This window comes from Pseudophryne corroboree, chromosome 4 (assembly GCF_028390025.1).
Source record: "Pseudophryne corroboree isolate aPseCor3 chromosome 4, aPseCor3.hap2, whole genome shotgun sequence".
Classification (NCBI taxonomy): domain Eukaryota; kingdom Metazoa; phylum Chordata; class Amphibia; order Anura; family Myobatrachidae; genus Pseudophryne; species Pseudophryne corroboree.
This window is the reverse complement of record NC_086447.1, coordinates 232,202,700-232,346,878: the sequence shown is the minus strand read 5'-3', so window position 1 is coordinate 232,346,878 and position 144,179 is coordinate 232,202,700. Positions and strand designations below refer to the sequence as shown.

General features: G+C 47.0%; 1 long non-coding RNA gene across 1 annotated transcript; it reads right to left on the bottom strand.

Annotated features, from left to right (window-relative positions):
• Positions 1-46,553: 46,553 nt before the first annotated feature.
• LOC134911300 (uncharacterized) lies at positions 46,554-107,046 on the bottom strand. Its single transcript, XR_010176462.1, has 3 exons — positions 106,962-107,046; positions 105,106-105,167; positions 46,554-46,739 (listed from the first exon to the last, which is right to left on the bottom strand). It is a non-coding gene; the product is annotated as an uncharacterized LOC134911300 (long non-coding RNA).
• Positions 107,047-144,179: the final 37,133 nt, after the last annotated feature.

The following is a 144,179-nucleotide window of genomic DNA, read 5'->3' as shown; positions in this document are numbered from 1 at the left end:
CAGGGATGGCCAAAGGTTCTTAAGAAGAAGAGAATCTCAGATAACTTTGAGAGAGTTTTGGCCTATAAGGGTTTCACATAAACCCACCAATAAATATAAATGTCAATCTTAAACTGCTGGGTGTAGTTTGACTCACACACTATTAGGATTAGGGAGACTATAATTTTATTTTCGAATATATTTTTTCTTTTCGAATACTTACTCTGTGCTAATCACAATTCATTGATTCCTGTATGTCTGTTTAAGTAATTAAGCAGTGGAGGAGATGAGTCTGGGACAGAGCAGTAGAGATGGGTAATCACTAGAGATGTGCACAGGAAATTTTACGGGATTTGTGTTTTGGTTTTGGATTCGGTTCCGCGGCCGTGTTTTGGATTCGGACGCATTTTGGCAAAACCTCCCATAAAATTTTTTGTTGGATTCTGGTGTGTTGGGTGTTTTTATAAAAAAATCCCCTCAAAAACATCTTAAATCATAGAATTTGGGGGTAATTTTGATCTTATAGTATTATTAACCTCAATAACCATAATTTCCACTCATTTCCAGTCTATTTTGAACACCGCACACCTCACAATATTATTTGTAGTCCTAAAATTTGCACTGATGTCGCTGGATGACTAAGCTAAGCGACCCAAGTGGCCAGCACAAACACCTGGCCCATCTAGGAGTGGCACTGCAGTGTCAGACAGGATGGCACTTAAAAAAATAGTACCCAAACAGCACATGATGCAAAGAAAAAAAGAGGTGCACCAAGGTCGCTGGATGGCGGTCGCTGGATGGCGGTCGCTGGATGGCGGTCGCTGGATGGCTAAGCTAAGCGACCCAAGTGGCCGACACAAACACCTGGCCCATCTAGGAGTGGAACTGCAGTGTCAGACAGGATGGCACTTTAAAAAAAATAGTCCCCAAACAGCACATGAAGCAAAGAAAAAAAGAGGTGCACCAAGGTCGCTGGATGGCTAAGCTAAGTGACCCAAGTGGCCGGCACAAACACCTGGACCATCTAGGAGTGGCTCTGTAGTGTCAGACAGAATGGCACTTAAAAAAAATTGGCCCCAAACATCACATGATACAAAGATAAATACATTTAAAAAAAGAGGTGCAAGATGGAATTGTCCTTGGGCCCTCCCACCCACCCTTATGTTGTATAAACAGGACATGCACACATTAAAAAAAAACACATCATTTCAGCCACAGGGTCTGCCACACGACTGTGGCTGAAATGACTGGTTGGTTTGGGCCTTCACCAAAAAAGAAGCAATCAATCTCTCCTTGCTCAAACTGGCTCTACAGAGGCAAGATGTCGACCTCATCATCATCCTCTGATTCCTCACCCCTTTCACTGTGTACATCCCCCTCCTCACAGAGTATTAATTCGTCCCCACTGGAATCCACCATCACAGGTCCCTGTGTACTTTCTGGAGGCAATTGCTGGTAAATGTCTCCACGGAGGAATTGATTATAATTAATTTTGATGAATATCATCTTCTCCACATTTTGTGGAAGTAACCTCGTACACCGATCGCTGACAAGGTGACCGACTGCACTAAACACTCTTTCGGAGTACACACTGGAGGGGAGGCAACTCAGGTTAAATAAAGCCAGCTTGAGCAAGGGCCTCCAAATTGCCTCTTTTTCCTGCCAGTATGCATACAGACTGTCTGACGTGCCTACTTGGATGCTGTCACTCATATAATCCTCCACCATTCTTTAAATGGTGACAGAATCATATGCAGTGACAGTAGACGACATGTCAGTAATCGTTGGCAGGTCCTTCAGTACGGACCAGATGTCAGTTTTCGCTCCTGACTGCCTTGCATCACCGCCAGCGGGTGGTTTTGGAAATCTGATCCTTTTCCTGGCAGCTCCAGTGGTGGGAGAAAATGAAGAAGGAGCTGTTGGCGGGTCACGTTCCACTTGACTTGACAAGTGTTTCACCAGCAGGTCTTTGAACATCTGCAGACTTGTGTCTACCGGAAAGAGAGATACCACGTAGGCTTCTAACCTAGGATCGAGCACGGTGGCCAAAATGTAGTGCTCTAATTTCAACAGATTGACCACCTGTGAATCCTGGTTAAGCGAATGAAGGGCGCCATCCACAAGTCCCACATGCCTAGCGGAATCGCTCCGTTTAAGCTCCTCCTTCAATCTCTCCAGCTGCTTCTGCAAAAGCCTGATGAGGGGAATGACCTGACTCAGGCTGGCAGTGTCTGAACTGACTTCACGTGTGGCAAGTTCAAAGGGTTGCAGAACTTTGCACAACGTTGAAATCATTCTCAACTGCGCTTGAGTCAGGTGCATTCCCCCTCCTTCGCCTAAATCGTAGGTAGATGTATAGGCTAGAATGGCCTTTTGCTGCTCCTCCATTCTCTGAAGCATATAGAGGGTTGAATTCCACCTCGTTACCACCTCTTGCTTCAGATGATGGCAGGGAAGGTTCAGGAGTGTTTGCTGGTGCTTCAGTCTTTGGCAAGCGGTGGCTGAATGCCGAAAGTGGCCCGCAATTCTTCGGGCCACCGACAGCATCTCTTTCACGCCCCTGTTGTTTTTAAAAAATTCTGCACCACCAAATTCAATGTATGTGCAAAACATGGGACGTGCTGGAATTTGCCCACATGTAATGCACGCACAATTGGTGCGTTGTCCGATGTCACAAATTCCCCAGGAGAGTCCAATTGGGGTAAGCCATTCTGCGATGATGTTCCTCAGTTTCCGTAAGAGGTTGTCAGCTGTGTGCCTCTTATGGAAAGCGGTGATACAAAGCGTAGCCTGCCTAGGAACGAGTTGGCGTTTGCGAGATGCTGCTACTGGTGCCGCCGCTGCTGTTCTTGCTGAGGGAGGCAATACATCTACCCAGTGGGCTGTCACAGTCATATAGTCCTGAGTCTGCCCTGCTCCACTTGTCCACATGTCCGTGGTTAAGTGGACATTGGGTACAACTGCATTTTTTAGGACACTGGTGAGTCTTTTTCTGACGTCTGTGTACATTCTCGGTATCGCCTGCCTAGAGAAGTGGAACCTAGATGGCATTTGGTACCGGGGACACACTACCTCAAGAAATTCTCTAAGTCCCTGTGAACTAACGGCGGATACCGGACGCAAGTCTAACACCAACACAGCTGCCAAGGCCTGAGCTATCCGCTTTGCAACAGGATGACTTCTGTGATATTTCATCTTCCTCGCAAAGGACTGTTGGACAGTTAATTGCTTACTGGAAGTAGTACAAGTGGTCTTCCGACTTCCCCTCTGGGATGATGATCGACTCCCAGCAGCAACAACAGCAGCGCCAGCAGCAGTAGGCGTTACACTCAAGGATCCATCGGAGGAATCCCAGTCAGGAGAGGACTCGTCAGACTTGCCAGTGACATGGCCTGCAGGACTATTGGCATTCCTGTCTAAGGTGGAAATTGACACTGAGGGAGTTGGTGGTGTGGTTTGCACTGTGAGCTTGGGTACAAGAGGAAGAAGGGATTTAGTGGTCAGTGGACTGCTTCCGCTGTCACCCAAAGTTTTTGAACTTGTCAATGACTTCTGATGTATGCGCTCCAGGTGATGTATAAGGGAGGATGTTCCTAGGTGGTTAACACCCTTACCCCTACTTATTATAGCTTGACAAAGGCAACACATGGCTTGACACCTGTTGTCCACATTTCTGTTAAAATAATTCCACACCGAAGATGTGATTTTTTTTTCTATTTTGACCAGGCATGTCAATGGCCATATTCATTCCACGGACAACAGGTGTCTCCCTGGGTGCCTGAATTAAACAAACCACCTCACCATCAGAATCCTCCTTGTCAATTTCTTCCTCAGCGCCAGCAACACCCATATCCTCATCCTGGTGTACTTCAACAGTGACATCTTCAATTTGACTATCAGGAACTGGACTGTGGGTGCTCCTTCCAGCACTTGCAGGGGGCATGCAAATGGTGGAAGGAGCCACCTCTTCCCATCCAGTGTTGGGAAGGTCAGGCATCGCAACCGACACAATTTGACTCTCCTTGGGGATTTGTGATTTAGAAGAACGCACAGTTCTTTCCTGTGCTTTTGCCTGCTTAACGCTTTTCATTTTTCTAGCGGGAGGATGAGTGCTTCCATCCTCATGTGAAGCTGAACCACTAGCCATGAACATAGGCCAGGGCCTCAGCCGTTCCTTTCTACTCCATGTCGTAAATGGCATATTGGCAAGTTTATGCTTCTCCTCAGACACTTTTAATTTAGAATTTTGGGTCATTTTACTGAACTTTTGTTTTTTGGATTTTACATGCTCTCTACTATGACATTGGGCATTGGCCTTGGCAGACGATGTTGATGGCATTGAATTGTCTCTGCCATGGCTAGTGGCAGCAGCTTCAGCACGAGGTAGAAGTGGATCTTGATCTTTCCCTATTTTACCATCCAAATTTTTGTTCTCCATTTTTTAATGTGTGGAATTATATGGCAGTAATATATCAATAGCAATGGCCTACTGTACTGTACTACTATATATACTGGTGGTCACCAAAATGCTGCACTGTACTTCTATATACTGCTCACAACAATGCAGCACAGATATGGACACTTGAAGTGACACGGAGCTGCAAGGTACAGCAATGGCCTACTGTACTGCACTACTATATACTGGTGTACACCAAAATGATGCACTGTACTACTATATTCTGCTCAATACAACAATGCAGCACAGATATGGATACTTGAAGTGACACGGAGCTGCAAGGTACAGCAATTGCCTACTGTACTGTACTACTATATATACTGGTGGTCACCAAAATGCTGCACTGTACTGCTATATACTGCTCTCAACAATGCAGCACAGATATGGACACTTGAAGTGACACAGAGCTGCAAGGTACAGCAATGGCCTACTGTACTGTACTACTATATACTGGTGTACACCAAAATGATGCACTGTACTACTATATTCTGCTCAATACAACAATGCAGCACAGATATGGATACTTGAAGTGACACGGAGCTGCAAGGTACAGCAATTGCCTACTGTACTGTACTACTATATATACTGGTGGTCACCAAAATGCTGCACTGTACTGCTATATACTGCTCTCAACAATGCAGCACAGATATGGACACTTGAAGTGACACAGAGCTGCAAGGTACAGCAATGGCCTACTGTACTGTACTACTACTATATACTGGTGTACACCAAAATGCTGCAATGTACTAGTTTATACTGCTCAAGATAATGCAGCACAGATATGGATACTTGAAGTGACACGGAGCTGCAAGGTACAGCAATGGCCTACTGTACTGTACTACTATATATACTGGTGTACACCAAAATGCTGCACTGTACTGCTATATACTGCTCACAACAATGCAGCACAGATATGGATACTTGAAGTGACACGGAGCTGCAAGGTACAGCAATGGCCTAATGTACTGTACTACTATATACTGGTGTACACCAAAATGCTGCACTGTACTAGTATATACTGCTCACAACAATGCAGCACAGATATGGATACTTGAAGTGACACGGAGCTGCAAGATACAGCAATGGCCTACTGTACTGTACTACTATATACTGGTATACACCAAAATGCTGCACTGTACTTCTATATACTGCTCACAGCAATGCAGCACAGATATGGATACTTGAAGTGACATGGAGCTGCAAGGTACAGCAATGGCCTACTGTACTGTACTACTATATAGACTGGTGGTCACCAAAATGCTGCACTGTACTAGTATTTACTGCTCACAACAATGCAGCACAGATATGGATACTTGATGTGACACGGAGCTGCAAGGTACAGCAATGGCCTACTGTACTGTACTACTATAAACTTGTGTACACCAAAATGCTGCACTGTACTACTATATACTGCTCACAACAATGCAGCACAGATATGTATACTTGAAGTGACATGGAGCTGCAAGGTACAGCAATTGCCTACTGTACTGTACTATTATATATACTGGTGGTCTCCAAAATGCTGCACTGTACTAGTATATACTGCTCACAACAATGCAGCACAGATATGGATTCTTGAAGTGACACGGAGCTGCAAGGTACAGCAATGGCCTACTGTACTACTATATACTGGTGTACACCAATATGCTGCACTGTACTACTATATACTGCTCACAACAATGCAGCACAGATATGGATACTTGAAGTGACACAGAGCTGCAAGGTACAGCAATGGCCTACTTTTCTATACTACTGTATACTGGTGTACACCAAAATGCTGCACTGTAATACTATATACTGCTCACAACAATGCAGCACAGATATGGATACTTGATGTGACACGGAGCTGCAAGGTACAGCAATGGCCTACTATACTGTACTACTATAAACTTGTGTACACCAAAATGCTGCACTGTACTACTATATACTGCTCACAACAATGCAGCACAGATATGTATACTTGAAGTGACATGGAGCTGCAAGGTACAGCAATGGCCTACTGTACTGTACTATTATATATACTGGTGGTCTCCAAAATGCTGCACTGTACTAGTATATACTGCTCACAACAATGCAGCACAGATATGGATACTTGAAGTGACACGGAGCTGCAAGGTACAGCAATGGCCTACTGTACTGTACTACTATATACTGGTGTACACCAATATGCTGCACTGTACTATTATATACTGCTCACAACAATGCAGCACAGATATGGATACTTGAAGTGACACAGCGCTGCAAGGTACAGCAATGGCCTACTTTTCTATACTACTATATACTGGTGTACACCAAAATGCTGCACTGTAATACTATATACTGCTCACAACAATGCAGCACAGATATGGATACTTGAAGTGACATGGAGCTTCAAGGTACAGCAATGGCCTACTGTACTGTACTACTATATATACTGGTGGTCACCAAAATGCTGCACTGTACTACTATATAATTTACTGGTCACACAACAATGCAGCAGATATTGAGCACTGATCATCAGGATATTTTCTAGAACTGAGTCTGACAAAGAGCTGCAAGATACAGCAATGGCCTACTGTACTGTACTACTATAAGATACTGGTGGTCACCACAATGCAGTACACTGAGCACAGATATTTGCAGCACACTGAGCACATATATTGAGCTTTTCAGGCAGAGAACGTAGCCACGTCCTCTCCGCTCAATCTCCAATGCACAAGTGAAAATGGCCGCGACGCGCGGCTCTTTATATGGAATACGAATCTCGCGAGAATCCGACAGAGGGATGATGACATTCGGCCTTGTTTGGGTTAACCGAGCAAGGCGGGAAGATCCGAGGCTGCCTCGGACCCGTGAAAAACACGTGAAGTTCTGGGGGGTTCGGATCTTGACGAACCGGACCCACTCATCTCTAGTAATCACTGAACTTGGATACTGCATGATAGGAGAGGCAGACCAAGAAGGTACCTTTCCTGCCTGGCGCCTCCTTCAATGCTTACCCCTGCTGACTACTTTGTGCCAGCCCTGCCTATACCCATATAATGGGGATATATTCTCTAGGATTCTGTTCTTCTGTGCCGAAGGGATGCTTACACGGCATAACATTTGCTAGGTTAAAGTGACAATCATTATAAGAGCACGTTGTTTTGACTACTTTAATGTATGTCTTCCATATTACTAAATAACAATAAGCATTTGTCCATATGTTTCCATGTTCAGCTTATTAGATTTACTTCTTCAAAGAACTGACATAACTCAGGGGTCTTCCTTGAAAAAGTTCACCTCTCTGTAGGGGAGGGAATCCTTCTTGGGTGACCTCAGTACATAAGTTTTTTTTACAGAGATGTTAAGTTGTTCATAAAGGGACAAGGAAGCTTTGTTTCATCATGTCTGGAGAATGGGTTCACGCATGAGGATTTTGTTATGCTTGTTTAATGGTATTTACATTTTTTTATTTGCATTGCATTATATATTTAGCATACTTTATATAGTTTATAAAATTGTAACAAAAAAAATAACTTCATTGACTGAGAATGTACAGTAGCTACCCAAAAAAATAACAATTGCATTCTCATGTATTTTTTTTTTTACATTTAGAAAATGCGCAAGTATTCTTTTAAATGTTTAATGCAGTGGTTCTCAACCGCGGTCCTCAAGTACCCCCAATAGGTCATGTTTTCCAGGTCTCCTCACAGGATTGCAAGCAAAATAATTTGGTCTTTTAAAATGTGTCAGTGAGTAATGAATACACCTGTTCAACTGCTAGGTGATCTGGAAAACATGAACTGTTGGGGGTACTTGAGGACTGAGGTTGAGAACCACTGGTTTAATAAAATCAATAGTGTGGACGGCCCTACCTTATATTGTATATAGCATACAAAAATCAGTATATCAATGGCTACAAAGACTTCAATTAAAATGTCTCCATCAAATAAGACTAACATTGACATAACAGTTATGTAAACAACCATTTAGTTAAAGTTTGTCAATAACAAAAGCATTAAAAAGTTCACCAAAAATAGTAGGATGGATTCTATAATAAAGTTTACAAGACACAATTATTTAAATTATACAAATTGAATTACATATTGTGACAAAAAGAATAGTTTAGAATCACCATTAAAATAATGAAAGTAAAGGCAATAGGGTCCTGATTCTATGGGGGTTGGTCATAGCAATTGGTTTCATTCCACCCTTTAATTCTTGGGATATGGACTAGCAGTTGAATCTATTTAGTACAAATAAGTTGAGCTCATTTTGGACGTTTCATATTAACATGATCCTTCAATATGGAATTAATAGCAACTGTACTTACATCCAATTCCCAATGTAATTCAAAACTGAGAAGTGCCTGTAAAGCTTGTATAAGCAATTGTATATTTAAGCTTAGTAAGAAGTGTAATGAACTGTTAGCGCAATCTCTTAAAAACACACACATACAGTAGCTTCAACAATCTCAAAGAGGAAACACAAGAACAATAATACGTATCATGAAGAAGATGGATTTGTATTTTATTATCAAACATGGAATCACAGAGATACAAACTGAAATGACTGTGGTCCTCTCTGATTATCTATGAATGTCCCTAACGGCTAAAACAAACTATTACTAGAGAAAAACTCCAAACAGCAATACATTCCTTATCTTCTGGAAAGGCTCCTAGTCCACATAGATTATCATCAATTTATTATCACCATTGTGGATAAAATATTCCTCAAAGCACTGAGCTCAATACCTGATAGAAATGCACTACCCCCTACTAGCCACTCAATCCCCAATAACAATTAAGTGTAAAAGTGCAAAAGACCTTTTATCATATGGAATTTACTAGTTAATATCTTAAAGGAATGTGGCCATAATAATATTAAATGAGGTAAAACCTAAAATAATTAAAAAGTGGTCTATGTACTAAGCTTTGGAGATAGAGAAAGAAAACGGATATAAAGCAGCAGTCAACCAGCTCCAAACTGTCTTTTCAAATGCAGTCTGTAACATGGCAATTAGAAGCTGATTGGCTGGTACTGTATCTCTGTCCACTTTATCTCTCTCCAAGGCTCAGTATATAGACCACTTAGAAGCTTATCTATGAAACATTTTCCAGCCTGAAAGCCAGCGAACACATCCAAGAAATCAGCCAGAGCACATAGGTTTGTAGAGCAACATGGCAACATCTGCAGTTGTGCAGAAGCTTGCACAGACTGTGGTGAGAAGCTAGGTGGAATCATGGGTGTATGTGTACCTGTAATGGGTGCAGGTTATGCAGTACTGATATCACCATATTTCCGGAGAACTGCACTGTAAGATCTGCAGAGATGCCAGAATGTCGGCATTGTGAATGTTAACAGTCGGCCTATTGACCATGTGGTTTCCCATAGCACTCTTAACTGTTACACTAACCCTAAACCTAACCTTAACCGCAGCAAAACGTTAACCCTAAGCCTAACCCTATCTGCAAACTACCCCTAGCCCTAAAATCAAGTGTCAACATTGTGCCTGTCAACATTAACAATGTCAACATTATGTCATTGTTAACATCAAGGATAATCTCAATCAAAAAGAAAAATCATTGTGATAGTGCGCTAACAATTCCTTTGCACCAATTTAGCATCTCTATACCGCTCTGTGTACTTATTCAAAGTTAGGAGCGTAATAGAGTAATTTGCTTTTGAAACAAACCATGTTGCATTGCAAGTAGTGATGTGCACCGGAAATTTTTCGGGTTTTGTGTTTTGGTTTTGGATTCGGTTCCGCGGCCGTGTTTTGGATTCGGACGCATTTTGGCAAAACCTCCCTGAAATTTTTTTGTCGGATTCAGGTGTGTTTTGGATTCGAGTGTTTTTTTACAAAAGCTAAAAGCTAAAATCATAGAATTTGGGGGTCATTTTGATCCCATTGTATTATTAACCCCAATAACCATAATTTCCACTCATTTCCAGTCTATTCTGAACACCTCACAATATTATTTTTAGTCCTAAAATTTGCACCGAGGTCGCTGGATGGCTAAGCTAAGCGACCCAATTGGCCGACACAAACACCTGGCCCATCTAGGAGTGGCACTGCAGTGTCAGACAGGATGGCACTTAAAAAAATAGTCCCCAAACAGCACATGATGCAAAGAAAAAAAGAGGTGCACCAAGGTCGCTGGATGGCTAAGCTAAGCGACCCAAGTGGCCGACACAAACACCTGGCCCATCTAGGAGTGGCACTGCAGTGTCAGACAGGATGGCACTTAAAAAAATAGTCCCCAAACAGCACATGATGCAAAGAAAAAAAGAGGTGCACCAAGGTCGCTGGATGGCTAAGCTAACTGACCCAAGTGACCGACACAAGCACCTGGTCCATCTAGGAGTGGAACTGCAGTGACAGACAAGATGGCATTTAAAAAAATAGTCCCCAAACAGCACATGATGCAAAGAAAAAAAGAGGTGCACCAAGGTTGCTGGATGGCTAAGCTAAGCGACCCAAGTGGCGGACACAAACACCTGGCCCATCTAGGAGTGGCACTGCAGTGTCAGACAGGATGGCACTTAAAAAAATAGTCCCCAAACAGCACATGATGCAAAGAAAAAAAGAGGTGCACCAAGGTCGCTGGATGGCTAAGCTAAGTGACCCAAGTGGCCGACACAAACACCTGGCCCATCTAGGAGTGGCACTGCAGTGTCAGACAGGATGGCACTTAAAAAAATAGTCCCCAAACAGCACATGATGCAAAGAAAAAAAGAGGTGCACCAAGGTCGCTGGATGGCTAAGCTAAGCGACCCAAGTGGCCGACACAAACACCTGGCCCATCTAGGAGTGGCACTGCAGTGTCAGACAGGATGGCACTTAAAAAAATAGTCCCCAAACAGCACAAGATGCAAAGAAGAAAAGAGGTGCACCAAGGTCGCTGGATGGCTAAGCTAAGCGACCCAAGTGGCCGACACAAACACCTGGCCCATCTAGGAATGGTACTGCAGTGTCAGACAGGATGGCACTTAAAAAAATAGTCCCCAAACAGCACATGATGCAGAGATAAATATATATATATATATATATATATATATATATATACTGGTGGTCAGCAAAATTCTGCACTGTCCCCCTACTATAATACTGCGCACAACTACAATGCAGCAGAGATATGGATGGATAGTATACTTGACGACACAGAGGTAGAGCAATGGACTACTGTACCATACTGCTATATATATACTGGTGGTCAGCAAAATTCTGCACTGTCCTCCTACTATATACTGCGCACAACTACAATGCAGCACAGATATGGATGGATAGTATACTTGACGACACAGAGGTAGAGCAATGGACTACTGTACCATACTGCTATATATATACTGGTGGTCAGCAAAATTCTGCACTGTCCTCCTACTATATACTACGCACAACTACAATGCAGCACAGATATGGATGGATAGTATACTTGATGACACAGAGGTAGAGCAATGGACTACTGTACCGTACTGCTATATATATACTGGTGTTCAGCAAAATGCTGCACTGTCCTCCTACTATATACTGCGCACAACTACAATGCACACATATATGGATGGATAGTATACTTGACGACACAGAGGTAGAGCAATGGACTACTGTACCATACTGCTATATATATAGTGGTGGTCAGCAAAATTCTGCACTGTCCTCCTACTATATACTGCGCACAACTACAATGCAGCACAGATATGGATGGATAGTATACTTGACGACACAGAGGTAGAGCAATGGACTACTGTACCGTACTGCTATATATATACTGGTGGTCAGCAAAATTCTGCACTGTCCTCCTACTATATACTGCGCATAACTACAATGAAGCACAGATATGGATGGATAGTATACTTGACGACACAGAGGTAGAGCAATGGACTACTGTACCATACTGCTATATATATACTGGTGGTCAGCAAAATTCTGCACCATCCTCCTACTATATACTACAATGCAGCACAGATATGGAGCGGTTTCAGGCAGAGAACGTAGATATTTGCAGCACACTGAGCACAGATATTTGCAGCACACTGAGCACAGATATTTGCAGCACACTGAGCACAGATATTTGCAGCACACTGAACACAGAAACTGAGAGAACGCAGCCACATCCTCTCGCTTTCATCTCCAATGCACGAGTGAAAATGGCGGCTACATGCGGCTCTTTATATGCAATACGAATCTCGCGAGAATACGACAGCAGGATGATGACGTTCGGGCGCGCTCGGGTTAACCGAGCAAGGCGGGAAGATCCGAGGCTGCCTCGGAACCGTGTAAAATGGGTGAAGTTCGGGGGGGTTCGTATCTTGACGAACTGAACCCGCTCATCTCTAATTGCAAGGGCTGCAAATGCATTCATTTTTGTGTGCTGGGAAAGGACTGACTACTTTTCCATGTAGTGAATAAGTACTGGACAGTTTTGCTTTTACACTGAAGTGTATAACTAATATTGGGCACACCACTTATCAACTATCATTTTATATCTGTCCCACCTGCAGCGCAACATGGTTTTGTCAAGGTGCAAATTGCTTCTTTTTTTGCACCTTTTTTGAATTGTTAGTAACTCTACATCGGGCTGAGTGTCTGGTGTTTATTTTTATTTCTGGTTTCCATACAGAGGAACATCCTCCAAAGCTTCAATTAACAGTTTTGACACTTTAAAATATAAGAATCAGAGCGCAATTTTGATCCCATACTGCTGTCCCACATGACGCAATTCACTATATACTGTTTGAACATGCCCTAGCAACCATGGATTTGCTGGCATTAGTAAAACCACATGCACCATTATACTCACACACTTAAAATATGAAAACAACAAGGGCTGTAGGAAGAGCTCTAGTACTATCAGCACTCTGCTGGTTTTCCATAGTCGGTGGGCTTGAATTTTATTTGTGGGTTAATCCTTTTTAGGGAATACAGCAAGGTCTATGACTGGCCTAGGACTAATTGGCGTTTTGGTGTAGACATCAAAAAACTGTTTTCGGTTTCTCTGCTATACCACCACGAGCTTAGCTGTTTTTAGGGGGAACTCCTCCTTTTCATTTACATGATATTGCCACTAACAGCACTGGGCAAGAAGTGCTGGTTGTATCTTTAGAGGCGGGCACTTATTTTTATTTATGGATAATCCAAGATCCATGCTGGTTATCATTATCATCACAGATTTTATACCAGGGGTTAAACAGCTGCAACAGATATGCATACCTGTGGCTTTTTCAACTCTACATTCCTCATATGGTACATTACTGTACTTGGTATATTTCAGCCCACCCCTATCCTCCTCAACTTAAAACTTGGATAAGCTCCATTCGGAACGATCTTTTGGATCAAAGTAAATTCTTTTAGATATTTCATGAGCCGCACTCTTAGCAAGAACTGTAAAAGTCTATGGAATGTAAGCACACGTAACAATTGCTGTACTGTATGTGCCAGTACAGTACCTTTAGAACAGGAAGAAAAGATCTGAATATAAGGAACAGGAATAGGAAGTGATCTTAATATGGAGTTAGTCAAGGCAGTGCAAACTGCTTTATTACCGGACAGACGGCAACCTTAAACCTAAAAGAAAAACTGCAAATGTGATGTGATTGAGGTGACATTTCTTGGATCTATAATTATTGTAGTTACACAGTATATGTATTTGTCAATTTTGTCTTTACATTTTCAAACGTCCGGTATATAATCCATGCCCTTGTAATGTAAATTGGTGAAGTGTGATAAACAATGAATGCAAGTCAACTTTTTTTGTTTTGTTTGCCTTGATACTATTACCTAAGGGATTTTATGCTGTTGTTTGTTTGAAAGGGTGCCTTTGCCCCTTTTCAGCCCATTCCAACATTTTTGATTGCCTTTGTCTGTTGCTCTAGGTTCCTAATATGTTTTAGAACTTGTTTAATGTAAGTTCGTCACAGTTGCCCGGAGGCATGATAAATATTGGTGCCCCCCTATTTCCTATATTAAGATAAATATATGTATGTATGTGTGCGTGTGTGTGTGTGTGTGTGTGTGTGTGTGTGTGTGTATGTAGGTGTGTGTGTGTGTGTGTGTGTGTGTGTGTGTGTGTGTGTGTGTGTGTGTGTGTGTGTGGAGTGTTCTGAAAAATTTTTTATATACTGTATTTATACATTTGATTGTCTTTTTTTTTTTTAAATCACACATTTCTTAGCAGTCATACCCAGGATTAGAACCCATGACCTGTTACACTGACAGCAGACACTTTACTGATGGCGTTATTTGCTCCTGTAGAGGAAGCATGAGAATTCTAACTATATGAAGTTATGTGTAATTGTCAGAGAAGTATCTTCATATAGTTAAAATTTTCATATTTCCTATACAGGAGCAAACAGCTTCATCAGTAAGGTGTCTGCTTCCAGTGTAATAGGTTTTGGTTTCTAATCCTCAGTGTGATACTTGTAAAAGGTGTATATTCAGTATAATAAAAAGGGTGTGATTTGTAAGTGACAATGCTAAATTCCTTGTCGTATAAACAACCCTTTATGAAGCTAAGAACACTGTACGCTGTTTGCTCAAGAAGTACCGTAATGGTACGCTATTGGCGTAGCGATCGCTCAGCCGTAGGCGAGACGCTCAAGCGTCACGTTCGCTCGCGGCCCAGTGATCACAGGACACGTTATTGGTTATGTCTAGGGGAAAGATTCGCTATGGCGTAGCATACACTCGAGACCACGAGGAGGTCACCAGCGATGCAGACGCTCACAACACTATACCTTGATATTAAACCTTATACCGACGAAACACACAGAATACCTTTAATGTGAGTACAGGGTGTAAATGCAACTTTGTGTAGCCTGACTACCTACAAAGCTGTTTGAGCGTCACCGACGCTCAAGTGAACACTTAACACTATAGTAAATACACAGATACTGTTTTAGGGTTCCAAAGCCTATTATCTGTATTATATCTAGTATACTTGTAAAAGAGTAACACAGTACAAATGATACACTACAATATAACAAAGACTTCCTAACCAAACACCTAACTAAGGGATAAACTACAATACTATCCTGGCCTAACACAATACAATACAATACTATAAAGTTTAGTCTAGGGGAGTTACGAGAGAAAAGAGAAAAATAGAGAGAGAGAAATAGACACAGAGGGAGAGAGAGGAATTGGCTCACAGAAAGACAATGATTACGGAGAGAACTTACGCACAAAGGGTATGATCGCCTGCGCCTCGATATCCAGCTCCCGATTATCAGCAGATAACCGTTGATGAGAGAGTGAGAGCTGGATGTGGTCGGCCTGCCTATTTATGCCCCACACACAATGCAATCTCCTAGTCCCTACAATCCTACAGTTTATTGGACACAGGAATTCGGCCCTGTACTGTAACCAAAGGTCATAGGTTGATTCATACAGGTGGGCTGTGCTGATTTCAAACGGCTCAGGTGGGTGGGAAACTGGGTTTCCCGCCGCATACCTGAGTATGGGTAAATAATAGAAATGGACATAAACTTCTTATGTTCATAACTATTCGCACGAGCGATTAATACGCTCCAAACCAACACCGGAATATTGCTAATTAAATACTCTTCCGATGGGTACCAAATACTGCTGTATGACTCCTGTTAGACCCTTCGTACAATACAAAGAGGGATTCCTCCGCTCAGGGACATTCTATCTAAACCAAACTTACAGAAACTATTGAGGGGAACATGATCTATAAACGACATTAATTGTGAACTTTTGTAACGAATGAGTCGCACGCTACGATCACATAAACTCTACCGTAAATGCGCATACTGCGCGTGCGAGTGCACGCTATTGCGGGTATGCGCTTCCACGGGAGAGCGTACGCATGCGCAGCACGGACCAGTGTGCGGTGCAAATATGGCAGTGTGCATTGAGACATTTTTCTGACTTCGACAGTCCACCCTTTGGCAGTCAATAATAACTGCCACAAAATATTTAAGGAGAAAAATGTAAGTCAGGGGTTAATTGATTTCCATGGTGGGGAAAGGAGGAAGAATGGAGTAGGTGTGAAGAGAGTATGACCTAGTGAGAAAGCAGGAGCATGTGTGTATGAGTCCATGTTTGGGGGGGTCATGTATCATCGTGCCGTACGTGTGGTAAATCAAGCTTCGAGGTATTGCGAAGTATACATTTGAATTCCTTCTTATCCTGTGGTACAGGTCTGTGGATGGGCTGTCAAACTCTACCGAGCTCATTTCGGCTGTGGTTGTAACACAATGGGGATGCACATTTTAGTTGATGATACATGAATTGGGGGGGGTATGTGGTTGCTGCTATCTGTGCCTGTATTCCCTATCGACTATGTGTGTTATTACCTGAGGGTTGCAGAGATGAAGATAAAGAACACTTACGAAAAATGCAATGATATTCTATGTCAGGTTAATGTACGTTCGTCGATTGAGGTCTTGATTGGTGTCGTTTGATTGCAGTCTTCTTCTTTGTGCTTTTGCTCATAAATCGTGAGTAAAGCAAACAACGTCCATGGATTTACAAAAAATGTTGGGCTAGCGTGATTTTAAAGTTCCTAGGGAAACTGGGGTACCCATGGCATTGTCCATAAAATCTTGTATATCAGGTCGTCTGCTCTTCTTCTTTCCATCTTTCCGTTGTCGGCCCCTTGGCTCATCAGGTCCTTCGTCTACGTGGGTCTTTGTACCTCGGAGGAAAACATAGAAATGGGTGAAAGACGGACCGTATACTCATTACATCATTACGTCATGGTTTCTAGCATTGGGTCATAAATCAAATCCAGGTTAATTACAGTTTCCTCACTCCTCAAGCTCATCACTTTCGTACTTTGTTTGCACCTCATCAAAGCCTGCCCGCATCTAAATATCAATCCAATAGATATAACGACACCTAAGATACACAGGAGAAACTTTCCAACATCCATTATGACTCCTTGAGCCCACTCTCCCAAACCGGAGAACCAATTTCGCGGGTTCAACCATGACACCCAACCAGTCAGCTCATTACCTACAGCAGCAAGGGTGAGATTGTGTTTCCGACGAAATTCCCACTTTAATTGCAGAATATCGTCCATCTTTTGGTCTATGACCTCTACCGGATCCTCGGTACTATTTGTGATGTACGTGCAACACTTTATGCCGTACTGTGTTGCCAATGTAACACAATATCCGCCTGTTACTGCTGTAAGGTAATTAAGAACCATCCTATGCTGAACTAGTTCTGTTTTGTAAGCTTGAAGTTCTCTTCCAGTGTATCTAAACGTGTCATCATACATTTCAGTGATATTATCTAACAAATTGGCGAGTGCGGAAATGTATTTATAATTCATCACTCCTCGAGCGGTACGAGTGAAATCTAACGCTACCAGAACCTGAATCCCGGTGGATTCATGGATAAGATCAGAGGCCGGATGCTCTAACCTTTCTGACAGTTGTCTTTTAACAAGGTGCTCGTAGTGAGTGTGAGTATAAGGAGCTTGGGCACCACGGTGTATGTCTTTCATTTTGTCATGTGTTACAGTCATCACTTCAGGCAATACTTTTCCAATATAACACAATCCTTCAGAGTTTGGGGCAAGCCACTTGTACGCCTTTCTCCCGCATATGAAATATGCATCATCGGGGAGAACATAAGGGACGGAGAAGGACATGACCATGTTACAAACCTTCCAGGTGAAATCTCCTGACCCTAATTCTTCCATCTGCCTAATGCACGTATCGGTTTGTACGATATGTGCACAGTATCCTGGTGATACCTCTCCAACTTTAGTAATCCTATTTCCTAAGGTATATCGATACCGGAAAGATTTTCCTCTACTGGCTATGTGGCGTACGAGCTCTGTATCTGTAGGCATTCTATCTGCTCTGTGTGAAAAGGTCATGGTAAGGTTGCTCCATGACACTTCCCAATTTCCCGGTTTTCTGGGATTTGAGATGTTAAAACATAAGAGGGACCTATCCACATGGTATTGGTGGAGCTTCAAACTAGGAGGGCTGGAGATGTTAAACCTCCTGTCCACCGGTCTCCCACCCTTTAGCTCAAGTACCCCCCCTACCGTTAAAGGAAATGGTACTAGCCCTGATTTGCTGTGACCCTAAGGTACTTGAGAGCATACCCAACAATCTGTTTGGTTCAACACGTTACCCACTAGAGAGTGATAGTCACTCAATGGATGCCGGTCCATATGGATATTAAAACTAGATTGGCATTTCTTTATGCATCCATCTTCAACCAGATTATCACAGAGCCTACAGATACAATTTTTCCTCAGCTAACAATCCATCACAATTTCTTCTATCGGATCGTTTTCTGATACTCGCCTTTGCTTGTTGGATTGGTTGATCTTGGAAAACTACGCCTCCATCATCATAATCGGAACCCATTCCAGAACCTCTCTCGACCTCTATGGTACTCTCGCCGGAACAGACTGCTCTGGTCAACATCATGGTCAACAGGAAAATCCATATCACAGTCTCTTGGGGCAAGTCCATCTTATAGGAGGAGAAAAGAAGAAATTTGTAAAGGGGGTATAAGAAAATCAGTTTGAGGGGGAGAGAACTCGTTACGATAATAAGTTCTCTCGTTTTGTTGTTCTTCTTGTTCTGCTGTCCTCTCAAAAGGTGCTGTCTCTCAGTCTTCAAAAACGATCATTCTGGTGACGCAATATTCCTTCCTAACCGACGATCTTTCTGTAAGGAGCAAAAATCTGGCATTATCATTGGTCCAACTGAGGGGTGACATAGCATCTTTAAACCATGGAAACATGAGTGGGAAGAGAGAGACAACAAAAAAAAAAAAAAACAAAAGAGATAGAGAACAATTCATGTGCATATATATATATATTTTACATAACTTGACAATAACCATCAATAAGAGAAGAGAAACAAAGCATTTTTAAACATTTGTCAACATTAAGAAAACATTGTCAGACTACCAGGCTGTCGTATCTACGTGTCTAATGGTTTCCTTGAGCAGTCCCTCCCCACCAGCACTTGCATTATTCCACTATCTGTATCTGGCCAGAATACATTGTGGTGGATAGGTCATGCTGGGGTTTGGTAGACTTCTGCAAGGACCAGGCGAATATGCAATGTTTGAATTCTTACCAATAATCGTCAGAGATGGGGATAGAGAGTGAGAAAAGAGAAAAACATTTTTCACAAATACATTTACAACGTTTAACCTGGTCATTCCTGTGTCTTCAGTGAATGACCTCCCACTTTATTAACCGTTACCTCAGGCTTGCCTCCATTCCTAACAATCACCTTTCCTGCCTATGTGATTCTTGATTATAATGGTGTGTGTTGTAATTTTGCTCATTTCTTGGTCTAGGGGGTCTAACTTTATGTGGGCTGTTGCAGTTGTGGGCATAATGCCCTTCTCTCCTACAATGGTAACAAATCCTGGGCTTCCTCCAGGTGTCAGTGAAATGGGGTCTTGGCTGATTTGATGCCTCCTCAAACGCTCGGATGCTCATCATCATCAATCGTTTCCCCTGTACTTCCCTGGTTCCTTGGATTTTATGATTATGGTGTTGTCTTTCTCGTGATCTACAATCTCTTGCAATGTGTCCCTTTCTATGACAATGGTAACAGACTACCATATCTGGATTTCTCGCAGGGGTGTGGGGCTTTTGTTGGGGTGGTCTTGTGGTTTGGGCCTGTATTTTCGCTGCCATTAACTTATCTCTTTGTGACTCTCTGTATCTGGTGATATTCTGATCCTGATTGATGACGGCCTCTCTTAGTGCAGTCACCGAGATATCTCTCCAGTTTGGGTTGGTGGTCTGTACCCTTGTTTTTAATTCATCTTTTAAACCATTCATTAATACCTTAACCGCTATTCCTCTATGTTGTGCATTTGTCTTGATGTCTGTGATCCCAGTGTTTCCAGCCATTATTTGCAGTGCTCGATTGAAATAATTAGAAACATTTTCCCTTTCGTTTTGTCTTATGGAGAAAATTTCATTCCACTTGACAGCAGCTGGGAAATATATTCCTAACTGTCGGTTAATCTGCCTAATACATTCCTGATTGTGTTCCTCCGTACAAGGTACCTCTGTGTTTAATTTACAATCAGCAATGAACTTTTCAGGGTCAACCCTGGAGGGTAAACATGCCCTCAGCACTGTCCGCCACTCTTTGTTGGTGGGTTCTGTGGCGTTTCCTAGTTCTTTTATAAACCTTTGACATTTGGCTAGATTTTTCCTAGGATCAGGAAATTCAGACACAATTGATCTCAATTCGGTCCGGGACAAGAGACAGCGCATTGCACTGTCCTTGACGGGAATGATTCCCTGATCGTCAGTCTTCCCATTGGGGACTGAGATCACCCTGGCCAGATTGAGCTCAGTTCCATCATCTTGTGTTGGCCTTACAATATGGGGTACATCTGTTTGTGCGTGATATGAAACATTGTACGTACCTGTGGACACGACCTCACCTGACCCTCCGTTAGGGGGTTCGATTATTGCCTTTACCCATTTGGTCGTGTCCACCTGGATGGCTTCTGTGATGGTTGTTGGAAGAGGTGCTGACATCGTTCTGGGCTCACTGTCTTGTTTGTATTCCTGAGGGAGGTTTGACATGGGGTGCAACTGGCACAGGTTAATAGTTGTACATTCAACAGTATTACAATAATCATTGTTACATTTATTACACTTATTCTTATAATCTATATTACAGTTGCTAAGAGCGTTTTTATTGTTCCACCCTTGTGCTTTTCTCTCCGCAATCAACTCCTCTCCCGATGCCATGTCTCTCCTCTCAAGATAAGAGTCAGAAAAGTCAATAGACTCTCTTTGTAATTCACTTTCCTGTTGCCATAACTGTAAATATTCATAATGTTTATCTTGTCTCTTCGTTGGTTCAATGAGACTTATCCTCCTCCTTAAATTTTGTAACACCTCTGGACTGAAGCTACCTATTCTTGGGAACTTGTCCCTGTCTTGTACAGTCATTCTCTCCCATTCATCACAAAAAACTTCAGCGTGATTTCCATATTTCTTACACATCACATATCGTGCCGACCCGATGGATCGGTTCTCTGAATCAACCTGAACCTGGGTTGATCGCCCCCTACCGGAACAAATGGCCCCCATAATCTGCAGGCGTTGCTTATTCCTCCTTGAATATCAAGGCTTTCAGCGCACCCTTACAAACAAACCAAGATGTCCTTGGGCAGGCCGGCGGTGGTGGTTTATCAAGTACCCCACTTACTTCTCGCCCACGTTGGCCTATGCCGCAATCACTGTAAACCAGAGCTGTGGTACCCAACCCAGGGCCCCTGTGAACCTTTACTTACTGGGGCGTGCTGGACCTACCAGTCCCCAGCAAGTATCGGTTGTTGGATAGTTCCTGAGTGACCAGCGAACTTCCCTTCCCAAAAAATAAAAAAATTACACAAATCACGTCAGAATGTACAAATAGCGTTTGTGACCACTTTACTCTAATGGTATTTAGGTCAGATTACTAACTACTGCACACAATAACGTGCGGTCCAATCGTTCAGTATACGAGCACTACTTGTCATGTACTGAAAGATCAATGGAATCGATGTTTCCGGCTGCGATTCCTTCAACCAGAGCTTGTATGGCCTATATGGGTTCTGCACCAACACCCCAGGCGTTGTGCCACTGGACTTTTATAGCGGACCTTTTACCTTATGACCTCCTGGTCTTGTTCCTTATGACCTCCTGGTCTGTTACCTTATGACCTCCTGGTCTGTTACCTTATGGTCCGCTATACTCTAATGCTCAAATTATTATTTTTAACCAGGGATGCCTCCCTAGCCACCGTATATGTCACTTACACGTATGTTCCTTAACGAGTACCCGACTTTCCTTTTGGTTCCACCTTAAAGTTATATAAACTTTTGTATACAAAACACACTCACTCAACACATGTACACTTTTGTTTCTATATCTATTTCTGCGCAGAAATTGTCTTCAGGCCAAGAGTGTTACCAATTAGGAGCAGGATCTGTTAAACTAAATTTCAGATTTTCCAAAAATAGATTTGCGTTATTTACCGCGTCGCGTTATCTACCGCTGTGCGTTACTTATCGCCTTTGCGCTAATTCAACTTTATCACAACTTGAGCTACGTGGGCGTAACCAGACGCTACGTTGCGTAATGTACGCTGCGTGCGTCTGCCTTTCGGATTGCGTACGCTAGTCTTTGTTAGCGACACGTGTACGCAATGCAAAGGATCCACCGTAACACAATATATATTTTATCAATGTAGATGATCCCTGATCATCTACCGCAATCCACACTGCACACTGGCTGCCTCGTCTCTCGGACAAGCCGTGTGTTGTTCTATTCTTTAACTATTACCTCTATTTATTAAATAACAGCAAATCTCCTTTTAGCACTTTCTATCAACTATAAAATTTGGCAAACAGGAATAGTGATATACGAAAATGAAACAGAAATGCAGATATATGCGTGCGTACGCAAGACAAAAGAAAAAAAAACAGTTTTAAAAAGACACAAGCGTTTTGTTCTTACTTCCGGTTACCGGATTCCTTCAGCACTCTTTACCTAAGCGAAGCAGACGCTTATCCCGTCAGCAACTGCGAGACAACCTCCCACCCTTTTGCTGGGGGATAATGTCTGCTGATCTACCTAGTGCAGATGTGAAAAGGATCGGACGAGTCCCCAATTGACAATGCTAAATTCCTTGTCGTATAAACAACCCTTTATGAAGCTAAGAACACTGTACGCTGTTTGCTCAAGAAGTACCGTAATGGTACGCTATTGGCGTAGCGATCGCTCAGCCGTAGGCGAGACGCTCAAGCGTCACGTTCGCTCGCGGCCCAGTGATCACAGGACACGTTATTGGTTATGTCTAGGGGAAAGATTCGCTATGGCGTAGCATACACTCGAGACCACGAGGAGGTCACCAGCGATGCAGACGCTCACAACACTATACCTTGATATTAAACCTTATACCGACGAAACACACAGAATACCTTTAATGTGAGTACAGGGTGTAAATGCAACTTTGTGTAGCCTGACTACCTACAAAGCTGTTTGAGCGTCACCGACGCTCAAGTGAACACTTAACACTATAGTAAATACACAGATACTGTTTTAGGGTTCCAAAGCCTATTATCTGTATTATATCTAGTATACTTGTAAAAGAGTAACACAGTACAAATGATACACTACAATATAACAAAGACTTCCTAACCAAACACCTAACTAAGGGATAAACTACAATACTATCCTGGCCTAACACAATACAATACAATACTATAAAGTTTAGTCTAGGGGAGTTACGAGAGAAAAGAGAAAAATAGAGAGAGAGAAATAGACACAGAGGGAGAGAGAGGAATTGGCTCACAGAAAGACAATGATTACGGAGAGAACTTACGCACAAAGGGTATGATCGCCTGCGCCTCGATATCCAGCTCCCGATTATCAGCAGATAACCGTTGATGAGAGAGTGAGAGCTGGATGTGGTCGGCCTGCCTATTTATGCCCCACACACAATGCAATCTCCTAGTCCCTACAATCCTACAGTTTATTGGACACAGGAATTCGGCCCTGTACTGTAACCAAAGGTCATAGGTTGATTCATACAGGTGGGCTGTGCTGATTTCAAACGGCTCAGGTGGGTGGGAAACTGGGTTTCCCGCCGCATACCTGAGTATGGGTAAATAATAGAAATGGACATAAACTTCTTATGTTCATAACTATTCGCACGAGCGATTAATACGCTCCAAACCAACACCGGAATATTGCTAATTAAATACTCTTCCGATGGGTACCAAATACTGCTGTATGACTCCTGTTAGACCCTTCGTACAATACAAAGAGGGATTCCTCCGCTCAGGGACATTCTATCTAAACCAAACTTACAGAAACTATTGAGGGGAACATGATCTATAAACGACATTAATTGTGAACTTTTGTAACGAATGAGTCGCACGCTACGATCACATAAACTCTACCGTAAATGCGCATACTGCGCGTGCGAGTGCACGCTATTGCGGGTATGCGCTTCCACGGGAGAGCGTACGCATGCGCAGCACGGACCAGTGTGCGGTGCAAATATGGCAGTGTGCATTGAGACATTTTTCTGACTTCGACATAAGGTACAGGGACCAGTGAGGAAGTCGGCCACTGAAAAGACAGCGACAGCTATCAATTAACTTAATTCAATGGTGTTGTCACACACCAGAGGCGGCGTTCGCCGCGCTTACCCCTGCGTGTCTGCTGGTCGGTGTTGCGGCCTCTGCCTTCGGTGGGCCGCGGGCTCCGGCGTCTGGCTGACGCGGCTCCCGGCGGTTCTCCGGGGCATGGGCGCCGCCATGACACCCGGCTTCACGTGGACGGGGGGCGGGTGACGTCATCAGACTGCTCCGCCAATCCAGCGGTGGCGGGGAATTCAAAGTCAGACGCCGGACGGAGCCTCAGTGCCTGAGTATCGTCTTTCCCTGACGTAGATGCCAGCGCTCTTGTTCCCGACAATGATCCCTGCATTTGTACCCCAGTGTCTCCGGCATTTCCAGTCTGCCAGTTCGCTGCACCGGTTCCAGTGTACTCAGCGGCAGGTATATCTCTCTGCGGTCCAGTCACCAGTGCTCCTAGGAATCAGCGTGGCTGCGGGCCTCAGTCACCGTTCTCAAGTTCTACAACTTAACAGCGTCTAAAACCCCTGCACTTCAGTTTCTCACATCATCAGCGTCTCAGTCACCGTTCTCAAGTTCTACAACTTAACAGCGTCTAAAACCCCTGCACTTCAGTTTCTCACATCATCAGCGTCTCAGTCACCGTTCTCAAGTTCTACAATTTAACAGCGTCTAAAACCCCTGCACTTCAGTTCCTCACATCATCAGCGTCTCTGTCACCGTTCTCAAGTTCTACAAATTAACAGCATCCAAAACCCCTGCACTTCAGTTATTCAATCATCAGCGTCTCTGTCACCGCTCACAAGTTCTCTATCCATTCGTGCCTTTAACATCATTTATAAGTTATCAGTGACTTTTAAACATCTCCCACAGTTTCTTCAGTTACCAGCATCTCTAATCCTGCTCATAAAACCCTTCAGTGGGTCTGGACATTTCCCTCATTTACCCCTTTTTGTCATTTGACTTTAAGTTGTTTCCCTACAATAAAATTCTTCAATATTTCATTAAACTCCACTGTCAGCGTCCTGTATGAGGAAATCCTATATTAGGCCTCCCCTTTTCCAGCTCCGTTGTGGTTCCTCTTCCCAACCATCGGAAGAATCCCTGAGTTCACAACACCCTCAGTCTAGGCCAGTGACAGTATACCCCATGGACCCGGGGAATCGGAACCCAGAGGCAAGCGCCATGCAGGACCTGGTTTCCCGAGTACAGAGTCAGGAAGCAGCACAGAATCAGGTGATGCATTATCTCCAGGAGTTATCTGGCCGGCTGGATCAAATCCAGACTTCGCTGGCTTCAGTGGTCCCAGCTCCAGTTCCAGAATCCGCTCCAGTGGTTGTATCTGGCACTGTTCCTTCCTTGTCTGGAACCAGGTCACGCCTTCAGCTTCCCACTCCTCCTCGTTATAACGGAAATCCGAAAAATTGCCGTGGATTCCTCAATCAGTGTGAGGTACACTTCGAACTCCTCTCACATAACTTCCCTACTGATCGGTCTAAAGTGGCATACATTATCACTTTGCTTGAGGGTTCAGCGTTGGAGTGGGTGCCACCGTTGTGGGAGCGATCAGATTCGTTAGTCTCTAGTTATACCAACTTCATTACGTCGTTCCTGGCCGGACGACTGCTGCCTCAGCTGACTTGCTCCGAGTTCGACAAGGCTCTCGTACAGTGGGACAGTATGTAATTCACTTTCAAACTATAGCTTCTGAACTGAGCTGGAATAATGATGCCCTTCGGGCTGCTTTTTGGAACGGGCTCTCGGATCGTTTAAAAGACGAATTGATTACTAGAGATCTGCCAGATTCCTTGGAACAGTTGGTATCACTCTGTGTAAAGGTGGATCTTCGTATGGAGGAACGAGGTGGTGAACGTAGTCGGTCAGACCGGTTGAGACTCCGATCTCTTCCTTCTAAGCAAACAGTTAATTCCAGTCCAGACGAACCCATGCAGATTAATCGGTCTCGGCTGTCCCCAGAAGAGCGTCAGCGTCGGCGTGAGGGTAGACTTTGCCTCTACTGTGGAGCCGCGGATCATTTCCTCAAGTCTTGCAAGTCTCGCCCGGGAAACGGGCAGTCCTAGCTTGTTCTGGAGAAGTCAAGCTAGCGGTTGTTTCTCAATCTTCTCCGGCAGTGGACTGTCTGCTTTCTGTATCTCTGTTTTCTGAGTCTGAAGTCAAAACCGTTAAGGCACTGTTGGACTCAGGAGCTGCTGGGAATTTTATTTCCCTTTCCTGCACCCAGAATCTGGGTTTGAAGTTACAGTCGGTCGAACGACCTATTACGATAACTGCTATTAATGGTACCCAAATTCCTAATGCTCTGATTACAAGTCATACAACGCCAATCAAGCTGCAAGTGGGAGCTTTGCAACAAGAACATCTGGAGTTCCTTGTGATTCAGGAGATGTCTCATGATCTCGTCCTTGATCTTCCCTGGCTCAAGCTTCACAACCCTCACGTCGACTGGAGGTCGACACAGATAATTTCTTGGAGTCCATTCTGTCACTTGAATTGTCTTACTCCTGTCTACCCACTTCGTGCATCGTCCAAGTCGGATGTAGAGCTTATTCCAGAGGCTTATCGGGAGTTTACAGATGTTTACTCTGAACAGGCGGCCGATAAGTTACAACCGCATAGACCTTGGGACTGTCCTATTGAGCTCATTCCGGGGAAAATGCCACCTCGAGGTCGTACCTATCCTTTGTCAGTACCTGAGACTCAAGCCATGTCAGAATATATCAAGTCTAATCTGCAGAAGGGATTCATCCGCCCCTCTACTTCCCCAGTGGGAGCGGGCTTCTTCTTTGTGAAGAAAAAAGACGGAGGCCTAAGGCCATGTATCGATTATCGTGGTCTAAATGAGGTCACCATTAAGAATAAGTATCCTCTGCCGCTCATCATGGAACTTTTCGATAGAGTTCGCGGAGCTCGAGTCTTCACTAAGCTCGATTTAAGGGGAGCTTATAACTTGATACGTATCCGACAAGGGGACGAATGGAAGACGGCCTTCAATACTAGGGACGGGCATTATGAGTACCTGGTAATGCCATTTGGCCTCAGCAACGCCCCCGACGTTTTTCAGGGATTCATTAATGAAGTCTTTCGGGACATGTTATACCTAAATGTGGTGGTATATTTGGATGATATCCTGATATTTTCGAAGAGTCTCACTGAGCACAGAATACAAGTTAAGGAGGAGCTCCTTCGGTTGCGAGAGAACCATCTTTACGGCAAGATTTCCAAATGCACCTTTGAGGTCCCCTCTATTCCATTTCTGGGCTACATTATTTCAGGTACGGAGTTGCGTATGGCTCCGGAGAAACTTTCTGCTATTCGGGACTGGACTAAGCCTCTTTCCTTGAAAGCAGTACAACGGTTTCTAGGGTTCACAAATTACTACCGGAAATTCATAAGGGGTTTCTCTACTATTGTGGCGCCTATTACTGCCCTAACCAAGAAGGGGGCTGACCCAAGCTATTGGTCCTCTGAAGCTGTAGCAGCGTTCGTCCAGTTGAAGGCAGCCTTTATGACCGCTCCGGTGCTTCAGCAACCAGACTTTCTAAAACCATTCTTTCTGGAGGTTGATGCTTCTACGGTAGGCATAGGTGCCGTACATTCGCAGTATGCTTCAGATGGGAAGTTACATCCATGTGGTTTCCATTCTCGCAAGTTCTCCCCTGCTGAATTAAATTACACCATTGGAGACAAAGAACTGTTGGCAATAAAATCTGCCTTAGGAGAATGGAGATATCTTTTGGAAGGGGCTAAACACCTAATTACGATTTTCACGGATCACAAGAATTTACTGTATCTTAAGATGGCCCAGTGCTTGAATCCCTGTCAAGCAAGATGGGCGCTCTTCTTTGCTCGATTTTCGTTTGTCATTAAGTACCAGGCTGGAACTCTTAACACCAAGGCGGATGCCCTATCCCGTTCCTTAATGGCTTCGGATGAGGAGAATTCCGTTGAAAAGGCGTTGATCCTCAGTCCTGTCTCTCTTTCTGCGGCTCCCACTGCGTTGGGTCCTCCTCCTGGAAGAATGTCTGTGCCAGCTAAATTTCGACCAAGATTGTTGCAGTGGGCTCACATTTCCAAGTTTTCTGGCCATCCGGGAGTTCAAAAGATGTGGGAATTTCTACGAAGATCTTACTGGTGGGACACTATGAAGAAGGACATTCAAGAATATGTCAACTCGTGTCCTCAATGTGCTCAGCACAAAATTCTTCGTCTGCCTCCTGCGGGGTTGTTGCACCCATTGTCCATTCCTAAGAGACCTTGGACTCATATCTCTATGGATTTTGTTACTGAACTGCCTCTCTCTAAGGGTCATAACACCGTCTGGGTGATTATCGACCGATTCTCTAAGATGGCACATTTTGTTCCGTTGACCGGATTACCATCAGCTTCTAAGTTGGCTTTGTTATTCATTCGGGAACACTTCCGCCTGCACGGGTTACCTCTGGAAATAGTCTCGGATCGAGGAGTACAGTTTACGGCAAGATTCTGGAGAGCCCTCTGCACGGCCCTACAAATAAAACTCAAGTTTTCATCTGCTTACCATCCACAGACTAATGGGCAAACTGAACGCGTCAATCAAGATCTAGAGACTTTTCTCCGTGTTTACCTCTCCCCCTCACAAGACAATTGGGTGGAGTTGTTGCCTTTGGCCGAGTTTGCCCATAATCATCTATATCACTCCTCGACTGGTGAGTCTCCATTTTTCATTAATTACGGATTTCATCCCCAAGTTCCAGAATTACCCATTTGTCCTCCAGAAGAAGTTCCCGCTGCAGCCTCTACCCTCCAGCATTTTAGTCAAATCTGGAGTCAAGTCCATGCCAATCTCAAGAGAGCTTCCGCTCGCTATAAGTTCTTTGCGGATAGGAAGCGACGGGCAGCTCCTCAATACAAAGTTGGTGACAGGGTATGGCTCTCTACCCGCAATCTTCGTTTAAAGGTGCCCACTATGAAGTTCGCTCCAAGGTTCATTGGTCCTTATCCCGTGTTACAAGTTTTGAATCCGGTTGCCTGCAAATTGGGATTGCCTTCCCATATCCGGATACCAAATACCTTCCATGTCTCTCTTCTTCGCCCTCTTGTTTTGAACCGGTTTCATTCCAAGTCCCCAAGGCCAACCTCTGCAGAGGCTGAAGAGGGTATGGACTTTGAGATCAAAGCTATTCTTGATTCTCGCTATCTTCACAAGAATCTGCAGTATTTGGTGGAATGGAAAGGTTTTGGCCCCGAGGAAATGAGCTGGGTCAAAGCTACTGAGGTAATGGCTCCCCGACTGGTGCGGATGTTCCATTCCAGACATCCAACAAAACCTGGAAAGTGTCCAGGGGCCACTCCTGGAGTAGGGGGTACTGTCACACACCAGACGCGGCGTTCGCCGCGCTTACCCCTGCGTGTCTGCTGGTCGGTGTTGCGGCCTCTGCCTTCGGTGGGCCGCGGGCTCCGGCATCTGGCTGACGCGGCTCCCGGCGGTTCTCCGTGGCATGGGCGCTGCCATGACACCCAGCTTCACGTGGACGGGGGGCGGGTGACGTCATCAGACTGCTCCGCCAATCCAGCGGTGGCGGGGAATTCAAAGTCAGTGCCTGAGTATCATCTTTCCCTGACGTAGATGCCAGCGCTCTTGTTCCCGACAAGGATCCCTGCATTTGTACCCCAGTGTCTCCGGCATTTCCAGTCTGCCAGTTCGCTGCACTGGTTCCAGTGTACTCAGCGGCCGGTATATCTCTCTGCGGTCCAGTCACCAGTGCTCCTAGGAAACAGCATGGCTGCAGGCCTCAGTCACCGTTCTCAAGGTCTACAACTTAACATCGTCTAAAACCCCTGCACTTCAGTTCCTCACATCATCAGCGTCTCAGTCACTGTTCTCAAGTTCTACAACTTAACAGCGTCTAAAAAACCCCTGCACTTCAGTTTCTCACATCATCAGCGTCTCAGTCACCGTTCTCAAGTTCTACAACTTAACAGCATCTAAAACCCCTGCACTTCAGTTTCTCACATCATCAGCGTCTCAGTCACCGTTCTCAAGGTCTACAACTTAACAGCGTCTAAAACCCCTGCACTTCAGTTCCTCACATCATCAGCGTCTCAGTCACCGTTCTCAAGTACTACAAATTAACAGCGTCCAAAACCCCTGCACTTCAGTTATTCACATCATCAGCGTCTCTGTCACCGCTCACAAGTTCTCTATCCATTCGTGCCTTTAACATCATTTATAAGTTATCAGTGACTTTTAAACATCTCCCACAGTTTCTTCAGTTACCAGCATCTCTAATCCTGCTCATAAAACCCTTCAGTGGGTCTGGACATTTCCCTCATTTACCCCTTTTTGTCATTTGACTTTAAGTTGTTTCCCTACAATAAAATTCTTCAATATTTCATCAAACTCCACTGTCAGCGTCCTGTATGAGGAAATCCTATATTAGGCCTCCCCTTTTCCAGCTCCGTTGTGGTTCCTCTTCCCAACCATCGGAAGAATCCCAGAATTCACAACACCCTCAGTCTAGGCCAGTGACAGGTGTCACTGAATGGGAGGAGAGGTGCCCCCCTTCAGAGCAGGAGCCCGGCGGCAGATGACTCCGTTGCCTCCCAGTGTTCTGCCTCTGATTAGGAGGCTCATTTGTGTAAGTGCAGAAAATATTTTTCAGGTAAAAGGAGAGATGGTATCGGGATCCCGACGCTTGGAATGCCAGCGGTTAGAAAACTGATAGCGGCATCCCGATGGTCAGGATCCAGACACCTTTTAGGTACATATGCTAACCCTACCCCCTAACCTTCCCTCAGAGGTGTCACCAGGTGTAGTGACACCCGGTGCGCACCCTTAATATGCCAGGCAAAAAGGGGGCGTGGTCATGAAAAAAAGGGGGCATGGCCTCGCGGGTCATCACTCTGGGGGCATGCCCAGCATCTCCGGAGATGCAGGGCTTTACTGGGCTGTCCCCGGAGACTGTTTGTAGTGCTGTTTGCTCCTCTTCTATGACAGGAACCGGGTGCTGCAGCAGAATTTCACACTGCAGCAACTGGCTCCTGTCATTGCGGAGGAGCCCATAGATTTTTGTCACCCCTTCTAGGCATCACACCCGGGTGCAGGCCGCACTCCCCACACCCGTCTTGTGACGCCACTGCCTCCCCTACCTGCAGCCTAACCCTAACACTTCCGCTGCAGCCTGACCCTAACCCTCCCCACTTAGTGCCAAACGCCACACCCGCAGCCTAACCCTAACCATACTCCCTTAGTGCCTAACCCTAATCCTCCCATTTTAGTGCCTAACCCTAACCCCTCCTCAGCCTAGCTTGAACTTCCCCTCCCCCTGCAGCCAAACCCTACCCCTGCCTCTAGTGCCTAAACCTATCCCCCCCCCTCCCCTCAAACACACACACAAACAAACAACCTTACCCTCCCAGGCACACTAACAATCGGAATGTGACAGTCAGGATTCTGATACTGGAATTGTAAACGATCTCATTTGCTGATTGCATATGTGGAAATGTGTCCTGTACCCCAGGACACATCCCAGCAGAAGCACGCAGGGATCTGTGTCCCCTGCAGGAGAGTGTGTATGACAGCGCTGGGGCAGCTTGTCTGTCCCCAGTGCCTGTCAGTGTGCAGGAGCGGCGAGTGTCCGGTGCAGGGATTAGACTTTTCCCTGCACCGGAACGGAGGCTGAGGAGGCATTTGAATATTGGCACCCTCCGAGAGCCAATCGCGGCTCCCGGAGCAGCGGCCAATCGGAGAGGGGCGCGGCGAGCCAATCGGCGCTGGCCGCATCATAGGCCCACCCCTAGCGTCTGACGTCAGACGCCGGGCGGGAGATGAAGACCAGGGGTGCGCGGAAGAGCGCTGAAGATGCCGGGCGGGAGCCGAAGAAGGAGGCCGCGTGGAAGAGCGGCGAAGAGCCGGATGGGGAGCAGAGGCGGCGTGGAAGAAGAAGATGGCGGCCGTGGGGAGAAGAGCTCCGGTGGCCGCTGAAGAGGCCGGAAGATGTCGGCCTCCTGAAAGAAGATGTCCAGCGGCGGCTGGACTCAGAAGGATGGCGGAGGCGGCGCTGCTGGCCAGGACGGGTCAGCAGCAGAAGAGGGCGCCGGAGACCCCCGGAGCAGGTGAGGCCTCAGTGAGGCTACTCTCACCCCCTCCCCTTTCCTTCCTAGACCATCAGGGATGGGCATTAGGCCCGGGGGCACAGTTCAGGCCCTAGGCCTGTGGCGCAGGTAGGAGTTTCAGCTACCATTTGATTTAGTGGTTTGGGCGTTAGGCCCAAGCCACATTATTAGCACAGTAGGTGGGCATTAGGCCCAAAGGGCATTTCAGGAAATAGGTCTGTGGGGCATTAGAGGGCATTAGGCCCTAGTGCATTTTGGCAGTTTAGGGTTATAAGGTGAACCTGGGCATTAGGTCCAGGTCACCCAACGGGCGACAAGTTAGGCGGGCGCTAGGCCCGTGAGTGATGTCAGGCCTCTGGCCTATGTGCAAATAGGGGGCACTAGGCCCAGTCAATAAGAGGTTCCTCCGAAGGTGAATACAGGTGGCACTGGGCACTAGGTCCAGTCCACCCCGAGGTGTTTAGGTAGGCAGGCCCGCTCGGCCTGAGCCCCTGGAAAGACAGTGTACGGGAGGTGGGTGAGCTGTACGGCGCCCACTCCCTGGTGTTCTGATTCAGGTCATCAAAGGGACAGCACCTCGGTTGTTACTCGCACCGTGTATTGTGATGTATGTTGTTACCGTGCGGGGCAAAGAGTTTGTTAAGTTTGTGTCTAGTTTTGTTGCACCACACCCACAGAGTTAGTTGAGGGCTCTGCTGTTATAGTTGGTATAGGGGTGTTACATTAGGTTAGAGTTAGGCCCTGCACGGCTGTTTGTTTGCCTCCTTACAGGGACCTGTAAGTGAAGAGGAAGATCGCGGTGCAAGACTGACGATGGTGAGTAGCATCTGTGTACGTTTGTCCCTTTGTCTGTCCCCGAGCGCCGGAATAGGGGTTTGCTCATGGACGTGAGAACCCCTTCATCACACTACGCGCGAGAGTGCAAGTGTGTGAAATTTGGGTGGCTGAGGCTATGTGCCGGTGATGACCTTATACCCAACCGGTGAAGGTCGCCGCCACCCCTGGGGTATCCCCTTTTCCGGTGGAAGAAGGGTTGATACCCCCCCTTAAGTTAGTTTATTTTCTCCTCAGTTCGTTCGTCCGTCAGCTTCGAGAGGGGATCGCCGTGTCCGGGTCCGACTGAAGACTTCCAGGTCCGTTGAAGGTTCCGGTACCTGAAGGTGAGAGAGTGCGGCGCCTGGTAAGTGGTGAACCTACACCTGCACGGCAGCAGGCACTACACCGCACCGCCACCCTCTTACACATAATAACCTCAACAGTTGGTATTTAATTACCATGACATATTTTATATCAAGGCGTGGCTGTTTATTCATATTACTGCACTGACATTTTTATTTTGATCACTGCCAATAAGCCAAAGAGATTGTATTGATTTTATTTGTGTTAAGTTACATTTGAAATTATATTGAGTTTCTCATGTACTAACAACAAATTATGTGAAGGCATTATTCTATTTTGTGTATATGACACTCCATTATATTATCCTGTACAGGCACAGTAAAATTCCATAGCACAAACATGTCAAACCGTGTTTCTATACTGTTGTGGTGCTCAAGAACACCCACCTCTTACGCCTGATGTACGCTTGGTGAAGATGCTATTCTTTACGAGCTGGTTGCATCTTAAGATGTGAGTAATTGATGTACAGTCTGAGCACAAATATTTACCTCTAAAAAAAGTTGATCTTATGCGCAGTGATATATCTAATATACAATTATAATTTTATTTTAATAATTGTTAATAATGGACCAATATTGGATATTTCTAGCATCATTTACTAGTATATTAAATATCTAAATATATATGAAGTATATATTTAAAAAAAATGGCATTTGGTCTGAAGTTCTTTATATTACGAAGAGAGCTCATTTATTTTAAAGGGAAATCTTGCACATTTAGTAGGTACACGGGACTTGTAGACTCCATTTATTTTGTTTCCACAGAAAGCTGTGGAGAATAATAACAGATCTTCATTTGAGAGGCCTTTATAATTACACTGTTGAGATCAATGCAGTCATCCCGGTCCTGGGTTTATTTATTTATTTATTTATTTTATAATGAATGTCTGATTGGATATTTTGCGTCCACATCTGTAAAAGGAAAAGGGATTAAACAATGATATTATTCCCCAATTACAAATGTATGAGACACAGGAGGTACAGCACGTTCCACATCTTCTTCATAATTTACAGAGATGAAAGTGCAAAGCTTTTTTATCTGAATACTGATAATTGCATGTCCACAGTTATTTTTACAGTTTCATCTTGGAACATTTGAAGGCAATGCTACATGTTTTACTAATGCATACGTACAGTCGCCTGTTGTCAGATGTCAGGTTGGGTAATTAGACACAAGAAAACAGGTGTGAGGTGGCTACTTTATAAACTGGGTTAATATTCACAAACAATGAAATTATTATTAGGCATGTATCAGTAACGTGTCAGTGAATAGTGTATTTTCAGCTCTCTAATGTCTTTGTGTTTATTCTCTTAAAATATGCATGTACAGGGATCAAAGCAGAGGCACTGTATGCAAAATGTACTTACAGTTGTAAAACAATTTTGTCATATTCAGTAACAATGGCAGTACTGCTAAACACATGATGGGATAACCCAAGATGGGTTGCGTTCGGCAATGACAGAACTCCAACACCACCCACAATGCAAATGCCGCAATCTCGAATTTAAGTATGCCAGGTTAGGGCTAGGCAGTGTCGGGGAGAAGGGGTTACGTTTAGGCAGTATAGCGGAGGTTAGGGCTAGGCAGTGTAGGGGGGGGGAGGGGTTAGGTTTAGGCAGTATAGCGGAGGTTAGGGCTAGGCAGTGTAGGGGTGAAGGGGTTAGGGTTAGGCAGTATAGGGGGGGTTAGGGCTAGGCAGTGTAGGGGTGAAGGGGTTAGGTTTAGGCAGTATAGGGGAGGTTAGGGCTAGGCAGCGTAGGGGGGAAGGGGTTAGGGTTAGGCAGTATAGGGGGGAAGGGGTTAGGTTTAGGCAGTATAGGGGAGGTTAGGGCTAGGCAGTGTAGGGGTGAAGGGGTTAGGGTTAGGCAGTATAGGGGGGGTTAGGGCTAGGCAGTGTAGGGGGGAAGGGGTTAGGTTTAGGCAGTATAGGGGAGGTTAGGGCTAGGCAGCGTAGGGGGGAAGGGGTTGGGGTTAGGCAGTATAGGGGGGAAGGGGTTAGGTTTAGGCAGTATAGGGGAGGTTAGGGCTAGGCAGTATAGGGGAGGTTAGGGGTAGGCAGTGTAGGGGGGAAGGGGTTAGGTTTAGGCAGTATAGGGGAGGTTAGGGATAGGCAGTGTCGGGGGAAGGGGTAAATGTTTAGGCAGTAAAAGGAGAGGTTAGGGCTAGGCAGTTTAGGGGGGACGGGGTTAGGTTTAGGCAGTATAGGGGAGGTTAGGGCTAGGCAGTTTAGGAGGGAAGGGGTTAGGTTTAGGCAGTATAGGGGAGGTTAAGGCTAGGCAGTGTAGGGGGTAGGGGTTAGGTTTAGTCAGTATAGGGGAGGTTAAGGTTAGGCAGTGTAGGAGGGAAGGGGTTAGGTTTAGGCAGTATAGGGCAGATTAGGGCTAGGCAGTGTAGGGGGAATGGGTAAGGTTTAGGCAGTATAGGGGAGGTTAGGGCTAGGCAGTATAGGAGGGAAGGGGTTAGGTTTAGGCAGTATAGGGGAGGTTAGGGTTAGGCAGTGTAGGAGGCAAGGGGTTAGGTTTAGGCAGTATAGGGGAGGTTAAGGTTAGGCAGTATAGGGGTGAAGGGGTTAGGTTTAGGCAGTATAGGGGAGGTTAGGGTTAGGCAGTATAGGAGGCAAGGGGTTAGGTTTAGGCAGTATAGGGGAGGCTAGGGCTAGGCAGTGTATGGGTGAAGGGGTTAGGATTAGGCAGTATTAGGGAGGTTAGGGTTAGGCAGTATAGGGCATATTAGGGCTAGGCAGTGTAGGGGGTAGGGGATTAGGTTTAGGCTGTATAGGGCAGATCAGGGCTAGGCAGTATAGGGGGGAAGGGGTTAGGTTTAGGCAGTATAAGGGAGGTTAGGGTTAGGCAATATAGGAGGCAAGGGGTTAGGTTTAGGCAGTATAGGGGAGGTAAGGACTAGGCAGTATAGGAGGGAAGGGGTACATGTTTAGGCAGAATAGGGGAAGTTAGGGCTAGGCCATGTAGGGGGGAAGGGGTTAGGTTTAGGCAGTATAGGGGAGGTTAGGGCTAGGAAGTGTAGGGGTGAAGGGGTTAGGTTTAGGCAGTATAGTGCAGATTAGGGCTAGGCAGTGTAGGGGGAAGGGGTTAGGTTTAGGCAGTATAGGGGAGGTTAGGGTTAGGCTGTATAGGGGGGAAGGGGTTAGGTTTAGACAGTATAGGGGAGGTTAGTGCTAGGCAGTACAGGGGAGAAGGGGTTACGTTTAGGCAGTATAGGGGAGGTTAGGGATAGGCAGTGTCGGGGGGAAGGAGTAAATGTTTAGGCAGTATAGCGGAGGTTAGGGCTAGGCAGTGTAGGGGTGAAGGGGTTAGGTTTAGGCAGTATAGGGGAGGTTAGGGCTAGGCAGTGTAGGGGTGAAGGGGTAAGGGTTAGGCAGTATAGAGGGGTTAGGGCTAGGCAGTGTAGGGGTGAAGGGGTTAGGTTTAGGCAGTATAGGGGAGGTTAGGGCTAGGCAGCGTAGGGGGAAGGGGTTAGGTTTAGGCAGTATAGGGGAGGTTAGGGCTAGGCAGCGTAGGGGGGAAGGGGTTAGGGTTAGGCAGTATAGGGGGGAAGGAGTTAGGTTTAGGCAGTATAGGGGAGGTTAGGGTTAGGCAGTGTAGGGGGAAGGGGTTAGGTTTAGACAGTATAGGGGAGGTTAGGGCTAGGCAGTATAGGGGAGGTTAGGGGTAGGCAGTGTAGGGGGGAAGGGGTTAGGTTTAGGCAGTATAGGGGAGGTTAGGGATAGGCAGTGTCGGGGGGAAGGGGTAAATGTTTAGGCAGTAAAGGGGAGGTTAGGGCTAGGCAGTTTAGGGGGGAAGGGGTTAGGTTTAGGCAGTATAGGGGAGGTTAGGGCTAGGCAGTGTAGGGGGTAGGGGTTAGGTTTAGGCAGTAAAGGGGAGGTTAGGGCTAGGCAGTTTAGGGGGGAAGGGGTTTGGTTTAGGCAGTATAGGGGAGGTTAAGGCTAGGCAGTGTAGTGGGTAGGGGTTAGGTTTAGGCAGTATAGGGGAGGTTAGGGTTAGGCAGTGTAGGGGGGGAAAGGGTTAGGTTTAGGCAGTATAGGGAAGGTTAGGGCTTGGCAGTATAGGAGGGAAGGTGTTTGGTTTAGGCAGTATAGGGTAGATTAGGGCTAGGCAGTGTAGGGGGAATGGGTTAGGTTTAGGTAGTATAGGGGAGGTTAGGGCTAGGCAGTATAGGAGGGAATGGGTTAGGTTTAGGCAGTATAGGGGAGGTTAGGGTTAGGCAGTGTATAAGGCAAGGGGTTAGGTTTAGGCAGTATAGGGGAGGTTAAGGTTAGGCAGTATAGGGAGAAGGGGATAGGTTTAGGCAGTATAGGGGAGGTTAGGGTTAGGCAGTATTGGAGGCAAGGGGTTAGGTTTAGGCAGTATAGGGGAGGTTAGGGCTAGGCAGTGTAGGGGTGAAGGGGTTAGGATTAGGCAGAATTGGGGAGGTTAGGGTTAGGCAGTATAGGGCATATTAGGGCTAGGCAGTGTAGGGGGTAGGGGATTAGGTTTAGGCAGTATAGGGCATATCAGGGCTAGGCAGTATAGGGGGGAAGGGGTTAGGTTTAGGCAGTATAAGGGAGGTTAGGGTTAGGCAATATAGGAGGCAAGGGTTTAGGTTTAGGCAGTATAGGGCAGATTAGGGCTAGGCAGTGTAGGGGGTAGGGGTTAGTTCTAGGCAGTATAGGGGAGGTTAGGGCTAGGCAGTATAGGAGGGAAGGGGTTAGGTTTAGGCAGTATAGGGGAGGTAAGGACTAGGCAGTATAGGAGGGAAGGGGTAAATGTTTAAGCAGAATAGGGGAGGTTAGGGCTAGGCCATGTAGGGGGGAAGGGGTTAGGTTTAGGCAGTATAAGGGAGGTTAGGGCTAGGCAGTGTAGGGGTGAAGGAGTTAGGTTTAGGAAGTATAGGGCAGATGAGGGCTAGGCAGTGTAGATGGGAAGGGGTTAGGTTTAGGCAGTATAGGGGAGGTTAGGGCTAGGCAGTGTAGGGGTGAAGGGGTTAGGTTTAGGCAGTATAGTGCAGATTAGGGCTAGGCAGTGTAGGGGGAAGGGGTTAGGTTTAGGCAGTATAGGGGAGGTTAGGGTTAGGCAGTATAGGGGGGAAGGGGTTAGGTTTAGACAGTATATGGGAGGTTAGTGCTAGGCAGCGTAGGGGAGAAGGGGGTAAGTTTAGGCAGTATAGGGGAGCTTAGGGCTAGGCAGTATAGGAAGGAAGGGGTGAGGTTTAGGCAGTATAGGGGAGATTAGGGCTAGGCAGTATAGGAGGGAAGGGGTAAGGTTTAGGCAGTATAGGGGAGGTTATGGTTAGGCAGTATAGGAGGGAAGGGGTTAGGTTTAGGCAGTATAGGAGAGGTTAGGGTTAGGCAGAATAAGGGTGAAAGGGGTTAGGTTTAGGCAGTATAGGGGAGGTTAGGGTTAGGCAGTATAGGAGGCAAGGGGTTAGGTTTAGGCAGTATAGGGCAGATTAGGGCTAGGCAGTATAGGAGGCAAGGGGTTAGGTTTAGGCAGTATAGGGGAGATTAGGGCTAGGCAGTGTACGTGGGAAGGGGTTAGGTTTAGGCAGTATAGGAGAGGTTAGGATTAGGCAGTATAGGGGGGAAGGGGTTAGGTTTATGCAGTATAGGGGAGGTTAGGGTTAGGCAGTATAGGGGGGAAGGGGTTAGGTTTAGGAAGTATAGGGGAGGTTAGGGTTAAGCAGTATAGGAGGCAAGGGGTTAGGTTTAGGCAGTATAGGGGAGGTTAGGGCTAGGCAGTGTAGGGGTGAAGGGGTTAGGTTTAGGCAGTATAGGGCAGATTAGGGCTAGGCAGTGTAGGGGGTAGGAGATTAGGTTTAGGCAGTATAGGGCAGATTAGGGCTAGGCAGTATAGGGGGGAAGGGGTTAGGTTTAGGCAGTAAAAGGGAGGTTAGGGTTAGGCAGTATAGGAGGCAAGGGGTTAGGTTTAGGCAGTATAGGGCAGATTAGGGCTAGGCAGTGTAGGGGGGAGGGGTTAGGTTTAGGCAGTATAGGGCTGATTAGGGCTAGGCAGTATAGGGGGAAGGGGTTAGGTTTAGGCAGTATAGGGGAGGATAGTGCTAGGCAGTGTAGGGGGGAAGGGGTTAGGTTTAGCCAGTATAGGGGAGGTAAGGTTTAGGCAGTATTGGAGGGAAGGAGTTAGGTTTAGACAGTTTAGGGGAGGTTAGGGCTAGGCAGTATAGGAGGGAAGGGGTTAGGTTTAGACAGTTTAGGGGAGGTTAGGGCTAGGCAGTATAGGAGGGAAGGGGTAAATGTTTAGGCAGAATAGGGGAGGTTAGGGCTAGGCAGTGTAGGGAGGAAGGGGTTAGGTTTAGGCAGTATAGGGGAGGTTAGGGCTAGGCAGTGTAGGGGGGAAGGGGATAGGTTTAAGCAGTATAGGGGAGGTTAGGGCTAGGCAGTATAGGGGGGAGGGGTTAGGTTTAGGCAGTATAGGGGAGGTTAGGACTAGGCAGTATAGGAGGCAAGGGGCTAGGTTTAGTCAGTGTAGGGCAGATTAGGGCTAGGCAGTGTAGGGGGAAGGGGTTAGGTTTAGGCAGTATAGGGGACGTTAGGGCTAGGCAGTGTAGGGGTGAAGGGGTTAGGTTTAGGCAGTACAGGGGAGGTTGGGGTTAGGCAGTATAGGGCATATTAGGGCTAGGCAGTATAGGGGGTAGTGGATTAGGTTTAGGCAGTATAGGGCAGATTTAGGCTAGGCAATATAGGGGGAAAGGGGTTAGGTTTATGCAGTATAAGGGAGGTTAGGGTTTAGCAGTATAAGAGGCAGGGGTTAGGTTTAGGCAGTATAGGGCAGATTAGGGCTAGGCAGTGTAGGGGGTAGGGGTTAGGTTTAGGCAGTATAGGGGAGGTTAGGGCTAGGCAGTGTAGGGGGTAGGGGTTAGATTTAGGCAGTATAGGGTTGGTTAGGGCTAGGCAGTGTAGGGGATAGGGGTTAGGTTTAGGCAGTATAGAGCAGATTAGGGCTAGGCAGTGTAGGGGGTAGGGGATTAGGTTTAGACAGTATAGGGCAGATTAGGGCTAGGCAGTATGGGGGGAAGGGGTTAGGTTTAGGCAGTATAAGGGAGGTTAGGGTTAGGCAGTATAGGAGGCAAGGGGTTAGGTTTAGGCAGTATAGGGCAGATTAGGGCTAGGCAGTGTAGGGGGTAGGGGTTAGGTTTAGGCAGTATAGGGCAGATTAGGGCTAGGCAGTATAGGGGGGAAGGGGTTAGGTTTAGGCAGTATAGGGGAGGTTAGTGCTAGGCATTGTAGGGGGGAAGGGGTTAAGTTTAGTCAGTTTAGGGGAGGTTAGGGCTAGGCAGTATAGGAGGGAAGGGGTTAGGTTTAGACAGTTTAGGGGAGGTTAGGGTTAGGCAGTAAAGGAGGGAAGGGGTAAATGTTTAGGACAGAATAGGGGAGGTTAGGGCTAGGCAGTGTAGGGGGGAAGGGGTTAGGTTTAGGCAGTATAGGGGATGTTAGGGCTAGGCAGTGTAGGTGGGAAGGGGTTAGGTTTAGGCAGTATAAGGTGAGGTTAGGGCTAGGCCGTATAGGAGGCAGGGGTTTAGGTTTAGGCAGTATAGGGCAGATTAGGGCTAGGCAGTGTAGGCGGGAAGGGGTTAGGTTTAGGCAGTATAGGGGAGGTTAGGGCTAGGCAGTGTAGGGGGGAAGGGGTTAGGTTTAGGCAGTATAGGGCAGATTAGGGCTAGGCAGTGTAGGGGGGAAGGGGTTAGGTTTAGGCAGTATAGGGGAGGTAAGGGCTAGGCAGTGTAGGAGGGAAGGGGTTAGGTTTAGACAGTTTAGGGGAGGTTAGGGCTAGGCAGTTTAGGAGGGAATGGGTAAATTGTTTAGGCAGAATAGGGGAGGTTAGGGCTAGGCAGTGTAGGTGGGAAGGGGTTAGGTTTAGGCAGTATAGGGGAGGTTAGGGCTAGGCAGTGTAGGGGTGAAGGGGTTAGGTTTAGGCAGTATAGGGGAGGTTAGGGCTAGGCAGTGTAGGAGGGAAGGGGTTAGGTTTAGGCAGTATAGGGGAGGTTACGGCTAGGCAGTGTAGGGGGGAAGGGGATAGGTTTAGGCAGTATAGGGGAGGTTAGGGCTAGGCAGTGTAGGAAGGAAGGGGTTTGGTTTAGGCAGTATAGGGGAGGTTAGGGTTAGGCAGTGTAGTGGGGAAGGGGTTAGGTTTAGGCAGAATAGGGCAGATTAGTGCTAGTCAGTGTAGGGGGAAGGGGTTAGGTTTAGGGTTAGGCTGCAGGGGGAGGGGAGAGAGTTAGGGTTAGGCACTAAGGTGGTATTAGGTTTAGAGTGTAAGAGAAGAGTTAGTATACTTACCTAACAGTTATCAGGATTCTGTGCATTGGGATGCTACTGTCGGTCTTCTGACCGCCGGCATCCCGGACTCAACCACACATTATAGCAGTGGCGTGTGGTGAGGTCAGTGGCTGGGGAGGCACTGGCAGCTAACCCCCCCCCCACCCCCAATACAGTGGGGGGGGGAAATGTTTAGTCCCCCATACAAGTCAGCCGGAGGGGGCGGGGCGATGACGCAGCGAGCCGTGATTTGTTTGCAGCGGCCATCTTGAATTTAAATGCCGCGGAGGCGACATTTTTTAAATTGGTACCGCTCCGCGGCCAAACGCTGCTAATACTTTCACCTCCACCGCGTCCCGCCACCACCGCCGCTCGCACCTCCTCCATCTCCCGCCGCCTGCACCTCCGCCGCCACCAATGCCCGCACCTCCGCCGCGCCCACACAGTGATTGACAGCGGATCCAGTGACGGATACGCTGGCCAATCACTGTGGCCTCACTGACAGGGACGTGCTTTCATGGGTTGAAAGCACGTCCCTGTATAAAAGCGGCACCTCTAATGGTGCCGCTTTCCAATGCATTTTCAGTGGGCTTGTAATGCCGATTGCTAAGCCCCGTCTGCGCCCGTCCCCCGCTCCCATACCTTTCCCATTCACACCGGTAGGCACCACGATCGGTGCCTCCCAACCCCATTTAGACAGGGATAATTATTACATTAATACAAAGGAGATACTTATGACACAAAATATGTGTCATAAGTATCTTCTTTATATTATTTTAGTCATTAATGACAGGGGAGGCACTGCCTCCCCTGACTGCACGTCCCTGCATGATAGTAACATAAAAGCAAACAAATGGTTTTAATACATTGATAAATGAGTGCCAGCAAGTCCAGTTCAACAAGCCTATTTGTCTCCCATACCAATCAGGACATTTATAATGTCTTATGACTAATGTGTTCCCAAGACTCCATGAAATAGGATTCCCCTCCCATAAAATATAATTGTTAAAAAATAGCAAAATAGGGAGATTTAGAGAGATTTAGATATTCATGCAAGATACCAACATAACAGTAATCCTACACCAAGCATATGCCAGGTGTACAAATGTATATGCTTATACCCACTGTAGCGTAGAGATGAGACTTAACAGTGTTAGATATAAACTAGTATTTTGGACCCATCATACGTTGTGTTACTATATTGTCCTGGGTGCTGCAGGTTTTATTTTCTGTCCCCTTTATCCTCCCCTTCTTACTGTGTCTCTCATCTCTGTCCCCCATGTCACTGCTCTTAACTTTATCTCCCTCACCCCCCCATCTTACTGAGATTTTTCTGTCACCCTTACGTCCCCCCATTACTCATCTGTCCTCCCTGTGGATGATGTTTGCAGGTGCGGACAGGAAGAAACAGTTCTAACAGCATTAGAAGGAGAACACAGAAGTGAGACTGTGGGGTAAATTTACTAACATTCGTATTTTCCCGTTTCAGGTCAAAGTTCAATCACGAATGACATCGAAAGTGCAAAACTGCAACTTTTTGAATTTGTTACGACGGATTTACTAAGCTGCCGTATTCGGGTTTTTCTTTTGTTCCGATGTCGATGTCATTCGTGTTTTTTTTTTTATTTTTACGGCAGTGATTAGCAAAACACTGCCGACTTTTTTACAATGAATCTCGGCCGGATCTGTGTGATCCGTGCTGGGGTTCATTTTTTTTTTTTTTTTTTAAATTAAACACAGTAAAATCCATAAAAAAAATTGCATGGGGTCCCCCCTCCTAAGCATAACCAGCCTCGGGCTCTTTGAGCCGATCCTGGTTGCAGAAATATGGGGAAAAAAATGACAGGGGTTCCCCCATATTTAAGCAACCAGCATCGGGCTCTGCGCCTGGTCCTGGTTCCAAAAATACGGGGGACAAAAAGAGTAGGGGTCCCCCGTATTTTTAAAACCAGCACCGGGCTCCACTAGCTGGACAGATAATGCCACAGCCGGGGGTCACTTTGATATAGTGCCCTGCGGCCGTGGCATCAAAAATCCAACTAGTCACCCCTGGCCGGGGTACCCTGGGGGAGTGGGGACCCCTTCAATCAAGGGGTCCCCCCCCCCAGCCACCCAAGGGCCAGGGGTGAAGCCCGAGGCTGTCCCCCCCCATCCAATGGGCTGCGGATGGGGAGGCTGTTAGCCTTTTGTGATAATGAAAAGATATTGTTTTTAGTAGCAGTACTACAAGGCCCAGCAAGCCTCCCCCGCATGCTGGTACTTGGAGAACCACAAGTACCAGCATGCGACGGAAAAACGGGCCCGCTGGTACCTGTAGTACTACTACTAAAAAAATACCCAAAAAAAGACAAGACACACACACCGTGAAAGTAAAGATTTATTACATACATGCACACAAACATACATACATACTTACCTTATGTTCACACGCAGGTCGGTCCTCTTCTCCAGTAGAATCCAAGGGGTACCTGTTGAATAAATTCTACTCACCAGATCGCGGGTCCCAGGGTCCTCGGGGCATCCATTTGTAATCCACGTACTTGCATAAAATAAGAAAACGGAAAGCCGAGCCACGAACTGAAAGGGGCCCCATGTTTTCACATGGGACTCCTTTCCCCGAATGCCAGAAACCCACTCTGACTGATGTCTAAGTGGGTTTCTTCAGCAAATCAGGGAGTGCCACGTTGTAGCACTCTCCTGATCGGCTGTGTGCTCCTGTACTGTATGACAGGCGGCACACGGCAGTGTTACAATGTAGCGCCTATGCGCTCCATTGTAACCAATGGTGGGAACTTTCTGCCCTGCGGTTGACCTAAAGTGACGTCACCGCTGAGCAGAAAGTTCCCACCATTGGTTACAATGGAGCGCATAGGCGCTACATTGTAACACTGCCGTGTGCCGCCTGTCATACAGTACAGGAGCACACAGCCGATCAGGAGAGTGCTACAACATGGCACTCCCTGATTGGCTGAAGAAACCCACTTAGACATCAGTCAGAGTGGGTTTCTGGCATTCGGGGAAAGGAGTCCCATGTGAAAACATGGGGCCCCTTTCAGTTCGTGGCTCGGCTTTCCGTTTTCTTATTTTATGCAAGTACGTGGATTACAAATGGATGCCCCGAGGACCCTGGGACCCGCGATCTGGTGAGTAGAATTTATTCAACAGGTACCCCTTGGATTCTACTGGAGAAGAGGACCGACCTGCGTGTGAACATAAGGTAAGTATGTATGTATGTTTGTGTGCATGTATGTAATAAATCTTTACTTTCACGGTGTGTGTGTCTTGTCTTTTTTTGGGTATTTTTTTAGTAGTAGTACTACAGGTACCAGCGGGCCCGTTTTTCCGTCGCATGCTGGTACTTGTGGTTCTCCAAGTACCAGCATGCGGGGGAGGCTTGCTGGGCCTTGTAGTACTGCTACTAAAAACAATATCTTTTCATTATCACAAAAGGCTATCAGCCTCCCCATCCGCAGCCCATTGGATGGGGGGGGACAGCCTCGGGCTTCACCCCTGGCCCTTGGGTGGCTGGGGGGGGGGGGACCCCTTGATTGAAGGGGTCCCCACTCCCCCAGGGTACCCCGGCCAGGGGTGACTAGTTGGATTTTTGATGCCACGGCCGCAGGGCACTATATCAAAGTGACCCCCGGCTGTGGCATTATCTGTCCAGCTAGTGGAGCCCGGTGCTGGTTTTAAAAATACGGGGGACCCCTACTCTTTTTGTCCCCCGTATTTTTGGAACCAGGACCAGGCGCAGAGCCCGATGCTGGTTGCTTAAATATGGGGGAACCCCTGTCAATTTTTTCCCCATATTTCTGCAACCAGGATCGGCTCAAAGAGCCCGAGGCTGGTTATGCTTAGGAGGGGGGACCCCACGCAATTTTTTTTAATAAAATAACAACTTTCCCACCCCTTCCCACTGATATACATGCACGGATCTCATGGATCCCTGCATGCCTATCCAATCACGGGAAAAAAAAGCAGGTCTGTTTTTTTTAAGCACTTTTTTACGAGTTGTAATTTTTCACGGCAGTGTTTGTTTTTTTTTTGCTTTGCACTTCTTAGTAAATTACCGAGATTCATACTTAAACAGCCGCGTTTTGACCGATGGTGTATTCATTCGTAATTTTTTTCTTGGACTTGCAAAAAATTACGAATGCCCTCATCACTGCCGTGATTATTGCTTAGTAAATTACCGAGATGACACTTTGATGAAAAAACGGCATCTCGGTCAAAATCGGGAGCTTAGTAAATTTACCCCTGTGTCTGGAATTCTGTCAGCCAGTGTGAGCAGTGAGGGGACGGAGGGGGTGGAGACTCTCTGCAGCTAGTCACATGCTCTAGAAGATTATATAATAGTTACAAACATCATATTATCCTAATTGTTTGTCATATAATGGAATAAAGTATTATAAAGACAAGCGAGAACAGTATCTTTAGGTTTTTATTTATAATTGCAAAATGTATCTAATACCCGGAATGTTACTGGTAACTGCTTAGTGAAAGACAGCAGGCAACTTAATATTCTGCATTTCTTGTAGCAACCAACTATTGTAAAGCACATCTGGTGACTGAAAGGTTGGGGGAGCAAAGCTCTGGGACTAGGGGATAAGATGAGAAGCTGGTCATTGCTGCGCCTTAAACTTCTCCTCTCACTTCATGCTAGAAAATCCCTGTGAGAGAACAAAAAAAATGCATTTTCTTTCATTTAATATTTTCATCTAACAGACAAAGCAAGAATCACTGGGAGAAATAGTCCCTAATTTTATAACTCAAAGGGCAGTATTCAATTCTTTCCGCTCCCTTCCACACCTGTTCTGTTTCTGCTGACAGGCGTGGTGGGTGGTCTTCAGTATGCCGACTGTCGGGATCCCGGTGCACAGTATACCGGCGCCAGAATCCCGACAGCCGGCATTCCGACATTTTTTCTCCCTCGTGGGGGTCCACGACCCCCCTGGAGGGAGAATAAAATAGCGTGGCATGCGTAGCGTGCCACCGTGCCCGCAGCGTGGCGAGCGCCGCAAACCCGCAAGGTGCTCATTTGCGCTCGCCACGCTGTCGGTATGCCAGTGGTCGGGCTCCCGGCGCCGGTATGCTGGTCACCGGGAGCGTGGTATCATCATTTATGCTCGCTACCTTCAATGTAGCAAGGCACCCTAAACCTTTACGCAGCTAAATCTGATTACGATGGCATAGCTCCCAAAATTATCTCTCCAGGAGGGACAAAATGCTCTGCTTCTGGTCTTCCCTCTTAATGTATGATGCCGACTCCTGTGTTTAATAGGTTAATGGATAAGAAAGGTGTTTCACCACAGGTGATGGCAATCATAAAGTAAGAGGGAAGTCCAGAAGCAGAGCATTGTGCCCCTACTGGAGAGAGTCATGTTGGGAGGTATGCTATGACCTCGATATGCACGATAATGGGGATCACTTTAGAACTGAGATTGGGCGTGATATATCATTTGAATACTGCCCATTATGTACATAGCCCAAATACTGATACAAAACCTGATGCAGGTGCATAAAAGGTTTATTATCAACAGCACATATCAATGCAAGGATACTGTATGTGAAGGCCTTGAAGGCAGAAGAGTACACAAACAAAACTCAGGATACAAATCAAAGTTTACAGGCAGAAACACCCAGAAATAATATGCAAAGGTAAGCAAGCAGTAGGCAGACAGAATTATCTGGAATATATATTTACAGACATATCTCAGCAGTAATCAGGCAGATGAACAAAGTCCCAGTTCTAATGATATATAACAGGAAGGCTGCAGATGGACAGGTCAGGCAGAGAGCAACAGCAGACACGTGCACATCAGACAGGACAATATAAAGGAACATCACAAGAACTTTCCAGAACGTCAGTAACTTCAGAGGCAGATCCCAAGAATAACATTGTCAGTGGGTCCTTTATAACAGGTGATACACAGGTGAATGCAGTAATGAGGGGATTAACCCCTTGCAGGTGAGATCCAGAGTAGTTCAAGCAGTTCAGTTGAGGCAGCAGCCCTACAGGTGAACCCCAGTACTACACATTCCAAATCTACAAAGTCTCAACGCTTAATTGGCCACTCTTCATTTTTCATGGCACCAGACCCCATTCCCTTTTCTCATTCATATCCAAAAACTCTGTTTTTGTTGGAGGCATTTATGCAAAAACATCATCCTGTCAAGTCCCAATCTTCCATAAATGGTAGAAAGCCATTTATAGTTGGATTAGATGGGTACAAACATTTACTTCTTGAGCAGATAAAACCTGATCATAATAACCTAAAAGTAACTAAGGGGTACATTTACTAAGCAGTGATAAGAGCAGAGAAGTGAGCCAGTGGAGAAATTTCCCCATCAACCAATCAGCAGCTCTGTATCATTTTATAGTATGCAAATTATAGATGTTACATCAGTGCTGATTGGTTGCCATGGGCACTTCTCCACTGGCTCACTTCTCTGCTCTTATCACAGCTTAGTAAATGTACCCCTAAAACCGTTAGATACATATCAAATACAAACCGCAATATAACTATCTAATTTCAGGTATTAAGCGCTAGCCGTCAATATCGCATTTCCTGTACAGAGCTATGCTATTAATACATTTATTGTGTTTATTGACGATTAAAGAAACACACCAATTCTTTTCACTATTCATGACATCCCCACGCAGTCACATTTACATGTATATTATAATTTGCTGAATTTTGCTGCAAATCACAAAGAATAAATTGTCGACAGCAATAAGAAAGAGCACTTTGCATGCAAATTTATGTAATACATGAGGAATATGGTGTCCAAGCAAAGGAGTCCACAAGGTGTAGCAAAAATTATGAGATGAACCCAAATTGCCTAATTAATAATATAATGCCTGACTAAAGTATCCATCAGACCGAGCAGTTCATATACTGGATGAGCTTGATAATAAATGATAAGCTAAAGAAATACATTATCTACTCCTCATTGAAATTCATATTTGTTTTCTGTCTCCATCCAGTACTGTCATAGTTCTCTCATCTCATTCTTTCTGCTATTCCTTTGTCTTTTTTTGACTTTTATATTAAATACGATTACGTGACACAACTGAATATCACTGTATGTTGACTATATACTGTATATATCACACAAATTATTAGAAATTGCACATTGCGTAATGGTGTGAAACTGAACACAGTAAACACTAGCCAAGTGGCTTCCTTGTTATTTTCCATCTGATGCCATTGAATTTACTATATTGCTCTAAGGTTAGATCCCAATATCTCCTGTGAATGTAACAAGATGAAACCAGTTACAGATTACACCAACTTCAGAAGCGAAGTGTTACACATAGGAAGGCTGTTTTCATCACCTGTTCTCTACAGCTGAAAGTAAATGCTCTTGTGTAAAGGTGTCCTGATGCCACAATGGGTTCATGGAAGTTACTGTAATGCCTAACTATCCTTTGCAGGATGAATAAATGGAAAAGTAGATATTTCATAGAATTAACAAATTAAGTATATCATAAAGTTCTTCTAGCCCGGAGTGATTGGTTGTAAACAAAGCTGAAATGTTAATTTTGTATTTTTTTTAGTTTAATAAAATTCTGCATATATAAGTAATTACCAGCTCTTGCTAAGATCTAGTCACCCACTCCCAGCCACTGATCATATACACGGTAGAGTAACATTATTATGATAACCAGCTAATAGCCAGAGTAGCCGCTATGTGCAGAACAGACAGCAGTTAGATGGCTGAACTGTCATTTGAGACACATTTCTGGTAGCCCCCAGGTTCATTTTGATGGTGAGCTGCTAAACTGTAGCGTGTCGGTCAGCCCTCATGCATCTTTGTAGCCGCTGTTCACCTCTCACATCAATGGCACGTGGTGCTCCGCAGTTTGCACGATGGTTATTCGCAATGGTGCCATTTCTCCAGTCATGATACACCTTCACCACAGCAGCACACAAACAGTTCACAAGCTGCGCTATTTCAGAAAAACTAGCACTCTTAGTATGAAAGGCGATAATCATCTCTATTTGCAACTCGGATATATCGCCCCTTTTACCCATGACAGCAACAAGTGATATGTGTGCAGACAGCCTATCGCATACCTTATATACCCACCGAGCTGGCACATGACACGTGATGTACTTCATGGGCTACGCGCTGCCGACGTCGAATGTAGGAGGTGGTCATAATTATGTGACTCGACCGTGTATTAATAATGCAATAGCAAACTTGCTAGCATAGGGATCCCATCATTTTGAATAATGATAATCAGGGGATCGCATATGGTATAAAATTTGCTGACACTGTAAAAGTCACCAGATCTCTTTCCTTCAATTAAGAAAAAAAGCTACAGGAACCCATTTCAGCAAATTGTTTTAAATCAAGCGCATCCAGGGCTTAAATTATTGCTCAATATTATTAGTTAAAAATTTAGAGTGAGAAAAAAGAGTTGTTCTGGAAAATCCAGAACACGAGGCCTGATTCAGAGTTTGACGTAGGAGAGGGGACACTCACAGATTCCAGATTATCGGGAAACTGCAGCTGCAAGCTGTTCTATGCATGCCATAGCTCTGTTACCCATAGTTCCCCTTTTGAGCTGCCTGATTGACAGGCAGTGGCATTGAGGGAGTGGGGGTGGGGGGCTGTATTCTTGGAAATGTGGGGAGTGGGTGTTGCCCCCATTTTCTGGGAAGGGAGAGCCATGGGTCTGTGTGTCACCACTCAGACTTCCTGGTGTTGGCGGGTATGTCTAAGTGGTTGAGAGAGGTATCACAGGTGTTGGTGGCTATATGATGGACTTTTCCCCTGAAATGTTTCTCCCACGTACCTTGTCCTGTAGTACCATGCTCAGGAGGTAGGATAAATTAAAATGAAACTGGAGTGAGCTAGCAATTCCAACAGGATTTCTTTTTATCGAGCCACAATGAATTCTGTATTGAGAGGATGATTGATTAATTGGCATTAAATGTAAATTATCACAAAAAGAATTGGGCTTCAAAGAAGAACAAAGAGAAGACAACTGGCTACAATTCATACCACAAGGAGAAAGAATTGACTACATAGGAGAGGAATGGGTTAAACATCCTGTGAGGGGTGGACCTAGCTGTGAGGTAGTACAGCCTTAGGAAAAGGGGGAGGGTTAGGGTATATATAGGCTGCAGTGGCCATTTTGGGCCTCTTTGCTGTTTGAATTTCCTTTGGGTGAGTTCTGCCTGGCAGATTGTTCACCCTTCTATATTTAGTGCACTTGTTGGAGAAACTAATTCTAATATGGCCTCCAGCCGCCCACGGCGATCCGTAGGCGCGCCAGCCCGTTACCAGGCCAGCGAGGCTGAGCCCGGGGCCGGGATGTCCGGCCCCGGGGAGGCCGTTACTGCACATGGGGCTGCTCCGAGGTCGTTGGGTACGGGGCGCAGGACGCGCTCCGCCGGCGACCCTGCGGTCGCGGGTGTAGCTGCTGGCGGCCGCGGTGGGCGGCAAGTGGCGGTCCGGAGGTCTGACCTCCTGGAGAGAGGGGACCAACGGTCCTCACCTCCGGGGGAGGTCGGGGGTGTCGGGACGGTACGAGCCCGCGGGCGCGCGCTGGCGCGCCTCGCTGGACGGCGCTCGGCACCCGCTGATGTGACACCCGGCCGGTCCCGCCTGCCAGGGCCGCTTAGAGGCTCCACGCGGCGGGGGAGAGCTGGGCGGGTGTCGGAAGTGACGGCGGTCCGGCCTGGGCCCGTCGGTGAGCCCAGCGCCGGATCGTCGGATGTAAATGCACGGCAAGAGGCTGCATCGGCAGCGGGGGGCGCCAGGACAGGAGGCGGTGGGGCGCGCGCACGACGTGCGCGCGCGCCAACGCGCGGCTCCGGCGGCGTCGCTCGCACACGGGTGCGCGCAGCGACGCCGCATCTTTCTGTGTCCCCTCAGCCCTCCTCGCTGCGGATTGCTTACGGCGGGGCGAGGAGGGAAAGTAGGCCTGGTGGAGATCAACCAGGTTTTCGGGGTCTTTCGCCCAGCGGTGCTGACAACACGGCACGGCGGGCGTCACGTGATTCACGAAGCATTGCCTCCCGGGCTGGACGTGGCAGCTCATCTGGGCGGCGGGCTAGCCCCGGGGTAGGGACGGGGCGAGAGGCGGGCAACACTTCCAGGGGACTTGGGCGGGCGGGCACAGGAAGTAGGGGGGGGTTTATGTCCAGGGTGAGGTGCCCGGGCATTACGGACCTTTCCCCACAGGGCCGACCGATTTGTGGTCCGGATGGGTCATGGCTTCCCGTGCCCAGCGGCGGGTCCACGCGGCGCGTTCTGCCCGCTCGGCAACCAGCAGTTGACGCTCCTACGCCACGGGGTACAAATCTAATGCAAGACGCGTTCGCTGCGGCCCTCGCCACGGTGGTGGCTGCTTTTGGTCCGCTCTCAGCGGCCCCCGAGCGCGAGGTTGGGTCCGGGGGGTTGCCTAGCGGATCGGGCGCGGGTGCGGGCTCGGCCGCGCAGAGGGTAGCGCGTGCGTGCCGCGAGCTGGGTGCGGCCGCGGCTCAGCTGCAGCAGCAGCCACGGCGAGATGAGAATGTGCGTTCATCTGGCACGCCATCGCCTGGAAGGGCTAGGCGCTCGCCTCTGTGTGTCTCTGGGTCCTCTTCCCCTTTTTTGCCCGCAGTTGATCCGACGGATTCGGAGGAAGCGGAATCGGAAGTTGAGGACGTTTCGTACATCGCGCCTGACGAATCTGGATCCGACCATTCTACGGCTTCAGGTGAGGCTGAGCAGTCTGGGTCGGTTGCGAGTACTCCTTCAAGTTCGCGCAGCTCGTCCCCTTCATCCTCTTCTTCCTCCTCCTCCCTTTCCTCGGCGGTGTCCGACATAAGTAGCACGGCAAAGGCGAGGAAAAGGGCGATTAAATACGCCAAAAAGGCGGCTGGGAGGCAAGAGAGGCATAAGAGGCGAAGGAGGGTTAGCAAAGAATCTCGCAAGGCTAGGAAGCGGCGCGACTTGCCAGGCGTAGTTCGCTGCGAATATACCGCTGTCATGCGGGGGCTTAGGGATAGCTGCAGCAAAAGCATTCGTAGGGGGGACTACGTGGATGTCTTCGTCTTGACGAAAAGCGCGAAGAAAGAGTTCAAGGCAGCTACCGCCAAGAAGGGCATGGGGGCTGAGGCATTTCGCACGTTCGATAACTGGCTGGCGGGGTTTTGGGTTTTCGCGGCTTGTTACCTTGAGGACAGGCCAGACGAGCATATGAATGTCATCCGGTACCTGCACCTCGTGCATGATATGCAACGCACGTCGGCGGGTGACGAATGGCGTAGGTATGATGAGGAGTTCAGAGAGAAACAGGACGGGTTGTACGTTATGGACTTCGGGTTCAAGGACGTGGAGGTCTGGCTTAGGGTCACCAGGGCCTCGCAGCAGGCCAAGGAGCCCCGGGGCACAGGGGCGGACGGACACCGGGTCGGGCCGTCCGCCCATGCGCCCGGCGGGGACGGCGGGTCGGCCAAGCGAGTTAGGTCGGCCGTCCGGACTGGGAAACAGACAGCAACGAAAGGGTTATGCTTCGCGTTTAACAACGCGGCATGTACCTACGGCAAGCAGTGTCGGTTCCGTCACGCTTGCCTCCATTGCGGGGGTTCCCACCCTGCCTCCTCCTGCTTCAAGAATGCTCGGCAGGGTCCCCGCGCTAAACAACCCTACTCTAGAGGGGCATCCGGCGGGAGTGCTCCTCAGGGCGCCAACGCCAGTTAGGTTAAAGGCTATGCGTAAATGGTTAGGTTGGTATCCGAATAAGGAGGATGCCGAGTTTTTATACGAAGGTTTTAGTTTTGGTTTCCGCTTGCCTGTTGCAAGCGAGGTTACAGTTAGGGCGCAGAGGAACCTTCAGTCGGCTCGGGCATTGCCTTTAGTGTTGCGGGAAAAGGTCGATAAGGAGGTCAGGCTGGGCAGGATGGTGGGGCCGTTTGCATCACCCCCCGTGGCTGATCTCGTTATCTCCCCGGTGGGGGTGGTACCCAAAAAGACACCTGGGGCCTTCCGACTGATCCAGCACCTCTCCTACCCACCGGGGGCCTCGGTCAACGACGCTATACCTCCGGGTCATTGCTCGGTGGTATATCAATCGTTTGACGAGGCGCTCAATTTGGTCCGCAGCTACGGAGCTGGGGCCCTCATGGCAAAGATTGACGTCGAATCCGCGTTCAGGTTGTTGCCCCTCCATCCGGACTCATTCCGTTTTATGGGTTTCCGGATTGGATCGGAATATTTCATCGACAAATGTTTGCCGATGGGATGTTCTGTTTCATGCTCGTATTTTGAACGTTTTAGCACCTTCCTGCATTGGTGCGTGGAATCTTCGTCGGGTGGGCACGGCGTTGCCCATTACCTAGATGATTTCCTTTGTACGGGTCCGGCGGGTTCGCCGCGGTGCGGCGACCTGCTTTTCAGTATACGAGCATTGTTTTGTCACTTCGGAGTGCCAGTTGCCGAAGACAAAACGGAGGGGCCGATCTCTTGCCTGTCATTTCTGGGTATCGAGATCGACACAGTGGCAGGCGAGTGTCGCCTGCCTTCGGACAAAGTGGCTAAGCTTCGCGAGGCCATTGGCCAGTTCATGGGTTCGCGTAAGGTTAAGTTGCGGCAGGCGCAATCCTTGCTGGGCATGTTTAACTTTGCTTGTCGGGTCATCCCGATGGGCAGGGTTTTCTGCCGGAAGCTGGAAAGAGCAACCGCGGGGTGTGCCAGGCCGCACCACTTTGTACGGTTGCCCGCCGAGATAAAAAGAGATCTGGCAGTGTGGGCCTCGTTCCTGGAAGATTTTAACGGGGTTCGAATATGGCAGGCACCGACGGTAGATAGCGCCAGATTGCAGCTTTTCACCGACGCGGCAGGAGCATCCGGTTTTGGGTGCTATCTTGAGGGATCTTGGTGCGCGGCATCGTGGCCAGCGGAATGGCACCAGGCGGGTCTCACTAGGGACCTTCTGCTCCTGGAACTTTTTCCCATCATGGTTGCGCTGGAGATTTGGGGCGAGCGGCTAGCGCATCGCAGCATCCTGTTCAGATGCGACAATCTGGGCGTGGTGCACGCGATTAACAACCAGAGGGCTAAATCGCTGGTGGTGCTGCGGGTGCTAGGGCAGTTGCTGCTTACTTGTCTGCGCAGGAACGTGTGGTTCCGCGCGCAGCATGTGCCGGGTCTGGAGAACGGGGTCGCTGATGCGCTATCGCGAGGACATTGGGATAGGTTTTACTTGTTGGCTCCCGAGGCCGACCAACGGGGTTTTCATTGTCCCGGTTATGTCTGGCAGGTCATCGAGCCGGACTGGAAGGTCTAGCACTGCGATCGGTCGCGCCATCCACGCTTAAGGCTTACGAACAGGCCTGGAGCGAATGGGAAGAATTTGCTAGAGGACGGAAGCAACGAGGTAAGAGCGGGCATCGGATGATGCTTTCTTTTATTTGGCAACTTTATGTTTCGGGTAGGTCTAGAGCGGTGGTGTCCCGGTACTTGGCTGGCATTGCGTTCTTCTGCAGAATCAAGGGTGTTCCCGATCTGACAAAAAGCGGGATTCTGCTTAAGGCTATGAGAGGATGGGCGCGCGTAGCACCTACGCCGCCTGACAGGAGGCGGCCCATTGATGCAGCTTTGCTGCCTGGCATCATTGGGTCGGTTGGAGCCATCGCATCGTCTATGTTTGAATCGCTGCTTTTTAGATTGGCGTTCTCTATGGCCTACCACGGTGCATTTAGGATTTCGGAGTTGGTAGCGCCTTCTAAGCAAACGGATTCGCGCATGCTGGTGGGGGACGTGGTGGTGAGTGGGAGGTCCTTGCTGTGCAGATTGCGACGCTCTAAGACAGACCAGGTGGGGAAGGGCCGATGGGTCACCCTGGTTCCGGCACTTGAGGAGAGCATATGCCCAGTACGGTTGGCAGTACAATATGAGGCAGTAAGGCCCGACTGTCGGGGGTCGTGGTTGCTGCACTATGATGGGCTGCCAGTAACGAAGTTCCAATTTCGGTGGATGATGGGTCGCTGTCTGACGAGCTTGGGCCTTTCCCCCTCCCACTTCGGTACACACTCCTTCCGCATTGGGGCTGCTACGGCGGCAGCGGCAGCGGGTTTTTCAGGAGCCCAGATCCAGGCGGTGGGACGATGGAAGTCGTCCTGTTATAAGCGGTACATTCGCCCCGTCGCCTGAGATACTTTGCGTAAGCGTAGCTTGCATCAATCAGTTAGTGTAAGATAAGGTTTGCTTGGTTTATGCATATGTTATGGTCACTGTATGTTGGTTCGTTTACCCGTGTGTGATCCTACTCAGGGATTAGCCACTTGCCGCTGCGGGCGTGAGCCGGCAGCGGGGGTCTGGAGTTATTTTGCTATTTTTGCCTGACTTGACGGACTGAATTCTAATCATTAATTCGGCTAATCTGTGCTATCAAAGTCCCTCAGCAGGTTTTTTATGCTTTCACCTCCAGCTGAGTTATTTCATGTTTTACCCTCTTTTTCATACCCCCCCCCCCCAAAACCCCCCCCCCTGTTTAATTTCGTTTTGATTTTTTTTTTTTTTACCTTTCCCTTAATGTCTTAATGCTTTTGCTTCAAATTTATTAGAATCTCGGGAGATCGGCTAGGCCGTGACTGCTGCGACTTAGGAAGCTATAAAAATAATTTTTCTTTTTGGCAGATCCTTCAGGTTAACACAATTTCGATTTATGGCATAGAATTTAGTAACACATTTTACCCCTTTTCCTTCCATTCAGGTTGTTTCGCTGACGGCTTGTCCGTTTGGGTGGTTGGCCACTCTTATGTCTTTTGGGCAGCTAGGTTTTTGGCCTCTGATACTGCTCAGAGGTTTCCTGGAGGTCAGGGAATCAGATGGCTTGGTTGGCGAGGAATGATGTGGACAGATCTATTGAGTAGATTAGTCAGTCAAGCTAGGAAGCATGGAGTTCCCAAGGTTTTGGTTGTCCACTTAGGTGGCAACGACCTAGGGAAGAGGACTTCCTTGGAGCTACGGTGGGCCATGATACAAGATCTGGCAAGGGTGGCCGCAGCATGGACCAATTGTGTATTGGTATTTTCCCTGATGGTGCCAAGGTTGAGTTGGCGCGGTGTGGAGGACGGACGCGTAATAGATGAGGCCAGGATAAAGGTGAATGGGGCGGTGGCGAAGTGGGTCTTGGCCCACGGAGGCAAAGTGGTTCGCCACCCTAGGATTCGGTTCCGAGACAAACACCTTTTTCGGCCTGATGGTGTACATCTATCAAATGAAGGGATGATGTTTTTCCTGGAGGATCTGTTCCTAGTGTTGCAGGAGTTAGGGTAGGTCATGGTGGCGGTGCGAGGACTCTGGGAGGGAGTCCTTCGCTTTTGGCGGAAAAGAACGGCAGTTTGTAGTTGTATCGTTTATATAGGTAGTAAGTTTCAGTGTTATTTGGTTTAGGTGCACTCACCTCCATCGACTTAATGGCCGCTCGACCACCCATCCGGGAGGCAGCGGCAGGGCACCCAGGAGCGGTGGGAAGTCACTGTGGGGGTTGTGTTGACACCTATTACCGGTTTTTGATAAGGTGTTGGACGGTTTCGGTCAGTTTACCAATTTAAGTTTACCAATAGTTTAATAGAGCCGTTCTTTTTTCTGCCACCATTATGCCGGCTGATTCGGCAGCTTAACAAATTTTTCCATTTACAGGTTTGCTATGGTTAGGGTCAAATAAATAGCTAGCAATTTTTCTGCCAAAATCATGTCTCCGTGTCTTTATTTACTGGTATAGAAGGTAACTAAGGTTTACTTTAATAAAGGGGGTCCACCAAATATCACTAGGATGTTTAGGAGAAAGAATTGACTACATAGGAGAGGAATGGGTTAAACATCCTGTGAGGGGTGGACCTAGCTGTGAGGTAGTACAGCCTTAGGAAAAGGGGGAGGGTTAGGGTATATATAGGCTGCAGTGGCCATTTTGGGCCTCTTTGCTGTTTGAATTTCCTTCCCGCCCTCCCGCCCTATTGGGTAGAGGTTGTTTTGTTTTACGCGGAGTGCATTGGCGTTTTAATTGCTGGCTGGTTTTCATTCGTTGGCTATTTATAGGCGGAAAAGAACGGCAGTTTGTAGTTGTATCGTTTATATAGGTAGTAAGTTTCAGTGTTATTTGGTTTAGGTGCACTCACCTCCATCGACTTAATGGCCGCTCGACCACCCATCCGGGAGGCAGCGGCAGGGCACCCAGGAGCGGTGGGAAGTCACTGTGGGGGTTGTGTTGACACCTATTACCGGTTTTTGATAAGGTGTTGGACGGTTTCAGTCAGTTTACCAATTTAAGTTTACCAATAGTTTAATAGAGCCGTTCTTTTTTCTGCCACCATTATGCCGGCTGATTCGGCAGCTTAACAAATTTTTCCATTTACAGGTTTGCTATGGTTAGGGTCAAATAAATAGCTAGCAATTTTTCTGCCAAAATCATGTCTCCGTGTCTTTATTTACTGGTATAGAAGGTAACTAAGGTTTACTTTAATAAAGGGGGTCCACCAAATATCACTAGGATGTTTATTGTTCATTCAAAATGCAAAAGACAATCAATTGGAATCACAGATATGTTATAATTGGAATCACAGTATATAATGTAGTCATGAGGAAAGTGATAAAAAACATATTCAGCAATAACATATACTAACTTTCTAGCTTTCCTTAGCCAAGGTATAATGATCTTCACCGGCAATAAATGTTGGAGCTCAGGTACAATTCTGTGGCGCCACAGCGTGTCAATAAGGATATTGGCACACCGATGTATAAAGAATCCTGGGTTGTAATAATGACAAATGTATCTCCGTTCTATCCAAAGAGGGTGTAGCTAGCAAAGGGATGGTATTGTCTCTTGACAAATTTAACTCACTTGACAATGAGGGTCTTATGGTTGAATAAACCCAGTCTCTCTCAGTTAAAGGGATTTACTTATACTTGTATAAATAACTCAGGTGTCTATTTACTAGGCCTTGGATGGAGATAAAGTTGCTGGAGATAAAGTACCAGCCAATCAGGGCCTAATTGTCATTATTTAAACACAGCCTGTGGCATAGCAGTTAGGAGCCGATTGGCTGGAACTTTATCTCCAGCGACTTTATCCCCATACAAGACTTAGTAAGTAGACACCTTTGTCCTTTCCAGATTAAATGTGTGCCTTACACTTGACCAAAAACTCAGTCTGTAATGCAGTGTTAATGCAGGGGAAATGGTTGTCATTAATAACCCCTTGGCAGGGTTTAGCTTGTGGATTATGGCGCTATGTTGTCCGCGCCCTATGGTGCTATGTTGTCTGCGCTGCACAGCGGGTGACAATGGATACTTAAGCTGGACGTCAAACCTGCTGGTTGCTTTGGTCAATCAGTTCCAAGTTACTAACTCCGACCTTTATAGCGGAGATATTCTCTTGTTGGACCAATTGTAAATGGTTCCTCATTGTTACAAGATGTCTGTGGTGTCCCCGCATTTCACTAGGCCTGGCAGTGCCTAATCTCCAGCTGTGATGTCTCAAACTCGCTTACCCAGCACTTGGCTCTCCAGCAGCACCCCACTGCTTCCACTCTGCAGTTCTGCTTTCACCACCCAGTGTGACCCTGCGGCTGACACTCATTCTCAGCTCCCGCTCTGCTTCTGGCTCGGCATGCATCCAGCACCTCCAATCTTTAGCTGACTCCTCCTTTTTCTTCCCACAAGTTTCCTCTGGTCCTAAGCTGCGCTGCCCAATCAGATTTCCGCATCCAGACTACTTGATTGGACCAGGGTTCTCACATAAATTCTCCTGTGTCAGTGCCTTCACTTTCTGCTGCTGTGAACCTGTAAACAATCTTAAAGGGGCACACACCATTTTCTGGGGTACCATACTGGCCTTGCAGCGTCCACTTCCATTGGTCAGCTGCGTAACCTGAGGCTTACTCAGCTGGCCATCTGCGTGAACATCATGACCAATGGTTGCAATGTTGAATCCTAGCTTACAATGTTGGTTGCAATGCTGGGATTGCAGCTATATGCAGGAGGTGTCTCTTCTTCTGCATGTTCTTCCTTTAAATCGGACGAAAATTCAAAGGTGCTTAGTGCTTACAAGCATCTTTGAATTTTCATCCATCTCTGAATAAGGCCCACATTTCTTTCTTTATATTTTTTATTGAGGTGAAATGGGAGAACAATGGGGCAGTTTGGTGTGAAATTGCTGGTGCTTCTATCACAGCGCACCGGAGCCCTGCTCCTTCTCTCTGGTTCTTCCTTGCTGACTGTGGTGCTGTGGATCTTCCATTGTTTGGCACCCGCCTCAGCCTTTTGTCTCCTCTCCACCTGCCATATCTGGTGATTGCTGGAGCTCGCCCTCCTTAGCTACAGTCACACCAGTGGCTGCTGTGGGGCTGCCAAGTGTCTCCTCTGCTCTGGCTGCTCCAGCTTTGCTATAGGAAGCTATCGCTCCAATAAGGATGTGTACGCCACTCTATTCTAAATTGAAAGGGATAGTCATGCTGGCACCACATTTGAATCACTCCTTATAAAAGGAAAGTCTCTAAGCACTACTCCACGCCAGAGTATTAGGCTACATACCTGTACTCTAGCATCTAGTTCTGTGTGATTCCCAGTGTTCTAAACCAGTTTGTCTATGACTCTCCTTGCCTGCTTCCTTAACCACTTAACTGACGATTTTTCCCTTCAAAAGCGTTAACAACATTGTTTTTTAACATTTATTTTATTTAATAAAGTTGAAATTTTTTTTTTTAAATATTTAAACATTATATTATGCACATCTGCAGAACGGATATCCTCGTCAAAAGCGGGGGGACAGGATGGGACGGTGTATGAAATCTGACCATGCCAGTTAAGTGGTGACTTAACTGGCTACTACTGCCTTCAGTTTCACCAGTGTTCACCAGTCTTGTATGTACATAGGAACCCAGGTTGAGGGCCGTGACCTGCATATTGGGGGCAGCTAAGTCCAAACCCCATTGCGGGGGTTCCTGGTTAAAATCATCAATATTCTAGACTCCATGCCTCTGCTGTGGGTATTAACAAATCCTACAAGTACAGGTAACAACCATACCATGTATCCGAGATTTGTGACAGTTGCGGGCATTGCTCACTATTGAAAAGACTCCCAACACTGACAGCCCTAAATTTTAGCTTCAAAGCACTCACCAAAGATTTTGTGTTGTGCCACCTGCATCTCCCACAGAAAACATATGGAGTGCGTGGAATGGATTGCAGCTGTGATGCTGGATATCATAGCAAAACTGAGTACAAAGGCAGGTGGTTGACTTCCTGATAAATGTTCACTTGAAGCAATGTCTAGCTTGTGATTTTAGGAAACAATTGTTACAGTACTGCTCAATTATCTTAGAGATCGTACAGATGCTCAGATCTCAGCATGGAGAACACATGTCAGAATGACATCGGCCAATATTATCACATATGTGACAAATGCAAACGTATTTATTCTTTAATAGTTGCATACAATGGGAGCTCCAATCATGGTTCACCAGTAGGTCTACCAATTGTCTTAGAAGGCTTTAAGCCTGATAAAGAGGTGGACATAGATGTGTCCTTGACTTTGTCTGTTGGCGATGGACCTTCTATGACAATGTCATTAACCCTGTGTACATCCGTGCATATGAGTGTGCAAAGACTGAGACACCCTTTTTGCGTTCATGCCATAATACCGTCTGGTACATCTTAGACACCACTATCCGTCTTACCATCAAAACTTGTATCAACACTATGGGATCTGCAGACTTACTGTTTAAGTGCAGCCTCCAAAGAGAACACTTCAGTGCCCAATAAAACAGACCATCTCTGAGTATTTGTTTAGCCACCTCCTTGCCACTGCCATGGAACACCCAGCACATTTTCAAGACATGTCTTATACCGTGCGCCTCAATTGCAACAGCACTTTTGTGTGTACATTCTGTCACACATGCACCATAGTTGTTTTTATGGATAGTAAAAATTGCTCAACTCCATCAACATCAAATCTGAATCTGGTAATTTTTGAGGCTGGGGGGAGGTCACATGAAGTTCTTCTATAAATGTGCCTACAAAACTCAAGTAATGTCGCTGATGTCAAAAGAATAGGTAAGGAGTCAGGATTTTGGCAGATTCACATATAAATCGGATATATTTCTGTGTTACAAAGAGATGTGAATTTCATGAACTTCGTGAGTGAATTGTAATAATATCAGCAGCAAATACATTATACAGTTTTTTTCCCTTCCCAATACCAATATTGTATGGTAAATTGCTATGTTGGGATTTCTTATGATCTGTGTATCCTGATACCAGTATTTATAAAAGAAATGCCTCCCAGGGCCATTGTTTATTATGGGCCTATACTCATGGAATGTATATCATTGGCAACATTTAGGAAATACAGTTCTGGATTTAATTGTATTGGATTAGGGTTGGGGCTGTGAGACCGGCAGTGGAGATCCCGGAGGTGAGAATACCGACCCCAGGATCCCGGCCGCAGAATGCCGGCGGGGGTGGGGGGATTTGGCGGGATCCCTTCTGGCGGCATTTTAACTACATCCCCTTCAGGCCACCTCCCAGTCACTGCCCAGGAATGCCCATGGTTTGCGCAGCCAGTTCTAATGCCAGTGACTCAGTAAGCAAGCGTGATCTGTGCATACATTCAGGGGAATGCATGCGCTGTAGGGAGATTCTGGACTTTTCGGCATGCGCTGTAGCAAATAACCGTTCTACTGCGCAAACATCGTCATTGTGTCCACCTCTGAATCAGGCCCACAATCTTATAGTATTACTATTATTAATGTCTCTCTTTTCATGTTTCTCCAGGAAGAAGGAGAATAAAGTGCAACACTGTCTCCTCTGTTTTATCTATTTGGCGGGTTCTAGTTCTAGGTCAATAAAATTGCTAATTTCCGAAACAGAAAATGATAGTTCTGCTGTGATATGTGAATGAACTATGTGTGCTCTTAGGTTTACTGGTCAGCTTTCTGGCTGAAAAAATACCCTTAATTAGATTTGTAAGATGATTATGACCTTAATTATATTTAACCTGTAACCAGTAAGATGATAAATGCTTGAACTTAAATTTTCCCCTGTGAGACATCTCATCTCAGCAAATCTTTGTCATCATCTTAATGTTATCCATGATCTTGTTAGTGGATGGTATTTATGTAGGAAATTATAAGAACATTATGTTGTTATGCCCTCTGTAAAAACAACAGTTCTACTGGCAGGAGAAATGAAAATGCTGTAAATGGGGGCAGCATAAGCTGCTACATAAGTTGTGCTGAGATTTACAAGCTTAGTTTAGCAGTGAACAGATAAGCCATAAAGGCCATTGTGCTTTAAAATCCAAAATCTAGTGTGTGCAGCTGTAACATCCTCCCGAAACCACCACACTCGCCCTTCTTCTTGTCTTATTCTTCTAGCTATACTTTCAGGGCACAGTTGCAGAGTGTTTCTCTCAAATACATCACAATGTTACTTTTCATCTTTCCAACAAATAACAAAGCATGGCACAATTACACTTTCCATTGACACCTGTTGCAGGGTACAACTATCATATAAACTGAATATTTCTATATAACTACTTCTGCTGACTTTGCTAATTGCTAACTCAACTCTATTGGGGGGTGCACACAGAGAGATCCGTGCTTAAATTCTAAGTAATCTGACTAGATTGCTTAGAAATTAAGCACGGATCTCTCCGTGTGTATGCCCATAGTGCTAGTGATGCGTGACCCCACATGGCGCTATCGCTGACTCTAGATTTGGCGTGCATGCATACCAAATCTAGTTAGATTGCTCATTTCACCACAGGATGAAATGAGCGGCCCCCCGGCCCCCTCACTCAGCACACATCACGCTGTGTGCTGAGTGGTGGGAGAGATGTGTGCTGAGTGGTCTGTGCTAGATCGCTCAGCACACATCTCCCCCGTGTGTATGAGGCTTTAGAATACCTTCTTAACCTGTCTGTCAGTCTGTCAGTCCCTTCCCTTAAGAATGTAAGCTCTTATGTTCAGGGCCCTCTTCCCTCATGTGATTTCCCTCCCTTTCTTTTATTCATGCTTGCCTACTCTCCTAGAATGGCCAGAAGGCTCCCAAAATCAGGTGGCACTGCCTTCCCCCAAGAAAGGTGGGCAAACTTCCAGGACCCCCCGCCAGTCCCCCGTTGTACCCCCCCCCCCCACCCCCCCGGCCACCAACAACAGATCACAAGTGGGCGACTGAGGGGGACTTGATGATGCAATTTGTGCTGAATTGTACCATCGTAACTCTGCCACAGCTATACTATGCCTGTTTTCTTGGCATTGTGTAGTGGGGGTCGGCACCATGATAGCGTGATTGTGTCACCACGCTCGCCCCCACCCCGAACATCCCATATTCCTGCTTGCCACACCCCCATTGCACTGACCAGGCTGTCCCCTCCCAGAGGAAAACGCAGCAAAGTAGGGGGAAAAAAATAAATAATAATAATAATAAAAAATAATAATAATAATAATAATAATAATAACAATAATAATAATAATAATAATAATACTCTGCTATGTTTGTTTCTGACAATGTTGTGCCGTATATTGATACCCTCTGCACTGTGTAGTCTGCAAAGTTGGTTTGTTAAGAAAGCTTTGGGACTCAGGCCCTCATTCCGAGTTGTTCGCTCGCTAGCTGCTTTTAGCAGCATTGCAAACGCTAAGCCGCCGCCAACTGGGAGTGTATCTTAGTTTAGCAGAATAGCGAACGAAAGATTAGCAGAACTACTACTAAATAATTCCCTGGAGTTTCTGAGTAGCTCCAGACCTACTGCTAGATTGCAATCACCTCAGTCCGTTTAGTTCCTGGTTTGATGGCACAAACACGCCCTGCGTTCGGCCAGCCACTCCCCCGTTTCCCCAGCCACTCCTGCTTTTTTACCTGGCACGCCTGCTTTTTTTAGCACACTCCCTGAAAACGGCCAGTTTCCGCCCAGAAACACCCACTTCCTGTCAATCACACTACGATCACTCGAGCGATGAAAAAATGTCGCTCGAGCTTGTGTAAATCTACAAAGTTTTGTGTGAAAGTACTTAGCGCATGTGCGCTGCATACCGTGCGCATGCGCATTTTTGCTGTTTTTTCAATTGATAGCTGCACTGCGAAAATCGGCAGCGAGCGAACAACTCGGAATGACCACCTCAGTTCATATAACATAGTGGGCATATTTTATCTACAAAGGAAATGTAGGTGTACATAGTAAATACAATATAACATGAGACATATGGTCCCAGGTATTTTTGTAGGGACTAGTGTATAATATGTTGCAAGTACAGCACAAGTAAAAGGATTTTCACCACTTGTTTCAGGTGTGATAGTAAGCGGAGTTTCAATGTGTCATTTTTTTCAGAGGTATTACATTGCACAGTGGGCACAAAGAAAGAGAAGCAGCAATGTAAGGCAGATAAAGAGGTGCCAATATACCAATGCTGTGTCAGGTTCTGTTACTACAGTGTTTATAGTACTTCCTACAGTATGTTTATTATAGCACCATGAGCCTAGTAAATAGGTTGTGTCAGGCTCTGCCACTACAGTATTTATGGTATTTCCTATGTTTTATTATACCACTATTAGCCTAGTATATAAGTTGTGTCAGGCTGTGCCACTACAGTATTTATGGTATTTCCTATGCTGTATAATACCACTATGAGATCAGTATATAGGTTATGTCAGGCTCTGCCACTACAGTATTTATGGTATTTCCTATGTTTTATTATACCACTATTAGCCTAGTATATTAGTTGTATTAGGCTCTGCCGCTATAGTATTTATGGTATTTCCTATGTTGTATTATACCACTATGAGCCTAGTATATACAGTAGATTGTGTCAGGCTCTGCCACTATTATGACATTTCCTATATTTTATTATACCACTATTAGCCTAGTATATTAGTTGGGTTATGCTCTGGCACTACAGTAATTATTGTATTTCCTATGTTGTATTATACCACTATGAGCCTAGTATATACAGTAGGTTGTGTCAGGCTCTGCCACTATTATTATGGTCTTTCCTATGTTGCATTATACCACTATGAGCCTAGTAAATAGCAATAGTGCATATAAAAGCATACAGGTGAAGATGAGCCTGCCAACATAAATAGGATCATTTATTAAAATGACCTTAATAATCATCTTATTCTGGGATGCAATTTACTAATATACAGATATGATTATGCATTTTTACTTGCAAAATGTTTAAATCATAAAGCAAATCCAGAATTTATGTGCTGTGAAATCAATAATAAATTGCCAATCAGCTTCATTAATTGCATTGCTGTACATAGTAATTGGGGAAGAATTATAATTCGTTTAAAAATATATACTGTATTAAGACATTAATAAATTATACAAAAGTATACAGTACAGTCAATAAAATAGCTATAATGAAGAGGAAAACCACGATTGTCTTATACAAATAATTATTCACATAATCTATACTAAACTAAAAGTCGGAGAATTAATGTTTTTTCCCCATTTAAAACTGTTACTTGTGAAATAAACCTCCATCCACTGAAACTAACCAAATCATGGGGTATTATTACTGGGGCCTTGACTGAGGAGCTTGCCCCTATTGCTGTCACAAAAGTACAGCAGTTTAATATTTTCATAAGTATCCTTTCTTATTTTTTTTATATTACAGAATTAATTACTGCTTTTAATTATTAATATTTTTTTATGTTAAATGTACATACACACATACTCTCTTTTGTACCCTCTGTACAGCCTCACTGATTTTGTTTTTTATCTATGTGTTCTTGATTATTCAAGAGTATTTAAATCATTTGTATGTTATTGTGTTCTAATCTCTGTACTGTGCTGCAGACACCTTGTGGAACCCTATGAATAAAAGTTAATTACATAGATACACACACACACACACACACACACACGCACACGCACACGCACACACACGCGCACACACACGCACACCCCAAGCTATGTCTAACAATATTTTAAGCATTGAGCTAATAAAACCAGCAGATGTCACTCTTTATTTACTTCAAATAGCTCATTGCTTGCTTAAAGCATCTATCATAATTTGTATATTTTTAAGAGACTTAAGAATACAACCTAATTTCCAATTAGCTTTGATTATGCAAATGAAAGGTATGTCTAGTAAGTCTGCAATTGCTACCCAGACTCTCTCCTCCAAACTGCAGGCACAGTGTGACATTAAGCCCACCTTCTCTGTGACCTTTCTGCGTTCCTACAGTAAATGTCTGATTAGTGCTTGCAGCTGAATATACTGTAAAATAAATACTATCTACAAACACATTGATTTAAAACTTAAGAAAAAAGTCTACTGCAATATGTATTTACCAATGGACGAACCAAAGGTATTTGGATCGTAGTTCGACATGGATTAGGTGGACAGTCCATAGGTCGACCACTATTGGTCTACACTGACATTGTCGAACCAGGAAAAATGTTAAAATTGGCAAAATGGGACAGGTCGACGCATGAAAAGGTTGACATTACTTTAAAAGAACATTATTTTTTTTTACTTTTTTTATACTTTAGCATCCACTTGGACTACTATTGGAAAAAGTAACTTGTTCTGTGTCTAACAACTAGATTTAAATGTTCATTATAATAGAATACGTTTATTAACCAGGTTTAAGCCAGATCGCCTGGAAGGCCCTGCCACATTCCTGCTGGACATGTCCCCATTTGTTTCACACCCCTACCCGCTTCCAGCTCCCATACTTACCCTGGCAGTTGGTTCTCCTACCTCACAGTGGAAATCACTTGGGTGCACACCCAGGCTTCCACTGCGCACGCATTGAGAAGATGGGACAGACCTTCCACGATTATATAGCTAATCCATGCTAATTTTATTGTGTGCAATGTACCTTTTCTTTTATTATATATAGGCCTACACACATAATCATATATATCTATTTTTGCGGCGGTTTTTGTTTATTGTTTTTATGTTTTTATATATGTATCTCATTCCATTTTTTTTATCTTATTAAATACATTATAAAAAGTGTTTGTAATATTTATTTAGTTTGTGTTCAACAAAGGCAGGGGATTTCCTGGAATCCAGCTTAAGTCTGGGAATCCCCACGACTAATAAAGCTTGTGGCAGAAGTTTGGACATGCTTTTCTAATCACCATAAGGGAAGTTATGTTTGCCAAGGGAAATCTCAGAGACTTTGGGGACTGCTGTAACGTTCAGATGGTGAATTGGCACGAACTCCCAATCTCTCCATTATTGTAAAACTATTAAATTGGAAGAATAAGATGCATTACATTTACATTGATACAAGTATATAAAATAGACAAGGGGAGCTTTTGAGAATTACATGATGACTATTATTTGTCAGACTGTTAAGAGAGAACTTGCTGTATGACTAGGGGGTCATTCAGATCTGATCGTAGATGTGCTAAATTTAGCACATCTACGATCACTTACTCAGACATGCGGGGGGACGCCCAGCACAGGGCTAGTCCGCCCCGCATGTCTGCCCATATATCCCCCCCACCCGCATGGCAGCAACGCTTTTGCACCCTCCGAGTAGCTCCCTTCCTGCGCAGCCTAGCTGCACTGGCAGGCAGCTACCCGCCACATCACAGGTCGCAGCGGCTGCGTGTGACATCATGCAGCTGTGGCGGCCTGCCCCCCGCAAAGGTCCAGACACGCCTACGTTGTCTGGACCAATCCCCACCAATGGCGTTCTAACATTATAGGCACGCCCTCTCCCAAACCGCGAACACCTCTGCCTGTCAATCTGGCATAGGCGACACCAGCCCTGAGATGATTTCACATCTCACTGGGCTTCACAGGGTGCCCACTCCCCAAAGGGCTTCAGACTGCGATTGCTGCCGCGATCCAGTCTGAATTACCCCCTATGCTTTCTGCATCCTGACACTGACAGGTTCTGTGTTGGCAGCACACTAAAGGGTTTATATTTGTATCGGTGGAGGCAATACAAGCTATGTATCACTTTTGAAAATATTGTCACTTTAAAAACCACAATAAACCAACAGCTTTAAAAATGTATTGGTTAATAAATCCCATGGAGTAAATGTAATAGGCTGCGAGATGCAAGCATCAATGTATTCTCTGTGAGCCTGCCCACTGTTAAAATTTTTAATCCATTTAAAAACAAAATCAGGTTGGTTTTGTAAAGCTGTCTGTGTGCAAATCACCACAGAACTCTGGAGAACTACAGAAGTGTAACTTTACTAGCTGCAAGTCATGCTGACCAATGGCTGAAGAAGCACTTTCTGTATAACAAAAACTTCCTGTAAAACAAACAATTCCTGCATAACAAGGAGGTAGTAATGATGTAACTTCTGCTACCCACATACAGAATATAGAGGGTCATTCTGAGTTGATCGCTCACTGCTGATTTTCGCAGCGCAGCGATCAGGTGAAAAAACACAATTTCTGCGCATGCGTATGCCCTGCAATGCGCACGTGCGACGTACCGGTACAAAGCTCTTTGTGGTTGTGCTCAGGTTCTAGCAAAGTTTTCCTTCGCACTGGCGGCCGCAAGAAGATTGACAGGAAAGGGGCGTTCCTGGGTGTCAACTGACTGTTTTCAGGGAGTGTTTGCAAAAATGCAGGCGTGTCTGAAAAAACGCAGGCGTGCCTGGGCGTTCGCTGGGCAGGTGTATGACGTCAAATCCGGACACGAATAGGCTGAAGTGATCGCAAGCGCTGAGTAGGTTCAGAGCTACTCTGAAACTGCACAAACTGTTTTTGCAGAGCTCGGCTGCACATGCGTTCGCACTTCTGCTAAGCTAAAATACACTCCCCTGTGGGCGGCGGCAGAGCGTTTGTACGGCTGCTAAAACTAGCTAGCGAGCGATCAACTAGGAATGACCCCCATAGGTTTACCTTTTAAACAAATGGCTTATTAAAGTTTTTTCTAAATGATTGCCCCTTTAAAATATTGTGCAAACTCACAGGTAACTCTCCGATGCATGCATCTCGCAGGCTATTGCATGGGTATCCGGACTCCAGGTCGACAGCACAAAGGTCGACACACCTTAGGTCGACGCCAATTGGTCGACACACCTTAGGTCGACATGGACAAAGGTCGACATGGACAAAAGGTCGACAGGAACAAGGTCGACATGGAAAAAGGTCGACATGGAAAAAGGTCGACATGATTTTTTCACGATTTTTTTCTTTTTTTGAACCTTTTCATACTTAACGATCCACGTGGACTACGATTGGAACGGTAAAGTGTGCCGAGCGAAGCGGTAGCGGAGCGAAGGCACCATGCCCGAAGCATGGCGAGCGAACGCGGTGCACTAATTGGGGTTCCCGGTCACTCTACGAAGAAAACGACACCAAAAAAACATAAAAAACTCATGTCGACCTTTTTCTATGTCGACCTTTGTCCATGTCGACCTTTTGTCAATGTCGACCTAAGGTGTGTCGACCAATTGGTGTCGACCTAAGGTGTGTCAACCTTTGTGCTGTCGACCTTCAGTCCCAGACCCCTTCACACACCCTCCCTGAAAACGCTTGGGCACGCCTGCATTTTCACTGACACTCCCTGAAAACGGGCAGTTACCACAAATTAGGGGGCGTGGCCTATCTGAAAGGGGGCATGGCCTCATGACAAGTGCCGCAATCGCAAGCTACGCCCCCGTTTCCATCATTATGGGGGCATGAACAGCGCTGTGAGAGCTGCTGGTCATGCCCCCTGTCCCTCTCTGCCGTGAATAGACACTGTGCGCATGCGCACAGCATCTATTCACCGCTGCTCTGCTCAGAGCAATGAGTGACAGGGGGGGATCTCCCAACTGCCCCCCCACCCGCGGGACACTGCGACCCGCGGGTGGGACAGCGGGACAGACCGTGAAAAACGGGACTGTCCCGCCAAAATCGGGACAGTTGGGAGGTATGCACTTTCACTATCAGATTATTGTACAGTTTAGCCTATAGTTTGACATGGGAATAACATATAACACAGGGGATACATAGGTTTTGTTGATAATCAATATGTCAACAGTGAATTTCTGGACAGCAGAATTCCAGCACCATAATGCAGACACAGTTATAATATTACTTCCAGCATTTTAATGGTTCCAGTGTTATAGCTTTAAACAGGATTGTTAAGCATCATGTGTAATGTTATAATGCTGACACAGTTAAAATTAGGGACCATTTTTGCTGGATTTGGTTCTGATTAGAGATGAGTGGGTTCGGTTCCCTGAGAACCGACCCCCCCCCCCCCCCCCCCAAACTTCACTACCCGAGCTTGGATCCGAGACAGGCTGGGGTTTTCCCGCCTGACTCAGAAACCAGAACGAGGCAAAACGTCATCATCCCGCTGTCGTATTCTCGCAGGGTTTGGATTCCATATAAGGAGCCGCGCGTCGCCACCATTTTCACTCTGGCATTGAAGAGTGTAGAGAGAGGACATGTCTCCGTCCTCAGTGTCCTGCATCAGTTCAGTGGTAGTATCTTGTGCTGCATCAGTACAGTCACACTGGTAGTGTCCTCTGCTGCCATAAATCCAGTACTGCTGTATAAGTCCAGTCCACTGGTGCTGTGTTGTGCTGCATCAGTACAGTGGTGGTGTCTTGTGCTGCATCAGTACAGTGGTGGTGTCTTGTGCTGCATCAGTAAAGTCACAGTGGTGGTGTCCTCTGCTGCCATAAGTCCAGTACTGCTGTATAAGTCCAGTCCACTGGTGCTGTGTTGTGCTGCATCAGTACAGTGGTGGTGTCTTGTGCTGCATCAGTCCAGTCACAGTGGTGGTGTCCTCTGCTGCCATATGTCCAGTGCTGCTGTATAAGTCCAGTCCACTGGTGCTGTGTTGTGCTGCATCAGTACAGTGGTGGTGTCTTGTGCTGCATCAGTCCAGTCACAGTGGTGGTGTCCTCTGCTGCCATATGTCCAGTGCTGCTGTATTAGTCCAGTCCATTGCAGTGGTGCTGTGTTATCCTGCATCAGTCCAGTGGTGGTTTCCCTGTGCTGCTGTATATGTCCAGTGATACCTCCGTATATGTCCAGTGATACTCCCGTATATGTCCAGTGATACTGCCATATATGTTCAGTGGTACTGCCGTATAAATCCAGATACTTCCGTATATGTGCAGTGGTACTGCCGTATAATTCCAGTGGTACTGGCGTAAAAATCCAGTCCAGTGATACTGTCGTATATGTCCAGTGATACTGTCGTATATGTCCAGTGGTACTGCCGTATAATTCCAGTGTCCAGTGGTACTGCCGTATAATTTCAGTGACACTGGAATTATACGTATATGTCCAGTGGTACTGCCGTATAATTCCATATGTCCAGTGGTACTGCCGTATAATTCCAGTGACACTGCCATATAATTCCAGTGTTACTGGCGTATAATTCCAGCAGTACTGGCGTATAAATCCAGTCCAGTGATACTGCCATATATGTCCAGTGGTACTGCCATATAATTCCAGTAATACTGCCGTATATGTCCACTGGTACTGCGGTAAATTTCCAGTGGTACTGCCATATAAATCCAGTCCAGTGATACTGCCATATATGTCCAGTGATACTGCCATATAATTCCAGTGATACTGCCATATAATTCCAGTGATACTGCCATATATGTCCAGTGGTACTGCCGTATATGTCCAGTGGTACTGCCGTATAAATCCAGTCCAGTGATACTGCCATATATGTCCAGTAATTCTGCTGTATAAATCCAGCGATACTGCCATATATGTCTAGTGATACTGTCGTATATGTCCAGTGGTACCGCCATATATATGTCCACTGGTACTGCCGTATAAATCCAAGGGTACTGGCTTATAAATCCAGTCCAGTGATACTGCCGTATATGTCCAGTGGTACTGCCATATAAATCCAGTGATACTGCCATATATGTCCAGTGGTACTGCCGTATAAATCCAGTTGTACTAGCGTATAAATCCAGTCCAGTGATACTGCCATATATGTCCAGTGGTACTGACATTTAATTCCAGTGATACTGTTGTATAATTCCAGTGACACTGACATATAATTCCAGTGATACTTCCATATAATTCCAGTGGTACTGGCGTATAAGTCCAGTGATAATGCCGTATAAATCCAGTCCAGTGGTACTGCCGTATAAATCCAGTGGTACTGCCGTATAATTCCAGTGGTACTGCCGTATAATTCCAGTGATACTGCCATATAAATCCAGTGGTACTGGTGTATAACTCCAGTGATTCTGCTGTAAAAATCCAGTCCAGTGGTACTGCCGTATATGTCCAGTGGTACTGCCATATAATTCCAGTGATACTGCCATATATGTCCAGTGATACTGCCGTATAATTCCAGTGTTACTGCCGTATAAGTCCAGTGATAATGCCGTATAAATCCAGTCCAGTGGTACTGCCGTATAAATCCAGTGATACTGCCGTATAATTCCAGTGATACAGCCATTTAAGGCCAGTGATACTTCCGTATAATTCCAGTGGTACTGGCGTATAAATCCAGTGATAATGCCATATAAATCCAGTCCATTGGTGCCGGCATATTTATCCAGTTATACTGCTGTATAAATTCAGTCCAGTGGTACTGCCGTATAATTCCAGTGAGACTGCCGTATAATTCCAGTGACACTGACGTATACTTCCAGTGATACTTCCATATAATTCCAGTGGTACTGGCATATAAATCCAGTGATAATGCTGTTAAAAGCCTGTCCAGTGGTACTGCCATATAAATCCAGTGGTACTGCCGTATAATTCCAGTGATACTGCCGTATAATTCCAGTGATACTGCCATATAAATCCAGTGGTACTGGCATATAAGTCCAGTGATTCTGCTATAAAAATCCAGACCAGTGGTACTGCCGTATATGTCCAGTGGTACTGCCATATAATTCCAGTGTTACTGCCGTATAAGTCCAGTGATACTGCCATATAAATACAGTCCAGTGGTATTGCCGTATAAGTCCAGTGGTACTGTCGTATAATTCCAGTGATACTGCTGTATAATTCCAGTGATACTGCCATATAATTTCAGTGGTACTGCCGTATAAGTCCAGTCCATTGGTGCTGCCATATAAATTCAGTGGTGCTGTCCTTTGCTGTATATTATTTACTCCAAATAAATGGGTTATTAATATTTAATCCAAATAATTTTCACAGGGTTTGCCCTGTGTGGTGTAGAGGTACGCTCTCCTGTGCTGCATATTGTTATATAACTCCAGAAAAATAATGGAGAACAAAAATTTGGAGGATAACATAGGGAAAGATCAAGAACCACTTCCTCCTAGTGCTGAAGCTGCTGCCACTAGTCATGACATAGATGACTAATTGCTATCTATGTCGTCTGCCAAGGCCGATGCCCAATGTGATAGTAGAGGGCATGTAAAATCCAAAAAGCCAAAGTTCAGTAAAATGACCCCAAAAAATAAACTGAAATGATCTGAGGAGGAATGTAAACTTGCTGATATGCCATTTACGACACAGAGTGGCAAGGAACGGCTAAGGTCCTGGGCTATGTTCATGAGTAGTGGTTCAGCTTCACAAGACGATGGAAGCCCTCATCCTCACGCTAGAAAAATGATAAAAGTTAAGCTGGCAAAAGCACAGCAAAGAACTGTGCGTTCTAAGATGGTATCACAAATCCCCAAGGAGAGTCCAAGTGTGTCGGCAGTTGCGATGCCTGACCTTCCCAACACTGGATGGGAAGAGGTGGCTCCTTCCACCATTTGCACGTCCTCTGCAAGTGCTGGAAGTAGCAACCACAGTCCAGTTTCTGATATTCAAATTGAAGATGTCACTGTTAAAGTACACTAGAATGAGGATATGGGTGTTGCTGGCACTGAGGAGGAAGTTGACGATGAGGATTCTGACGATGATGTGGTTTGTTTAAATCAGGCACCAGGGGAAACACGTGTTGTCCATGGGATGAATAAGCCCATTGTGATGCCTGGTCAAAATACCAATAAAGCCACCTCTTCAGTGTGGAATTATTTTTCCACAAATCCAGACAACAGGTGTCAAGCCATGTGTTGCCTCTGTCAATCTGGTTAACGTCCTTAGGGGTAAGGACGTTAACAACCTAGGAACATCCTCACTTATACGTCACCAGCTGCGCATTCATCAGAAGTCAGTGTCAAGTTGTGAAACTTTGGGTAAGAGCATAAGCAGTCCACTGGCACCTAAATCCTTTCTTCCTCTTGTACCCAAGCTCCTGCAAGCCACACCACCAACTCCCTCAACGTCAACTTGCTCCTCAGTCAGGAACGTCAGTAGTCCTGCAGGCCATGTTACTGGCAATACTGAGGAGTCCTCTCCTAACCGGGATTCCTCCGGAGGATCCTTGAGTGGTATGCCTACTGCTGCTGTTGCTGCCGCTGCTGCTGTTGCTGCTGGGAGCCAATCGTCATCCAAGAGCAGAAGTAGGATGACCACTTAAACTACTTCCAGTAAGCAATTGACTGTCCAACAGTCCTTTGTGAGGAAGATTAAATATGACAGCAGTCATCCTGTTGCAAAGCGGATAACTGAGGCCTTAACAGCTACAGTATGTTGGTGTTAGACGTGCATCCGGTATCCACCATTAGTTGAGTGGGAACTAGAGACTTGATGGAGGCAGTGTCCCCCTGGGACCAAATCCCATCTAGGTTCCACTTCACTAGGCAGGCGATACCGAGAATGTACAGAGACGTCAGAAAAAGTGTCCTCAGTGTCCTAAAAATTGCAGTTGTACCCACTGTCCACTTAACCACGGATATGTGGACAAGTGGAACAGGGCAGACTAAGGACTATATTACTGTGACAGCCCACTGGGTTGATGTATTGCCTCCTGCAGCAACAACAGTAGCGGCTCCAGTAGCAGCATCTCGCAAACACCAACTCGTTCTTAAGCAGGCTACGCCTGCCTTTTGGAAAAAGACGCCCTGCTGGCGTTGAAACGCGTTAGTAGCAGGTGCATTCTTTGCAAATACTCCTGCTTCATCTGAAGTAAGGCTCAGTCGGAGCCTCTGCGGGAGATTAGTTCCATCACGACCGCTGTCATCACAGCTTTTTTGCCAACCAGTTGATGCCAAGGTGCCGACTTTCCTTCTGCTCACGCCGGTGGTTGAATCGGAGCCCTGTGCGGCAAGCGCATTAACATCACCGCTGATTACAACTCAGCTGGCTTCAAGCATACAGCCAGCACAGCACATTGTGGCTCCACCATCACCTCCATTTCACGCCAGGTGACTGCAGGGAGGCTCAATCGGAGCTGCCCGTGGGAGTATAGGTCAGCCGTCTCCGTTGAGAGCTTTTCCACACTGTGCCGCAAAAGGTAACATCCAGCCGTCCAGACATCACAGCCGCCTGTCAGCATTGTATGGCTGCATTCCATCCTAGCCCAGCGGCTATTGCAGGCACCGCTCTCCATTCCCCGTGTAGGGGTCAGGGGCTGACCGCACCAACATCACTCCGGGCTCTCCCTGCTATCACCATTACAGCGGCCTGAGGTTTTACACAGAGTTTATCTATCTATCATCACCATTCATTTGAGCACCCCAATATTATTTAAGGGTCCCCTTTTAATCTAGGACTACTGGAACTGACACTTGGTTATACGTATTCAGGACTGTTCGGGACTTTCATGGATCAAGTGAGTTACATGCACTTGCATATAGACCCTTAATCCATTCCAAACAACTATCATTTATTATTGTTGTTATTACATTTAAAACGACACCTCCGGGGTCACATGCTTTAGAATAATATTAATTCATACTTAGTAAAAGTTTTAGAATAATATTAATTCATATCTAGTAAAAAGAAAATTCCTTAATCACAACTTATTTTGATATAGGGTTAATGTATTTTATAGATTTAATGCTATGTTGAATTGTTATAATTATACTCCCGGGAGATTTGTTGTTTCAATTACAATTTTTTATAAAAATATAAAAAAATAAATGTTTTTAACATTTGATTGTTGAGCGCAACTTGGTATTTGTTCTATACGCTTTGTATCACCGCTTTCTGTAAGAGGCACACTGCTGACAACCTCTTACGGAAACTGAGGGACATCATCGCACAATGGCTCACCCCAATAAGACTCTCCTGGGGATTTGTGATATCGGACAACGCCGCCAATATTGTGCGTGCATTACTGTACATCTGGGCAAATTCCAGCACATCCTATGTATTGCACATACAATGAATTTGGTGGTGCAAAATTTTTTGAAAAATTATGGTCATGCAGGAGATGCTGTCAGTGGCCAAAAAAAATTCGGCCCGCTTTCAACATTCAATCACTGCGTACCAAAGACTGGATCACCAGCAAACACTGCTGAACCTGCCTTGCCATCACCTGAAGCAAGAGGTGGTAACGAGGTGGAATTCAACACTCTATCTGCTTCAGAGGATGGTGGAGCAGCAAAAGGCTATTCAAGCCTATACATCCACCTGACTCAAGTGCAGTGGAGAATAATTTACGTCTCGTGCAAGGTTTTCCAACCCTTTGAACTTACCACACGTGAAGTCAGTTCAGACACTGCCAGCTTGAGTCAGGTCATTCCCCTCGTCAGGCTTTTGCAGAAGCAGCTGCAGAAATTGAAGGAGGAGCTAAGATGGACCGATTCCATAAAGTATGTGGGACTTGTGGGTGGAGCCCTTCATTCGCTTTGCCGGGATTCAAGGGTGGTCAATCTGTTGAAATCAGAGCACTACATTTTGGCCACTGTGCTCGATCCCAGGTTTAAAGCTTACATTGTATCTCTCTTTCCAGCAGACACAAGTCTGCAGAGGTTCAAAGACCTGCTGGTGAGAAAATTGTCAACTCAAGCGGATCCTGACCTGTCAACAGCTCCTCCTTTATTTTCTCCCGCAACTGGGGCTGCGAGGAAAATGATAAGATTTCCTAGCCCACCTGCTGGCGGTGATGCAGGGCAGTCAGGAGCGAGTGCTGACATCTGGTCCAGACTGAAGGACCTGCCAACGATTACTGACATGTCTACTGTCACTGCATGTGATTCTGTCACCATTGAAAGAATTGTGGAGGATTATATGAGTGACACCATCCAAGTATAAATGTCAGACAGTCCGTATGTATAATGGCAGGAAAAAGAGGCCATTTGGATGCCCTCGCACAAACTGGCTTTATTTTACCTAAGTTGCCCCCCCCCCCCCCCCCCTCCAGTGTGTACTCCGAAAGAGTGTTTAGTGCAGCCGGTAACCTTGTCAGCAATCGGCGTAGGAGGTTACTTCCACAAAATGTGGAGAAGATGATGTTCATCAAAATGAATTATAAATTCCTCTGGGAAGACCTTTACCAGCAATTGCCTCCAGAAAGTACACAGGGACCTGTGATGGTGGATTCCAGTGGGGACGAATTAATACTCTGTGAGGAGTAGGATGTACACACTGAAAGGGGTGAGAAATCGGAGGATAATGGTCGACATCTTGCCTCTGTAGAGCCAGTTTGTGCAAGGAGAGATTAATTGCTTCTTGTTTGGTGGGGGCCCAAACAAACCAGTCATTTCAGCCACAGGTGTGTGGCAGACCCTGTCAATGAAATGATTGGTTTGTTAAAGTGTGCATGTCCTGTTTATACAACATAAGGGTGGGTGGGAGGGCCCAAGGACAATTCCATCTTGCACCTCTTTTTGTTCTTTGCATCATGTGCTGTTTGGGGACTACTTTTTTAAAGTGCCATCCTGTCTGACTTTGCCGTAAAACTCCAGGGGTACTGCCATATAAGTTCAGGGCTACTGCCGTATAAGTCCAGTCCAGTTGTGCTGTCTTGTGCTGCATCAGTACAGTGGTGGTGTCTTGTGCTGCCATAAGTCCAGTGGTGGTATCCTGTGCTGTATAGTATTTACTCCAAATAAAAGGGTTATATACATTACTTATATTATTATCCAAATAATTTTTACAGGGTTTACCCTGTGTGGTGTAGGGGTACGCTCGCCTGTGCTGCATATTATTATAATAGCTCTAAATAAAAGGGTTATTATTATCCAAATTAATTTTACAGGCTTTGCTGTGTGTGTGTGTGTGTGTGTGTGTGTGTGTGTGTGTGTGTGTGTGTGTTTGGTTTAGGGGTACACTCTCCTGTGCCACCAATCTTGTTTGTGTATTACATCTGGACAAATTCCAGCAAGTCCCATGTTGATTGTGCCGCACACTTGTGTCGCTTAGCTTAGCCATCCAGCTACCTCATTATACCTCTTTTTCTTCTTTGCATCATGTGCTGTTTGGGGACTAGTTTTTAAATCTGCCATCCTGTCTGCCACTGCAGTGCTACTCCTAGATGGGCCAGGTGTTTGTACCGCACACTTGTGTCGCTTAGCTTAGTCATCCAGCTACTTCGGTGCACCCTTTTGACCTAAAAACAATATTGTGAGGTGTGAGATGTTCAGAATAGACTGGAAATGAGTGGAAATGAATGTTATTGAGGTTAATAATTAGTGATGTGCACCGGAAATTTTTCGGGTTTTGTGTTTTGGTTTTGGATTCGGTTCCGCGGCCGTGTTTTGGATTCGGACGCGTTTTGGCAAAACATCCCTGAAATTTTTTTGTCGGATTCGGGTGTGTTTTGGATTCGGGTGTTTTTTTACAAAAACCCTCAAAAACAGCTTAAATCATAGAATTTGGGGGTAATTTTGATCCCATAGTATTATTAACCTCAATAGCCATAATTTACACTCATTTTCAGTCTATTCTGAACACCTCACACCTCACAATATTATTTTTAGTCCTAAAATTTGCACCGAGGTCGCTGGATGGCTAAGCTAAGCGACACAAGTGGCCGACACAAACACCTGGCCCATCTAGGAGTGGCACTGCAGTGTCAGGCAGGATGGCACTTCAAAAAAATAGTCCCCAAACAGCACATGATGCAAAGAAAAAAAGAGGCGCACCAAGGTCGCTGTGTGACTAAGCTAAGCGACACAAGTGGCCGACACAAACACCTGGCCCATCTAGGAGTGGCACTGCAGTGTCAGGCAGGATGGCACTTCAAAAAAATAGTCCCCAAACAGCACATAATGCAAAGAAAAAAAGAGGTGCACCAAGGTCGCTGTGTGACTAAGCTAAGCGACACAAGTGGCCGACACAAACACCTGGCCCATCTAGGAGTGGCACTGCAGTGTCAGGCAGGATGGCACTTCCAAAAAATAGTCCCCAAACAGCACATGATGCAAAGAAAAAAAGAGGCGCAGCAAGGTCGCTGTGTGACTAAGCTAAGCGACACAAGTGGCCGACACAAACACCTGGCCCATCTAGGAGTGGCACTGCAGTGTCAGGCAGGATGGCACTTCAAAAAAATAGTCCCCAAACAGCACATGATGCAAAGAAAAAAAGAGGTGCACCAAGGTCGCTGTGTGACTAAGCTAAGCGACACAAGTGGCCGACACAAACACCAGGCCCATCTAGGAGTGGCACTGCAGTGTCAGGCAGGATGGCACTTCAAAAAAATAGTCCCCAAACAGCACATGATGCAAAGAAAAAAAGAGGCGCACCAAGGTCGCTGTGTGACTAAGCTAAGCGACACAAGTGGCCGACACAAACACCTGGCCCATCTAGGAGTGGCACTGCAGTGTCAGGCAGGATGGCACTTCAAAAAAATAGTCCCCAAACAGCACATGATGCAAAGAAAAAAAGAGGCGCACCAAGGTTGCTGTGTGACTAAGCTAAGCGACACAAGTGGCCGACACAAACACCTGGCCCATCTAGGAGTGGCACTGCAGTGTCAGGCAGGATGGCACTTCAAAAAAATAGTCCCCAAACAGCACATGAAGCAAAGAAAAAAAGAGGCGCACCAAGGTCGCTGTGTGACTAAGCTAAGCGACACAAGTGGCCGACACAAACACCTGGCCCATCTAGGAGTGGCACTGCAGTGTCAGGCAGGATGGCACTTCCAAAAAATAGTCCCCAAACAGCACATGATGCAAAGAAAAAAAGAGGCGCAGCAAGGTCGCTGTGTGACTAAGCTAAGCGACACAAGTGGCCGACACAAACACCTGGCCCATCTAGGAGTGGCACTGCAGTGTCAGGCAGGATGGCACTTCAAAAAAATAGTCCCCAAACAGCACATGATGCAAAGAAAAAAAGAGGTGCACCAAGGTCGCTGTGTGACTAAGCTAAGCGACACAAGTGGCCGACACAAACACCTGGCCCATCTAGGAGTGGCACTGCAGTGTCAGGCAGGATGGCACTTCAAAAAAATAGTCCCCAAACAGCACATGATGCAAAGAAAAAAAGAGGCGCACCAAGGTCGCTGTGTGACTAAGCTAAGCGACACAAGTGGCCGACACAAACACCTGGCCCATCTAGGAGTGGCACTGCAGTGTCAGGCAGGATGGCACTTCAAAAAAATAGTCCCCAAACAGCACATGATGCAAAGAAAAAAAGAGGCGCACCAAGGTTGCTGTGTGACTAAGCTAAGCGACACAAGTGGCCGACACAAACACCTGGCCCATCTAGGAGTGGCACTGCAGTGTCAGGCAGGATGGCACTTCAAAAAAATAGTCCCCAAACAGCACATGAAGCAAAGAAAAAAAGAGGCGCACCAAGGTCGCTGTGTGACTAAGCTAAGCGACACAAGTGGCCGACACAAACACCTGGCCCATCTAGGAGTGGCACTGCAGTGTCAAACAGGATGGCACTTCCAAAAAAAAAAGTCCCCAAACAGCACATGATTCAAAGAAAAAAAGAGGCGCACCAAGGTCGCTGTGTGACTAAGCTAAGCGACACAAGTGGCCGACACAAACACCTGGCCCATCTAGGAGTGGCACTGCAGTGTCAGGCAGGATGGCACTTCAAAAAAATAGTCCCCAAACAGCACATGATGCAAAGAAAAAAAGAGGCGCACCAAGGTCGCTGTGTGAATAAGCTAAGCGACACAAGTGGCCGACACAAACACCTGGCCCATCTAGGAGTGGCACTGCAGTGTCAGGCAGGATGGCACTTCAAAAAAATAGTCCCCAAACAGCACATGATGCAAAGAAAAAAAGAGGCGCAATGAGGTAGCTGTGTGACTAAGCTAAGCGACCCAAGTGGCCGACACAAACACCTGGCCCATCTAGGAGTGGCACTGCAGTGTCAGGCAGGATGGCACTTCAAAAAAATAGTCCCCAAACAGCACATGATGCAAAGAAAAAAAGAGGCGCACCAAGGTCGCTGTGTGACTAAGCTAAGCGACACAAGTGGCCGACACAAACACCTGGCCCATCTAGGAGTGGCACTGCAGTGTCAGGCAGGATGGCACTTCAAAAAAATAGTCCCCAAACAGCACATGATGCAAAGAAAAAAAGAGGCGCACCAAGGTCGCTGTGTGACTAAGCTAAGCGACACAAGTGGCCGACACAAACACCTGGCCCATCTAGGAGTGGCACTGCAGTGTCAGGCAGGATGGCACTTCAAAAAAATAGTCCCCAAACAGCACATGATGCAAAGAAAAAAAGAGGCGCACCAAGGTCGCTGTGTGACTAAGCTAAGCGACACAAGTGGCCGACACAAACACCTGGCCCATCTAGGAGTGGCACTGCAGTGTCAGGCAGGATGGCACTTCCAAAAAATAGTCCCCAAACAGCACATGATGCAAAGAAAAAAAGAGGCGCAGCAAGGTCGCTGTGTGACTAAGCTAAGCGACACAAGTGGCCGACACAAACACCTGGCCCATCTAGGAGTGGCACTGCAGTGTCAGGCAGGATGGCACTTCAAAAAAATAGTCCCCAAACAGCACATGATGCAAAGAAAAAAAGAGGTGCACCAAGGTCGCTGTGTGACTAAGCTAAGCGACACAAGTGGCCGACACAAACACCTGGCCCATCTAGGAGTGGCACTGCAGTGTCAGGCAGGATGGCACTTCAAAAAAATAGTCCCCAAACAGCACATGATGCAAAGAAAAAAAGAGGCGCACCAAGGTCGCTGTGTGACTAAGCTAAGCGACACAAGTGGCCGACACAAACACCTGGCCCATCTAGGAGTGGCACTGCAGTGTCAGGCAGGATGGCACTTCAAAAAAATAGTCCCCAAACAGCACATGATGCAAAGAAAAAAAGAGGCGCACCAAGGTTGCTGTGTGACTAAGCTAAGCGACACAAGTGGCCGACACAAACACCTGGCCCATCTAGGAGTGGCACTGCAGTGTCAGGCAGGATGGCACTTCAAAAAAATAGTCCCCAAACAGCACATGAAGCAAAGAAAAAAAGAGGCGCACCAAGGTCGCTGTGTGACTAAGCTAAGCGACACAAGTGGCCGACACAAACACCTGGCCCATCTAGGAGTGGCACTGCAGTGTCAAACAGGATGGCACTTCCAAAAAAAAAAGTCCCCAAACAGCACATGATTCAAAGAAAAAAAGAGGCGCACCAAGGTCGCTGTGTGACTAAGCTAAGCGACACAAGTGGCCGACACAAACACCTGGCCCATCTAGGAGTGGCACTGCAGTGTCAGGCAGGATGGCACTTCAAAAAAATAGTCCCCAAACAGCACATGATGCAAAGAAAAAAAGAGGCGCACCAAGGTCGCTGTGTGAATAAGCTAAGCGACACAAGTGGCCGACACAAACACCTGGCCCATCTAGGAGTGGCACTGCAGTGTCAGGCAGGATGGCACTTCAAAAAAATAGTCCCCAAACAGCACATGATGCAAAGAAAAAAAGAGGCGCAATGAGGTAGCTGTGTGACTAAGCTAAGCGACCCAAGTGGCCGACACAAACACCTGGCCCATCTAGGAGTGGCACTGCAGTGTCAGGCAGGATGGCACTTCAAAAAAATAGTCCCCAAACAGCACATGATGCAAAGAAAAAAAGAGGCGCACCAAGGTCGCTGTGTGACTAAGCTAAGCGACACAAGTGGCCGACACAAACACCTGGCCCATCTAGGAGTGGCACTGCAGTGTCAGGCAGGATGGCACTTCAAAAAAATAGTCCCCAAACAGCACATGATGCAAAGAAAAAAAGAGGCGCACCAAGGTCGCTGTGTGACTAAGCTAAGCGACACAAGTGGCCGACACAAACACCTGGCCCATCTAGGAGTGGCACTGCAGTGTCAGGCAGGATGGCACTTCAAAAAAATAGTCCCCAAACAGCACATAATGCAAAGAAAAAAAGAGGTGCACCAAGGTCGCTGTGTGACTAAGCTAAGCGACACAAGTGGCCGACACAAACACCTGGCCCATCTAGGAGTGGCACTGCAGTGTCAGGCAGGATGGCACTTCCAAAAAATAGTCCCCAAACAGCACATGATGCAAAGAAAAAAAGAGGCGCAGCAAGGTCGCTGTGTGACTAAGCTAAGCGACACAAGTGGCCGACACAAACACCTGGCCCATCTAGGAGTGGCACTGCAGTGTCAGGCAGGATGGCACTTCAAAAAAATAGTCCCCAAACAGCACATGATGCAAAGAAAAAAAGAGGTGCACCAAGGTCGCTGTGTGACTAAGCTAAGCGACACAAGTGGCCGACACAAACACCTGGCCCATCTAGGAGTGGCACTGCAGTGTCAGGCAGGATGGCACTTCAAAAAAATAGTCCCCAAACAGCACATGATGCAAAGAAAAAAAGAGGCGCACCAAGGTCGCTGTGTGACTAAGCTAAGCGACACAAGTGGCCGACACAAACACCTGGCCCATCTAGGAGTGGCACTGCAGTGTCAGGCAGGATGGCACTTCAAAAAAATAGTCCCCAAACAGCACATGATGCAAAGAAAAAAAGAGGCGCACCAAGGTTGCTGTGTAACTAAGCTAAGCGACACAAGTGGCCGACACAAACACCTGGCCCATCTAGGAGTGGCACTGCAGTGTCAGGCAGGATGTCACTTCAAAAAAATAGTCCCCAAACAGCACATGAAGCAAAGAAAAAAAGAGGCGCACCAAGGTCGCTGTGTGACTAAGCTAAGCGACACAAGTGGCCGACACAAACACCTGGCCCATCTAGGAGTGGCACTGCAGTGTCAGGCAGGATGGCACTTCCAAAAAATAGTCCCCAAACAGCACATGATGCAAAGAAAAAAAGAGGCGCAGCAAGGTCGCTGTGTGACTAAGCTAAGCGACACAAGTGGCCGACACAAACACCTGGCCCATCTAGGAGTGGCACTGCAGTGTCAGGCAGGATGGCACTTCAAAAAAATAGTCCCCAAACAGCACATGATGCAAAGAAAAAAAGAGGTGCACCAAGGTCGCTGTGTGACTAAGCTAAGCGACACAAGTGGCCGACACAAACACCTGGCCCATCTAGGAGTGGCACTGCAGTATCAGGCAGGATGGCACTTCAAAAAAATAGTCCCCAAACAGCACATGATGCAAAGAAAAAAAGAGGCGCACCAAGGTCGCTGTGTGACTAAGCTAAGCGACACAAGTGGCCGACACAAACACCTGGCCCATCTAGGAGTGGCACTGCAGTGTCAGGCAGGATGGCACTTCAAAAAAATAGTCCCCAAACAGCACATGATGCAAAGAAAAAAAGAGGCGCACCAAGGTTGCTGTGTGACTAAGCTAAGCGACACAAGTGGCCGACACAAACACCTGGCCCATCTAGGAGTGGCACTGCAGTGTCAGGCAGGATGGCACTTCAAAAAAATAGTCCCCAAACAGCACATGAAGCAAAGAAAAAAAGAGGCGCACCAAGGTCGCTGTGTGACTAAGCTAAGCGACACAAGTGGCCGACACAAACACCTGGCCCATCTAGGAGTGGCACTGCAGTGTCAAACAGGATGGCACTTCCAAAAAAAAAAGTCCCCAAACAGCACATGATTCAAAGAAAAAAAGAGGCGCACCAAGGTCGCTGTGTGACTAAGCTAAGCGACACAAGTGGCCGACACAAACACCTGGCCCATCTAGGAGTGGCACTGCAGTGTCAGGCAGGATGGCACTTCAAAAAAATAGTCCCCAAACAGCACATGATGCAAAGAAAAAAAGAGGCGCACCAAGGTCGCTGTGTGAATAAGCTAAGCGACACAAGTGGCCGACACAAACACCTGGCCCATCTAGGAGTGGCACTGCAGTGTCAGGCAGGATGGCACTTCAAAAAAATAGTCCCCAAACAGCACATGATGCAAAGAAAAAAAGAGGCGCAATGAGGTAGCTGTGTGACTAAGCTAAGCGACCCAAGTGGCCGACACAAACACCTGGCCCATCTAGGAGTGGCACTGCAGTGTCAGGCAGGATGGCACTTCAAAAAAATAGTCCCCAAACAGCACATGATGCAAAGAAAAAAAGAGGCGCACCAAGGTCGCTGTGTGACTAAGCTAAGCGACACAAGTGGCCGACACAAACACCTGGCCCATCTAGGAGTGGCACTGCAGTGTCAGGCAGGATAGCACTTCAAAAAAATTGTCCCCAAACAGCACATGATGCAAAGAAAAAAAGAGGCGCAATGAGGTAGCTGTGTGACTAAGCTAAGCGACCCAAGTGGCCGACACAAACACCTGGCCCATCTAGGAGTGGCACTGCAGTGTCAGGCAGGATGGCACTTCAAAAAAATAGTCCCCAAACAGCACATGATGCAAAGAAAAAAAGAGGCGCACCAAGGTCGCTGTGTGACTAAGCTAAGCGACACAAGTGGCCGACACAAACACCTGGCCCATCTAGGAGTGGCACTGCAGTGTCAGGCAGGATAGCACTTCAAAAAAATTGTCCCCAAACAGCACATGATGCAAAGAAAAAAAGAGGCGCAATGAGGTAGCTGTGTGACTAAGCTAAGCGACCCAAGTGGCCGACACAAACACCTGGCCCATCTAGGAGTGGCACTGCAGTGTCAGGCAGGATGGCACTTCAAAAAAATAGTCCCCAAACAGCACATGATGCAAAGAAAAAAAGAGGTGCACCAAGGTCGCTGTGTGACTAAGCTAAGCGACACAAGTGGCCGACACAAACACCTGGCCCATCTAGGAGTGGCACTGCAGTGTCAGGCAGGATGGCACTTCAAAAAAATAGTCCCCAAACAGCACATGATGCAAAGAAAAAAAGAGGTGCACCAAGGTCGCTGTGTGACTAAGCTAAGCGACACAAGTGGCCGACACAAACACCTGGCCCATCTAGGAGTGGCACTGCAGTGTCAGGCAGGATGGCACTTCAAAAAAATAGTCCCCAAACAGCACATGATGCAAAGAAAAAAAGAGGCGCACCAAGGTTGCTGTGTGACTAAGCTAAGCGACACAAGTGGCCGACACAAACACCTGGCCAATCTAGGAGTGGCACTGCAGTGTCAGGCAGGATGGCACTTCAAAAAAATAGTCCCCAAACAGCACATGAAGCAAAGAAAAAAAGAGGCGCACCAAGGTCGCTGTGTGACTAAGCTAAGCGACACAAGTGGCCGACACAAACACCTGGCCCATCTAGGAGTGGCACTGCAGTGTCAAACAGGATGGCACTTCCAAAAAATAGTCCCCAAACAGCACATGATTCAAAGAAAAAAAGAGGCGCACCAAGGTCGCTGTGTGACTAAGCTAAGCGACACAAGTGGCCGACACAAACACCTGGCCCATCTAGGAGTGGCACTGCAGTGTCAGGCAGGATGGCACTTCAAAAAAATAGTCCCCAAACAGCACATGATGCAAAGAAAAAAAGAGGCGCACCAAGGTCGCTGTGCGAATAAGTTAAGCGACACAAGTGGCCGACACAAACACCTGGCCCATCTAGGAGTGGCACTGCAGTGTCAGGCAGGATGGCACTTCAAAAAAATTGTCCCCAAACAGCACATGATGCAAAGAAAAAAAGAGGCGCAATGAGGTAGCTGTGTGACTAAGCTAAGCGACCCAAATGGCCGACACAAACACCTGGCCCATCTAGGAGTGGCACTGCAGTGTCAGGCAGGATGGCACTTCAAAAAAATAGTCCCCAAAAAGCACATGATGCAAAGAAAAAAAGAGGCACACCAAGGTCGCTGTGTGACTAAGCTAAGCGACACAAGTGGCCGACACAAACACCTGGCCCATCTAGGAGTGGCACTGCAGTGTCAGGCAGGATGGCACTTCAAAAAAATAGTCCTCAAACAGCACATAATGCAAAGAAAAAAAGAGGTGCACCAAGGTCGCTGTGTGACTAAGCTAAGCGACACAAGTGGCCGACACAAACACCTGGCCCATCTAGGAGTGGCACTGCAGTGTCAGGCAGGATGGCACTTCCAAAAAATAGTCCCCAAACAGCACATGATGCAAAGAAAAAAAGAGGCGCAGCAAGGTCGCTGTGTGACTAAGCTAAGCGACACAAGTGGCCGACACAAACACCTGGCCCATCTAGGAGTGGCACTGCAGTGTCAGGCAGGATGGCACTTCAAAAAAATAGTCCCCAAACAGCACATGATGCAAAGAAAAAAAGAGGTGCACCAAGGTCGCTGTGTGACTAAGCTAAGCGACACAAGTGGCCGACACAAACACCTGGCCCATCTAGGAGTGGCACTGCAGTGTCAGGCAGGATGGCACTTCAAAAAAATAGTCCCCAAACAGCACATGATGCAAAGAAAAAAAGAGGCGCACCAAGGTCGCTGTGTGACTAAGCTAAGCGACACAAGTGGCCGACACAAACACCTGGCCCATCTAGGAGTGGCACTGCAGTGTCAGGCAGGATGGCACTTCAAAAAAATAGTCCCCAAACAGCACATGATGCAAAGAAAAAAAGAGGCGCACCAAGGTTGCTGTGTGACTAAGCTAAGCGACACAAGTGGCCGACACAAACACCTGGCCCATCTAGGAGTGGCACTGCAGTGTCAGGCAGGATGTCACTTCAAAAAAATAGTCCCCAAACAGCACATGAAGCAAAGAAAAAAAGAGGCGCACCAAGGTCGCTGTGTGACTAAGCTAAGCGACACAAGTGGCCGACACAAACACCTGGCCCATCTAGGAGTGGCACTGCAGTGTCAGGCAGGATGGCACTTCCAAAAAATAGTCCCCAAACAGCACATGATGCAAAGAAAAAAAGAGGCGCAGCAAGGTCGCTGTGTGACTAAGCTAAGCGACACAAGTGGCCGACACAAACACCTGGCCCATCTAGGAGTGGCACTGCAGTGTCAGGCAGGATGGCACTTCAAAAAAATAGTCCCCAAACAGCACATGATGCAAAGAAAAAAAGAGGTGCACCAAGGTCGCTGTGTGACTAAGCTAAGCGACACAAGTGGCCGACACAAACACCTGGCCCATCTAGGAGTGGCACTGCAGTGTCAGGCAGGATGGCACTTCAAAAAAATAGTCCCCAAACAGCACATGATGCAAAGAAAAAAAGAGGCGCACCAAGGTCGCTGTGTGACTAAGCTAAGCGACACAAGTGGCCGACACAAACACCTGGCCCATCTAGGAGTGGCACTGCAGTGTCAGGCAGGATGGCACTTCAAAAAAATAGTCCCCAAACAGCACATGATGCAAAGAAAAAAAGAGGCGCACCAAGGTTGCTGTGTGACTAAGCTAAGCGACACAAGTGGCCGACACAAACACCTGGCCCATCTAGGAGTGGCACTGCAGTGTCAGGCAGGATGGCACTTCCAAAAAAAAAAGTCCCCAAACAGCACATGATTCAAAGAAAAAAAGAGGCGCACCAAGGTCGCTGTGTGACTAAGCTAAGCGACACAAGTGGCCGACACAAACACCTGGCCCATCTAGGAGTGGCACTGCAGTGTCAGGCAGGATGGCACTTCAAAAAAATAGTCCCCAAACAGCACATGATGCAAAGAAAAAAAGAGGCGCACCAAGGTCGCTGTGTGAATAAGCTAAGCGACACAAGTGGCCGACACAAACACCTGGCCCATCTAGGAGTGGCACTGCAGTGTCAGGCAGGATGGCACTTCAAAAAAATAGTCCCCAAACAGCACATGATGCAAAGAAAAAAAGAGGCGCAATGAGGTAGCTGTGTGACTAAGCTAAGCGACCCAAGTGGCCGACACAAACACCTGGCCCATCTAGGAGTGGCACTGCAGTGTCAGGCAGGATGGCACTTCAAAAAAATAGTCCCCAAACAGCACATGATGCAAAGAAAAAAAGAGGCGCACCAAGGTCGCTGTGTGACTAAGCTAAGCGACACAAGTGGCCGACACAAACACCTGGCCCATCTAGGAGTGGCACTGCAGTGTCAGGCAGGATAGCACTTCAAAAAAATTGTCCCCAAACAGCACATGATACAAAGAAAAAAAGAGGCGCAATGAGGTAGCTGTGTGACTAAGCTAAGCGACCCAAGTGGCCGACACAAACACCTGGCCCATCTAGGAGTGGCACTGCAGTGTCAGGCAGGATGGCACTTCAAAAAAATAGTCCCCAAACAGCACATGATGCAAAGAAAAAAAGAGGCGCACCAAGGTCGCTGTGTGACTAAGCTAAGCGACACAAGTGGCCGACACAAACACCTGGCCCATCTAGGAGTGGCACTGCAGTGTCAGGCAGGATAGCACTTCAAAAAAATTGTCCCCAAACAGCACATGATGCAAAGAAAAAAAGAGGCGCAATGAGGTAGCTGTGTGACTAAGCTAAGCGACCCAAGTGGCCGACACAAACACCTGGCCCATCTAGGAGTGGCACTGCAGTGTCAGGCAGGATGGCACTTCAAAAAAATAGTCCCCAAATAGCACATGATGCAAAGAAAAAAAGAGGTGCACCAAGGTCGCTGTGTGACTAAGCTAAGCGACACAAGTGGCCGACACAAACACCTGGCCCATCTAGGAGTGGCACTGCAGTGTCAGGCAGGATGGCACTTCAAAAAAATAGTCCCCAAACAGCACATGATGCAAAGAAAAAAAGAGGTGCACCAAGGTCGCTGTGTGACTAAGCTAAGCGACACAAGTGTCCGACACAAACACCTGGCCCATCTAGGAGTGGCACTGCAGTGTCAGGCAGGATGGCACTTCAAAAAAATAGTCCCCAAACAGCACATGATGCAAAGAAAAAAAGAGGCGCACCAAGGTTGCTGTGTGACTAAGCTAAGCGACACAAGTGGCCGACACAAACACCTGGCCCATCTAGGAGTGGCACTGCAGTGTCAGGCAGGATGTCACTTCAAAAAAATAGTCCCCAAACAGCACATGAAGCAAAGAAAAAAAGAGGCGCACCAAGGTCGCTGTGTGACTAAGCTAAGCGACACAAGTGGCCGACACAAACACCTGGCCCATCTAGGAGTGGCACTGCAGTGTCAGGCAGGATGGCACTTCCAAAAAATAGTCCCCAAACAGCACATGATGCAAAGAAAAAAAGAGGCGCAGCAAGGTTGCTGTGTGACTAAGCTAAGCGACACAAGTGGCCGACACAAACACCTGGCCCATCTAGGAGTGGCACTGCAGTGTCAGGCAGGATGGCACTTCAAAAAAATAGTCCCCAAACAGCACATGATGCAAAGAAAAAAAGAGGTGCACCAAGGTCGCTGTGTGACTAAGCTAAGCGACACAAGTGGCCGACACAAACACCTGGCCCATCTAGGAGTGGCACTGCAGTGTCAGGCAGGATGGCACTTCAAAAAAATAGTCCCCAAACAGCACATGATGCAAAGAAAAAAAGAGGCGCACCAAGGTCGCTGTGTGACTAAGCTAAGCGACACAAGTGGCCGACACAAACACCTGGCCCATCTAGGAGTGGCACTGCAGTGTCAGGCAGGATGGCACTTCAAAAAAATAGTCCCCAAACAGCACATGATGCAAAGAAAAAAAGAGGCGCACCAAGGTTGCTGTGTGACTAAGCTAAGCGACACAAGTGGCCGACACAAACACCTGGCCCATCTAGGAGTGGCACTGCAGTGTCAGGCAGGATGGCACTTCAAAAAAATAGTCCCCAAACAGCACATGAAGCAAAGAAAAAAAGAGGCGCACCAAGGTCGCTGTGTGACTAAGCTAAGCGACACAAGTGGCCGACACAAACACCTGGCCCATCTAGGAGTGGCACTGCAGTGTCAAACAGGATGGCACTTCCAAAAAAAAAAGTCCCCAAACAGCACATGATTCAAAGAAAAAAAGAGGCGCACCAAGGTCGCTGTGTGACTAAGCTAAGCGACACAAGTGGCCGACACAAACACCTGGCCCATCTAGGAGTGGCACTGCAGTGTCAGGCAGGATGGCACTTCAAAAAAATAGTCCCCAAACAGCACATGATGCAAAGAAAAAAAGAGGCGCACCAAGGTCGCTGTGTGAATAAGCTAAGCGACACAAGTGGCCGACACAAACACCTGGCCCATCTAGGAGTGGCACTGCAGTGTCAGGCAGGATGGCACTTCAAAAAAATAGTCCCCAAACAGCACATGATGCAAAGAAAAAAAGAGGCGCAATGAGGTAGCTGTGTGACTAAGCTAAGCGACCCAAGTGGCCGACACAAACACCTGGCCCATCTAGGAGTGGCACTGCAGTGTCAGGCAGGATGGCACTTCAAAAAAATAGTCCCCAAACAGCACATGATGCAAAGAAAAAAAGAGGCGCACCAAGGTCGCTCTGTGACTAAGCTAAGCGACACAAGTGGCCGACACAAACACCTGGCCCATCTAGGAGTGGCACTGCAGTGTCAGGCAGGATAGCACTTCAAAAAAATTGTCCCCAAACAGCACATGATGCAAAGAAAAAAAGAGGCGCAATGAGGTAGCTGTGTGACTAAGCTAAGCGACCCAAGTGGCCGACACAAACACCTGGCCCATCTAGGAGTGGCACTGCAGTGTCAGGCAGGATGGCACTTCAAAAAAATAGTCCCCAAACAGCACATGATGCAAAGAAAAAAAGAGGCGCACCAAGGTCGCTGTGTGACTAAGCTAAGCGACACAAGTGGCCGACACAAACACCTGGCCCATCTAGGAGTGGCACTGCAGTGTCAGGCAGGATAGCACTTCAAAAAAATTGTCCCCAAACAGCACATGATGCAAAGAAAAAAAGAGGCGCAATGAGGTAGCTGTGTGACTAAGCTAAGCGACCCAAGTGGCCGACACAAACACCTGGCCCATCTAGGAGTGGCACTGCAGTGTCAGGCAGGATGGCACTTCAAAAAAATAGTCCCCAAACAGCACATGATGCAAAGAAAAAAAGAGGTGCACCAAGGTCGCTGTGTGACTAAGCTAAGCGACACAAGTGGCCGACACAAACACCTGGCCCATCTAGGAGTGGCACTGCAGTGTCAGGCAGGATGGCACTTCAAAAAAATAGTCCCCAAACAGCACATGATGCAAAGAAAAAAAGAGGTGCACCAAGGTCGCTGTGTGACTAAGCTAAGCGACACAAGTGGCCGACACAAACACCTGGCCCATCTAGGAGTGGCACTGCAGTGTCAGGCAGGATGGCACTTCAAAAAAATAGTCCCCAAACAGCACATGATGCAAAGAAAAAAAGAGGCGCACCAAGGTTGCTGTGTGACTAAGCTAAGCGACACAAGTGGCCGACACAAACACCTGGCCAATCTAGGAGTGGCACTGCAGTGTCAGGCAGGATGGCACTTCAAAAAAATAGTCCCCAAACAGCACATGATGCAAAGAAAAAAAGAGGCGCAGCAAGGTTGCTGTGTGACTAAGCTAAGCGACACAAGTGGCCGACACAAACACCTGGCCCATCTAGGAGTGGCACTGCAGTGTCAGGCAGGATGGCACTTCAAAAAAATAGTCCCCAAACAGCACATGATGCAAAGAAAAAAAGAGGTGCACCAAGGTCGCTGTGTGACTAAGCTAAGCGACACAAGTGGCCGACACAAACACCTGGCCCATCTAGGAGTGGCACTGCAGTGTCAGGCAGGATGACACTTCAAAAAAATAGTCCCCAAACAGCACATGATGCAAAGAAAAAAAGAGGCGCACCAAGGTCGCTGTGTGACTAAGCTAAGCGACACAAGTGGCCGACACAAACACCTGGCCCATCTAGGAGTGGCACTGCAGTGTCAGGCAGGATGGCACTTCAAAAAAATAGTCCCCAAACAGCACATGATGCAAAGAAAAAAAGAGGCGCACCAAGGTTGCTGTGTGACTAAGCTAAGCGACACAAGTGGCCGACACAAACACCTGGCCCATCTAGGAGTGGCACTGCAGTGTCAGGCAGGATGGCACTTCAAAAAAATAGTCCCCAAACAGCACATGAAGCAAAGAAAAAAAGAGGCGCACCAAGGTCGCTGTGTGACTAAGCTAAGCGACACAAGTGGCCGACACAAACACCTGGCCCATCTAGGAGTGGCACTGCAGTGTCAAACAGGATGGCACTTCCAAAAAAAAAAGTCCCCAAACAGCACATGATTCAAAGAAAAAAAGAGGCGCACCAAGGTCGCTGTGTGACTAAGCTAAGCGACACAAGTGGCCGACACAAACACCTGGCCCATCTAGGAGTGGCACTGCAGTGTCAGGCAGGATGGCACTTCAAAAAAATAGTCCCCAAACAGCACATGATGCAAAGAAAAAAAGAGGCGCACCAAGGTCGCTGTGTGAATAAGCTAAGCGACACAAGTGGCCGACACAAACACCTGGCCCATCTAGGAGTGGCACTGCAGTGTCAGGCAGGATGGCACTTCAAAAAAATAGTCCCCAAACAGCACATGATGCAAAGAAAAAAAGAGGCGCAATGAGGTAGCTGTGTGACTAAGCTAAGCGACCCAAGTGGCCGACACAAACACCTGGCCCATCTAGGAGTGGCACTGCAGTGTCAGGCAGGATGGCACTTCAAAAAAATAGTCCCCAAACAGCACATGATGCAAAGAAAAAAAGAGGCGCACCAAGGTCGCTGTGTGACTAAGCTAAGCGACACAAGTGGCCGACACAAACACCTGGCCCATCTAGGAGTGGCACTGCAGTGTCAGGCAGGATAGCACTTCAAAAAAATTGTCCCCAAACAGCACATGATGCAAAGAAAAAAAGAGGCGCAATGAGGTAGCTGTGTGACTAAGCTAAGCGACCCAAGTGGCCGACACAAACACCTGGCCCATCTAGGAGTGGCACTGCAGTGTCAGGCAGGATGGCACTTCAAAAAAATAGTCCCCAAACAGCACATGATGCAAAGAAAAAAAGAGGCGCACCAAGGTCGCTGTGTGACTAAGCTAAGCGACACAAGTGGCCGACACAAACACCTGGCCCATCTAGGAGTGGCACTGCAGTGTCAGGCAGGATAGCACTTCAAAAAAATTGTCCCCAAACAGCACATGATGCAAAGAAAAAAAGAGGCGCAATGAGGTAGCTGTGTGACTAAGCTAAGCGACCCAAGTGGCCGACACAAACACCTGGCCCATCTAGGAGTGGCACTGCAGTGTCAGGCAGGATGGCACTTCAAAAAAATAGTCCCCAAACAGCACATGATGCAAAGAAAAAAAGAGGTGCACCAAGGTCGCTGTGTGACTAAGCTAAGCGACACAAGTGGCCGACACAAACACCTGGCCCATCTAGGAGTGGCACTGCAGTGTCAGGCAGGATGGCACTTCAAAAAAATAGTCCCCAAACAGCACATGATGCAAAGAAAAAAAGAGGTGCACCAAGGTCGCTGTGTGACTAAGCTAAGCGACACAAGTGGCCGACACAAACACCTGGCCCATCTAGGAGTGGCACTGCAGTGTCAGGCAGGATGGCACTTCAAAAAAATAGTCCCCAAACAGCACATGATGCAAAGAAAAAAAGAGGCGCACCAAGGTTGCTGTGTGACTAAGCTAAGCGACACAAGTGGCCGACACAAACACCTGGCCAATCTAGGAGTGGCACTGCAGTGTCAGGCAGGATGGCACTTCAAAAAAATAGTCCCCAAACAGCACATGAAGCAAAGAAAAAAAGAGGCGCACCAAGGTCGCTGTGTGACTAAGCTAAGCGACACAAGTGGCCGACACAAACACCTGGCCCATCTAGGAGTGGCACTGCAGTGTCAAACAGGATGGCACTTCCAAAAAATAGTCCCCAAACAGCACATGATTCAAAGAAAAAAAGAGGCGCACCAAGGTCGCTGTGTGACTAAGCTAAGCGACACAAGTGGCCGACACAAACACCTGGCCCATCTAGGAGTGGCACTGCAGTGTCAGGCAGGATGGCACTTCAAAAAAATAGTCCCCAAACAGCACATGATGCAAAGAAAAAAAGAGGCGCACCAAGGTCGCTGTGCGAATAAGTTAAGCGACACAAGTGGCCGACACAAACACCTGGCCCATCTAGGAGTGGCACTGCAGTGTCAGGCAGGATGGCACTTCAAAAAAATTGTCCCCAAACAGCACATGATGCAAAGAAAAAAAGAGGCGCAATGAGGTAGCTGTGTGACTAAGCTAAGCGACCCAAATGGCCGACACAAACACCTGGCCCATCTAGGAGTGGCACTGCAGTGTCAGGCAGGATGGCACTTCAAAAAAATAGTCCCCAAAAAGCACATGATGCAAAGAAAAAAAGAGGCACACCAAGGTCGCTGTGTGACTAAGCTAAGCGACACAAGTGGCCGACACAAACACCTGGCCCATCTAGGAGTGGCACTGCAGTGTCAGGCAGGAAAGCACTTCAAAAAAATTGTCCCCAAACAGCACATGATGCAAAGAAAAAAAGAGGCGCAATGAGGTAGCTGTGTGACTAAGCTAAGCGACCCAAGTGGCCGACACAAACACCTGGCCCATCTAGGAGTGGCACTGCAGTGTCAGTCAGGATGGCACTTCAAAAAAATAGTCCCCAAACAGCACATGATGCAAAGAAAAAAAGAGGCGCACCAAGGTCGCTGTGTGACTAAGCTAAGCGACACAAGTGGCCGACACAAACACCTGGCCCATCTAGGAGTGGCACTGCAGTTTTCTAGCGAGAGGATGAGTGCTTCCATCCTCATGTGAATCTGAACCACTAGCCATGAACATAGGCCAGTGCCTCAGCCGTTCCTTGCCACTCCGTGCCGTAAATGGCATATTGGCAAGTTTACGCTTCTCATCAGACGCTTTCAATTATGATTTTTGGGTCATTTTACTAAACTTTTGTTTTTTGGATTTTACATGCTCTCTACTATGACATTGGACATCGGCCTTGGCAGACGATGTTGATGGCATTTCATCGTCTCGGCCATGACTAGTGGCAGCAGCTTCAGCACGAGGTGGAAATGGATCTTGATCTTTCCCTATTTTAACCTCCACATTTTTGTTCTCCATTTTTTAATGTGAGGAATTATATGCCAGTATCAATAGCAATGGCCTACTACTATATATACTGCGCACAACTGAAATGCACCACAGGTATGGATGGATAGTAATCTTGACGACACAGAGGTAGGTAGAGCAGTGGCCTTCCGTACCGTACTGCTATATATACTGGTGGTCACTGTCAGCAAACTGCAAAACTAAAATGCACCACAGGCATAGAATCTAGATGGATAGTATACTTGACGACACAGAGGTAGGTAGAGCAGTGGCCTTCCGTACCGTACTGCTATATATACTGGTGGTCACTGTCAGCAAACTGCAAAACTAAAATGCACCACAGGTATAGAATCTAGATGGATAGTATACTTGACGACACAGAGGTAGGTAGAGCAGTGGCCTTCCATACCGTACTGCTATATATACTGGTGGTCACTGTCAGCAAACTGCAAAACTAAAATGCACCACAGGTATAGAATCTAGATGGATAGTATACCTGACGACACAGAGGTAGGTAGAGCAGTGGCCTTCCGTACCGTACTGCTATATATACTGGTGGTCACTGTCAGCAAACTGCAAAACTAAAATGCACCACAGGTATAGAATCTAGATGGATAGTATACTTGACGACGCAGAGGTAGGTAGAGCAGTGGCCTTCCGTACCGTACTGCTATATATACTGGTGGTCACTGTCAGCAAACTGCAAAACTAAAATGCACCACAGGTATAGAATCTAGATGGATAGTATACTTGACGACACAGAGGTAGGTAGAGCAGTGGCCTTTCTGTACAGTGCTGCTATATATACTGGTGGTCACTGTCAGCAAACTGCAAAACTAAAATGCACCACAGGTATAGAATCTAGATGGATAGTATACTTGACGACACAGAGGTAGGTAGAGCAGTGGCCTTCCGTACCGTACTGCTATATATACTGGTGGTCACTGTCAGCAAACTGCAAAACTAAAATGCACCACAGGTATAGAATCTAGATGGATAGTATACTTGACGACACAGAGGTAGGTAGAGCAGTGGCCTTCCGTACCGTACTGCTATATATACTGGTGGTCACTGTCAGCAAACTGCAAAACTAAAATGCACCACAGGTATAGAATCTAGATGGATAGTATACTTGATGACACAGAGGTAGGTAGAGCAGTGGCCTTCCGTACCGTACTGCTATATATACTGGTGGTCACTGTCAGCAAACTGCAAAACTAAAATGCACCACAGGTATAGAATCTAGATGGATAGTATACTTGACGACACAGAGGTAGGTAGAGCAGTGGCCTTCCGTACCGTACTGCTATATATACTGGTGGTCACTGTCAGCAAACTGCAAAACTAAAATGCACCACAGGTATAGAATCTAGATGGATAGTATACTTGACGACACAGAGGTAGGTAGAGCAGTGGCCTTCCGTACCGTACTGCTATATATACTGGTGGTCACTGTCAGCAAAACTCTGCACTGTACTCCTCCTATATAATACTTCTGGTCCCCAGTCCCCACAATAAAGCAGTGTGAGCACAGATATATGCAGCACACTGAGCACAGATATGGAGCGTTTTTCAGGCAGACAACGTATAATACTGGTGGTCACTGGTCAGCAAAACTCTGCACTGTACTCCTCCTATATAATACTGCTGGTCCCCAATCCCCACAATAAAGCAGTGTGAGCACAGATATATGCAGCACACTGAGCACAGATATGGAGCGTTTTTCAGACAGAGAACGGATAAAATTGGTGGTCAATGATCAGCAAAACTCTGCACTGTACTCCTCCTATATAATACAGCTGCTCCCCAGTCCCCACAATTAAGCAATAAGCACAAATATTTGCATCAATATTAATAAACGGAGAGGACGCTAGCCACGTCCTCTCCCTAACATTTCCAATGCACGAGTGAAAATAGCGGCGACGCGCGGCTGCTTATATAGAATCCGAATCTCGCGAGAATCCGACAGCGGGATGATGACGTTCGGGCGCGCTCGGGTTAACCGAGCCATACGGGAGAATCCGAGTATGCCTCGGACCCGTGTAAAATGGGTGAAGTTCAGGGGGGTTCGGTTTCCGAGGAACCGAACCCGCTCATCACTATTAATAATACAGTAGGATCAAAACTGCCCCCCAAATTCTGTGATTTTAGCTGTTTTTATGTTTTTTCAATAATCATCCAGATCCAAAACCAAAACCAAAACCAAAATACGAAAGGGTGGTTACAGTGCTGGTCAGATACAATGTGGGTTGGATACAGTGCGTTATACAGGACAGGTTGGATACAGTGCGGAATACAGTTTGGGTTGGATACAGTGGTGGTTAGATTGTGTGTGGGTTGGATACAGTGCGGGATACAGTGTGGGTTGGATACGGTGCTGGTTAAATACTGTGTGGGTTGTGTCAAAGTCAAAAATATTACATAGAGAGAACATACAAACTGCACACATTTAAGTCGCTATACTTGCAAATATGCGCAGCGAGCACAGCAATATATGGTAACACACGCATTTACACGGACATGGCACAGAGATGGATTCGACACTTATTTCATACAGTACATAATTATAATAATATCAAGCACCAGACATCATGGAGATTTAAAATTAGCTAATGAATTAATGTCATGAATGTGTATTATTTGAACAGAACCAGATACACCCGTCATGTTTAATATTGAAACAAGCAGATTGGTGTGTAGATTAATTTGATACTTGTTGTGAAGTTGTGGGACATTGCTGCGGATAGTTATGATTATATGTATAAAAGCTAAAAATCACTTTGTTAGAACAATGCAGTGAACAGGGAACTGAAGACAACCCTTTTGGCAGATTTCAGGGCTGAACCTGATCAGCATATACAAAGCAAGAGAGACCCCTCCCCCAGGAACCAGTCAAACAGGAAAGTAGTTCCTGGCTAAGAGAAGAGGTCAGTGTTCAGTTGCTTGTGGCCTCAGAGGACAGATGCACTGTAGCTACTCCCACAGCTATCTGGCACCCAGAAGCATGGCTGGCCTATCCCCAGGACTGACTACCAAGTGAAAGGCTAAGTATCATAATCTCAATATCACATGGCTGATTGGCATAGAATAGTTTAAATATGTGTTTGAGGTAGAGTAGTTGTGAAGTGATTGGTATAGAGTGGTTGGTTTGGAGATACAAATGGCTTAAGGTTAATGAGGCTTGTGCAGTTGTGTGATTGTTGGGTGTTTGTGCTGATACTCTATGAAATCTGTAATGAATTGGAACAGTAGACAATCTGTAGCATAGCATCTCTGTTATAATTTTGTGGATGGTGATTTATAACAGATTGTAGTGGTTTTATATAGAGTGCATCTTGCTGAAATATAGCATGTGTTTGTAGGAATGGCAGGATGATATGTGTGGTTACATTGTGATCAGGTGTAGAAGATGGCTGCTGCTGGGTGTTTTCCCCTCCCCCTTTGAACCATGTGTTGCAGTCTTTGGAATCATGGGAGGTTTTTCCCAAAATGGAGTCTAGCTTCTGCCCCATGCGGCATTGTAGGGACAATTGTGTTGCTGGGTGTTGTGTATATAGGGACAGGCAGCCTGGGTAAGCTCAAGTATTTTCTCCACAAAGATTCTCAGCATTGACTAACTGCGCAGCAATTGTTCCTCACATGTGTAAGTTTCTCTGCAACCATATTGTCTTATTGTTATTGTTAGCCATTCTCTCTCCCCCTCTCTCTCCCCTCCCCCTTAAACGTACTTGTGTCTTTATTGTATTTTATGTGTAGTTACTTGGTTAGATATTCTATGTTATCTTGGTAGTGTATAAATTGTAAAGTGTATTCTTTTGCAAAGTGAACGTTCTCATTCTCTCACTAAAGGCGTTAGAACCTTAGACCGGTATTTGGTTGATTATTGTATTACTAAGGGGTTCTCAGAGCGTCATAGTCGCTCATACAGCTTTTAAGCTAACAAGGTTACACTGCATTACATCTACACATTATCACTGCACAAATGTTTACAGTATAAGTACATTCCTTAAGGTATAGTTAAGGGCGTACCCTTGCGGTACCTTTTGCGCCAATTGCGTACTGTGTTCTTTAACCTTTAACGTGTTTTTAATAGGACAAATATTATAGACATTGTCAGTTGGATACAGTGCTGGTTGGATACAGTGCAGGTCGGATACAGTGCAGGATATATTACTGGTTGGATACAGTGTGGGATACAGTGATGGTCAGAAACAGTGCAAGTTGGATACAGTGTGGGTTGAATACAGTGTGGTATACACTGCAGGTTGGACACAGTGTGTAATACACTGTGGGTCTGCTATAGTGTGAGTTGAATACTGTGTAGGTTGGATACAGTTTCGGTTGGTTGAAGTGCGGGATACAGTTCAGATCGGATACAGTGCTGGATACATTGCTGGTCGGAATCGTAACAACAAATTTGTTACCAGATGGGCAAAGAGTTGTGCACTGCGGGGGTAGGGGGGGAGCAGATATAACATGTGCAGAGAGAGTTAGATTTGGGTGGGTTATATTGTTTCTGTGCAGGGTAAATAATGGCTGCTTTGTTTTTACACTGCAATTTAGATTTCATTTCAGTTTGAACACACCCCACCCAAATCTAACCTTCTCTGCAGGGCCGGTGCTAGGGTGTTCGGCGCCCTCCTGCAAACTATACATTTTGCGCCTTTCTACAAGCACAGATGTGGCCAAACTAATCCTACAGCAAGGGGGCGTGACCTCATTAAAATGGGCGTGGCTTTGTTAAGATGAGCGTGGCCTCATCTAATCTCATCATCACGGCCACCACAAGATAAAAAAAAAAGTCCTAATTTTACACATTACAGCAGGCACGTGTCCCCGTTTTACACAGCACGGCAGGCAAGTGTCCCCATTTTACACAATGCGGCAGGAAAGTGTCCCCATTTTACACATTACAGCAGGCACGTGTCCCCATTTTACACAGCACGGCAGGCAAGTGTCCCCATTTTACACATTGCGGCAGGCACGAGCCCCTATTTTACACATTGCGGCAGGAAAGTGTCCCCATTTTACACATTGCGGCAGGCACGTGCCCCCATTTTACACAGTACAACAGGCAAGTGTCCCCATTTTACACAGTACGGCAGGCAAGTGTCCCCATTTTACACATTGCGGCAGGAAAGTGTCCCCCTTTTACACATTGCGGCAGGCAAAGTGCCCCCATTTTACACAGTACGGCAGGCAAGAGTACCCATTTTACACATTGCGGCCGGCACATGTCCCCATTTTACACATTGCGGCAGGCACATGTCCCCATTTTACACATTGCGGCAGGCACATGTCTCCATTTTACACATTGCGGCAGGTACATGTCCCCATTTTACACATTGCGGCAGGCACGTGTCCCCATTTTACACAGTACGGCAGGCATGTGCCCCCATTTTACACAGTACGGCAGGCAAGAGTCCCCATTTTACAAATTGCGGCAGGCACATGTCCCCATTTTACACATTGCGGCAGGTACATGTCCCCATTTTACACATTGCGGCAGGCACGTGTCCCCATTTTACACAGTACGGCAGGCACGTGTCCCCGTTTTACACAGCACGGCAGGCAAGTGTCCCCATTTTACACAATGCGGCAGGAAAGTGTCCCCATTTTACACATTACAGCAGGCACGTGTCCCCATTTTACACAGCACGGCAGGCAAGTGTCCCCATTTTACACATTGCGGCAGGCACGAGCCCCTATTTTACACATTGCAGCAGGAAAGTGTCCCCATTTTACACATTGCGGCAGGCACGTGCCCCCATTTTACACAGTACAACAGGCAAGTGTCCCCATTTTACACAGTACGGCAGGCAAGAGTACCCATTTTACACATTGCGGCCGGCACATGTCCCCATTTTACACATTGCGGCAGGCACATGTCCCCATTTTACACATTGCGGCAGGTACATGTCCCCATTTTACACATTGCGGCAGGCACGTGTCCCCATTTTACACAGTACGGCAAGCAAGTGTCCCCATTTTACACAGTACGGCAGGCAAGAGTCCCCATTTTACAAATTGCGGCAGGCACATGTCCCCATTTTACACATTGCGGCAGGTACATGTCCCCATTTTACACATTGCGGCAGGCACGTGTCCCCATTTTACACAGTACGGCAGGCACGTGTCCCCGTTTTACACAGCACGGCAGGCAAGTGTCCCCATTTTACACATTGCGGCAGGCACGAGCCCCTATTTTACACATTGCAGCAGGAAAGTGTCCCCATTTTACACATTGCGGCAGGCACGTGCCCCCATTTTACACAGTACAACAGGCAAGTGTCCCCATTTTACACAGTACGGCAGGCAAGAGTACCCATTTTACACATTGCGGCAGGCACATGTCCCCATTTTACACATTGCGGCAGGCACATGTCCCCATTTTACACATTGCGGCAGGCACATGTCCCCATTTTACACATTGCGGCAGGTACATGTCCCCATTTTACACATTGCGGCAGGCACGTGTCCCCATTTTACACAGTACGGCAGGCATGTGCCCCCATTTTACACAGTACGGCAGGCAAGAGTCCCCATTTTACAAATTGCGGCAGGCACATGTCCCCATTTTACACATTGCGGCAGGTACATGTCCCCATTTTACACATTGCGGCAGGCACGTGTCCCCATTTTACACAGTACGGCAGGCACGTGTCCCCATTTTACACAGTACGGCAGGCACATGTCCCCATTTTACACAGTACGGCAGGCAAGAGTCCCCATTTTACACATTATGGCAGGCACGTGTCCCCATTTTACACAGTACGGCAGGCAAGTGTCCCTATTTTACACAGTACGGCAGGAAAGTGTCCCTATTTTACACAGTATGGCAGGAAAGTGTCCCTATTTTACACAGTACGGCAGGCAAGTGTCCCTATTTTACACAGTACGGCAGGCAAGTGTCCCTATTTTACACAGTATGGCAGCATGTGTCCCCATTTTACACAGTACGGCAGGAAAGTGTCCCTATTTTACACAGTACGGCAGGAAAGTGTCCCTATTTTACACAGTACGGCAGGCAAGTGTCCCTATTTTAAACACTACGGCAGGCAAGTGTCCCTATTTTACACAGTATGGCAGCATGTGTCCCCATTTTACACAGTACGGCAGGAAAGTGTCCCTATTTTACATAGTACGGCAGGAAAGTGTCCCTATTTTACATAGTACGGCAGGAAAACGTCCCTATTTTACACAGTACGGCAAGAAAGTGTCCCCATTCTATACAGTACGGCAGGCAAGTGTCAAGTGGGGGGGGGGGAAGGAAGGGAGAGGAGAGATAAACAACGTACATGTCAACAAGATCTTCCCACTCCTTGCGCCGGCCGCCGACGTCTCCTCTTAACAGCTTGGCTCCCCCTCCTCCCTTTTCCCGAGTACTCCTGCTCGGGGGGCGGAGTTTCGCAGATTGACGCGGTTGCGTCATGACGTCACAATGCAACCGCGTCATTCCGCAAATCTCTACCCCCAGAGCAGGAGTACTCGGGAAAAGGGAGGAGGGGGGAATCTGGGACCCGTAAAGTGCCGCAAGAAACGGCACTGTGAGAATCATAGGGTGACAGGGAGCGTTTAACAGGAGAAAGAGGTGCACTGTTCCCTCTCCCTGTTTCTGGGCATCAGGGGAGGGCTGCGATGCAGGGAGAACTGTGTCCCGGAAGGGCGGGCGGCCGCGGCGCTGTAGAGAGTGAGTCGCGATGACTCACTGTCTGCAGCAGCGCCCTCTACTGTCTGGCGCTCTATGCGGCTGCGTAACCCGCATATGCGCCGGGACTGCCCTGGTGACAGGGAGAGAGTGACAAGAGAGAGGGTGAGAGTGAGTGGGTGACCAGATAGAGAGAGAGAGAGGTGATGCAGCGGGTGATAGGTACCCCCCAATGACTAAATAAGCAATTAGCTTAGTCTTTAATTACTTACCTTCTGCAGAGATGCGTCTCCTCCGATTCTATTTTTCTTCTCTAGCGTCGCAGAAAGATCTTCCAGGGACCGTCTGGGCACATGAAAGGTACATACTACCCCTGTACCCCCTCCACGCACACTACACTGCAGCCACTGCCCTGAAGCCCCCTCCCACACACTACACTACCCTGCACCCCACACACTACATCGCCGCTACCCTGCACCTCTCTCCCTGCACAAACTTCCCTTACCGTCTCTGGCTGGCTTCTTTCTTCATGCAGGAGTTGGTCCAACGGTCAGAGGATGCAGTAGCCTGGAACAGAAAACAGCGGATCGCCGGAGCAGGTGAGTATTCACTTTTTTTTGTTGTTGCACCACTGGATTTCCAAAGCAGAAAACCAAGCATGCAGAACATATTTTTAATATGCCACGTACCCCCCCTCCCCCCCCCCCAGTACACATTGTTTATATGACACTTTCCCCACTCCTCAGCACACATTGACACCCCACCGCCGCATAACACAATGACATGCCCCCCATCCCCAGCACACATTAATATTACACCTATGCTCCCCCTCCCCTCCCCAGCACACATTAATATTACACTTACACTCCCCACCACACACATTAATATTACACTTACACTCCCCACCTGCCCAGCACACACATTAATATTACACTTACACCCCCCCCAGCACACACATTGATATTACACTTACACTCCCCACCTCCCCAGTACACACATTAATATTACACTTACACCCCCCCCCAGCACACACATTAATTTTACACTTACACCCCCCCCAGCACACACATTAATATTACACTTAAGGCCCGTACACACTGGCCGATACATCGGCCGTTCTCTTGAACGGCCGATTTATCGCGGGTCCGTTGGCCAGAGTGTACGGCCGATACGTCTGTGAACTCCGTTGTTCACAGACGTATCGCGTCGGCCCCGCAGCACAGCCGACGGCCAATATATCTACCGATATATTGGCGCGTCGCTGTGTGTGTACGGCGGGCGGCCGACCGCCTGTACACATGCTGCGGCGGCCAGCGGTAATTGACAGCTGAACTGGGCGGGCGTGTGTACACGCCCGCCCAGTTCATGACGTCAGTCCCCGACGGATCGGGCAGTGCTCAACACACTGCCCAATCCGTCCATAGATATATCTACTAGTGTGTACCCACCTTTACACTCCCCCCCACCCAGCACACACATTATTACACCTACACTCCCCTCCCCAGCACACACATTATTACACCTACACTCCCCCCTCCCCAGCACACACATTATTACACCTACCCTCCCCCCCCCCCTCCCCAGCACACACATTATTACACCTACACTCCCCCCCTCCCCAGCACACACATTATTACACCTACCCTCCCCCCCCCCAGCACACACATTATTACACCTACACTCCCCCCCTCCCCAGCACACACATTATTACACCTACACTCCCCCCCTCCCCAGCACACACATTATTACACCTACACTCCCCGCCTCCCCAGCACACACATTATTACACCTACACTCCCCGCCTCCCCAGCACACACATTATTACACCTACACTCCCCCCTCCCCAGCACACACATTATTACACCTACACTCCCCCCTTCCCAGCACACACATTAATATTACACTTACACTCCCCCCCCAGCACAGACATTATTACACCTACACTCCCCGCCTCCCCAGCACACACATTAATATTACACTTACACTCCCCCCCAGCACAGACATTATTACACTTACACTCCCCCCCCAGCACCGACATAATTACACCTACACTCCCCCCCAGCACCCCCCCCAGCACAGACATTATTACACTTACACTCCCCCCCCAGCACCGACATTATTACACCTACACTCCCCCCCAGCACCCCCCCCAGCACACACATTATTATACCTACACTCCCCCCCTCCCCAGCACACACATTATTACACCTACACTCCCCCCCTCCCCAGCGCACACATTATTACACCTACACTCCGCCCCAGCACACATATTATTACACCTACACTCCTCCCCCCCCCCCCCAGACATTATTACACCTACACTCCCCCCCTCCCCAGCACACACATTAATATTACACTTACACTCTGTGCCTGTGGTGTGGCTGCTCCTCTACTCATGTCTGCAGGCTCCTCCATCACTGCACAGTGCACACAGGCAAGTGCACCACGTGACTTCCTGGGTTTTAGTGATTCCACGGAGGGGAGGGGAGGGGAGAGAGGGAGTGGGTCTTCAGAGTCAGGGGGAGGGAACAGGGGTGGACAGGGACGCTGCTGTTGGTCTCTAGCTTGAAGTGCAGCGGGAGGAGCAAGGAGGAGACGGAAGGGCCCTGACACAGGAAATCCTCACACTGACTGAAGAGCTGCTGCCGGCGCTGCTGCTGCCTGTGCCTGTCAGTGTGACAGCACTGCGCATCAGCAAGTCTGCAGAGCGGGGAGCGCCTCTCTTGCCCAGCGCCTCCCTGCTTTGCAGACCTTGCTGAGCGGGTAGCGCCGGGCCTGAGTGTGACAGCACTGCGCATCAGCAAGTCTGCAGAGCGGGGAGCGCCTCTCTTGCCCAGCGCCTCCCTGCTTTGCAGACCTTGCTGAGCGGGTAGCGCCGGGCCTGCTTCTCTGCACATGTTATATCTGCCCCCCCCTGCAGTGCACATGGGGGGTAATTCCAAGTTGATCGCAGCAGGAATTTTTATTAGCAGTTGGGCAAAACCATGGGGGTCATTCCGAGTTGTTCGCTCGTTGCCGATTTTCGCAACGGAGCGATTAAGGAAAAAATGCGCATGCGCATGGTTCGCAGTGCGCATGCGGTAAGTATTTTAGCACAAAACTTAGTAAATTTATTCACGTCCGAACGAAGAAATTTCATCGTTGAAGTGATCGGATTGTGATTGACAGGAAGTGGGTGTTTCTGGGCGGAAACTGGCCGTTTTCTGGGAGTGTGCGGAAAAACGCAGGCGTGTCAGGGAAAAACGCGGGAGTGTCTGGAGAAACGGGGGAGTGGTTGGCCGAACGCTGGGCGTGTGTGTGACGTCAAACCAGGAATGAATTGGCCTGAGCTGATCGCAATCTGTGAGTAGGTCTGGAGCTACTCAGAAACTGCTAAGAAATTTCTATTCGCAATTCTGCTAATCTTTCGTTTGCTATTCTGCTAAGCAAAGATACACTCCCAGAGGGCGGCGGCCTAGCGTGTGCAATGCTGCTAAAATCTGCTAGCGAGCGAACAACTCGGAATGACCCCCCATGTGCACTGCAGGGGAGGCAGATTTAACATGTGCAGAGAGTGTTAGATTTGGGTGTGGTGTGTTCAATCTGCAATCTAATTTGCAGTGTAAAAATAAAGCAGCCAGTATTTACCCTGCACAGAAATAAAATAACCCACCCAAATTTTACTCTTTCTGCACATGTTATATCTGCCTCCCCTGCAGTGCACATGGGCCCTCATTCCGAGTTGTTCGCTCGCTAGCTGCTTTTAGCAGCATTGCACACGCTTAACCGCCGCCCTCTGGGAGTGTACCTTAGCTTAGCAGAATTGCGAACGAAAGATTCGCAGAATTGCGAATAGAAATTGCTTAGCAGTTTCTGAGTAGCTCCAGACTTACTCAGCCATTGCGATCAGTTCAGTCAGTTTCGTTCCTGGTTTGACGTCACAAACACACCCAGCGTTCGCCCAGACACTCCCCCGTTTCTTCAGACACTCCTGCGTTTTTCCCAGAAACGCCGGCGTTTTTTCACACACGCCCAGAAAACGGCCAGTTTCCACCCAAAAACACCCACTTCCTGTCAATCACACTACGATCACCAGAACGATGAAAAATCCTCGTTATGCTGTGAGTAAAATAGCTAACTTTTGTGTAAAATAACTAACCGCATGCGCTCTGCGAACCTTGCGCATGCGCAGTAAGTGACTAATCGCAATATAGCGAAAATCGGCAATGAGCGAACAACTCAGAATGACCACCATGGTTTTGCCCAACTGCTAACAAAATTCCTGCTGCAATCAACTTGGAATTACCCCCATGGTTTTGCCCATCTGCTATCAAATTTGCAGTGACGATCAGGTCTGAATTAGGCCCACAGTGTGGAATACAGTGTGGGTAGGATACAGTTTGGGATACATTGCTGGTTAGATACAGTGCAGGATAACGTGTGGGTTGGATACAGTGTGGGGTGGATATAGGGGGTCATTCCGAGTTGATCGCACGCTAGCTGTTTTTAGCACCCGTGCAAACGCATAGTCGCCGCCCACGGGGGAATATATTTTCACTTTGCAAGTGTGCGAACGCCTGTGCAGCCGAGCTCTGCAAAAACATTTTGTGCAGTTTCAGAGTAGGTCTGAACTTACTCAGCCCTTGCGATCACCTTGGTCTTTTTGGTCATGGAATTGACGTCGCACACACATCCTCCAAACACCCAGACACGCCTACGTTTTCCCTACCACTCCCAGAAAACAGTCAGTTGCCACCCATAAACGCCCTCTATCTGTCAATCTCCTTGCGATCGGCTGTGCGAATGGATTCTTCGCTAAATCCATAGGTCAGCAACGATCCACATTGTACACGTACGACGCGCGTGCGCATTGCGGTGCATACGCATGCGAAGTAGAGACCTGATCGCAGCACTGCGAAAATCGGCAGCCTGCTGTCAACTTGGAATGACCCCCATAGTGCGGGATACAGTGTGGGTCGGATACAATGCAGGATACAGTGCAGGGCGGATACACCAATAGTGTACTTACTGTAACAGGGGATGCCAACGAAGTCCTCAGTGCAGGAGTGTCGGAAGTGGAGGAGTGCTGGCAGAGTACTCAGTGTGGAGTTGCTGGCGGTGTCAGTACTTCTGGGGTGCTGGCAGTGTCGGCAATGACTTTTGTGTCCTCAGTGCAGAGTTGCTGACGGTGTTGGTACTGTGTCGGCAGTGTGGGGTGCCAGGGGTGTCCTCATTGCAGGGATGCTGGCAGTGTCCTCAGTGCTGGGGTGCTGGAGGTGTCGGCAGTGAAGGAGTGTCGGTGGTGTCCTCAGTGCAGGAGTGCCGATAGTGTCAGCAACATGGGATTGCCGGCAGTGTTCTCAGTGCTGGGGTGTGTCATTGTTGTCGGCAGTGTGGGGGTGCTGGCTGAGTCAGCAGTGTGGGGTTGCTGGTTGTGTCAGCATTGCTGGAGTGCCGGCGGTGTCCTCAATGCAGGGGTGATCATCAGTGCAGGAGTGCTGGCGGTATCCTCAGTGCAGGGGTGCCGGCAGTGTGGGGGTGTTGGCTGTGCAGGAGCTGGGTGTCAGCAATGCAGGCGGCGGTTTCAGCAGTGCTGGTGGCAGTGTCATTTGTGCGGTGCGGCCATGTAGTCTCATTAAAGTCTATGTGGACATGCTGAATTGCTGAGAGCCATGACAGATGGCACTCTCAGACACTGGCGCTTGAGCCAAAACCGCAAGATCCGGCAGCGGGAACTTGTAGTTTTGCCTCAGGTCGGGATCCGAGGCCACTGGGGCAGCTCTGAGCCCAGGCTCGACTGCCTCAGTCGAAGTTCGGAACGGTTCAGATTTCTTAAAATCTGAACCGCTCATCTCTAGTTAAAATGCTGTAATGCTTTTTTTGTTTCTGAATGATCATGCAGTCTCCCATATCCAAGATGCTTGGAACCAGAAGTATACTGGATACCATAATGCAAAATCTGGGAGATGGGACCCAAGTTTAAAAACAAAATTAATTTATGTTTCTTTCATATACACCTAATACAGATGGGCTGAAGGTAATTGTATACAATATTTAAAAAAATGATATGCATGAAACAAAGAAGGTCATTCCGACCTGATCGAAGCTGTGATAAATTTAGCACAGCTACGATCACTTACACTGACATGCGGGGGGACGCCCAGTACAGGGCTAGTCTGCCCCGCATGTCAGGCCACCCCCCACGCACACGTACAAAAGCATCGCACAGCTGGCCGGGAGTTACTCATCGCTGTCCTGGGTTGCAGCGGCTGTGTGTGATGTCACACAGCCGCTGTGGCACGCTCCCTGCACGGTCCAGCCACGCCTGCATTGGCCGGACCGCGCCCACAAATTGGCGGCCACCCCCTCCTACCCAGCAACCGCCTCTGCCTGTCAATCAGGCAGAGGTGATTGCTAGGCAACGACAACCGTCGACTGTCAGCCATGCACCGGCACACTGCAGCACCAGCGCTTGCGCAGGTCTGACCTGATCGCAGCGCTGCGAAGAACTGCAGTGAGCGATCAGGTCAGAATGACCCCCAAAGTTTGTTTGCATTGAACCATAAGAAAGCAAAGGTGTCACTATCTCAGTCACGTTTTGGATTCTGGAACTCGGGATATGGAAGACTCAATCTACAATATCAACTCTGAACTAGAGATGTGCGGCGGACACTTTTCGTGTTTTGTCTTCTGGTTTTGGATCTGGATCCCCGCTTGTGTTTTGGATCTGGAGAGGTTTTGCCAAAACCACCCTTTCTGGTTTTGGTTTTGGATCTGGATGATTTTTGGAAAAAAACACACATAAAAATAGCTAAAATCACAGAATTTGGGGGTAATTTTGATCCTACTGTATTATTAACCTCAATAACATTAATTTCCACTCATTTCCAGTCTATTCTGAACACCTCACACCTCACAATATTGTTTTTAGGCCTAAAAGTTGCACCAAGGTAGCTGTATGACTAAGCTAAGCGACACAAGTGTGCCGCACAAACACCTGGTCCATCTAGGAGTGGCACTGCAGTGGCAGACAGGATGGCAGACTTCAAAAAAACTAGTCCCCAAACAGCACATCATGCAAAGAAGTAAAAGAGGTGCAATGAGGAAGCTGGATGACTAAGCTAAGCGACACAGATGTGCGGCACAAAATCGTGGCCCATCTAAGAGTGGCACTGCAGTGCCGGACAGGTTGTCACTTAAAAAAAACTAGGCCCCAAACAGCACATCATGCAGAGAAGAAAAAGAGGTGCAAAGAGGTAGCTGTATGACTAAGCTAAGTGACACAAGTGTGTGGGACAAACACCTGGCCCATCTAGTAGTGGCACTGCAGTCCCACTGCACTAATGGCGGATACCGGACGCACGTCTAACACCAACATAGCTGTCAAGGCCTCAGTTATCTGCTTTGCAACAGGATGACTGCTGTCATATTTCATCTTCCTCGCAAAGGACTGTTGGACAGTCATTTGCTTAGTTGAAGCAGTACAAGTGGTCTTCTGACTTCCCCTCTGGGATGACGATTTACTCCCAGCAGCAACAGCAGCAGTGGCAGCAGCAGCAGTAAGAGGAAGTGGTTCTTGATCTTTCCCTATTTTATCCTCCAAATTTTTGTTCTCCATTATTTTTCTGGCGTTACATACTTGTATGGCAGCATCACTGGACTGGACTTATACAGCAGTACCACTGGACTTATATGGCAGTATCACTGCACTTATACGGCAGTACCACTGGACATATACGGCAGTATCAGTGGACTTATACGGCAGTATCACTGGACTTATATGGCAGTACTACTGGACATATACAGCAGTATCAGTGGACTTATACATAAGTATCAGTAGACTTATATGGCAGTACCACTGGACATATACGGCAGTATCACTGGACTTATACGGCAATACCACTAGACATATACGGCAGTACCACTGGACAGGGCCGTATTAAACCTTGGTGGTGCCCGGGGCACTTAAGACAGGGGGGCACTGATGAAAGGTGGGGGATGTATGTTAAATTGTGCATACAATGTCCCATTCCAGGAGGGACAAAAAAATGCTCTCTACCTGGACTTCCCACTTAATATATGATTGGCATCACCTGTGTTGAACTATTTAATTGATAAGAAAGGTACTTCAACACAAGTGATTGCAATCATAAATTAAGAAGGAAGTCAAGGTAGAGGGAATTGTGTCCCTCCTGGAATGGGTCATGGTGGGACGTATACTGTAGATTGTGTATATTAAATTGAAACGAATGGTGTATATTAGTTTTAACTAATAGTTTAATAATGCCTGGGTACTGTTTATAGCTACATCTAATTGAAAGACAACTATGTTATACATTTTTCTTGTAGTGGAACAAAGACAACTTAACCTTAAACTACACATAGAAAATTATAATAATTAATCTTGTCACATGCAAAAATAGCAGCAGCCTCTGTACTACTTACAGACTGGGACAGGACTCAGGAGGACTCTCTGTGTGTGTCTCTATCTCTAAACCCAAATGGTTTAGTTGCTTAATAGTTTACACAAGATTCAGATACCAAGGTGGGGAGGAGGAGAAGCTGGGATCTCTGTGTCACTTACAGCTCTCTCCACCCTCCTATCTCTCCTCTGGTCAGAAAGCTCTGTCGGTAGCTCATGAAACATGATATTCCTGTGTCTCTGCCTGCACTGCATACTGTCCTGCTCACATTCTGGGTGCTGGTTCTGCTGCTGCTTAAGAGATAAAGCTAGTGATGTCAGTGTGCTCTGGCTGGGGGGGGGCTCCTGACAGAGGGGAGCTCGGGGTACAGTATGCCCTGCATCCCCCCCTTAATCTGGCTATGCCACTGGACATATATGGCAGTACCACTAGACTGGATTTACACGGCAGTATCACTGGACTTATACGGCAGTACCTCTGGACATATACAGCAGTATCACTGGATTTATACGGCAGTACCACTGGACTGGATTTATACGGCAGTATCCTTGGATTTATATGGTAGTACCACTAGACTGGATTTATATGGCAGTATCAATGGATTTTTATGGCAGTACCACTGGACTGGATTTATACAGCAGTCCAAATGCATTTATATGGCATTACTAATGGACTGGATTAAAACGGCAGTATCACTGGACATATACGGCAGTATCACTTGTCATATACGGCAGTATCACTGGACTTATTCGGCAGTATCACTGGACTTATACGGCAGTACCACTGGACATATACGGCAGTATCACTGGACTTATACGGCAGTATCACTGGATTTATATGGCAGTATCACTGGACTTATATGGCAGTACCACTGGACATATACAGCAGTATCACTGGACTTATACGGCAGTATGTCTGGACTGGATTTATGCGGCAGTACCACTGGATTTATACAGTAGTACCACTTGACATATACGGCAGTATCACTGGAATTATATGGCAGTACCACTTTACATATATGGCAGTATCACTGAATATATTCAGCAGTACCACTGGACTGAATTTATATGACAGTACCACTGGATTTATATGGCAGTACCACTGGATTTATATGGCGCGGCTCCTTATATGGACTCCAAAACCCGCGACAATCAGAGAGCGGGATGATGACGTTTTACCTCGTTCTGGTTTCTGAGTCAGGTGGGAAAACCCGAGCCGGACGCGGATCCGGGTTCGAGACATGATGTTCGGTAGGGTTCTCAGAGAACCGAACCTGCTCATCTCTACTCTGAACATGTCCTGGCCAGCAACTAGGTGTCACTATCTCAGTCACGCTCAAACATTTTTAGTTTTCGTAATATTTTAGATATCAGATTTTCAGATACAGGAGACTTATTAAAGACTTTGATTAAATGACTAAGCTAAGCGACACAAGTGTGCGGCACAAACACCTGGCCCATCTATTATATGGCAGTACCACTGGATTTATACGGCAGTACCACTGGACATATACGCAGTATCACTGGACTGGACTTATACGCTAGTACCACTGGAATTATACGACAGGATCACTGGAATTATTCGGCAGGCTCACTGGAATTATACGGCAGTACCACTTGACTTTTACAGCAGGATCACAGGACTGGACTTATACACCAGTACCACTGAAATTTTAAGCAGGATCACTGGATTTATACGGCAGTACCGCTGGACATATACGGCAGTATCAATGGACATATACGGCAGTATCACTGGACATATACAGCAGTACAGGGACACCATCACTGGACTGATGCAGGACAACTTAGCACCACTGCAATTAGAGATGAGCGGGTTCGGTTTCTCTGAATCCGAACCCGCCCGAACTTCATGGTTTTTTTCACGGGTCCGAGCAGACTCGGATCCTCCCGCCTTGCTCGGTTAACCCGAGCGCGCCCGAACGTCATCATGACGCTGTCGGATTCTCGCGAGACTCGGATTCTATATAAGGAGCCGCGCGTCGCCGCCATTTTCACACGTGCATTGAGATTGATAGGGAGAGGACGTGGCTGGCGTCCTCTCCATTTAGATTAGAAGAGAGAGAGAGAGAGAGATTGACCTGATTTACTGGAGCTTAGGAGTACTGTAGAAGTGTAGAGAGTGCAGAGTTTACTAGTGACTGACCACAGTGACCACCAGACAGTGCAGTTTTGTTTTATTTAATATATCCGTTTTCTATGCCTGAAAAAAACGATACACACAGTGACTCAGTCACATACCATATCTGTGTGCACTGCTCAGCCCAGTGTGCTGCATCATCTATGTATATATATCTGACTGTGCTCAGCTCACACAGCTTATAATTGTGGTGGAGACTGGGGAGCACTGCAGTGCCAGTTATAGGTTATAGCAGGAGCCAGGAGTACATATTATATTAAAATTAAACAGTGCACACTTTTGCTGCAGGAGTGCCACTGCCAGTGTGACTGACCAGTGACCTGACCACACTGACCACCAGTATAGTTAGTAGTATACTATATTGTGATTGCCTGAAAAAGTTAAACACTCGTCGTGTGACTTCACTTGTGTGGTGTTTTTTTTTTATTCTATAAAAAACTCATTCTGCTGACAGACAGTGTCCAGCAGGTCCGTCATTATATAATATATACCTGTCCGGCTGCAGTAGTGATATATATATATTTTTTATATCATTATTTATCATCCAGTCGCAGCAGACACAGTACGGTAGTTCACGGCTGTAGCTACCTCTGTGTCGGCACTCGGCAGTCCATCCATAATTGTAAACCACCTACCCGTGGTTTTTTTTTCTTTCTTCTTTATACATACATACTACTACATCTCTTTATCAACCAGTCTATATTAGCAGCAGACACAGTACAGTACGGTAGTCCACGGCTGTAGCTACCTCTGTGTCGGCACTCGGCAGTCCGTCCATAATTGTATACTAGTATCCATCCATCTCCATTGTTTACCTGAGGTGCCTTTTAGTTGTGCCTATTAAAATATGGAGAACAAAAATGTTGAGGTTCCAAAATTAGGGAAAGATCAAGATCCACTTCCACCTCGTGCTGAAGCTGCTGCCACTAGTCATGGCCGAGACGATGAAATGCCAGCAACGTCGTCTGCCAAGGCCGATGCCCAATGTCATAGTACAGAGCATGTCAAATCCAAAACACCAAATATCAGTAAAAAAAGGACTCCAAAACCTAAAATAAAATTGTCGGAGGAGAAGCGTAAACTTGCCAATATGCCATTTACCACACGGAGTGGCAAGGAACGGCTGAGGCCCTGGCCTATGTTCATGGCTAGTGGTTCAGCTTCACATGAGGATGGAGGCACTCAGCCTCTCGCTAGAAAAATGAAAAGACTCAAGCTGGCAAAAGCAGTAGCACCGCAAAGAACTGTGCGTTCTTCGAAATCCCAAATCCACAAGGAGAGTCCAATTGTGTCGGTTGCGATGCCTGACCTTCCCAACACTGGACGTGAAGAGCATGCGCCTTCCACCATTTGCACGCCCCCTGCAAGTGCTGGAAGGAGCACCCGCAGTCCAGTTCCTGATAGTCAGATTGAAGATGTCAGTGTTGAAGTACACCAGGATGAGGAGGATATGGGTGTTGCTGGCGCTGGGGAGGAAATTGACCAGGAGGATTCTGATGGTGAGGTGGTTTGTTTAAGTCAGGCACCCGGGGAGACACCTGTTGTCCGTGGGAGGAATATGGCCGTTGACATGCCTGGTGAAAATACCAAAAAAATCAGCTCTTCGGTGTGGAGGTATTTCAACAGAAATGCGGACAACAGGTGTCAAGCCGTGTGTTCCCTTTGTCAAGCTGTAATAAGTAGGGGTAAGGACGTTAACCACCTCAGAACATCCTCCCTTATACGTCACCTGCAGCGCATTCATAATAAGTCAGTGACAAGTTCAAAAACTTTGGGTGACAGCGGAAGCAGTCCACTGACCAGTAAATCCCTTCCTCTTGTAACCAAGCTCACGCAAACCACCCCACCAACTCCCTCAGTGTCAATTTCCTCCTTCCCCAGGAATGCCAATATTCCTGCAGGCCATGTCACTGGCAATTCTGATGATTCCTCTCCTGCCTGGGATTCCTCCAATGCATCCTTGCGTGTAACGCCTACTGCTGCTGGCGCTGCTGTTGTTGCTGCTGGGAGTCGATGGTCATCCCAGAGGGGAAGTCGTAAGACCACTTTTACTACTTCCACCAAGCAATTGACTGTCCAACAGTCCTTTGCGAGGAAGATGAAATATCACAGCAGTCATCCTACTGCAAAGCGGATAACTGAGGCCTTGGCATCCTGGGTGGTGAGAAACGTGGTTCCGGTATCCATCATTACTGCAGAGCCAACTAGAGACTTGTTGGAGGTACTGTGTCCCCGGTACCAAATACCATCTAGGTTCCATTTCTCTAGGCAGGCGATACCGAAAATGTACACAGACCTCAGAAAAAGAGTCACCAGTGTCCTAAAAAATGCAGCTGTACCCAATGTCCACTTAACCACGGACATGTGGACAAGTGGAGCAGGGCAGGGTCAGGACTATATGACTGTGACAGCCCACTGGGTAGATGTATGGACTCCCGCCGCAAGAACAGCAGCGGCGGCACCAGTAGCAGCATCTCGCAAACGCCAACTCTTTCCTAGGCAGGCTACGCTTTGTATCACCGCTTTCCAGAATACGCACACAGCTGAAAACCTCTTACGGCAACTGAGGAAGATCATCGCGGAATGGCTTACCCCAATTGGACTCTCCTGTGGATTTGTGGCATCGGACAACGCCAGCAATATTGTGTGTGCATTAAATATGGGCAAATTCCAGCACGTCCCATGTTTTGCACATACCTTGAATTTGGTGGTGCAGAATTATTTAAAAAACGACAGGGGCGTGCAAGAGATGCTGTCGGTGGCCAGAAGAATTGCGGGACACTTTCGGCGTACAGGCACCACGTACAGAAGACTGGAGCACCACCAAAAACTACTGAACCTGCCCTGCCATCATCTGAAGCAAGAAGTGGTAACGAGGTGGAATTCAACCCTCTATATGCTTCAGAGGTTGGAGGAGCAGCAAAAGGCCATTCAAGCCTATACAATTGAGCACGATATAGGAGGTGGAATGCACCTGTCTCAAGCGCAGTGGAGAATGATTTCAACGTTGTGCAAGGTTCTGCTGCCCTTTGAACTTGCCACACGTGAAGTCAGTTCAGACACTGCCAGCCTGAGTCAGGTCATTCCCCTCATCAGGCTTTTGCAGAAGAAGCTGGAGACATTGAAGGAGGAGCTAACACGGAGCGATTCCGCTAGGCATGTGGGACTTGTGGATGGAGCCCTTAATTCGCTTAACAAGGATTCACGGGTGGTCAATCTGTTGAAATCAGAGCACTACATTTTGGCCACCATGCTCGATCCTAGATTTAAAGCCTACCTTGGATCTCTCTTTCCGACAGACACAAGTCTGCTGGGGTTGAAAGACCTGCTGGTGAGAAAATTGTCAAGTCAAGCGGAACGCGACCTGTCAACATCTCCTCCTTCACATTCTCCCGCAACTGGGGGTGCAAGGAAAAGGCTCAGAATTCCGAGCCCACCCGCTGGCGGTGATGCAGGGCAGTCTGGAGCGACTGCTGATGCTGACATCTGGTCCGGACTGAAGGACCTGACAACGATTACGGACATGTCGTCTACTGTCACTGCATATGATTCTCTCCCCATTGAAAGAATGGTGGAGGATTATATGAGTGACCGCATCCAAGTAGGCACGTCACACAGTCCATACTTATACTGGCAGGAAAAAGAGGCAATTTGGAGGCCCTTGCACAAACTGGCTTTATTCTACCTAAGTTGCCCTCCCACAAGTGTGTACTCCGAAAGAGTGTTTAGTGCCGCCGCTCACCTTGTCAGCAATCGGCGTACGAGGTTACATCCAGAAAATGTGGAGAAGATGATGTTCATTAAAATGAATTATAATCAATTCCTCCGCGGAGACATTGACCAGCAGCAATTGCCTCCACAAAGTACACAGGGAGCTGAGATGGTGGATTCCAGTGGGGACGAATTGATAATCTGTGAGGAGGGGGATGTACACGGTGATATATCGGAGGATGATGATGAGGTGGACATCTTGCCTCTGTAGAGCCAGTTTGTGCAAGGAGAGATTAATTGCTTCTTTTTTGGGGGGGGTCCAAACCAACCCGTCATATCAGTCACAGTCGTGTGGCAGACCCTGTCACTGAAATGATGGGTTGGTTAAAGTGTGCATGTCCTGTTTTGTTTATACAACATAAGGGTGGGTGGGAGGGCCCAAGGACAATTCCATCTTGCACCTCTTTTTTCTTTTATTTTTCTTTGCGTCATGTGCTGTTTGGGGAGGGTTTTTTGGAAGGGACATCCTGCGTGACACTGCAGTGCCACTCCTAAATGGGCCCGGTGTTTGTGTCGGCCACTAGGGTCGCTTATCTTACTCACACAGTCAGCTACCTCATTGCGCCTCTTTTTTTCTTTGCGTCATGTGCTGTTTGGGGAGGGTTTTTTGGAAGGGCCATCCTGCGTGACACTGCAGTGCCACTCCTAGATGGGCCCGGTGTTTGTGTCTGCCACTAGGGTCGCTAATCTTACTCACACAGCTACCTCATTGCGCCTCTTTTTTTCTTTGCGTCATGTGCTGTTTGTGGAGGGTTTTTTGGAAGGGACATCCTGCGTGACACTGCAGTGCCACTCCTAAATGGGCTCAGTGTTTGTGTCGGCCACTACGGTCGCTAATCTTACTCACACAGCTACCTCATTGCGCCTCTTTTTTTCTTTGCGTCATGTGCTGTTTGGGGAGGGTTTTTTGGAAGGGACATCCTGCGTGACACTGCAGTGCCACTCCTAGATGGGCCCGGTGTGTGTGTCGGCCACTAGGGTCGCTAATCTTACTCACACAGCTACCTCATTGCGCCTCTTTTTTTCTTTGCGTCATGTGCTGTTTGGGGAGGTTTTTTGGAAGGGACATCCTGCGTGACACTGCAGTGCCACTCCTAAATGGGCCCGGTGTTTGTGTCGGCCACTACGGTCGCTAATCTTACTCACACAGCTACCTCATTGCGCCTCTTTTTTTCTTTGCGTCATGTGCTGTTTGGGGAGGGTTTTTTGGAAGGGACATCCTACGTGACACTGCAGTGCCACTCCTAGATGGGCCCGGTGTTTGTGTCGGCCACTAGGGTCGCTAATCTTACTCACACAGCTACCTCATTGCGCCTCTTTTTTTCTTTGCATCATGTGCTGTTTGGGGAGGGTTTTTTGGAAGGGACATCCTGCGTGACACTGCAGTGCCACTCCTAAATGGGCCCGGTGTTTGTGTCGGCCACTAGGGTCGCTAATCTTACTCACACAGCTACCTCATTGCGCCTCTTTTTTTCTTTGCGTCATGTGCTGTTTGGGGAGGGTTTTTTGGAAGGGACATCCTGCGTGACACTGCAGTGCCACTCCTAGATGGGCCAGGTGTTTGTGTCGGCCACTAGGGTCGCTTAGCTTAGTCATCCAGCGACCTCGGTGCAAATTTTAGGACTAAAAATAATATTGTGAGGTGTGAGGTATTCAGAATAGACTGAAAATGAGTGGAAATTATGGTTTTTGAGGTTAATAATAATATGGGATCAAAATGACCCCCAAATTCTATGATTTAAGCTGTTTTTTAGGGTTTTTTGAAAAAAACACCCGAATCCAAAACACACCCGAATCCGACAAAAAAAATTCGGTGAGGTTTTGCCAAAACGCGGTCGAACCCAAAACACGGCCGCGGAACCGAACCCAAAACCAAAACACAAAACCCGAAAAATTTCAGGCGCTCATCACTAACTGCAATGGACTGGACTTATACAGCAGCACTGGACATATGGCAGCAGATGACACTACCACTGTGACTGGACTGATGCAGCACAACACAGCACCACTGGACTGATGCAGCACAACACAGCACCACTGGACTGGACTTATACAGCAGCACTGGACATGTGGCAGCAGAGGACACAACCACTGTGACTAGACTGATGCAGCACAAGACACTAACACTGAACTGATGCAGGACACTGAGGACGGAGACACGTCCTCTCTCTACACTCTCCAATGCCAGAGTGAAAATGTCGGGAACGTGCGGCTCCTTATATGGAATCCAAACCCAGCGAGAATCCGACTGCGGGGTGATGACGTTTTGCCTCGTTCTGGTTTCCGAGTCAGGCGGGAAACCCCAAGCCGGACTCGGATCCGGGCTGGGGACGTGAAGTCCGGTAGGGTTCGGTTCTCAGGGAACCGAACCCGCTCATCTGTAAATATCATTGCTCAAAGTACTGTAGTAGTAGCAGCTAACAAACAGCAAAGAAAATACCAGAAGTTCAGGTGGGCTTGGTTCTCTGAGAACTGAGCCCGCTCATCTCTAGTCACCATATGCATACATTATAGCAGCAGCATGTCACCATATACATACTTTATAGAAGTTGCAGCATGTCACCAGATATACACATTATAGCAGCAGCAGGTCACCATATATATATATAACATAGCAGCCGCAATCAAGTCTCCATATATACACATTAAAGCAGCAGCAGGTCACCATATACATACCTTATATAGCAGCAGCATGTCACCATAGGCTTAATTCAGACCTGATCGCAGTAGCAAAAAATGTATCTAATTGGCAAAACCATGTGCACTGCAGGTGGGGTAGATGTAACATTTGCAGAGAGAGTTAGATTTGGGTGGGTTATAAGGTTTCTGTGCAGGGTAAATACTAGCTGCTTTATTATTACACTGCAATTTAGATTTCAGTTTGAACACACCCCACCCAAATCTAACTCTCTGCACATGTTGTATCCGTATAGGTCAGGAGTTGTATCGGTATAGGTCAGGACGCCAGTCCTTTAGGACGCTGCAGTGCCTAGTATATGAAGTGGCTAGTTATAAAGTGGCAGCTAAAATCTATAGCAGTGTGATACCTGAATGTCATTAGTTACATCTTCAACTGATATCGATTGCAAAGTGACTCCTCCTCTCCCCTTCTCGTCAACAGGTAAAATATATTGCATACTATTCCAACTGTTTTTACTGAAGTATTACTAGGAAAACAGAAGGCAAACAAACCAACAAGATAACAAAAGGACTGCGTTACAAACACAAAACTCAGGATCTCCTCATCTCTACCATGAGAACACCAGGACCAGGCTTATCACCTCTCTGGCTGAGAACATCAAGTCTGCCCCTGGGCCTAACCCTCAAGATGAGCAGGGAACTGTGGGGGCAGAGCACCAGGACCAGGCTCAGCAGGGACATCCCCATTGCTTCTGAGTATGCCCCCCACATTCTCATACCCACCCGTACTATGATCTTATCAAGATAATGTTATCCCAATTTTCCTTCTGCCCCTGGTTACCTGCAATTGTGTCGTCCGTCCCCCCCGTTGTTATGTTGTTGTTGTTGTTTTTTTTCTATCTTCCACCCCACCGTGTGCTTTTCCTGTAATGTTTACCTCCTCTGATTGCACACCTTGTCATTGCGCCCTACATACAGGGTACATCTTACCACTATACAAGTGTCAGTTTTCCCATACATGCACTGGGCCCTTGTATGGCTCACCTCCCACAGTGTAACCTACAAAGTGTGCCCAACATGGCTGCCCCATATGGTACACTTGTGGATGGGATGAAAAATACATAGGCCTGATGGTTTTGATGGAACCCTACTCTGAACTGTAGGACTCTGAAATCACCCCCATTTTGTGTTATCTCTTCTAGGGGTGGACTATTCCACTCTGGGTAATCCTACGCTGTGCGCGCAAGATGGCTGCCGCACCTGGTACCTTGTGAGGGTGGAATACACAACCCTTGGAAGTTATTACCCAAAATGCCTACACCAATCCTGCATTATGCTTTCTGTGTGCTTAAGGTTTTCTTTTATGTCTGTGTTGCTTGTCTATTGTTGTATTTCTTAAGGGCCCTACACACTGCGCGATTTTAGTGAAAGATATGAACGATCTTGTTCATTAATGAACGAGATACCGTTCATATCTTTCAGTGTGGAGGCACCAGCGATGAGCGATGCGCGGCCCCGCGCTGGTTCAACGCTGGTGCTCCGTTGCCTGTGCATGCAAGCCAATATGGACGATCTTGTACATATTTGACTGCACTTCTATGAAGCCGAGTGACGGGAGGAGTGAAGAAACTTCACTCCCCCCGTCACTGCCCCCCCCGCCGCCGGGTCGCCCGTCAGCCGTATCTGCCGTCGGGCAGCTCGGTGGCAGATCGGTATGTGTGTAGGGCCCATTAGATCCTCTGTATTATGTGCATTGTTTTTTATGTGTGTAAAGAGTCCTGTTTGCTGCTGTGATCAGGTCTGAATTAGGCCCCATATACATGAAATATGGAAGCCAAAAGCATGTTACCATAAACATATATTAAAGCAGCAAGCAGGTCACCATATACATACATTATAGAAGCCAGCAGCAAGTCACCATATACATACATTATAGAAGACAGCAGCAGGTCACCATATACATACATTATAGAAGCCAGCAGCAGGTCACCATATACATACATTATAGAAGCCAGCAGCAGGTCACCATATACATACATTATAGAAGCCAGCAGCAAGTCACCATATACATACATTATAGAAGCCAGCAGCAGGTCACCATATACATACATTATAGAAGCCAGCAGTAAATCACCATATACATACATTATAGAAGCCAGCAGCAGGTCACCATATACATACATTATAGAAGCCAGCAGCAGGTCACCAAATACATACATTATAGCAGCCAGCAGCAAGTTACCATATACATACATTATAGAAGCCAGCAGCAGGTCACCATATACATACATTATAGAAGCCAGCAGCAAGTCACCATATACATACATTATAGAAGCTAGCAGCCGGTCACCATATACATACATTATAGAAGCCAGCGGCAAGTCACCATATACATACATTATAGAAGCCAGCAGCAGGTCACCATATACAAATACATTTGAGCCATGGAAAGCAGTACTAATGCAACTGTCATTTATTTTGGATTGCTACATTAAGAACACAAGACATAAATTTTCAGAAACGCAATGCAACATGACTAGAGATGAGCGCCTGAAATTTTTCGGGTTTTGTGTTTTGGTTTTGGGTTCGGTTCCGCGGCCGTGTTTTGGGTTCGAACGCGTTTTGGCAAGACCTCACCGAATTTTTTTTGTCGGATTCGGGTGTGTTTTGGATTCGGGTGTTTTTTTCAAAAAACACTAAAAAACAGCTTAAATCATAGAATTTGGGGGTCATTTTGATCCCAAAGTATTATTAACCTCAAAAACCATAATTTACACTCATTTTCAGTCTATTCTGAATACCTCACACCTCACAATATTATTTTTAGTCCTAAAATTTGCACCGAGGTCGCTGTGTGAGTAAGATAAGCGACCCTAGTGGCCGACACAAACACCGGGCCCATCTAGGAGTGGCACTGCAGTGTCACGCAGGATGTCCCTTCCAAAAAACCCTCCCCAAACAGCACATGACGCAAAGAAAAAAAGAGGCGCAATGAGGTAGCTGTGTGAGTAAGATTAGCGACCCTAGTGGCCGACACAAACACCGGGCCCATCTAGGAGTGGCACTGCAGTGTCACGCAGGATGGCCCTTCCAAAAAACCCTCCCCAAACAGCACATGACGCAAAGAAAAAAAGAGGCGCAATGAGGTAGCTGTGTGAGTAAGATTAGCGACCCTAGTGGCCGACACAAACACCGGGCCCATCTAGGAGTGGCACTGCAGTGTCACGCAGGATGTCCCTTCCAAAAAACCCTCCCCAAACAGCACATGACGCAAAGAAAAAAAGAGGCGCAATGAGGTAGCTGTGTGAGTAAGATTAGCGACCCTAGTGGCCGACACAAACACCGGGCCCATCTAGGAGTGGCACTGCAGTGTCACGCAGGATGTCCCTTCCAAAAAACCCTCCCCAAACAGCACATGACGCAAAGAAAAAAAGAGGCGCAATGAGGTAGCTGACTGTGTGAGTAAGATTAGCGACCCTAGTGGCCGACACAAACACCGGGCCCATCTAGGAGTGGCACTGCAGTGTCACGCAGGATGTCCCTTCCAAAAAACCCTCCCCAATCAGCACATGATGCAAAGAAAAAGAAAAGAAAAAAGAGGTGCAAGATGGAATTGTCCTTGGGCCCTCCCACCCACCCTTATGTTGTATAAACAAAACAGGACATGCACACTTTAACCAACCGATCATTTCAGTGACAGGGTCTGCCACACGACTGTGACTGATATGACGGGTTGGTTTGGACCCCCCCCAAAAAAGAAGCAATTAATCTCTCCTTGCACAAACTGGCTCTACAGAGGCAAGATGTCCACCTCATCTTCACCCTCCGATATATCACCGTGTACATCCCCCTCCTCACAGATTATCAATTCGTCCCCACTGGAATCCACCATCTCAGCTCCCTGTGTACTTTGTGGAGGCAATTGCTGCTGGTCAATGTCTCCGCGGAGGAATTGATTATAATTCATTTTAATGAACATCATCTTCTCCACATTTTCTGGATGTAACCTCGTACGCAGATTGCTGACAAGGTGAGCGGCGGCACTAAGCACTCTTTCGGAGTACACACTTGTGGGAGGGCAACTTAGGTAGAATAAAGCCAGTTTGTGCAAGGGCCTCCAAATTGCCTCTTTTTCCTGCCAGTATAAGTACGGACTGTGTGACGTGCCTACTTGGATGCGGTCACTCATATAATCCTCCACCATTCTATCAATGTTGAGAGAATCATATGCAGTGACAGTAGACGACATGTCCGTAATCGTTGTCAGGTCCTTCAGTCCGGACCAGATGTCAGCATCAGCAGTCGCTCCAGACTGCCCTGCATCACCGCCAGCGGGTGGGCTCGGAATTCTGAGCCTTTTCCTCGCACCCCCAGTTGCGGGAGAATGTGAAGGAGGAGATGTTGACAGGTCGCGTTCCGCTTGACTTGACAATTTTGTCACCAGCAGGTCTTTCAACCCCAGCAGACTTGTGTCTGCCGGAAAGAGAGATCCAAGGTAGGCTTTAAATCTAGGATCGAGCACGGTGGCCAAAATGTAGTGCTCTGATTTCAACAGATTGACCACCCGTGAATCCTTGTTAAGCGAATTAAGGGCTGCATCCACAAGTCCCACATGCCTAGCGGAATCGCTCCCTTTTAGCTCCTTCTTCAATGCCTCCAGCTTCTTCTGCAAAAGCCTGATGAGGGGAATGACCTGACTCAGGCTGGCAGTGTCTGAACTGACTTCACGTGTGGCAAGTTCAAAGGGCATCAGAACCTTGCACAACGTTGAAATCATTCTCCACTGCACTTGAGACAGGTGCATTCCACCTCCTATATCGTGCTCAATTGTATAGGCTTGAATGGCCTTTTGCTGCTCCTCCAACCTCTGAAGCATATAGAGGGTTGAATTCCACCTCGTTACCACTTCTTGCTTCAGATGATGGCAGGGCAGGTTCAGTAGTTTTTGGTGGTGCTCCAGTCTTCTGTACGTGGTGCCTGTACGCCGAAAGTGTCCCGCAATTCTTCTGGCCACCGACAGCATCTCTTGCACGCCCCTGTCGTTTTTTAAAAAATTCTGCACCACCAAATTCAAGGTATGTGCAAAACATGGGACGTGCTGGAATTTGCCCATATTTAATGCACACACAATATTGCTGGCGTTGTCCGATGCCACAAATCCACAGGAGAGTCCAATTGGGGTAAGCCATTCTGCGATGATCTTCCTCAGTTGCCGTAAGAGGTTTTCAGCTGTGTGCGTATTCTGGAAAGCGGTGATACAAAGCGTAGCCTGCCTAGGAAAGAGTTGGCGTTTGCGAGATGCTGCTACTGGTGCCGCCGCTGCTGTTCTTGCGGCGGGAGTCCATACATCTACCCAGTGGGCTGTCACAGTCATATAGTCCTGACCCTGCCCTGCTCCACTTGTCCACATGTCCGTGGTTAAGTGGACATTGGGTACAACTGCATTTTTTAGGACACTGGTGAGTCTTTTTCTGACGTCCGTGTACATTCTCGGTATCGCCTGCCTAGAGAAGTGGAACCTAGATGGTATTTGGTAACGGGGGCACACTGCCTCAATAAATTGTCTAGTTCCCTGTGAACTAACGGCGGATACCGGACGCACGTCTAACACCAACATAGTTGTCAAGGCCTCAGTTATCCGCTTTGCAGTAGGATGACTGCTGTGATATTTCATCTTCCTCGCAAAGGACTGTTGAACAGTCAATTGCTTACTGGAAGTAGTACAAGTGGGCTTACGACTTCCCCTCTGGGATGACCATCGACTCCCAGCGGCAACAACAGCAGCGCCAGCAGCAGTAGGCGTTACACGCAAGGATGCATCGGAGGAATCCCAGGCAGGAGAGGACTCGTCAGAATTGCCAGTGACATGGCCTGCAGGACTATTGGCATTCCTGGGGAAGGAGGAAATTGACACTGAGGGAGTTGGTGGGGTGGTTTGCGTGAGCTTGGTTACAAGAGGAAGGGATTTACTGGTCAGTGGACTGCTTCCGCTGTTACCCAAAGTTTTTGAACTTGTCACTGACTTATTATGAATGCGCTGCAGGTGACGTATAAGGGAGGATGTTCCGAGGTGGTTAACGTCCTTACCCCTACTTATTACAGCTTGACAAAGGGAACACACGGCTTGACACCTGTTGTCCGCATTTCTGGTGAAATACCTCCACACCGAAGAGCTGATTTTTTTGGTATTTTCACCTGGCATGTCAACGGCCATATTCCTCCCACGGACAACAGGTGTCTCCCCGGGTGCCTGACTTAAACAAACCACCTCACCATCAGAATCCTCCTGGTCAATTTCCTCCCCAGCGCCAGCAACACCCATATCCTCCTCATCCTGGTGTACTTCAACACTGACATCTTCAATCTGACTATCAGGAACTGGACTGCGGGTGCTCCTTCCAGCACTTGCAGGGGGCGTGCAAATGGTGGAAGGCGCATGCTCTTCACGTCCAGTGTTGGGAAGGTCAGGCATCGCAACCGACACAATTGGACTCTCCTTGTGGATTTGGGATTTCGAAGAATGCACAGTTCTTTGCTGTGCTGCTTTTGCCAGCTTGAGTCTTTTCATTTTTCTAGCGAGAGGCTGAGTGCTTCCATCCTCATGTGAAGCTGAACCACTAGCCATGAACATAGGCCAGGGCCTCAGCCGTTCCTTGCCACTCCGTGTGGTAAATGGCATATTGGCAAGTTTACGCTTCTCCTCCGACAATTTTATTTTAGGTTTTGGAGTCCTTTTTTTTCTGATATTTGGTGTTTTGGATTTGACATGCTCTGTACTATGACATTGGGCATCGGCCTTGGCAGACGACGTTGCTGGCATTTCATCGTCTCGGCCATGACTAGTGGCAGCAGCTTCAGCACGAGGTGGAAGTGGATCTTGATCTTTCCCTAATTTTGGAACCTCAACATTTTTGTTCTCCATATTTTAATAGGCACAACTAAAAGGCACCTCAGGTAAACAATGGAGATGGATACTAGTATACAATTATGGACTGCCTGCCGACTGCAGACACAGAGGTAGCCACAGCCGTGAACTACCGTACTGTACTGTGTCTGCAGCTAATATAGACTGGTTGATAAAGAGAAGATGTCTATGTAACTATGTATGTATAAAGAAGACTGAAAAAAATCCACGGTTAGGTGGTATACAATTATGGACGGACTGCCTGCCGAGTGCAGACACAGAGGTAGCCACAGCCGTGAACTACCGTACTGTACTGTGTCTGCAGCTAATATAGACTGGTTGATAAAGAGAAGATGTCTATGTAACTATGTATGTATAAAGTAGAATGAAAAAAAACCACGGTTAGGTGGTATACAATTATGGACGGACTGCCTGCCGAGTGCAGACACAGAGGTAGCCACAGCCGTGAACTACCGTACTGTACTGTGTCTGCAGCTAATATAGACTGGTTGATAAAGAGAAGATGTCTATGTAACTATGTATGTATAAAGAAGAATGAAAAAAATCCACGGTTAGGTGGTATTACAATTATGGACGGACTGCCTGCCGAGTGCAGAGACACAGAGGTAGCCACAGCCGTGAACTACCGTACTGTGTCTGCTGCGACTGGATGATAAATGATATAAAAAATATATATATATCACTACTGCAGCTGGACAGGTATATATTATATATTATATAATGACGGACCTGCTGGACACTGTCTGTCAGCTAAATGAGTTTTATTTTTATAGAATAAAAAAAAAAAAAACACACAAGTGAAGTCACACGACGAGTGTTTAACTTTTTCAGGCAATCACAATATAAGTATACTACTAACTATACTGGTGGTCAGTGTGGTCAGGTCACTGGTCAGTCACACTGGCAGTGGCACTCCTGCAGCAAAAGTGTGCACTGTTTAATTTTAATATAATATGTACTCCTGGCTCCTGCTATAACCTATAACTGGCACTGCAGTAGTGCTCCCCAGTCTCCCCCACAATTATAAGCTGTGTGAGCTGAGCAGTCAGACAGATATATAATATATATAGATGATGCAGCACACTGGCCTGAGCCTGAGCAGTGCACACAGATATGGTATGTGACTGACTGAGTCACTGTGTGTATCGCTTTTTTCAGGCAGAGAACGGATATATTAAATAAACTGCACTGTGTGTCTGGTGGTCACTCACTATATAATATATTATGTACTCCTGGCTCCTGCTATAACCTATAACTGGCACTGCAGTAGTGCTCCCCAGTCTCCCCCACAATTATAAGCTGTGTGAGCTGAGCAGTCAGACAGATATATATAATATTATATATAGATAATAGATGATGCAGCACACTGGCCTGAGCCTGAGCAGTGCACACAGATATGGTATGTGACTGACTGAGTCACTGTGTGTATCGCTTTTTTCAGGCAGAGAACGGATATATTAAATAAACTGCACTGTGTGTCTGGTGGTCACTCACTATATAATATATTATGTACTCCTGGCTCCTGCTATAACCTATAACTGGCACTGCAGTAGTGCTCCCCAGTCTCCCCCACAATTATAAGCTGTGTGAGCTGAGCAGTCAGACAGATATATATAATATTATATATAGATAATAGATGATGCAGCACACTGGCCTGAGCCTGAGCAGTGCACACAGATATGGTATGTGATAGAGATGAGCGCCTGAAATTTTTCGGGTTTTGTGTTTTGGTTTTGGGTTCGGTTCCGCGGCCGTGTTTTGGGTTCGACCGCGTTTTGGCAAAACCTCACCGAATTTTTTTTGTCGGATTCGGGTGTGTTTTGGATTCGGGTGTTTTTTTCAAAAAACGCTAAAAAACAGCTTAAATCATAGAATTTGGGGGTCATTTTGATCCCAAAGTATTATTAACCTCAAAAACCATAATTTACACTCATTTTCAGTCTATTCTGAATACCTCACACCTCACAATATTATTTTTAGTCCTAAAATTTGCACCGAGGTCGCTGTGTGAGTAAGATAAGCGACCCTAGTGGCCGACACAAACACCGGGCCCATCTAGGAGTGGCACTGCAGTGTCACGCAGGATGTCCCTTCCAAAAAACCCTCCCCAAACAGCACATGACGCAAAGAAAAAAAGAGGCGCAATGAGGTAGCTGTGTGAGTAAGATTAGCGACCCTAGTGGCCGACACAAACACCGGGCCCATCTAGGAGTGGCACTGCAGTGTCACGCAGGATGTCCCTTCCAAAAAAACCCTCCCCAATCAGCACATGATGCAAAGAAAAAGAAAAGAAAAAAGAGGTGCAAGATGGAATTGTCCTTGGGCCCTCCCACCCACCCTTATGTTGTATAAACAAAACAGGACATGCACACTTTAACCAACCCATCATTTCAGTGACAGGGTCTGCCACACGACTGTGACTGATATGACGGGTTGGTTTGGACCCCCCCCAAAAAAGAAGCAATTAATCTCTCCTTGCACAAACTGGCTCTACAGAGGCAAGATGTCCACCTCATCTTCACCCTCCGATATATCACCGTGTACATTCCCCTCCTCACAGATTATCAATTCGTCCCCACTGGAATCCACCATCTCAGCTCCCTGTGTACTTTGTGGAGGCAATTGCTGCTGGTCAATGTCTCCGCGGAGGAATTGATTATAATTCATTTTAATGAACATCATCTTCTCCACATTTTCTGGATGTAACCTCGTACGCCGATTGCTGACAAGGTGAGCGGCGGCACTAAACACTCTTTCGGAGTACACACTTGTGGGAGGGCAACTTAGGTAGAATAAAGCCAGTTTGTGCAAGGGCCTCCAAATTGCCTCTTTTTCCTGCCAGTATAAGTACGGACTGTGTGACGTGCCTACTTGGATGCGGTCACTCATATAATCCTCCACCATTCTATCAATGTTGAGAGAATCATATGCAGTGACAGTAGACGACATGTCCGTAATCGTTGTCAGGTCCTTCAGTCCGGACCAGATGTCAGCATCAGCAGTCGCTCCAGACTGCCCTGCATCACCGCCAGCGGGTGGGCTCGGAATTCTGAGCCTTTTCCTCGCACCCCCAGTTGCGGGAGAATGTGAAGGAGGAGATGTTGACAGGTCGCGTTCCGCTTGACTTGACAATTTTGTCACCAGCAGGTCTTTCAACCCCAGCAGACCTGTGTCTGCCGGAAAGAGAGATCCAAGGTAGGCTTTAAATCTAGGATCGAGCACGGTGGCCAAAATGTAGTGCTCTGATTTCAACAGATTGACCACCCGTGAATCCTTGTTAAGCGAATTAAGGGCTGCATCCACAAGTCCCACATGCCTAGCGGAATCGCTCCCTTTTAGCTCCTTCTTCAATGCCTCCAGCTTCTTCTGCAAAAGCCTGATGAGGGGAATGACCTGACTCAGGCTGGCAGTGTCTGAACTGACTTCACGTGTGGCAAGTTCAAAGGGCATCAGAACCTTGCACAACGTTGAAATCATTGTCCACTGCACTTGAGACAGGTGCATTCCATCTCCTATATCGTGCTCAATTGTATAGGCTTGAATGGCCTTTTGCTGCTCCTCCAACCTCTGAAGCATATAGAGGGTTGAATTCCACCTCGTTACCACTTCTTGCTTCAGATGATGGCAGGGCAGGTTCAGTAGTTTTTGGTGGTGCTCCAGTCTTCTGTACGTGGTGCCTGTACGCCGAAAGTGTCCCGCAATTTTTCTGGCCACCGACAGCATCTCTTGCACGCCCCTGTCGTTTTTTAAAAAATTCTGCACCACCAAATTCAAGGTATGTGCAAAACATGGGACGTGCTGGAATTTGCCCATATTTAATGCACACACAATATTGCTGGCGTTGTCCGATGCCACAAATCCACAGGAGAGTCCAATTGGGGTAAGCCATTCCGCGATGATCTTCCTCAGTTGCCGTAAGAGGTTTTCAGCTGTGTGCGTATTCTGGAAAGCGGTGATACAAAGCGTAGCCTGCCTAGGAAAGAGTTGGCGTTTGCGAGATGCTGCTACTGGTGCCGCCGCTGCTGTTCTTGCGGCGGGAGTCCATACATCTACCCAGTGGGCTGTCACAGTCATATAGTCCTGACCCTGCCCTGCTCCACTTGTCCACATGTCCGTGGTTAAGTGGACATTGGGTACAACTGCATTTTTTAGGACACTGGTGAGTCTTTTTCTGACGTCCGTGTACATTCTCGGTATCGCCTGCCTAGAGAAGTGGAACCTAGATGGTATTTGGTAACGGGGGCACACTGCCTCAATAAATTGTCTAGTTCCCTGTGAACTAACGGCGGATACCGGACGCACGTCTAACACCAACATAGTTGTCAAGGACTCAGTTATCCGCTTTGCAGTAGGATGACTGCTGTGATATTTCATCTTCCTCGCAAAGGACTGTTGAACAGTCAATTGCTTACTGGAAGTAGTACAAGTGGGCTTACGACTTCCCCTCTGGGATGACCATCGACTCCCAGCGGCAACAACAGCAGCGCCAGCAGCAGTAGGCGTTACACGCAAGGATGCATCGGAGGAATCCCAGGCAGGAGAGGACTCGTCAGAATTGCCAGTGACATGGCCTGCAGGACTATTGGCATTCCTGGGGAAGGAGGAAATTGACACTGAGGGAGTTGGTGGGGTGGTTTGCGTGAGCTTGGTTACAAGAGGAAGGGATTTACTGGTCAGTGGACTGCTTCCGCTGTCACCCAAAGTTTTTGAACTTGTCACTGACTTATTAGGAATGCGCTGCAGGTGACGTATAAGGGAGGATGTTCCGAGGTGGTTAACGTCCTTACCCCTACTTATTACAGCTTGACAAAGGGAACACACGGCTTGACACCTGTTGTCCGCATTTCTGGTGAAATACCTCCACACCGAAGAGCTGATTTTTTTGGTATTTTCACCTGGCATGTCAACGGCCATATTCCTCCCACGGACAACAGGTGTCTCCCCGGGTGCCTGACTTAAACAAACCACCTCACCATCAGAATCCTCCTGGTCAATTTCCTCCCCAGCGCCAGCAACACCCATATCCTCCTCATCCTGGTGTACTACAACACTGACATCTTCAATCTGACTATCAGGAACTGGACTGCGGGTGCTCCTTCCAGCACTTGCAGGGGGCGTGCAAATGGTGGAAGGTGCATGCTCTTCACGTCCAGTGTTGGGAATGTCAGGCATCGCAACCGACACAATTGGACTCTCCTTGTGGATTTGGGATTTCAAAGAACGCACAGTTCTTTGCGGTGCTTTTGCCAGCTTGAGTCTTTTCAGTTTTCTAGCGAGAGGCTGAGTGCTTCCATCCTCATGTGAAGCTGAACCACTAGCCATGAACATAGGCCAGGGCCTCAGCCGTTCCTTGCCACTCCGTGTGGTAAATGGCATATTGGCAAGTTTACGCTTCTCCTCCGACAATTTTATTTTAGGTTTTGGAGTCCTTTTTTTACTGATATTTGGTGTTTTGGTTTTGACATGCTCTGTACTATGCCATTGGGCATCGGCCTTGGCAGACGACGTTGCTGGCATTTCATCGTCTCGGCCATGACTAGTGGCAGCAGCTTCAGCACGAGGTGGAAGTGGATCTTGATCTTTCCCTAATTTTGGAACCTCAACATTTTTGTTCTCCATATTTTAATAGGCACAACTAAAAGGCACCTCAGGTAAACAATGGAGATGGATGGATTGGATACTAGTATACAATTATGGACGGGCTGCCGAGTGCCGACACAGAGGTAGCCACAGCCGTGAACTACCGCACTGTACTGTGTCTGCTGCTAATATATAGACTGGTTGATAAAGAGATAGTATACTCGTAACTAGTATGTATGTATAAAGAAAGAAAAAAAAACCACGGTTAGGTGGTATATACAATTATGGACGGGCTGCCGAGTGCCGACACAGAGGTAGCCACAGCCGTGAACTACCGCACTGTACTGTGTCTGCTGCAAATATATAGACTGGTTGATAAAGAGATAGTATACTCGTAACTAGTATGTATGTATAAAGAAAGAAAAAAAAAACACGGTTAGGTGGTATATACAATTATGGACGGGCTGCCGAGTGCCGACACAGAGGTAGCCACAGCCGTGAACTACCGCACTGTACTGTGTCTGCTGCTAATATATAGACTGGTTGATAAAGAGATAGTATACTCGTAACTAGTATGTATGTATAAAGAAAGAAAAAAAAACCACGGTTAGGTGGTATATACAATTATGGACGGGCTGCCGAGTGCCGACACAGAGGTAGCCACAGCCGTGAACTACCGCACTGTACTGTGTCTGCTGCTAATATATAGACTGGTTGATAAAGAGATAGTATACTCGTAACTAGTATGTATGTATAAAGAAAGAAAAAAAAACCACGGTTAGGTGGTATATAAAATTATGGACGGGCTGCCGAGTGCCGACACAGAGGTAGCCACAGCCGTGAACTACCGCACTGTACTGTGTCTGCTGCTAATATATAGACTGGTTGATAAAGAGATAGTATACTCGTAACTAGTATGTATGCATAAAGAAAGAAAAAAAAACCACGGTTAGGTGGTATATACAATTATGGACGGGCTGCCGAGTGCCGACACAGAGGTAGCCACAGCCGTGAACTACCGCACTGTACTGTGTCTGCTGCTAATATAGACTGGTTGATAAAGAGATAGTATACTACTAATATTATATACTGGTGGTCAGGTCACTGGTCACTAGTCACACTGGCAGTGGCACTCCTGCAGCAAAAGTGTGCACTGTTTAATTTTAATATAATATTATGTACTCCTGGCTCCTGCTATAACCTATAACTGGCACTGCAGTAGTGCTCCCCAGTCTCCCCCACAATTATAAGCTGTGTGAGCTGAGCAGTCAGACAGATATATAATATATATATAGATGATGCAGCACACTGGCCTGAGCCTGAGCAGTGCACACAGATATGGTATGTGACTGACTGAGTCACTGTGTGTATCGCTTTTTTCAGGCAGAGAACGGATATATTAAATAAACTGCACTGTGTGTCTGGTGGTCACTCACTATATAATATATTATGTACTCCTGGCTCCTGCTATAACCTATAACTGGCACTGCAGTAGTGCTCCCCAGTCTCCCCCACAATTATAAGCTGTGTGAGCTGAGCAGTCAGACAGATATATATAATATTATATATAGATAATAGATGATGCAGCACACTGGCCTGAGCCTGAGCAGTGCACACAGATATGGTATGTGACTGAGTCACTGTGTGCTGTGTATCGCTTTTTTCAGGCAGAGAACGGATTATAAATAAAAGTGGTGGTCGCTGGTCACTATCAGCAAAACTCTGCACTGTACACTACTGAGTACTCCTAATGCTCCCCAAAATTAGTAAATCAAGTGTCTCTCTAATCTATTCTAATTCTAAACGGAGAGGACGCCAGCCACGTCCTCTCCCTATCAATCTCAATGCACGTGTGAAAATGGCGGCGACGCGGGCTCCTTATATAGAATCCGAGTCTCGCGATAGAATCCGAGCCTCGCGAGAATCCGACAGCGTCATGATGACGTTCGGGCGCACTCGGGTTAACCGAGCAAGGCGGGAAGATCCGAGTCGCTCGGACCCGTGAAAAAAAACATGAAGTTCTGGCGGGTTCGGATTCAGAGAAACCGAACCCGCTCATCTCTAGTATGTGACTGACTGAGTCACTGTGTGTATCGCTTTTTTCAGGCAGAGAACGGATATATTAAATAAACTGCACTGTGTGTCTGGTGGTCACTCACTATATAATATATTATGTACTCCTGGCTCCTGCTATAACCTATAACTGGCACTGCAGTAGTGCTCCCCAGTCTCCCCCACAATTATAAGCTGTGTGAGCTGAGCAGTCAGACAGATATATATAATATTATATATAGATAATAGATGATGCAGCACACTGGCCTGAGCCTGAGCAGTGCACACAGATATGGTATGTGACTGAGTCACTGTGTGCTGTGTATCGCTTTTTTCAGGCAGAGAACGGATTATAAAGTAAACTGCACTGTCCTCACTAGTAAACTCTCTCCACTCAGTCTCTACACTTCTACAGTAACAGTACTCCTCCTAGTCAGCTCCAGTAAATCTCTCTCAGTCTCTTATAATCTAAATGGAGAGGACGCCAGCCACGTCCTCTCCCTATCAATCTCAATGCACGTGTGAAAATGGCGGCGACGCGCGGCTCCTTATATAGAATCCGAGTCTCGCGATAGAATCCGAGCCTCGCGAGAATCCGACAGCGTCATGATGACGTTCGGGCGCGCTCGGGTTAACCGAGCAAGGCGGGAAGATCCGAGTCGCTCGGACCCGTGAAAAAAAACATGAAGTTCTGGCGGGTTCGGATTCAGAGAAACCGAACCCGCTCATCTCTAAACATGACTTCAGTCTACCTTTTTCTGTCTGTAGAGATAAATGACTTACCAACTTGATCCTTGCATTGCAGATGTGCAATAAATATCACAAATAACTATCACAGTGACGACTGAAGCCATTTTAAATATTATATTGGTGAACTAATTACTTGTCTAACAGCTCATAAACAAACCACACGTTGTAAATCAGAAATAATAATCACTATTATCGTTAAAGGGCATTAACTTTCCTATTGAGAAAGAGTCTTGAGATGAAATTCTTTTCATTGCATTAATGTGTGTCTTACAGTTTGCTGGCACAAATATTTCCCTTGCTGCTCACTATAAAATTTTATGCAAGTGCCGAAGATCAAATGCACCGTATTCTTCTGAATATATTTACCAGCCACTTGTGATTATTAGAATATAACAACAACTTACTATGACATAGGGTTATGAAAGTGGGACATGACAGAAATTTTCAAATATAGCAAGGGTTATAATATTAATAATAAAGTCAAAGAGGGAACATTCTTCAAAGGAAATGAAGTATTAGAACTCGAGTATATACATTGAAACTGAAGGGATGTAGGCTCTGGGGAAATTTACGGAAAAATTACATTACAAAAAGACTAGTGGGTAAGTGGAATAGCCTCCCATCAGAGGTGGTATTTATTTCCCAGTAGTGCATTGCCCCAGTAACTGCAGGACCCCATTACCCACCCACTGTCTGCAGATGCTGTCATGCCAGTCAAAACATCCTTGATGACTGACCTGGCTGTCACAGTCCGCCATGCGGTCCATGTCAGATGCAGGTCCCGTTCGTTGCCAGGCGTGTGGGATGCTGCATCTCTACCACCCGCCTGGGCTTCTGGACTTTGCCCCGCACATAGTAATGCCTGCATTGCCCACTGGGAGCAGCCGGGCACTTGGCAACCTGGTTGCTGGACACAGATGGCATTCCTGGTTGCTAGGCAACCCAGTACAGGGAGCTGTTGGCTGACAGTCAGGACATGCTGGACGTGCAGCAATACAGCTGCATGTCCTTTAGGAATAATTGCTCTCCATTCACTCCTCAGCTGCTGATTGGTCAAGCTAGCTACCCTTTATAATCCTTCCTAGCCACCCCCTCTGTGCTGGTTATGGTTTACCCTTGCTGTGTACACCAGAGGTCCCTGTTACATATTCATCATTGTCCTGTGGATACTCTGCCCTGTCTGTTAGTGTCCTGTATCCTGCCCTGCCTGTTATTACCCAGGCTTGGTGTGGTGTTCTCCATCTGCCAACTCCAGCTCCCACGGCTGGGAGCCTGCATACCATCTGCACTGTTAAGACACCAGCCCACAAGGAGGTCTATCCAGCTTGTGCCTCATACCTCGTGCAGTCATAGGCCTTTCTCTCAATGGTCAGTGCTACTTGAGTCTTCAGTCTATTTGGGGAGTTCCTTTAGCTGGAGGTATCAAATCCAGGGGGCCACCTAAATACCGGTGTGTACAACTAGCACTATGGGAACATTGGGGAGTTGCTTTTGGGGAAAACTCTCTTGAGGGCTCTAGAAGTCTCACCCTAATAATACTGGAGTTAACCACAACTTGAGCAAGTCCAAGTTCCCTCCTGAGTATTTCCATGCTTATCAAGTCCAAGAAACACAACTTTAATCAAGTCCAAGAGTCTCAAATGCAAGCAAGTCCAAGGTTCCTAACACTGGCAAGCAGCTACATTGCACTCTGCGCTCTGATTTAGTGACCAGTGCTGTTGCCATAGGCCCTGCCCTCACATGATAGAGGACATAGGTCAGATGTATTAAGCCTGGAGAAGTGATAACGTGGAAGGTGATAACACACCAGCCAGTTAGTTCCTAACTGTCATTTTTCAAAAACAGCCTGTAACTTGACAGTTAGGAGCTGACTGGCTGGTACATTGTCACCTTCCACTTTATCACCTCTCTAGGCTTAATGCATTTGCTCCCATGGCTACAAATCAGTTGGGCCCAACCAGCGAGTTCCCTAAATCCCCAGAAGCCCAGCCTGAGTCTGGTCTCTATTAGAGATGAGCGGGTTCGGTTTCTCGGAAACCGAACCCCCCCGAACTTCAGCCTTTTTACACGGGTCCGAGGCAGACTCGGATCTTCCCGCCTTGCTCGGCTAACCCGAGCGCGCCCGAACGTCATCATCCCGCTGTCGGATTCTCGCGAGGCTCGTATTCTATCGCGAGACTCGGATTCTATATAAGGAGCCGCGCGTCGCCGCCATTTTCACACGTGCATTGAGATTGATAGGGAGAGGACGTGGCTGGCGTCCTCTCCGTTTAGAGTAGAGTAGAGAGTAGAGAGTCTAGAGACACTTGATTTACTAATTTTGGGGAGCATATTAGGACGGAGTACTACTTGCTGATAGTGTGACCAGTGACCACCAGTTTAATTAATCCGTTCTCTGCCTGAAAAAAAACGATACACAGTGTGACACAGTCACATACCATATCTGTGCTCAGCCTCAGTGTGCCCTCAGTGTGCTGCATCATCTATGTAATACTGTATATCTGACTGTGCTGAGTGCTCACTGCTCACACAGCTTAATTGTGGGGGAGACTGGGGAGCAGTTATAGCAGGAGTACATATTTTAACAGTGCACACTTTTGCTGCCAGAGTGCCACTGCCAGTGCCAGTGTGACTGACCAGTGACCACTGACCACCAGTATATTGTGATTGTCTGCCTGAAAAAGTTAAACACTCGTCGTGTGGTATTTTTATTCTATAAACGCATTCTGCTGACAGTGTCCAGCAGGTCCGTCATTATATAATATATACCTGTCCGGCTGCAGTAGTGATATATATATATTTTTTATATCATTATCATCCAGTCTATATTAGCAGCAGACGCAGTACGGTAGTCCACGGCTGTAGCTACCTCTGTGTCGGCAGTCGCTCGTCCATCCATAATTGTATACCACCTACCCGTGGTGTTTTTTTTTTTTCTATCTTCTTGATACTAGTAGCTTACTTTAGGAGTCTGCAGTGCTGAGCTGACAGTGTCCAGCAGGTCCGTCATTATATAATATATACCTGTCCGGCTGCAGTAGTGATATATATATATATATTTTTTATATCATTATCATCCAGTCTATATTAGCAGCAGATGCAGTACGGTAGTCCACGGCTGTAGCTACCTCTGTGTCGGCAGTCGCTCGTCCATCCATAATTGTATACCACCTACCCGTGGTGTTTTTTTTTCTCTATCTTCTTGATACTAGTAGCTTACTTTAGGAGTCTGCAGTGCTGAGCTGACAGTGTCCAGCAGGTCCGTCATTATATAATATATACCTGTCCGGCTGCAGTAGTGATATATATATATATTTTTTAGATCATTATCATCCAGTCTATATTAGCAGCAGACGCAGTACGGTAGTCCACGGCTGTAGCTACCTCTGTGTCGGCAGTCGCTAGTCCATCCATAATTGTATACCACCTACCTGTGGTGTTTTTTTTTTTCTATCTTCTTGATACTACTAGTAGCTTGCTTTAGGAGTCTGCAGTGCTGAGCTGACAGTGTCCAGCAGGTCCGTCATTATATAATATATACCTGTCCTGCTGCAGTAGTGATATATATATATATTTTTTATATCATTATCATCCAGTCTATATTAGCAGCAGATGCAGTACGGTAGTCCACGGCTGTAGCTACCTCTGTGTCGGCAGTCGCTCGTCCATCCATAATTGTATACCACCTACCTGTGGTGTTTTTTTTTTTTTTCTATCTTCTTGATACTAGTAGCTTACTTTAGGAGTCTGCAGTGCTGAGCTGACAGTGTCCAGCAGGTCCGTCATTATATAATATATACCTGTCCGGCTGCAGTAGTGATATATATATATATTTTTTATATCATTATCATCCAGTCTATATTGGCAGCAGACGCAGTACGGTAGTCCACGGCTGTAGCTACCTCTGTGTCGGCAGTCGCTAGTCCATCCATAATTGTATACCACCTACCTGTGGTGTTTTTTTTTTTTCTATCTTCTTGATACTACTAGTAGCTTACTTTAGGAGTCTGCAGTGCTGAGCTGACAGTGTCCAGCAGGTCCGTCATTAAATAATATATACCTGTCCTGCTGCAGTAGTGATATATATATATTTTTTATATCATTATCATCCAGTCTATATTAGTAGCAGACGCAGTACGGTAGTCCACGGCTGTAGCTACCTCTGTGTCGGCAGTCGCTAGTCCATCCATAATTGTATACCACCTACCTGTGGTGTTTGTTTTTTTTTTCTATCTTCTTGATACTAGTAGCTTACTTTAGGAGTCTGCAGTGCTGAGCTGACAGTGTCCAGCAGGTCCGTCATTATATAATATATACCTGTCCGGCTGCAGTAGTGATATATATATATATATATATATATATTTTTTTTTATATCATTATCATCCAGTCTATATTAGCAGCAGACGCAGTACGGTAGTCCACGGCTGTAGCTACCTCTGTGTCGGCAGTCGCTCGTCAATCCATAAGTTAACTAGTATCCATCCATCTCCATTGTTTACCTGAGGTGCCTTTTAGTTGTGCCTATTAAAATATGGAGAACAAAAATGTTGAGGTTCCAAAAATAGGGAAAGATCAAGATCGACTTCCACCTCGTGCTGAAGCTGCTGCCACTAGTCATGGCCGAGACGATGAAATGCCAGCAACGTCGTCTGCCAAGGCCGATGCCCAATGTCATAGTACAGAGCATGTAAAATCCAAAACACCAAATATCAGTAAAAAAAGGACTCAAAAATCTAAAATAAAATTGTCGGAGGAGAAGCGTAAACTTGCCAATATGCCATTTACCACATGGAGTGGCAAGGAACGGCTGAGGCCCTGGCCTATGTTCATGGCTAGTGGTTCAGCTTCACATGAGGATGGAAGCACTCAGCCTCTCGCTAGAAAAATGAAAAGACTCAAGCTGGCAAAAGCACAGCAAAGAACTGTGCGTTCTTCGAAATCACAAATCCACAAGGAGAGTCCAATTGTGTCGTTTGCAATGCCTGACCTTCCCAACACTGGACGTGAAGAGCATGCGCCTTCCACCATTTGCATGCCCCCTGCAAGTGCTGGAAGGAGCACCCGCAGTCCAGTTCCTGATAGTCAGATTGAAGATGTCAGTGTTGAAGTACACCAGGATGAGGAGGATATGGGTGTTGCTGGCGCTGGGGAGGAAATTGACCAGGAGGATTCTGATGGTGAGGTGGTTTGTTTAAGTCAGGCACCCGGGGAGACACCTGTTGTCCGTGGGAGGAATAGGGCCATTGACATGCCTGGTGAAAATACCAAAAAAATCAGCTCTTCGGTGTGGAAGTATTTCAACAGAAATGCGGATAACATTTGTCAAGCCGTGTGTTGCCTTTGTCAAGCTGTAATAAGTAGGGGTAAGGACGTTAACCACCTCGGAACATCCTCCCTTATACGTCACCTGCAGCGCATTCATCATAAGTCAGTGACAAGTTCAAAAACTTTGGGCGACAGCGGAAGCAGTCCACTGACCAGTAAATCCCTTCCTCTTGTAACCAAGCTCACGCAAACCACCCCACCAACTCCCTCAGTGTCAATTTCCTCCTTCCCCAGGAATGCCAATAGTCCTGCAGGCCATGTCACTGGCAATTATGACGAGTCCTCTCCTGCCTGGGATTCCTTCGATGCATCCTTGCGTGTAACGCCTACTGCTGCTGGCGCTGCTGTTGTTGCTGCTGGGAGTCGATGGTCATCCCAGAGGGGAAGTCGTACTCGTAAGACCACTTTTACTACTTCCACCAAGCAATTGACTGTCCAACAGTCCTTTGCGAGGAAGATGAAATATCGCAGCAGTCATCCTGCTGCAAAGCGGATAACTGAGGCCTTGGCATCCTGGGCGGTGAGAAACGTGGTTCCGGTATCCATCATTACTGCAGAGGCAACTAGAGACTTGTTGGAGGCACTGTGTCCCCGGTACAAAATACCATCTAGGTTCCATTTCTCTAGGCAGGCGATACCGAAAATGTACACAGACCTCAGAAAAAGACTCACCAGTGTCCTAAAAAATGCAGTTGTACCCAATGTCCACTTAACCACGGACATGTGGACAAGTGGAGCAGGGAAGGCTCAGGACTATATGACTGTGACAGCCCACTGGGTAGATGTATGGACTCCCGCCGCAAGAACAGCAGCGGCGGCACCAGTAGCAGCATCTCGCAAACGCCAACTCTTTCCTAGGCAGGCTACGCTTTGTATCACCGCTTTCCAGAATACGCACACAGCTAAAAACCTCTTACGGCAACTGAGGAAGATCATCGCAGAATGGCTTACCCCAATTGGACTCTCCTGTGGATTTGTGGCATCGGACAACGCCAGCAATATTGTGTGTGCATTAAATATGGGCAAATTCCAGCACGTCCCATGTTTTGCACATACCTTGAATTTGGTGGTGCAGAATTATTTAAAAAACGAGAGGGGCGTGCAAGAGATGCTGTCGGTGGCCATAAGAATTGCGGGACACTTTCGGCGTACAGGCACCACGTACAGAAGACTGGAGCAACACCAAAAACGCCTGAACCTGCCCTGCCATCATCTGAAGCAAGAAGTGGTAACGAGGTGGAATTCAACCCTCTATATGCTTCAGAGGTTGGAGGAGCAGCAAAAGGCCATTCAAGCCTATACAACTGAGCACGATATAGGAGGTGGAATGCACCTGTCTCAAGCGCAGTGGAGAATGATTTCAACGTTGTGCAAGGTTCTGCAACCTTTTGAACTTGCCACACGTGAAGTCAGTTCAGACACTGCCAGCCTGAGTCAGGTCATTCCCCTCATCAGGCTTTTGCAGAAGAAGCTGGAGATATTGAAGGAGGAGCTAACACAGAGCGATTCCGCTAGGCATGTGGGACTTGTGGATGGAGCCCTTAATTCGCTTAACAAGGATTCACGGGTGGTCAATCTGTTGAAATCAGAGCACTACATTTTGGCCACCGTGCTCGATCCTAGATTTAAAACCTACCTTGGATCTCTCTTTCCGGCAGACACAAGTCTGCTGGGGTTCAAAGAACTGCTGGTGACAAAATTGTCAAGTCAAGCGGAACGCGACCTGTCAACATCTCCTCCTTCACATTCTCCCGCAACTGGGGGTGCGAGGAAAAGGCTCAGAATTCCGAGCCCACCCGCTGGCGGTGATGCAGGGCAGTCTGGAGCGACTGCTGATGCTGACATCTGGTCCGGACTGAAGGACCTGACAACGATTACGGACATGTCGTCTACTGTCACTGCATATGATTCTCTCCCCATTGAAAGAATGGTGGAGGATTATATGAGTGACCGCATCCAAGTAGGCACGTCAGACAG